General features: G+C 42.6%; 8 protein-coding genes, 2 long non-coding RNA genes and 1 other non-coding gene across 35 annotated transcripts; 4 read left to right on the top strand and 7 right to left on the bottom strand.

Annotated features, from left to right (window-relative positions):
• Positions 1-2,053: 2,053 nt before the first annotated feature.
• Positions 2,054-24,054, bottom strand: LOC147259111 (uncharacterized). 11 transcript variants are annotated; one of them, XM_086209344.1, is made up of 11 exons: positions 22,888-24,053; positions 22,542-22,678; positions 19,490-19,567; positions 15,315-15,632; positions 12,709-12,783; positions 11,260-11,562; positions 10,494-10,611; positions 8,993-9,269; positions 8,763-8,894; positions 6,536-6,648; positions 2,054-4,689 (listed from the first exon to the last, which is right to left on the bottom strand). In XM_086209344.1, the coding sequence occupies exons 2-11, from the start codon at positions 22,591-22,593 to the stop codon at positions 4,677-4,679; spliced, it is 1,479 nt and encodes a 492-aa protein (XP_086065470.1). In that variant the 5' UTR covers positions 22,594-22,678; positions 22,888-24,053; the 3' UTR covers positions 2,054-4,676. The 11 variants fall into 11 exon arrangements, 10 of the variants coding, with proteins under 10 accessions (XP_086065470.1, XP_086065471.1, XP_086065473.1 ...); XM_086209345.1 differs by lacking the exon at positions 22,888-24,053 and adding an exon at positions 22,832-22,865; XR_015117157.1 differs by having other exon boundaries at positions 4,607-4,689; positions 6,536-6,599.
• A 471-nt stretch (positions 24,055-24,525) lies between these two features.
• On the top strand, positions 24,526-29,872 carry LOC147259112 (uncharacterized). Its single transcript, XR_015116829.1, has 4 exons — positions 24,526-24,548; positions 29,438-29,471; positions 29,574-29,634; positions 29,842-29,872. It is a non-coding gene; the product is annotated as an uncharacterized LOC147259112 (long non-coding RNA).
• A 2,205-nt stretch (positions 29,873-32,077) lies between these two features.
• Positions 32,078-44,439, bottom strand: LOC147259113 (transmembrane and coiled-coil domain protein 3-like). The gene is made up of 4 exons (XM_086207850.1): positions 44,240-44,439; positions 34,889-35,877; positions 34,643-34,778; positions 32,078-34,111 (listed from the first exon to the last, which is right to left on the bottom strand). Exons 1-4 carry the CDS (start codon positions 44,303-44,305, stop codon positions 33,809-33,811), a joined length of 1,494 nt encoding a protein of 497 aa, XP_086063976.1. The 5' UTR covers positions 44,306-44,439; the 3' UTR covers positions 32,078-33,808.
• Positions 44,440-45,442: 1,003 nt separating this feature from the next.
• Positions 45,443-53,764, bottom strand: nr2c1 (nuclear receptor subfamily 2, group C, member 1). Of its 3 annotated transcripts, none has more exons than XM_086209359.1 (14): positions 53,643-53,764; positions 52,059-52,190; positions 51,282-51,515; positions 51,060-51,138; positions 50,783-50,962; positions 50,533-50,683; positions 50,247-50,343; positions 49,333-49,517; positions 48,810-48,963; positions 48,572-48,693; positions 48,307-48,449; positions 47,958-48,095; positions 47,706-47,811; positions 45,443-47,410 (listed from the first exon to the last, which is right to left on the bottom strand). In XM_086209359.1, the coding sequence occupies exons 2-14, from the start codon at positions 52,125-52,127 to the stop codon at positions 47,239-47,241; spliced, it is 1,830 nt and encodes a 609-aa protein (XP_086065485.1). In that variant the 5' UTR covers positions 52,128-52,190; positions 53,643-53,764; the 3' UTR covers positions 45,443-47,238. The 3 variants fall into 3 exon arrangements, with proteins under 3 accessions (XP_086065485.1, XP_086065483.1, XP_086065484.1); XM_086209357.1 differs by having other exon boundaries at positions 49,333-49,520; XM_086209358.1 differs by lacking the exon at positions 53,643-53,764 and adding an exon at positions 53,466-53,620 and having other exon boundaries at positions 49,333-49,520.
• Positions 53,083-55,043, top strand: LOC147259115 (uncharacterized). 2 transcript variants are annotated; one of them, XR_015117162.1, is made up of 3 exons: positions 53,083-53,124; positions 53,713-53,909; positions 54,668-55,043. It is a non-coding gene; the product is annotated as an uncharacterized LOC147259115 (long non-coding RNA). The 2 variants fall into 2 exon arrangements; XR_015117163.1 differs by lacking the exon at positions 53,083-53,124 and adding an exon at positions 53,202-53,242.
• LOC147259116 (FYVE, RhoGEF and PH domain-containing protein 6-like) lies at positions 54,761-68,063 on the bottom strand. Of its 3 annotated transcripts, none has more exons than XM_086209355.1 (21): positions 67,839-68,063; positions 65,076-66,993; positions 62,913-63,039; positions 62,610-62,671; positions 62,241-62,271; positions 60,424-60,575; positions 59,751-59,907; positions 59,497-59,584; positions 58,938-58,988; positions 58,782-58,840; positions 58,616-58,687; positions 58,013-58,081; positions 57,677-57,760; positions 57,506-57,585; positions 57,270-57,372; positions 56,872-57,018; positions 56,608-56,713; positions 56,403-56,518; positions 56,201-56,329; positions 55,989-56,122; positions 54,761-55,901 (listed from the first exon to the last, which is right to left on the bottom strand). In XM_086209355.1, the coding sequence occupies exons 1-21, from the start codon at positions 67,849-67,851 to the stop codon at positions 55,865-55,867; spliced, it is 3,735 nt and encodes a 1,244-aa protein (XP_086065481.1). In that variant the 5' UTR covers positions 67,852-68,063; the 3' UTR covers positions 54,761-55,864. The 3 variants fall into 3 exon arrangements, with proteins under 3 accessions (XP_086065481.1, XP_086065480.1, XP_086065482.1); XM_086209354.1 differs by having other exon boundaries at positions 54,762-55,901; positions 62,913-63,042; positions 67,839-68,062; XM_086209356.1 differs by having other exon boundaries at positions 54,762-55,901; positions 56,403-56,512; positions 62,913-63,042; positions 67,839-68,061.
• Positions 68,064-68,938: 875 nt separating this feature from the next.
• On the bottom strand, positions 68,939-77,051 carry LOC147259117 (uncharacterized protein C3orf20-like). The gene is made up of 15 exons (XM_086209367.1): positions 77,039-77,051; positions 76,874-76,953; positions 76,327-76,775; positions 75,425-75,518; positions 74,214-74,420; positions 73,954-74,103; positions 73,725-73,845; positions 72,923-73,048; positions 72,396-72,561; positions 71,796-72,036; positions 71,125-71,623; positions 70,799-70,915; positions 70,320-70,447; positions 69,489-69,590; positions 68,939-69,396 (listed from the first exon to the last, which is right to left on the bottom strand). Exons 3-15 carry the CDS (start codon positions 76,658-76,660, stop codon positions 69,360-69,362), a joined length of 2,322 nt encoding a protein of 773 aa, XP_086065493.1. The 5' UTR covers positions 76,661-76,775; positions 76,874-76,953; positions 77,039-77,051; the 3' UTR covers positions 68,939-69,359.
• LOC147259118 (methionine aminopeptidase 2-like) lies at positions 76,572-84,083 on the top strand. 4 transcript variants are annotated; one of them, XM_086209371.1, is made up of 12 exons: positions 76,572-76,730; positions 78,062-78,215; positions 78,899-79,012; positions 79,228-79,290; positions 79,828-79,930; positions 80,131-80,292; positions 80,423-80,604; positions 80,960-81,054; positions 81,979-82,075; positions 82,149-82,252; positions 83,156-83,271; positions 83,443-84,083. In XM_086209371.1, exons 2-12 carry the CDS (start codon positions 78,071-78,073, stop codon positions 83,693-83,695), a joined length of 1,434 nt encoding a protein of 477 aa, XP_086065497.1. In that variant the 5' UTR covers positions 76,572-76,730; positions 78,062-78,070; the 3' UTR covers positions 83,696-84,083. The 4 variants fall into 4 exon arrangements, with proteins under 4 accessions (XP_086065497.1, XP_086065495.1, XP_086065496.1 ...); XM_086209369.1 differs by lacking the exon at positions 76,572-76,730 and adding an exon at positions 77,618-77,695; XM_086209370.1 differs by lacking the exon at positions 76,572-76,730 and adding an exon at positions 77,627-77,681.
• LOC147259119 (netrin-4-like) lies at positions 84,056-100,343 on the bottom strand. Of its 7 annotated transcripts, XM_086209363.1 has the most exons (15): positions 100,162-100,343; positions 99,436-99,526; positions 99,253-99,324; positions 97,456-97,543; positions 93,999-94,647; positions 92,660-92,779; positions 91,937-92,490; positions 89,891-90,163; positions 88,287-88,416; positions 87,949-88,137; positions 87,094-87,301; positions 86,862-86,974; positions 86,671-86,739; positions 85,861-86,034; positions 84,057-85,753 (listed from the first exon to the last, which is right to left on the bottom strand). In XM_086209363.1, exons 6-15 carry the CDS (start codon positions 92,715-92,717, stop codon positions 85,611-85,613), a joined length of 1,911 nt encoding a protein of 636 aa, XP_086065489.1. In that variant the 5' UTR covers positions 92,718-92,779; positions 93,999-94,647; positions 97,456-97,543; positions 99,253-99,324; positions 99,436-99,526; positions 100,162-100,343; the 3' UTR covers positions 84,057-85,610. The 7 variants fall into 7 exon arrangements, with proteins under 7 accessions (XP_086065492.1, XP_086065486.1, XP_086065487.1 ...); XM_086209364.1 differs by lacking the exon at positions 97,456-97,543; XM_086209366.1 differs by lacking the exons at positions 92,660-92,779; positions 93,999-94,647 and having other exon boundaries at positions 84,056-85,753.
• trnay-gua (transfer RNA tyrosine (anticodon GUA)) lies at positions 100,180-100,267 on the top strand. Its single transcript is given in 2 exon segments — positions 100,180-100,216; positions 100,232-100,267. It is a non-coding gene; the product is annotated as a tRNA-Tyr (tRNA).
• A 1,265-nt stretch (positions 100,344-101,608) lies between the features above and the next one.
• On the bottom strand, positions 101,609-107,631 carry hal (histidine ammonia-lyase). The gene is made up of 20 exons (XM_086207851.1): positions 107,331-107,631; positions 107,075-107,135; positions 106,909-106,936; positions 106,724-106,798; positions 106,573-106,645; positions 106,386-106,452; positions 106,272-106,309; positions 106,029-106,154; positions 105,786-105,925; positions 105,596-105,643; positions 105,248-105,395; positions 105,041-105,136; positions 104,660-104,718; positions 103,921-104,001; positions 103,723-103,788; positions 103,482-103,647; positions 103,234-103,368; positions 102,501-102,609; positions 102,312-102,381; positions 101,609-102,213 (listed from the first exon to the last, which is right to left on the bottom strand). The coding sequence occupies exons 1-20, from the start codon at positions 107,575-107,577 to the stop codon at positions 102,082-102,084; spliced, it is 1,965 nt and encodes a 654-aa protein (XP_086063977.1). The 5' UTR covers positions 107,578-107,631; the 3' UTR covers positions 101,609-102,081.
• Between the last annotated feature and the right edge of the window lie 1,695 nt (positions 107,632-109,326).

Below are 109,326 nucleotides of genomic sequence, written 5' to 3' on the forward strand. Positions count from 1 at the left end.
TGTTGTGACTCAGCAGTCAGTGACACGGCAGCGACGCCAGATGCCAGCAGCGCCGTCCGTGACAGAGTAGTGGGAGGTAAGAATACCTGTGAGTCATGCAGAAGGCCTTCGTAGGAAACCCGTTTTGAGACTGAACCGGCCAGGGGTCCCCACATTTATCCCACAGCCTGTAACTGGATGCTCTAAGGATGTTTTATTTTAGAAAACAATCTTTCATTAAATCTTTTATTCTTAGTTTGCTCCATTTAGGGCAGCTCATAGAGCCACAAAAGGAACATATCCCGAATCGGTACATGTTTGAGTAAAGGAGCAGATATAAGAAAATCTTATTTTACCTGGGCATTACTCAGACAAACAAACAAAAAAAGAGAAAGAAATAGATGGCCTGACAAATACAGTCACTTACAATCAATACTTTCCATGAGATAAGAAACAGCAATAAGCCAACACAATAAACCTGACACAACCATTCGCCATCCGCTAAAAGGCCAACTTCATATCGTCTAATTATTACGTCCAGGTGCATTTTGTTCAGCTGAGAAATTCTTATTCACCATTTTCAATCCTTCTATATAAAATTCCTCAGCTTGACTACAATATGTGAAATACATATCTAAGTAGTCCTTCCATGCTCTTAAACTAATACAATATTAGAATGTCATGCTCCTTTGAAGTAAAACAAAGAAGTGTTGTAGTTTTTCTGGTAACACTTTGCATTTGCTCTGTTCATGATAATGCTTGCATCCGCTCTGAATATTTAGGTTCAATTAATCATATTTGTTTGATCTCTTGTTTATGAATAATTCTTACTGCTTAGTCGTTAACATTTTGCTGCACACTTCGACACTGTCACTAGAACATGGCCAAATAAGTTAACACTGCAAAATTCACATAACCTTTTAATCAGTTGTAGTCTGGAATCTCTCCACAATCTGACAGGGGACATTATCACACTTTCTCGCTTGAATTATTTTCTAGTATTTAGGGTGGAGGTGGTGGTGTGTGTGTGTGTGTGTGTGGGGGGGGGGGGGGGGTGGGCAGTTCATTATCTCTGTGGAAGCTAGGGTAGTTCAGTTAATTGGAAATTTGGAAATTGGAAATAAAATACTATTTCCAGCATCACAAAAGTGTCATATTTGTCAGTTCCCGTGGTTAAATGACCTAAAATCCCTCACCAGTGGATATTATCTACACAAAATATACCATATCTATAGGAAAATCTGTATTATCGTACCAAAAAAGTACATTTTTTTTCCAAGAAAAATATTTTACATTAGGATCAAATTCAACGTTAGAATATACAGATATGTAGTCTATATTATAATGTTATGTAGTATTACCCACCCGCAGCATGATGGAAAAAACGATGTTCGTTGACCTGGATAATGTTCACTTGACTTTATATCTCCAGAGAATGCTGCTATCATATTCAGCTCCTCACCTTTTTAATTAGCATGTTCCCTTTTAGCCTGTCAGGTGGCTATATTAAATATTTAAGACGGGATTTGGGGGGAAATTTGCTGGACAGGCTGGAAGCAATGGACCAGTTGATTAGGTTTCACTGCTGATCTGACATTTCTGCCATTAGGACACTTTTTTTTTTCTTTCTGGAGCTGTAATTCTGAAACTCAATGATAAAGAAACGCACTACTGATGGGTAATGAATGAAGTCACTTCCTTTAAACCCCAAGTCACAGACGCTGGTTCAAGACGCGATGCTGACTGAAGCTCGCGACTACAGCCTCGTAGGGCTGCATATCAGGGTCACTTTTAGATAATTAACCGCACTTAAATTTAGTAGATCATAAGTCCTGGCATGGCAACACCAGTTCCTACCAGTTGGAAAGAGTCCGTGTCTGTGGGCTTATGTCACGTCTCTGGAGTCAAAGTTATTATTATATACACACAAGCCATGTAATGTGATGCCAGTAGAGGACAGCTCTTGCTCAGGTTGTCAGCTGGTGATTTCATGAATGGGATTCCACCATATCTTGACCTCTGAGAGCATGATAGCCAGTGAGGCCACTTCCCAAGAAAAGAAAGTACTCAGGCATCATGTGGGCAGGGTATATTTTTATTTTCTCAAGTCATTTACAGTACAAAATAGACCTCCAGGTAACAAAATAGCCACAACTATGTTTAAAACCACAATTATATCAATATGGAAAGCAGGAAGCTGAGAGACACAGTGCAATATAGAAGCTTGTGGAATGACGGTAAACTTACAATTCATGAATTCAGAAATAATAATAATAAATAATCTCGTGAATCAGACGACATTCATGTGTGCTATTGCAGTCAATGACAATCATTATTTCATTTGAGCAGAAATAACATTGGTCAAACATTGATCATCAAGGTTCTGTTCTTCTTTAATGACAATAACGTTTCAGCAAATATATCATTACAGAATTTCAACTGGCAAAAACCTTTGTGTCGTATTGCTCGTCCTGACATCGAAGGTCAAATGCAGTCTAAATGCATGCAATGACAACGTCACCTTTGAACATAGAGGTACTGAGAGTTCTTAGCAATGCTTATGCTGACATCACCATAAATAAACATTTACATAGCATATATTTTGGACTATCAAATATACGATGCTCTTCCAAAATAGAATAAACTTTCTACAAAGCTAGTACAAATGAAATTTAAGAAATATCCCTCCCATAGTGCTATATCTATTTACATGTAAAGCAAAGTAACAGAATCAACGTGACGTAAATAATTTATATATTGTGCTTCTGTTTTGTAACATGCTTTTTCAGTCCTAAAAGGTTTTACACACAAAAAAGGTTTCACAAATGTAAACAATAAGTAGAGTCCTCCCATATATACATAAATAGTTTTTTTGAAACTGAAGCTCAGACAAACAATTTTTTTTGACACTTATATTTTCTGACTACATCAAATTCTCACTTCTGCCGTATCAGTGTAGCGTCTAAGTGTCTAAAGCTGCTGCTCGTCGGCTCTTTTTAGCTCAAGTGTGTTGTCAGTAAACACGCGAGTGCTGACATTCAACATTCTCAGACTGTGTACCTGGAACAACAGGCAATAACCATTCTTCTTAATATCAATAAACTAGAAAAAAAAACAAGCCTTTTCAACTCAAGCTGTACAGAAAAGTCATGTTTATTTCGCCACCTCGAAAGAAAAGCTTTGATAGTTGTTGACACGCAATAAAGCTAATCATCCCAGAAACGTCCCTCAGTGTACATCGTTACTGGCAATCGACAAAACTATCGTATTGTAAATATAACAATGCAGCTGTAGTGGGTGTAAGATTTCCAAGTGGCAGGCAAGTTGAATCAGAAACACTGCCCTGACTTTCTGGCATGTTGGTTAACTGGTAATTATGGGGGGAACTGGGAGTTGTCTGACAATAAGACAATAATGGTGAGTGGCAGGCGTAAGCAAGAGAGCCTGGAGCGATGCACATAAATGAGAAAACACGGTGGGGGATGTTTATCTTTAGCATTACACACTGAGCTTAGAAGGAAGGGTGCTTACTGAGCTCCACCAGTTTAGAGGGACATCATGTGTTTAATAAGAAAATTCTAATTGAGAAGAGCAGATACCAGCTGGTTATGACCGATGAATTCAAATGTGACTCAAATCCATTGAACTCAGGGGAAAGCTTTTTTTTTTTTTTTTTTTTTTAAACATGGCAACTTTTTAAAGAAATATACTCATTTTCCATCCTCTCCAGAGCCAGACAACAAGGTAGATACCCTTCTCTCTTACGTGAGTGCATGAGAGAGCAGAGACTGACAGAGGCCGCTCGTTAGCTCAGCGCAATGAATGGTAGTGGATGGGCAGGTTAGCATACTACAGTCAAACATCCTCATAAACACTTTTATCCATAATAGAACATCAATCCAATTTTATTTATTTATTTTTTTTTTTACAGCTAGAAGAGTGACTGATACTAACTTATACTTGATGACTTTTGACAGAGGTATGCTAACACTTCCCATCCACTACTGGTGTTGTGCTAAGCTAACTAGCTAGTCCAACACACAGAGGAGAGAATGTTATATCTTCTTGTCTGCTTTTCAGGAGGATGACAAATAGGTCTATTTTCCAAAAAGGCTTTCCTTTCACAACATGCGAGCAAAAAATAAAAACCACATCCTGTTTTTTTAATGTATCAAGGGTATATTTCAGAGCTACCAGTGCATTCAAATTCAGACTAAATGTATAAGATTATTCTCAGAGATGAGTGTGAACAATATCTAAACAAATAAATAAATAATGTTAACATTAATTGAAAATATGTTATTACATTGTTAGTTGAAGAAGATAGAAATAATATTCACAGACACTGAGGAGAAATGACTCAGCACTAGCATACATATAGTGGAGTGAGATCAGTCCTCATGTGGGGCTCTAAAGGTCATAGAGGTCTTCAGCCTCGAATGAGACTGAGAACATGGTTTGCAGTCTGTGAGCATGTAGTACCTTCCTATTAGAGACATTCTCCATACACCCTGTTGTCAAATTCCAGTTCGGTCGATAGACATGGCAGGAGAGAACGAGGGCTGGTCCGAAGCAGACGTCTGTCCCTGTATATAGTTGTTGCCCATCCAGTCACCATCGGACAAGAGGTCTCAACAAGCTAGTCATCATTAGTAGCACTGCTGCGGCTGCAGTGACAGTCAAAATGGAGTTCCAACCTACCTCACTCCCCTGAGGGAAGACATGAAAAGAGCAGTGTTTAGTGTCAGTAGAGGCCTCAACCACCCCTGTCCATCTCAGTATACATCTTTCTTTCATCCTTGGATAAACCATGATGGGATGTTAAAAGAATACAACATTTTAGGAAATATGCTTGTTCGTGTTCTTACAAGGAGTTGGGATTAGAGGATCATTATCTCCCTTCAAGTACTGAGATGAAGCCGGAAGGCAATTAGTTTAGACGAGCCTGCTGACTAATACGTGCTTTCTTTCATATAATCCAAGCAGCAAAAGAAATGTAAAAACAATTGGTGGTTTCTCAGCTTGTTGGTTTGCATCCTCAAAATGATAATGAAAACTCTTCGACGCTATAGCAGTTGGCTGTGTGCTATCAAGCAATTAGCTTCAACAGTTTAGCTTAGTTGCTTTATTAAGCTCACTGGCGTATCTTATCTGTCCTGTTTGATCCAGGCACAAAAGAAATGTAAAAAGAACAAATTGTAGTTTCCCAGCTAGGTGACTGGAGCCTTAACGATGTCAGTGAATACTGCAAGGTTACAGCACTTGGCCAAGAAACAACAACAGCATGAAACTGACCTGAAAATATCAAATGTTTTTACATTTCAGTTTGTGAAAGTTGCAGTCATCCATGTTGCTTCCACACTAAAGTTGAATGAATGACTGCTCAATCCATCCCAGGAGCGCCGGAATGCAGCATAATTAGTGAGGAATGTTGTTTTCTACAAAACTTGTTTTCAACTTTTGGGTCTGTTTGCTCTGCTTCCACTTTTTATGCTCAAATAATGTAAGATTTTTAACCTTGTAAAATTCTAATAACTCCAAGTTTGGAGCAGATATCAGTTTTATCATTTGTCTTCTTGGCATGAGAACGACACATTTCCCAAAATGTCAAGCGATTCGAACTACTTAATGCTGTTCAACAACGTGTTTTGCCGAACTGCCCACCTGTTCCATGTCCGCCTTAATTTTAGACACCCCCACCCCCCACACCCCACCCCCGGCTGCCATCACACCACTGACATGTATCCTACAGATTAATTCTATTAAAGGTTCATTTCAGACCAAAAACCAAACAAACTTAGCTCTAGAGGTATCCAACCATGCAGATGTGTGATAATGTTTGTAATTTGCTCAGATTTCAAGGTCCTGGACATCATTCATGAAGGGCTCTCAGGCACAATTTTGTTCTTACACTCCGTAGGTCCTTTTGTACTCTCAATTTCGTCTCGCAGAGAGGAAACAAAGCCTGATGGTTATTTGTATCACGTTGCTCTTGACATCTATTGTGTACCTCTTGGAACGTTAAAGTCTTTGCAAGCCTGGATGACTGCCAGGTACAAGAGATACACAAAAGGTGTCAGGAGCAAGGAGTTACAAGTAGCTATTAGGCTTTGCTTCATGTCAGACAAATTTGTGTGCAAGAAAAAATTGGTACATATTAACATTTCATGTGTCTCTGTGATTACTCCCTCCAACCTAATACAGGGTAGGTGACTGATTTCCACTTTCATTGACTGATTTAATGCAATGTAGAGTTTTATTAAAGGGGATTTATTCTTGCTGTTATTCATAAGTTGATTAAGGTGAATCTGACTTAAGTTTTTAATGAATAAATAGTAAAAATATCTTTATTATTAGGTGTTAACAGAAACAGCTTTTCTTTCAGCTCAGTTGGCTGGGAGGATAATATTTTCTTACATCCAGGGCATTGAAAACAAAAACTACAGTATCTGCATGGATGAGTATCAATAAAAGAACCACTTTTCTGTATTTTTGGTGAACTGAACCATACAGTATATAGGATTACGGATCAAATAGATATAAGCTCCTCCCATACCTTGCTCTCTGGGACGCCAGCTCCGACAACCAGCACCAGATCACAGCCACTATTACAATCATTCCTATGAAGGGGATGGAGAGAACAGGGTGCTCAGACGGATGGATGAATCTCTGAGGAGGGAGCAAAACAAACACAAAGACAATGGGGATGACAGGAATGAATGCATGGATGGATGGACTCAAATAATAAATAGATAGATAGATAGATAGATAGATAGATAGATAGATAGATAGATTGATAGATTGGTGCAGGTGTGGCAACAAAACAGATGTAACACCAAAAATCACTAACTCAAAAGAATGACATGAGCACTAATAAAAGGGGAAGGTTTGTGATTTTTCCATTCACAAGAGGCATAACTTTATGATGACATGAAGAGCAGCTCTGCGTGAGTATGTGAACAGTCCTGTCTGGCATTTATAGGCCGCGCGTGATGTCACGGTGACAACAAAAGAAAGACATGCAGCATGAATGTTGATGGTTTTGTTGTCTCTATCCTCATTTTATCAGTTCTTTAAGGTTTTGCTAAATTTGTCATCATACAGGCTGAGAGGTCATGGACATTCAGAGAATAAGGACAGTATCAGAGACAGGCACGGGTAGACAGTTTGACACAATGCAGAGACATCTCATCACGGCTGTTGTAGACAAAACACATACACGATGCTCAACTTGTCTGAGAACCATTCTCCAAGACGCACCGTGACTGGTCTTCATTTTTGAATGCGTGTTTCCTCCCTTAAACGCGAAGGGAGGAAACGATTTGCAGAGTTTTGGGATGAGACACTTACGTTAGTCCAACTTAATGCAGTTAGTGCAGTCACAAAGACTTAGCAAGTATCACCTGTTGGGGATGTTATCAGTCCTTTAAAAAAGAAAGTTATCAAGTGTTCTCTTGACTTAAGCATCTTCTACCTGTAGGCCCCAGGCTGCATATTGCTTATAATTATCATTAGTCAACCAGAATACAGGAAAAATAATCATTTTGTTACCTTACGCTATGTCACACTACGTGACCCTACATTAGCCTACGTTAGCTTACAATACATTGCGTTACCATAAAGTTACCCTGAAGACTTTGTTCAGACTGCAGGAAAATCTTTTATGTTTTTCAAATCAGATTAATCACACATTTTCTGCCCAATTTGATTTATGGTGACCAGATATCACCAACCTATCAGCACCAAACGAACGTAAGGTTGGCCGCCGTGGAAAAACCAATCACGCATGACCCAGAAGATGCTGGAGTCTCCAGCGTGTCCTAAAGACTCGTACAAATCTGACTCAAGGACAGATTTATAACCATCTCCAAATGTGGTTTGCAAAACTGTGATTTAATGGGTTTTTTTTGGCTGTTTAGACTGTCCACAATCAATCAGGGTAATAAATGGATACATCTGACAAGAAAAATCCTATTTGTCCCACCAGCCTGAACACACTGTTGACGTGAAGCCGTCCCCTACAACTGTCCTCCTGCACAGAGGTCCATACTTTGACTTTGCTATTGACTCCAGTGGCTACAGGGTATCTGTTTCAAGAACTACAGTAGGTCAAATTGGCTCTTACCTCAATTGCATTCCGTAGATAAATTGATAACAGCTATTTAATGGGCTGATAACATCTGAATCAGTTGGGAATGTAGATGTCTTGGACGTAGCAGTGAATTGAGTAGCCTAGTAGCAGCCTTGTATTCCTAGGTTTTCACGGTTTTTCAAAATAATTCATGCCTTCAAAATACACCTTTTTGCAGGTTTTGTGTTTTTGTCCAACAACAGTATTAAAGCATTGCTGTCACAGAGAGATTAGGACACAGACACAGTAGGGGGCAGTCCCCAGAAGCCTGAAACACAAAATATATACTGATATGGGCTGACAGGCCAAGTCAGTCCATATCAAAACATATACAGCTACAGTATGAGACACATGTAAAGTGGGCTCATCACACAGATAGAGCAGGTGTTATGCAAGGTGTGTTAGTTGACAGTGTGGATGCAAAAAAAAAAAGCTCTTCACGTTGTATTGAAGTATAAATCACAGCTGCAAACTCCAGGTGAGAATTTTCAACACAGATGTTTAAAACTTAAAAAAAAAAAAATGTTTAAAGCCTCCAGTCAAGAATTTAAATGTAACCGTAGAATTCCTTTTGACTGTTAGGATTTATTACTTAAAGTTTATATATATATATGATCTCAAATGAGCTCTTTCTACCTCTGGACTTCATTACCTGAGCCCCTCCAGAAAGCTTCTCCAGCTCAGCCTTGCAGCGCAGCAGCTCCTCCTCCAGCTCCTCTCGCTCCTTCTGACTGCTGTCATACAGAACCTGCAGCTCCTGCAGCTCCATCTTCAGACCGTCGCACTGCAGGAAAAAAACAAGTCATACATTTTCTTCCTAATAAGATTTTACCTAAATCTGTTCCATCTCCCCAGTGGCGCTATGAAGACAGAGCATCCTACCTCTCTCTGAACCTGCGAGGCCTTCTCCTCCGCCTGTTTGAGCTGGTCTCTCAGGGAGAAGATCTCTCCGATGCCTCCGTTCCAGCTAGTTGGTGTTACAGGCTTCCCGTCAAATGAAATATTCTTCTGAATAGAGGCATCCACCAGGCGACAGTTCTCAGACTGAGCCATGGTCATGTAGCTCTCTGTCATAACCTCATCTGCACCAGTCTCCATCTCCTTCCCCTCTGTGCCCTCCCCTACATCCTCCTCTTTTAGAGACAAGTAGACGCTGGAGCTGTAAGGTGGGCAGATGGAGTATGTTGAAGAACATTAGATATGTTAAGTTCTCAGATAAAGTATCTAATCAAAATTAGGGTTCTGTTGCAGTGTACAGTTAGAACCAGAGTCTGATTGAGACTCGGAACTGCACCTAAAGGTTATTTTTCATTTTCTGTTCAAATAACACAAACATTTCAATCATTTGAACTTGGAAATGTCACAAAAAGAGCTGAAAATGCCAATGTCAGTTTCCCACAGGTGATGGCTGGTTTTGTCTGTCCAACAGTCAACAGTCCAAACTCAGAAAGAGAAAAAAAGGAGCAAATCTGCACATTCATAACCTTAAACCAGAAAGTATTTGACATGTTAGTTGGACTGATGTCATAAAACTTACTGAAGCGCCAAGCTCACCATTTATTGTGTATTCACTTCAATAGAAGGGCCGACAGCAGAACCTCAGAGAAACCAAATCAGTGCAGGTCTTTTACTGAATGTTTTAAAATGAAAAAACTTTTCTTTTGGCTGGTTCGTGATCAACATGCACACTCTGAAAAATGTTTGCTCAGCTGGGAGCTGGATCCCCCCTTACGTAAGAACAAAAACCCTGCAGAGTCACTTTTCTCTGCTTTATTCTGTCAGCTGTAATTATCTGCAGTTACTTTGTCATATCTGTAAAGTGCATTTCCTGATGTACATCTGCATTTGATGGTGATGGACTTTTTCAGTTAGCAGTTTCTATCTGCTAAAGATTATATGATGTTTTAAACCGTGGTTGACCTTCCTTTGAGATTATTTTCAGTTATTCAATTTATCAGTCAAAGATTGCAGCACTGATATTTAATCCATCCATCCATTTTCTATGCCGCTTATCTGTTAAGGGTTGCGGGGGGGGGGGGGGCTGGAGCCTATCCCAGTTGACATTGGGCAAGAGTTGGGGTTCACCCTGGACGGCTTGCCAGTTGCAGGGCCATCAGGAGCAATTAGGGGCTTCGACATGGTCACCTGGGGAAGTGAGGGTCAAACCAGTGACCTTTCGGTTGCTAGACGGTAACTGTACCTCCAAGCTATGCCGCCCCCCTGATATTTAATCCCTTACACATTATTAATATTAACTGCGATGATTAAACAGGTGGCCTGTGTTTTGGTGGATGACCGTGGTGAGGGTTAACAGCCTGGAGGGTCTCCCCTGCAGCTGATCCAGACGGGCCAGCTGATGAGTGAGCAGTCGTTGACCTCTCACCATGTCCTCTGCCTCTGAAGCAGCTGCAGCCTCTCCGAGAGACGCTTGTTGTCCTCCTTCAGGGTCTGACACTCCTCCCTCAGCATACGACACTCCTCCTTCAGCAGGTCCACGTCACCTGACAGAAGGAAGATATTGGAATCAGTCAGTGCAGCCCACCCTTAACAACTGAAGTCTTAACCGCTTGTGTAGAGGACACTATGTACACTTGCATTTAAAATTCATTTTGAATGTTTCATTAAAGAGCAGAGCAATGAAATGTTATAAACTCTCCCGTCTGTCACTCCCACCCAGGCTCAGCTGCAGAGCCCAGCAGTGATATCATGTGTTCTGTGTCTCCCTCATGACTTCATGTCCCTGGTATCCTTAACACACACACACACCACTCCCCTGACACAGCAGTCACATTTGTACTTTAATATTTATTAAAACCTCCAAATGATTTACGCCTTTGCCTTTGTGCTGCTAACATAATGTGACCGTGAAGAAAGAACATGCATAACGTCATGTTTTCACAATGTCAGACACAGAGACTGATCATGGGCTCATTCTGCTGGCGCTGAGCTGCACACATTCCAAAGTACAAACACAGGCAGCAGGTTCTCGCTGTGCTCTTCCCACTGACGGCTGTTAACAAGAGGTGTGAAGATGAGGTGTTAAACCAAGACTTATTGTATTTTAACTTTTATCTTCACACTTCTCTAAAACCACATTCTTTCTTGTCTGTTTACAGTGATCTCTCTCCTCCGTGCTCTTCGTCCCTCACCCTCTCTCCTCTCTGCCTCCCTCCGCTGGCTCTTCATGCTGATCTCGGCCCTCAGCGTGGTAATCTCCAGTTCATACTCCTGGGTCTCCTCGCTGAGGCGCTGCAGCTCGGCCCGACGACGACACAGCTCCTCCTGTAGGGATGCGATGTCATTCTCCCTCTCTGCCGCTGCCTCCTCCGCCGCCTGTTGGAGTAATAGCACCTCCTCCTGAGCGACACGCAGCTCCTCCTGAGCCTCGGCCAACTCGCTCTCCTTCTCCTCCTCCAAACTGTCCATCTCCTCCTGCACAGAGCGCAGCTGGGCTGTGGGAGAACCAGGACAGGGAGAATGTTGTCTTCATGTTTGATGTGTAGGTTAGAGTGCAATATCACTGCCTTTTGAGTGTGTATGGTCTCACTTGAGTTTTGAACAGAGTGTGTGTGTGTGTGTGTGAACATTTTGAAAGAGGAGCTGATGTAACTGGTGGTAACAGATGTTTTTTTTACTTCTTCAGATCATTTGTTTTGTATTTTCAGGAAAAGCAAGACCCTGTTCACTTTGAATAACTACAGACAGGAGCAATAACATACAAGATGAAGACGTTAAATAGCGTTAGAACAGTTGACATAATTCTTGTCAAAATGCAGATGCATCACAACCATGATGAGTTTTCCCAAAGTCTCTTAAAAACATGGCAGTTTTAAACTACAGTGACCCATATTCCTCTATTCTGTTCTTCTAAGGAGTTTTCAAGGTTTTATTACTACTTTTTTTTTTTAACCATACCCATGGTGATATTGAAACTCTCTTTGTTTTCATTCATTTCTTCATTTATTGGACCTCTTCATCCTGTCATCGTTCTCTCGCCCCGGTTTGGTTTTAATCTACTAAAATCTAATCGAGTTGATCACCAAAAGGACAACTGACGAGCTAAATAATTGCAAGCATTACGTTGATCAATGAAGTGTCAGTATTTGTAGCATTTTCCTCTCTGACTAGAATCTTGTAATTTTTTTTTTTTATTTTAGTACTGCGTCAAATATTTTCATCATATTTAGTCATCCTGTTTTTAGCTGACTCAAAGTCTGAGAATATTAGTTAGTGTCATACTGGTGCATCCCTATCGGTATCAGTATCGGCCGGATACTGCCCCATATCACTGGATCCAGGATTGGAAATGAATATAATTCAGGTTGCATGTATTCTTTATGAATGATGGCAGGTGGAACAAAATGCAACAATAAAAATTTATTCTTAACTGCTTAGTTTTCTTCGAGAAGGGAGAAAGAAGGATTTGATCGGATAGGAATCAGTAATTTCAGATATTCATTTCTGTGGTATCGGACATAAACTAAAGTGGCATGGAGCCATTCCTATTTAGTTGATTTTGATGTCCAGTATTTCAGGTTACTGGTTAAAGAGACTGAGGGGTAATTAATTAGAGAGGGTTGTGTTATTACTGTAGACACCTTGTAGGTTCTGGATCTGACGTGTGAAGGCTTCAGCCTGATGGGCACTAGCCAAACGCTCATCCTCCAACAGACCTGCAGAAGAGAGGAGAGGAGGGGAGAAGAGAGGAGTGGGAAGAGAGATAAGAGGAAAATGTCAATTCAGCAGGCGGATAGAAAGATGACAGTTTGATAAGCTGTTCAACCTTGAAGCAAGACTGAATGACGCAAGCTGTGTGTGTGTGTGTGTGTGTGTGTGTGTGTGTGTGACTGAGTGTGTGACTGAGAGCATGTTTGTGTGCATCCCTCACAGTAAGTGTTTTCATTGCTGTAATTCCTGAATAATCTGACTGTTTCTATTTCTTTTCCTTAAATAACCTCTACTGTACACAGCAGAAGAGCACAAGGCAAATAATTTAGGGTTTTTTTGGGGTTTTTTTTACTTCCTGCTTCCCTCTGGTTTGTATCAGTATGTTTTGTGTAAAGTAATTTTCCAGTGTTCTGTCGGCAGTTTCCCCCAGTGGTTTTAATACAACAACAACAGCCATTGTTTATAACTTCTGTATATTCAGAGCAGAAAGAAAACACATTTTCTTACTTTGAGCGGTATAATGCAGGTGTTGGTTGACTTCTATATCCATCTGAAATTTCTGCCTCCAGCTCAATACAGTGGAATTGAATCAAACTTTTCTTATGGTGCACAAAGCATAAAAAATTCAAGAGAGAAATTCCGCACAAACATCTTTTCTCCAGAAAAAGAACACACTGTAGCCCACACTTGGGTGGAAAGATGTCTGAATGAAAACTGGAATTGAAAATGAATGCTGACTGGCAGAAATCTCGCTGAGGGATATAGAAAAAAAAAATTATCGAATAAAAACTTTATTTCTTTTTTTATTTTATCCAAGATTATGCTCAGATTTCTTCTTGCATAGGCCTCAGTGTCATTTTAACAATTTTTTATTTTCTTTTATTAGATTTTAGAGTGGCAGCTTATAAGAATATCTACCGTCGTAGGGATATCCGTGACCTTTGCGTCCACCTTAAATCAGCCTCTGGCAATGTTGACTGAGGACCCCCAACAGCTGCCAACATAGTGAACAGCTGATGTGTCCGGAGGGAATGGACTAATAGTAACTTCTCATTGTGGCCAATGTGGGACACCCAGTCTGGAAGCTTCTCTCATCATGCGCGCAGTTGTTTAAGGAATCCCTCTCCCGCTGCCAAACAAACAATTGAGCTCACCACGCCATGTCTTTTAGTATGAGACACCGTCTCACACACACACACACACACACACACTCATAAATGCGCAGGCACACACTGAGCTCATACCCAAGGCATGACTCATTGGTAGTGTCCCTTAAGCTCATCATTTCTAAGGTATGATGTGATGCTCCATTTAGCTCCTATGAGGAACTGACATCTAAACATTTACGCTTCCATGTGTTCAGGACTGTGATGAATAGGAAATGTCTTGGGTGGAAAGTTATGGTCTGCAGGTGCTGTCGCTTAGATGCACTGTAAGAATAGTTACTGTTGAGTTATTGGTAGCTTTCATAACCTCGCCATCTCAAAAATAGATGAAGCGGGGCTTAGAGAGAGAAGAGAGGCTGCAGATGTGTTCTGAGTTGTAGTTGTCACTTTTATTTGTTTATATCATATCTTGTCTAGAGGTTGAAGGACAATCCCATTATGGGTCAATTTGATAAAATTCTCACATTTTTCTTCACAAAATAAAATTTTCCCACCACCTCTGCTGAATAGGCCATTATGGAAATGCAGACTCATGTCACATGACTCCTTGGTGACCTTGCTTCTATCTCACCTCTCAGTTTGTGGCCAATTTCAGTGGATTGTTGTCTGTGCGCACACATTAATACAAGCAAGACATATCACTGACTTTCATCGGCCGCTGCACAATGTTTGTTTCATATATGCAAACTAGACTCAGATGTTCATCAACCACCCTTTTTTTTAAAGAATAAAACCAAAACTATCCAAGATCAAATGTGACTAAAACTAATGTGCATTTTTAGTCTTTAGTCTAGGACTAAAACGAAATCAGCTGGCCAAAAAAAAAAAAAAAACAATAAGCCATATGAAGGCTCACCATATAGAAACCAAGGTCAATGAATGAAAATTGAGTTTTCGTCAAATAAAAGTCGACTGAAATATAGTTGCGATTTTTCTTAGTTTACTAAACCGTAACTAAGCTGAGACTAGACCTTAAAATAGCTGTCAAAAGTAACACTAAATTCAAATGCTTTGTTGTTTATTTAACTGCCCTTTCAAATAACTATATTGGATTATGTCTTTTCCATTTTCTTCCAGTATTTATGGTGCTTTGTGTCATAAAATCTCTTTACTGCATGTGGTGAGTAAAATAATACTATGATCATTACTTGTAATGGACAAATATATGACAGTAAATTCTGCAAATATCAGAATATCCCTTTGAAAGTTGTAAATGTGCCCTGCAGGATTTTAAGGATTATCATCTTAATTCCAGGTTCAATGTGTTTTTATCAACGATGGATAAAAGTGAGTGACGACAACAGATTCATGATTGAAGGCATCAAGATGAACGAATAGAAGGCCGGAGTCCAAGGCTGGCGCTCTCTCACCTTGCAGCTCATGAAAGCTCTCCTGGTGTTTGTTGGACGTCTCTCTGGCGTCTTCCAGCTCCAGCAGCAGCTGCAGCACCTGCGCCCTGAGTTCCTCCAGCTCCTGCTCCTCTGTTAGTGGCTCCTGCTCCTTCCTCCTCTTCTCCTTCCCCTCACCCCCTTCTTCCTTCAGTTTTTTCTCTTCCCCCTCCTCCTCCTGATCTCTCTCCTGGTCCATTTCCTCCTTCTCATTGTTCTCCTCTAAGACACCTCTCTCCTTCGCTGTTATCTGGTTGTCCATGGTGGGGCTGCTGTCTGCTTTCAGATCGCACAGATCATCTGATGAAAAGATGACAGCAGATATTAGTAAAGATTGAGAAACATAGAGAGAGAGAGAGAGGGAGGGAGTGTGTGTGTGTGTGTGTGTGTGTGTGTGAGAGAGAGAGAGAAAGAGAGAGAGAGAGAGAGAGTGTTACAGGTGATAAACCCTCATGTCATCACCTGTATTTAGTCATGCCTTCAACTATCCTCAGATGTCCTCTTTTGAATCAACAGCACCCTCTTGTGATTAAAGTGGAACTGACCAAACCAGCCTCGGCACTTAAGCTCAGCCATTTAAAAACAACAGACAACCTTGTGTTTATATTGAAGCTAAGATTTTAACGAAGAACAACAGAGAAAATCACTCACTCTGAGAAGAATCATGCATATAAATGTCCAACTCTCTAGGGGGTCAAATTCTTTAAGCTATGTGCGATGATAAAGTTGATCATTTCCACCCACTGTTCGTCAACTAATTAGAAATTTTAGGACACAAACATCCATTCTTCTTCTTTACTACTAGTTTAAATGTCTGACCAGTAGGTGGAGTGAGTTAGCTAATTCGAAGTGGAGGGGGAAAAAAAGGGGGGGGGGGGCCTGTATGCTGAAGCAATCACTATGACTCACCACTCAACCATGCTCCTCAAAGTCCAAAACAACACTAGCTATCATTCATCGCCAGACATGTGACAAACACATATTTCTTGTATTGCACTGACTCACGTTACATGAGTGTAGTAGCGGTGGTTTTAGATGAGTCTGTGGACACTGGGCTGGGACTGGAGGGGAGAAAGGCTTAATGAGATGTTGTGTATCATGTAGGGCTTTAAGATTGAACTTGATTTGATCTCACAACAGCTGCAGCAGCAAATATAAAGCATACAATTTGTAGCTAACAACATAAATTAGACTGCGTGAAAAGCCCTTTTACGCATTGAGATGAAAAGAGTTTTATGGCATGAAAGAGTAGGGCTAAACACTTTTTCTAATTGTCAGGAGCAGTTAAAAAGGTCGGTTACTGTCTCATCCCTGGAAATTTCTGCTTGCGTCACACACGCTGTTCTGCTATCATTTCACACTCCGTGACATGCTCCCAAGGTCAAGTCCATCTCCGATAAAAACGGGTATGTAGAATCAGACATTCAAGGTGAAGCGTCTCCAAGCAGCTCAAAATAACTGGAGTGTGGGGATAGAAGAGGGGAATTGCTGAGAGACAGTGATGGGGGGGGGGAGAAAGAAAGAGGAGGTGCAGCAGGGGACGGAGTAAAGAATTAACTAAAGATCTACCTAATTAAAAGTGAGTCTCATCTGTGTAATCTTGGCTCAGGGGACGGCTGCTTCCATTTCTTGTGGTAATTATTTCTTGTTGTTCCCCTTTGCTAAATGTAACTATTTCCATCACAGTTAAGCCCAAGCAGCATATTTGCATCATATCTACTGTATGAGACATTAACAGCAGGCTGTAGCCTTCTTCCTTCCTCTCTCACAATGATAATTTAAACAATGCAGCTCCTAAGAGGCATGTGAGAGGTTTCATGAGCACCGGGATATTTTGTCATTAAACTTTGATTCTTGTGTAATGAGTTAGTCAAAAAAAAGAAGAAGAAGAAGAAGAAGTAGAGAGCTGTGTGGCAGAAAGAGAGCCGCTCGTATAGCCAGCGGCAGCAATAAAGGCCATCAAGAGACAAAAGGCTTCCCACTGAATATCACTCTCATGCAAATCCTTCCAGATATGTAGCTCAGTCAGGATGTAATAACTCTGAAAGCTACGGCTCAAGAGATTTGTGCTCCGTCTCAGTTGGCTCTTGTAAATGCACAATTCATATCTGATATACAAAAACCTCAAAAATAATCCAGGTCCGACTTTTGTGAAAAAGAATCAAATACACTTTGGCTGTCAATACAAAAGAGAAAAGACCAAAAAAAAAAAATGCTTGGGAAATACTCTCCTTACTCCTTGGCTGCAACTGTGCTTAGAAGGTACTCTTGATATTATTGTAGTACCTCTCAGGTATTAATCTGTGCCCATCAACTATATCAAAAGCCCTCTCAGAGACCCTTCTATAGTGTTCCCTCAAGTCCCCTTTGCATTTTCCAGCAGCTTGTTAATCATTTCCCTCCTTAAAGAAGCTTTATCACTTCACCTTGTGAGCGAATGTCAAAGACATCGTGGAGTCAAATCAGCTGCAGTGACACCTGTGATCACTCTGCTGCGTACTTGCCACATTGCAGGTCTTTAGTCACCCTGAGGTAGCATTAGACATGGTCACCGCTTGCATACGAGAGCAGGGACGGGCAGGAAAGTCATCTCAGGAGCGGTGTTGCAGCTGGCGGGAGAGGATGGCTTTATCTAACCACGGCACATTCCTCTGTAATCACATTGCAGCACAACACGTTGAGTATGTCAATGCAAACAATGCAGCACTCTGGCAAGGAGACAACAAGGGGCACAAGAGTTCTGTGTCGATATCCCGGAACAGCTGTCTTAGATTACATTTAAACATTAATGTGGCTGAACAAGCCCTTTGTTTTGCTTCTGAATTAGTGTTCAGTGATGGAGTGAGGAGTGTAATGAAATTTGCACTTTGCAAAATTGAGGTTTTTTAGCAAATGGAAGCCTGTTGGGAGAGGCACAGATGTGGGAGAGAGTTGTTTTAGGCTCACACTACAAGCATCCCTCCAAAAAACAACCAGTGTGACCGAGGGCTGCACGATTTCTACAAAATATCTAATTGCAATTGTTTTTAGGAATATTTCGATACTGATGTGAATCGTGATATTGTTGGGGCTGTACATTTTTGCATTAATATTCAAATTTTAATTGAAAAACTTATTAAAATGATAATGAGAAATGTTTGTCTTAGCCTGTAGAATATTCTTTGTACGCAGGGCATCTCTGCAGAACCGCAACATGCAATTTAAAATTATATTTGGACACACAATTAGACTTTAAAAAATAGTCTGCCATCCTGCAATTTGCCTGCAGGAGGCCTTATTGCAATCGGGTTTTACTGTGCAGCGCTGGTGTGATCTGTAGTTAAGAGTTTTGTATGCTGAATAGGCAGCAGACAGAAATAACTGAGCAAGCTACTTTCTAGTTTCATTACTCTCCCTCTGTAATCACCTTTTGTCTGGAAAACGCAAAAAGTTGCTGACGGATTGCAATTAAATTTAATAGGACCATACAATTTAGATTGAGAAATAATAGAAACGATTTCGCAATTGATCTGAATGTGATGATGTCATATTCTTGTTAGACATATGTCCTGCCTTTGTGCCCTCTAATGTATTGTACACACAGGTGTGATGTGACTGAATGTTTATATGTATGTATGTCTCTGCTGCACGTGTACCTGCGTCTGCATACAGCAAAGAGGGTTATATCTAAGTTTTGTATGATATCTGAGTTCCACTTCTACTGAGCCTGTATGGTCACACAGTCCGGCATGTTTACACTGCTCCAGAGTGTGTATGTACGCAATGGATCTCTGAGGCTGCGTAGGAGGTCATGCATAATGTACACCACCCTCTCTAACCAAGCTTTGAAGCCAGGCCAGTACTGATGTAGCTTTTCCCCTGCACTGGCACACTTCCTCAGCAATGTATTACAGTGGGGGGTCAAAATAAAAAGATGGAGCGATTGAGTGAGAGCAGAAGCGGAAAGGAGGTGAATACAATAAGCGAGATACATGACATTGCTTGGGGGCACTGGGGCCGCATCTGTTGCCCCCCCCCCCCCCCCCCCCCCTCCTCATGAAACTAAAGAGGAATCAGGTGAAGTCATATACGTTCTAATCTCCATGGTGACTTCTGCACACCAGCAACTCTAAGGCTCACCATATGGAAAGTCACCCTGGTAATACAATTTTGCTTACCGTGGAAACCCTTCTGCCTGTCGCTCGCTTTTCCCCACAGACGCCCCGGCAACCTCATCAAGCGCCCCTTCATAAAGCCTATAATGAGGACATATGAGACTCAACATCCTGAAGATGGGCGGCAAGCTACAGGGGTGGTGGTCTCATGAGGTAAGATGCGTTTATCACCCCCCTCTCTCCGTACTTTAAGCCTTAAAAAATTCCAGAGGGATGTGAGGAAGAACGGCAGCGGAGGACAAGAAAAGAAACAGGAACCACACGCAGCAAAGACTTAATGAGTGGCTCTGTTATTTAAATTGAAAATCCATGTTTGCGCTTTCAAAAGGAAACAGAGGAAAGTGGGTCAACAGAATAAAGATGCACTGCAGACTGTGCTATAATTTGGCCTCATTAGATGAGCATGCACAAAAACTGTGTCAGTGTGTACATACTGAAGGTGATTAATTTAGGGGATAGGTTTTATGGAAATGAGTGCAGCAGCGCAGGTTGTGTGTGTGCGCATGTTGTGCTGATATTCCATTGAGGAAAGAACAAAGTGTGAACTCAAGTGATGCGGTAATAATCCATTTGATCACAAATCAGTGCCTCCCACCTCAAAGCAATCTCTTTTCAAGGTTTTATATCACCTCAACCTTAGAGGACAGAGATGAGGGTGGGGGGTGGGGGGCACCACAGCTCCCCATGTAGCTGCCAAATCCATAACACCAAAGACACAAAGGGACAGCGACAGAGAGAGCGTGTTAATTATAGGTTGACAAAGCAGAGCGAGAGGCAAAATTAAGAAAACTCCATAGAATAAACAGCAGGAAGAAACCCTGTGAGTTCATGAATTTTCTCTATTCCTATTCCTATTCCTATTATGCAACTAAAAAAAAATAAAAATGAAGCACCCTCAATTTTGTCTCAACAGAGTGATTTGAAAGGTGCTTTTAAAATGAAGCACTGAAGTTTGATGGGGGGGGGGGGGTTGTCACACTCTAGAGCTTCAGAGGAGAGAGGGCTCTGGGATGCCTGAGGGTGGAGAGCATGCAAGATTTGTTTCATTTAGCTCCTCCACTGACCGTGATAAACTCTGGTATGAGAATCTCATGATGTGGTTGTTTTTTGTTATTTTATCTGGGTTTTTTTTTTTCTCTGCGGCCCCCAGATCTGCAAAGTTTGTCGATGGTAGCAAATTTAGCTGTTTATTAGTTCCAGAGAGCTGAGATAAATCCTGTTTGTGCACCCTCGGGGAATATCACTGCTCATGTGAATTCCACAGCATGAGGGTACATAGTTGGGGTGGAGCTGAGGGAACAGGGGAGAAGACAGAGGAGAAATTTGATGTGGGCTGAGTTACTGGCAGGTGGAAAGGTTTATGTTTATGTGATGTTTGTGTGTGTGTGTTGGAGTGTGTGTGGGCGCTGAAGAGAGCAGAGGATTGTGGCTGAACGAAGGAGAAGAGATATTGAGTGGGAAAGAGGAGAGATGGTTGGCGACTCGTGAGTGTAGGAGGAACAATATGGTGGCTGATAGCTGTAACATACACAGACAGTTAGTTTGCAAATAAACCAATCAATTATCACCGATCAATTGCGGAGACAGAGCCGTAATGTGGTTTTGTCTTAATTTCCGAACCTCCTGAGAGATTTTAGTTGCTATTCCACTTGTGTAAAATCCACCATCAGAAAAAAAAACAAACCCAAAGGAATAGAAAATACATGCAAATAAAGTCACCTTTCTGTAGGAATCCAGACTGATTACTAGCTAAACTTGACCTCAGTCAGGACAGAGTAATTGCACTATAATCCCAGACTTTACGTAACTTGAAACAAAGCGAGTTAATACTAGCGGTCCTCCAATCCACTTTTGTTTTGCTTGTGTCTATGCTTATTAGGTCTGTCACTCAAAATTCATGCTACATCAAACCAGACACTTCTCCAGACAATCAGTCCCAGTTCTAAAATCGTGCCTCTGGCAATGGCAAGGGACCCTTCGGGTTGAGATAACAGGCACAAGCTTGTCATGATGGAGGGTTCTCTCCTTATCATTTTGATAGTCAGAGCCAAAGCCTCAGAATAATAAATGTTAATAATATATATACATATATATACATATATATACATATATATACATATATATGTATATATATAAAGAATTCAAAGCCTTACTTTGCAGAACTAAAGCAAAATGGATGTTAGGGAAAAGTTCAATTTTGAAAGTTCAATTTTAGGACAGTGCCACTCAGGAAAAAGGAAGCATGGTTCTGGCAACCTGGGCTCAGGTCAAAAGGTTGTTGAGCCACAGTTTTCTCTGAGCGCCTCCACACCAATAAACATCCTCCTAGCAGTGGCTCCCACAGAGCCCCTCTGTCTGCATGCTCATTTGAAACATAGAAAACACACTGTTGGAGCTTCTTCCTCATCCAGTCACACAAACAAACATTCCACACATTCTTACTGTTCCACACAGTTACACAAGTACAAGTAGGAAGATACGTGTCATTCGCTGGTATGAAGTCAAGCAAGACTAACAGCAGCAGTTCAACACAAAGTGAATAGTCCACACGAAATAATCTGAAAACAGCGTCAAGTAGAAAAATGAACTGAAATAACCTGGATGCATGCATGAGTCCACGTTGAATTAATTCTCAATCAGTCTCTGAATAACATATGCAACACATCCCAGCCTGTGCTAATGACTACCTGCCTCCGGCTGCCAACCGTCCATTACCTGGCAGTGTGCAGCTTCCAATCAAATGTCCACAGATGCCATAGCTGGCAGCAGTGCCCACTCATCAGTCTGTCAGCTAGACTCTAGCTCCTAATAAAGATGAGCTTCCACAATAATCTCCCCACCTCCTGCCACCTGACCACCTCTCCTCCGCCTCCTCAGTTCACTACCCCATCCTTCACTTTAGGAGTAAATACTCCTCCAAGAGACAAACAAAGGCCCTCTACCTTATCTCATCTGTGATCATATCTCATCTGTGTGGTGGGCTAAAAATAGCTACACGACATCCAACTGCACAAACGCCGCATCACAGATACTCTGACAAAACAGCTGCACAGACCTGTAGAGTCCAAAGCCTCCTCGATGAGTGGAGGTAAACGCAGTCCATCCATAGCCCCCAGTAGCTGCAGCAAAGAGGGAGAGACAGAGAAAGAGAGTGGGCGAGAGAGGGTCAGAGGCTCCACACGCCCACCACAGCTGTAGAGAGGGAGAGGGAGAGAGAGAGAGAGAGAGAGAGAGAGAGAGAGAGTGTGTGTGAGTGAGTGAGAGAGAGAGAGAGAGAGAGAGAGAGAGAGAGCATGAAAACACGGTAAGTACCCAGCACAGCATCAAGTACTCGCACACACTTACACGCAGGCTTCGCTACATACACATTACACACACGCACGCACACACAAAAACAGTACCTCAAGAGAATTTTGGGAGGATCCTGGGAGCTGAAGGCTGAGCTCTGGAGCGTGGGAGCGATGCCGAGAGAGAAGAGGGGAGGAGCACAGTGGCGGGAAAGATGCTGTTTTCCAGACAGCAAGCTCTGTCTTCTTGCACAGACCTCCCTCTCTCTCTCTCTCTCTCTCTCTCTCTCTCTCTCTCTCTCTCACACACACACACACACACACACACACACACACACACACACACACACACACACACACACACACACTGCGTCTCCCTCGCTTGATTTACTCTGTGCACTATTTTCGCACACTTCTTGCAACGTTTTACCTCTTTCTCCTATGTTACAAATCCTACATTCCCTGCCCTGCCAGTACAGGAATATATACTCAGGCTCTACCTCCAGTGAAACTTGTTAGATGAACTACATCTGCATTCAGCCATCCAAGCAAAATGAACTGCAAACCACACGGTCTGCCAAAGCTGAAACTGGTACTCACCTAAAATATTCTATGTTTAGAAGTTTAGGTCTTTCTTTTTAGCAAGACCTTCTCAATATTTAAAAAAAATCAGACGTCATATCGTAATTCCCAATTGGCAGGTCTGGCAAGCATAATCCACCATGGTGTCTGTTAAACAGGCAGCTTCGAAAACAAAGCCGAACAAAAACTTTTTTTCTTCTGACAGCATTCACCATTCTTCAGCTTTGATTTCCTGAACACAAACACAAGCTTCCTCACACACTCTTGCACATTCAGAACCAGATGAATTTCCCTATAATGATTAATGATATCTGAACGAGCTTTCTGCAGAGCATGCTGACAGTTTAGCGCCACAGATTACTGATTATTTCCCCACCAATGTTCATTTCCTCCCCTCCCTGTGCTGACTCTTTGTCTTTGGCTTTAATAAACAGCGGCTGCTTGTATGCTATAAACAGCACCTGCAACTTCTATTTTCATCACTTCACAGCACACGCACACACACACACCTCTTTCTCTCTCTGTCTGTCACTCACCTCTCTCTCTCTCTCTCCCTCTCTCTCTCCCTCTCTTTTCCCTTTGTTTCAGCTTCTTTCACATCTGGCAACTTCTGTTAAGTACGTAACGAGCCAGAAATGTGAGGTGTGCCGTGAAACAGTCTGAAAATATGTCAGTGTAGAGAGGAAAGGAGGGCCTGGCTTAACCGTGTGCTGGCCCAGTAAGAGGATATTCCTATCTTAGCACTGTCAAAGAGGAGGAAGTGCTTTGTAGCTGCACACACACACACACACACACACACACACACACACACACACACACACACACACACACACACACCCCATATATTCATGTGTTGTGAAACCCGATGACATCTGAAGAGGAAATATATATGTAAAGACTTTTATGTGACGGAAGTAGAAAGATGTCTGAGGCTCTGCTTGTACCTGAGATAAAAAGAAAGTAATATTTCAGGGGCCGACAACAAGGAACAAAGCAAAGAAACAGTTTTAAAAGGCTGATGCCTGGTTGTAATCACTTCCTTCACTCCTCTGTGCTTGTCTGCAGCTTTCCTCGGGCCGCTGTAATCTCCAGATGAGGAGAAGGAGCCCAGAGAAATCTTTCAACTTGAAGTTGCCCCACAGATTCCTTTCCAGACACAATACCACCCCCCACACATTCAGAGATAGAGGACGGTGAGGAGAACCGGCTGACAAGTTGTTGATAATGAGCCGACAACGTCTGGCTTCAATCCAGCTGTGTCATTCCAGCGTGGCAGGAGTCAGGAACTGGGGAAGACACCAACCTATTTCAAACAATAAAATAATTGTCATTTAATAATTATCATTATTTAAAAGTGCTAGCTGAACCAGATGAGCAGCACTTGACTTGACTTAAAACCAAGATTAAGATTTTTTTTTTATCAGCGTCAGTTTAACCTTACTGAACTAGAACTATGACATCACAGTTATACAGTATGTCTCTGCGTCTGTGCCTTGATGGAATTAAATTCTACTGGGATGTGTGTAGCTTAACTTAAATTGGCTAAAGCCTTGTAAGCACTGTTTCCCATATTAGTCAATGAAGTGCCCTTTTCAACAGATGATTTGTTTAAAATCCCAACAAACCCTACAATACAATGTTCTCTTGCATGATCATGCGCATGCTTGCGTCAGATGTAATGACATTTCCTCCACAGCAGCGAGGACACAGTGACCTTGACTTTTGAATGCCAAAACCTTTACGGTTCATTCTTCCTTCAGACTGCCAAATTTGAAAAAAAAAAAAAAAAATCCCTCTAAGTGTTCCAGAGATAGTACATTCATCTGAGGTGACCTTTGACCCGCACAATCTTTTCACCTCTTCTTTGACTCTAAATGGATATTCATGCCAAATTTAAAAAAAAATAAATAAATCAAGGAAGTCAAAGTTACTGTAGTGTCTGAGAAGTTGAAGTGTTTTTTTTCTGTTACAGGAACACCACTATTATTACTACTACTACTATTAATAATAATAATACTATTACTGCCACTACTACAGTGTGCCAGCTCACACACATGCAGCCTCTACACTTTAAATACTGTGCTCTTTGTTTTTGTCCAGTTTCAAAAAGCATGCATGGCGCCCACAGCTACAATCTTGACCTCAAGAATGTGAGCCTGCAATTGGGCCAATGGTCACATTCATCCCTAAACACACAAAGGACCAACACAAATGCATATCTGTGGTTTTGCATTCAACAATCTCCCTTCATGAATTCTTTAGCTGTTGGTTGAATAGCAGCGTTGATGTGACTGTGTATGTGCAGAAGAGATCTCTCTGTGTGGAGTCTCCATGTTCTCCCTGTTCCTGCTGGGTTCTCTCTGGTACTCCAGCTTCTTCCCACAGTCCAAAGACATCAAGAGGGGATGAGGCTGATTGATACTCTAAATTGACCGTAGGTGTGACTGTGAGTGTGAATGGTTGTCTGTCTCTATGTGTTGGTCCTGTGATGGACTGGTGACCTGTCCAGGGTGAACCCCACCTCTCGGCCGTTGCTGCTGGGATAGGCTCCAGCCCCCCGCGGCCCTTAACAGGAATAAGTGGAAGACAATGGATGGATGGATGGATATATCGAACTGCATTAATGTCTTTTTCTTCAAAATGATGATTTAGTGCATATTTATTAATTATCTGAGACTGAAAATATTGATTGAATATGAGATAATAGGAGCCTTTTTGTGGTGTATATTTTAGCGCTCATATCCTATCTGCTGCATAATGTGTGAATGTCAGTGGCCGTATCTGAGGGGTACAAGAGGGCATGCTCAAGAAAAATTGTGAAAGATAAAATCGTGCCACATATTCACATGCTCTATCTGTAGAAACCAGGCTGCTGATAAAGCTGAGGAGGGCAAGGAGGTTAGCTACCTCTACTGTGTAGCAATCTCTCTCTCAGCCAGGGGCTTCTGGGAAGAGAGTTAAATGATACGGATGACAAGACTTTCTTTTTTCAAAATCGTGTTGTCATTTATATACATTTGGTTTATTTATGTGAAGTATATATGTAAGTATGGGCATATGGGTGTTTCTGTCCGTACATTACACGCTTGGTCCGAGAAGCATGACTATAACTGATGTTAGGATGTCTTTGTGTCTTTAGTCTTCAGTGGTGCTTGAACTGATACAAGATGTTGCAACATTTGGATACTAGAGCTTCCATTTTTTAGGTATTTGCATGGTCAATTTTGTATTTTAATTCAGTTAATGTTACGATGAGCATTTTGTGATTTACAGGATCAGCCATGATTTTGGTGTTCATCCGGGGCTATCATCAGTTCCTGAAGGGAAGAGATGTCCATTCTACCAAATCTGCAAACAGGAATCCCGCTGCTGCTCCATCAGCTGATCAAGTCCACCAAATCAGATGTGCTATACAAACTGGCAGCCTCCATCAAGGGTGAGGTAGGGGAACATCTAGCAGGGGATGATGGAACAGAGGGGGAACTTTTTAAAAAGTGACAAATTGTCAAGTCATTAGAACCAAAGTTTGACCCGCCTATGAGTCTTCAATGATCTCATTGCTGAATTACTGCAACAGTCTTTAGCAGCAAGAGAAGCTGTGAGTTGGTGCCAGAGCCTGACTTGCTCGAGGCCCCTTTGGTAGCAACTGTTAAGGCAAACGTATCAGCAGTTGCAGCCAGTCGGGCAACTGATGTGATGCTTCTTTATCCCCTCAGAGTCAATCGCAGATACACAGAGCAGGTTTTCTGAAGTCAAGATTTTGATGTTAGCTGTAACCAGGGGTGAAAGTGGCTTAAAAGTCTTGCTGGAACTGTACGTCCTTTGAGCGTGCGTTAAAAAAAAAGCGCACACCCAAAGGGTGTGTGCCGCCAGCGAAGTTTTACGGTTTTTAATCGGTTTTGGGTGATTTTTATTACAGGTTTCGGGTGTCTATTCCCCACACAACTGCAGCCCCCATAGCCCCATCCTTCCCGCGCTACCCCTGGGAATGCTTTGAAAACTGCTTTTTACAGTAAGTGCCCACTACAGTGCTAACAACAGGGAACAAGCAGACATGAAAAAACAGATCATCAATATCACTCAATGATTTATTTAGCAAAATATCAGTTTACACTTTACAGTGAGTGACACAACACAAAACGTGGAAAATTTCAAGAAAAATCACTAATTTGATTTTGCCCTCTGTTTTGTTTTCTTTCTCTTTTTTTCATTCTGTGAAAGCAGAACATGTGTAGTTTGAACCAATCAAAGCTAACAATGTTGGTAACGTGACCCACGTGTCCGTCTGTCAGCCAACCAGAAACGCCTAGCATGCGGAGATGCGCTCATGGGCACGACTCCGTGTCAAGGCGGTTTCACACTGAACGCGCAAGGCGCAGGCTGCGCGGGTAAAGTCCATTCATTGTGTATGTGGGCGTGCTGTGACGTCACATGAGCGCAAACCAAGCCCAGCAACTCAGTAACGCTGCGCGTGCTTGCGCCCCACCCCGAGCAGCGCGCCGCGTCTGCCGCGTTCAGTGTGAAAACGCCTTCTGACGTTTTCTTTATTTAATATGAGATTTTGACAGCTCCCTTCTCGTCCTTTTTTTAACGGAAGTCCATTGCGGCCGTGAATATTTTACCGGTACTTGCGTTCCGGGTCGTTCCAGCTCACTTTCACCCCTGGCTGTAACACCATGGGTGGTTTCTTGAAGAGGCAGAAATGATCTACACTGTCCCAAATATAATCAAGCCTGGTACTTTTAAACATGTGCTGATGAAAGATGGGTTAACAGTAGCTGAGCTGGAGCGCTTCCTCAGAGAACACTAACACGACTAGAGCAGTGCAGAGTTATTTCAGGAACTCAGCAAAACAAGGACAGAGAAAACCAACAGTTCACTTATCGGTCAATGGGACTAAAACGGAGACTACAGTCGGCTTCCCAGAAATTTCACTCGACGAACTTGCCTGGGCAGTATTTCTCTCCTCTCTGTATCAGGGAATAAATGCAAGATATGCACATATGTTAGGAGAGATCTTAAAACTCTCAGTACCTGTGACTGATGATAGTAACTGTTTGGATGGCGAGATGCTTGATTAGATGAACAACTGATTTATTGACATTTATACACATTCATTCATCAATGGCCTTGTGGAAGGCTGCTTTCACACAATGCATTTCTGCCCAGTGGATGGCTTCAAAGTGGAGGTCACACCTGACAGTGATGAAGAACCGCCCAAAGCTGAAGGTGCTCCAACCACCTTTGATTATCAATCATATCAGCCATCAGTGCGTGGGTTTGTGGGGCCCCCTAGTGGGACTGAGGCCCTTAAGCTGCCGCTCATTTCGCTCACAGGCTGGGACGGCTCTGGTAAAAGGCCTACTATATGTCAAGCTAATGGCTTTAATGACAGGTCTTACATCATTAACTCATCCTGACAGCTTAAATGCCATTTCACAGAATGGATTTTTAAGAGACACCTGTGGTGAACCTGTAGCAGCTAGCTCTGCTGGCGGATCAGTGAGATATATTGTCCTCTGTTTACCTACTGGTTACTTATAAGCACACAATAAACCATTAAGAGAGGCAATATTAGACGTCGTGAGTGAGAACCCATGAAAAACATGGGATGACAGATGAAAAATGAACATAATTTCATGTTTACATTGTTTATTTTCCAATATCCACATGTCATTGTTTGTGCAAAGGTACCATTGTTGTTAGAGCTTGGCCTCCATAGCCATTCAGGAGACAAAATTTGCTTGTGGATACACCAGATGGATCAACAGGCTGAATAATTACTCTCCAGTGGCAGTGTATCATTGTCATTGTCAGCTGGTCATGTAATGGATCCTCAGCACCATAAAAGACAGTGATTCACCCCACAATCCACTTTACACCACCGGGCTACCAGCCTTTAACTCCAGGCACCAGTGTGCCGCTCTGCGGTTGCTTAGCAACTAAAGGGAATTGGAGGTGCCTTTGAATTAGGGCATTTTAGGAGGTGATTTATATGAAGACCTTGATGATAAATGCATCCATAAATCTGGAATGTTCTACCATCCATTTCTGTGTTCATCACTGGAATTTCTAATTTTAGTTGCTGCAGCGTCACAGAGCTCGTGCCAGCTGTGGTACGTGACTGTAGCTCTTCTTTTGATGCAACATACATTTTTAAGCTGTAGTATTAAAGGAGATGACATGAGTGTGGCCTGTTGCCACGGCATCATAAACAGGAAATGGGAAGGGCCCAGCGCTACCAGAGGACTCTAAATCAGAGTGGAAGTTGCCTGAGAGGTCAGTACATTCCCATAATATACAGCCTGAAATACACAAACACACACTTATATTTATAAACGCTCTAATACACATACATATAAATATACCTCACAAAATTTATACCTGCAATGCTATACAGCTAATTCTATCCACACACTTCCCACTCTTTCCTTTGTCTTCCTTGGAGTGTAAAAAATGTCTCCCTCTCACTCCCCCTCATGAAAGAAGAGCAGGAGGGAAGCTGTGCCGGTCCTTTTGGTGGCCTCCTCCATGCAGGTTCCATCCCCTACGGTCACCATGCCAACCTGTGTGAGGAGGAGGCTTAACTGTGGGCCCAAAGAGACTCGATGAGGTCTTGGGATAATTAGCAGCTCATTATGGAGCCCATGAATGGGCCTCTGAGCCACGAGGGAGACTGCAGTGGAAAACACAAGATCCCATCAAATGGAGCCGCTCTTAAGTACGTATGAAAGAGAAACTGGTAAAGAAAATATTACTCTCCTTTCACACCTACAAATATAGCTCATAATCCCCATTTTTAAGCCTCTCTGCATGTGTGGGTGGTTGTGTGTACGTGTTTGTGTTAGTCAGAATATCTTCCTCACACCAATCAGAATGTTTTTTTCTCCCCTAGAGGCCTGAGTTGCTCCATAAATGTATGAAAAGCAGTCACTCCTCCCACACACATACATACATGTACACAAGTCATGATGTGACTCTGAAACTTGAGCTCGCATGAAGTACAGGAACACCGTGCAAGTAGCACAGATCCTCAGTTAAGCTATCTGTCTATCATCCCTGTCCCTGTCCCTGTATCTCACTATGTGGCTCTGCCTGTTTGGCATGCACGCTGGCGCGAGTCACGCAGACAAAACCAAGCACACCGCTGTGCCAGGTGACCCACATTGCACTGCAGTCGAGTTTAACCGTGCATGAGCTTCATTGTGTGCGTATTATGTCCCTGTGTTTGCATCTACTGCATTCCAAAAGGGTGGCTGTTGAGGATAGGTGGCAGGTCCTGCTATTTGAAGGTGACATCTCACCTGTATTATTGTAAATATATTGTAGCCACATGAGGTGTCATTGCTTATTGTTTGAACCGTGCCACTGCATACTGTACCAGCACGGATGAGTGATTATTAAATCATTCATCGCTACCCTGATGGGAACTGCATTGCACAGGAAGTGTTAACAGCAAGTTAAGATCGTGCTCTGTTACTTCAGGGAAATTCACAACAGGCAGGACATTTCTGATTTGATATGTAGTAAAATATGCAGCGAGATAGCCATAAATTGTAAATATTCCACACATATCTACATGTGGAAGTGCATGTTGAACAGCTGTGTTTTCAACGTTCATTCTTTCCAGCACAGACTCTCCAGTCTCCAGAGGTAGAGTGGCCGTCTAGCAACTGGGGTTGCTGGTTCCATCCTCACTTCCTCCGGTGACCATGTCGAAGTATCCTTGAGCAAGATACTGAGCCCCTAATTGCTTCTGATGGCCCTTCAATGGACTGGCAACTCGTCCAGGGTGAACTTCGCCTCTCACCGAATCCAGCACCCAGCCCCCAGCCCCCCCCCCCCCACCCCCCACCCCCCACCGCGCTTAACGGATAAGCGGTATAGAAAATGGATAGATGGATTGATGAGTGTATTCTTTCCAGCAGCAGAGGGCGCTAATTTACTACTCGGATTGTGGTATTTCTTTTTGCCTCTTTGGGTTTTATGATCAAAGTTTAAATGAAGTTGTTATTTGTAATGAAAAAGTAAAAATACACAGTTCAGATTCAAAGCATTCAGCAAATCTAGAAGACCAAATGAGTGCAGAGTGAGATGCTGCAGCCCTCCAGTGTTGAGCTGTCATGGCAAGAGTGCAGTGCTTGCGCCCCCTAGTGGTTGTGAAGGTGAGCGTTAAAGAGCAGGAAAGCAGTGAAAGATCATAGGCGAAATTTTACTGACTGAGTGGGAACTTTGAAATAAATGCAGTGATTCAGAGTTTGAGTATGCTGGTACATCTGTGAGTGTAAGCAGGTCATTTCCCACTCTTTGCATGGCACAATGGCGGTAGTGAGCTTTTATCTCAGTTTCTCAGTAATGACACATATCTTTTTTTCAATTAAATATTACACAGAGATGTCAAGGCAGCACGGTGGTGCAGTGGTCAGCACTGTTGTCTCACAGCAAGAAATTTACTGATTCGAGCCCCGGCTCCAGCACGGGATCTTTTTGTGTGGAGTCTGCATGTTCTCCCTGTGCCTGTGTGGGTTCTCTCTGGTACTCCAGCTCCCTCCCACAGTCCAAAGACATCAAGAGGGGACAAGGCTGATTGATACTCTAAACTGACTGTAGGTGTGACTGTGAGTGTGAATGGTTGTCTGTCTCTATGTGTTGGTCCTGTGATGGACTGGTGACCTGTCGAGGGTGAACCCCGCCTCTTGTCGGAAGGCTGCTGGGATAGGCTCCAGCCCCACTGTGACCCTTAACAGGATGAGCAGTGGAAAATGGATGGATGGAGACATTAAATAACAGGACAAAAAAAATGAATCAAAGTCACAAGTTGATTAAAAAGGTTTAATTTAACAGAAGTTGTCAGACAAAGGCACATATGCATTAAAACAAAACTGATTGACCACATCAGGTGAAAAGATCATGTAAACCAGATTTATAGTTCTGAAGTTAAAATTTCCTGAAACATGCCAAAATGGGGATGATAAAAAAAATAAAAGTTAGTAGTATAACAGACAAAAAGAAAAAAAAATACACAACCATGTTATGATGACAGACAAACATTAAAAATGTTCCACAGCTTCATGTGAGATCCTCATAGACAACATGAAAGAACACATTATCACTTCACGAAAATGTGCTCCTAGAATTACTGGAAGGCTGTTTGCTTCTTTAAAAAAAAAAAAGAAAAAAGAATTGCATTTTTCCCCAGAAAAAAGGCCTTGTGTCACAGTATAAACCATCGCCTCTGAATCACATTAGTAGTAGGAGAACTAATGAGGAGAGCCAGGTTTCTGACTCGGTTTTTGTGTTCTGTGGATGTGTGTGCCCGCTCTAGAGAGAGGCTTGTGTTGATATCCTTACGCTATCAGCACAGTAATGCAGCTGGATTGATTTTTGGCCCTTGAGTGGGACGACAGCTGGTCTTATCAGAGCCCAGCAGCAGCAGCTTCAGTGGTTATGGATCCCTCACGCCAACATTAATGACGCTCTCTCACCCGCCTCCCTGGCACCAACAACCTATCTCTCCTCCAAAAACACTGAGGTGAAATGCACACTCCTCAAAAGGAATCATTGAGAAAAAAAAATTAAAATTACAAAGACAGTGCTCATAGAAATCATAACAACATATTGCACTTTAAACATCAGAAACAGTAAACAGAGCAAGTTTAAGAGACGGCTGACCACATGGGACAGACAAGGCAATGAAACAAATCTAAAAAAACAGAATGTTGCCTCTGTCTTCAAAAGGGAAAAGTCTGACACTTATGGAGATTATTTACTTTTTCCTCAGAGATAGATTTTCCATCCTTAGCTTAGCATAAATATTGTGCAAAATGCACTGTTTTTTATGCATGTTAAATAAATATAATTATTGAGGTTCAAAGGTAACCACGGGGCAAAGCCAGACTTCCTCTTTCCAGACTTCATATTTTTACTGCAGAGTCATCACAACAACATCCATCTATCAGCAAAAAAGCAAGTAAGGGTCTTTCCTAAAATGTCAACTGTTCCTTGAGGCAGACAAAAGTCATTCGTAGCTGTGGCAATAAGATACCACATTTTAGGTTTTGCTTGTGTGTGTAACAGTTTGAGAGATCCGGCAGAGAACGAATGAGAAGACATAAAGAAACTATGTGAGTCCCACGAGTGAAAATACATTTCTTTTCACCCTTTTTAAAAATTATTGTTAAGAAATCTAGATTAACTAATGATTTCATAGCAATCGTTGAGGACAAAGTAGCAAAATTTACTGTTATATAAATATAATTTTTTCTTAGGGTTAAATGAAAATGTTAGCAACACACATTCAGGTTCAAGACGACTAACTAAATTCACCAATGTCTACTTTCAGTCTGACAGTAAAAAGAAAACCTCTGTAGAAGCATGGCGATTGTGTCTGAAGACGATTGTACAACCAATCCTCCTCAGACAGTTCAGAGTGACGAAATGCACCTTCATGTTTTCAGGCAGGCATCAGCATTCTGTCTATGGCGTATTGTAAACGATCCCAGTTTTTCCAGAAAATGGTCAAAAAAAAGATTCCAAGGAATGTAGCTACCACGTGATGCCGGCTCCTCATAAGTGGCGCGGCGAATTTGGCAGCGGTGGAGACGCATACAAGGATGACGGTGATGATGGCCAACATGATGTTGATGGTCTTCCCCAGCAGGACTCTAGCGTCCCGGCTCTCGAGCTGAACCGTCTGCTGCTGCTGCTGTTGGAGTTCCAGCTTGGATACTCGCGTCTGGCACGACTCAAGAGCTTCCTGAAAAAGATGTGAAAAGATTTTTTTGAAGGGGGACGTGAATTATTTTACCAAAAATGTGTTTTTCTGTTTTTCTAAGAAGGCTTTCATTTCCCAGGAAGGTTCTAATGGTTTCACTTCTAAAGCTGTGATTCTCAAACTGGGCAACATGTGCCGCCATGAGCTATATGGAGTTATATCAGAGGTACACTAAAAAAAAAAAGTAGTATCAGAATCCATTGAAAAAAGCAAGTGTTTTACGTTTTTCCCACCAGAATTCTGCAAAGCCCCGCTCCCTCTCAACCCACATGCCTAAAGGCACCAATTACTAGCCAATCAGAGGCAGGGGAGGGTAAAGGGGGTGACAGCAGGTGGTTGAATGTTTCAGGTCTACAGGACTTTTTGCCACTGGCCTTAAGCGCACCATACAAAAACTAAACTTCAATGACTGAAAAACATTTTAGGGCTCCACCCAATGACACATACTCTATATAAACCACATGGCCAGCACACATGGCCTGTGTCTGGTTAGACAATGGGTGCACTATGTACCTGAATGTCCCGGGCCCTTTCATGAGCTTGGTAGGCCACCCTCTCCTCAATGCTGGCCAGTTCCTGTTTCAGATTTGCCATCTCGTGCTGGTGAAGCTCCGTCAGGTCGTTCAGCTGGTCCTCCAAACGCTCGTACCTGGGAGTCAAGGCAGGAAGATGAGGACATAGTGATTTTTGATTCTGAACTATTTGACAGAAAGTACATCACATGATTTTAGAATAAGAGATTATGTTCTATCAAGTGACCTGTATCTCTCCTCCTGCAGAGTTTGGCTGATGATGCCATACTCCCTCTTGAACTGAGTCTTTATCACTTCCATTTCTTCCTCCAGCTGGCTCTGGACATCTTTGATCTCCCTCACTTCCTCCAGGCTCAGGGCGAGTCTGTTCTGGCCGTCCCCCCCTGCCTGCTGCCCCTGTCCTTGGCCCTGCCCGAGCACCGGCGCCGCTGCCGCTGCTGACACCCCTCCCCCCACTGGGTGCCCATTACTGTCTGCTGAAATGGAAGCGCTCCCTGAGGAACACTCGTCATCGCTGGGGTACTTGGGCTTGCCCACCAGCGAGGTGCTGCTACTCAGCCCCTTCCCTGTGCTGTCGGTGGGCAACGGAGAGGAAGTGTCCATAGTGGTCTTGAGTTGGGCGATGTTGTCAGCACTGCCAAACTTGTTCCTGATAAGGTTGGCGAACTCTCTGGGTTTGCTGAAGAAGAAAGGAGGGGAGAGAGAAACGCCGGGTCCAATGGTCTTGATCTTGTCCATGGTTGGATGTCGACCGCTGCCCGTCATGTCCCTCAACAGCTCGCGGGGCGACTCCCTGGGGATGGTGCTGTGTTTGCCAGAATGAGGGAACGGGCCGTGATGGATTTCAGAGTCCTTCATCTTACGGTGGTACTGCTCCAGCTTCTTCTGCATCTGAGCAATATTATGAGCCGACTTCTGGTTCTTCTTCTCAAACACCTGCTTGATGCGTCCCACTTGCTGCTTGTCTGCACTGTTCATCAGCTTTAAATACTCGGCGACATTCTCGTCTCGTGCCGTTTGCTCAATCTTCAGCTGCTCTGTGACTCTCAGTATCTTCTGTTGGAGGCTATCCAAGCAAGAACGGCTACGCTGGACCTCACAGCCCAGACCAGGACCAGGACTTCCATCACTCAGGTCCAGATCAAGATTGTTCTCTGAGGAACCCCGGCGCATCGATAAAGGCATGCTCAGAAAACTGCCCTCATTATTCCGGTCCTATAAGATGGGAAAACAAACATCAGATACTGTCTGATGATTTACAAGAAAAATGTTTCTACTTGACAACACAAGTCACTCAGAAAAGAAAAATGTAGCTCACAGTGACATTGACTCTCACTATAAATAGAAGCTCAAAAAGCAAATTTGCTATTCATTCCAAATATTAGATCACATAGATCTCTTCATAATTAAAAAAAAAAAGTCAACACTTGACACCACCTCATTGAAGGTAAATGAAGGAGAACATCCTGAAAAAAATGTATTAAAATCTAGAATGGCACAGTAATCCTACATATAAACAGTTTTCATTCTCAAATAAACACTTATTGGCGTTAAACCCGAATTAAGTTTTTCTATTTAAACCTAATCTGCTTATATTTCTATGCCACGCTTGGACTTATGGAATTATAAATTTGCCATGTGTTGCTGCTTCCTGGTGTCACTAGACAGCCTTTGTTGTAGAATTTGAGAAGTGATTACCTGAATAATTAAACTAAGAACCAGGTAACAGGACCATTTGCATTAATGGTCTTTTTGTTTGTCGCGCGTTCTTTCCTCAGTGCTGCTCCGTTTTTTCCCTTCTGTTACTGCCACGGCGAGGCCATCTGGGTGTGTGTGTAATGCTCTTATTTGGCGCATCTGTTCAGTTTTAGGAGCCAGAGATGAATCCTGTTTGTTTATAGTATCGCACACAGATGACAACATTCAGATAACAGCTATTAATGTGCGTGAAATAAGTGGAGCGTACACATCTAATGTAGGTCAGTGATAATGTCACATGAGGCAACACTGCTCGGGAAATCCCTTTTCCAGACATTGTCTGATATGAGGGTAAATGACCATTTTCCTAAGTTCAGCTTTCAACGACATTTTTGACTGATGTCTCTAGTCAAGTGGAGATTTCTGCTCAATGCTTTTGAGGAAGTGAAATAGAATAAAAATAATCCCAGTAAGCAAGTAGGAAAATGAAGAAGGCAGCAAAGAGAGAACTCAGTTAGGCTGGACCAGCATTCTTAGCGCCACAGTGTCACCTAAAGGGATGTGGCGCTGCAATGTCGCAGTAACCTAACAAGCCACAGAATCTTGCAAGTCCATCACAGTGCAACTCCAGTGTAATGACTGGAGCTGAAGCTGACAAAGCCTAATACAAAGTGTTATACAACAAGCACCGCCGGCGGTACAAAGCCTCAGCAATCCTGAATGTAAGGAACACTGTTGAGGTTCAAGAAAATAAACAGCCAACTCAAGCAGACTTAAGGGCTCAACCCTGCTGAGCATTTCCTCATCACAACACAAAGGTTACGTACTGAACGCCTTTACAAGTGTCTAACAAGAGTTCCCCACACACTGACACATGCCTGTCAGGAAGGAGAGGCTTTAACGGTTATAGTGGGATTAATTCTGGCTAGACACACTCTGAGATGTGTATAGCAGATGCTTGGATTAATACAAACAAGCAAGAATTAAAATCTCAATTCAGTTGAGTAATCCAATTACACACACACACACACACACACACACACACACACACACACACACACACACACACACACACACACACACACACACACACACACCTGCACGTTGACTTGCTGCTGATACTATGATGTCATACTATCAACTTGCCAAACTTGTTTTGGAGGGTGATACAGTGAGGAAGAATGTTGTGTTGGATTTATGAGTCGAAATTGGTTTCACAATAACCAAAATAACACAATGTTTAACCAGCGTTTATTTACCTGTGACTATTTTAGTCACAACCTTGTCATTTTACCGTCTACACACACGTACTAATCTATATGTAACCAGAGCATTCCATCCTACTTTCTACAAGCAAGCCTGGTGTGTTTCAGCCTCTGTCTTCATCCCACTCAATCCCCCTCTCTGGCATCTGTACTTCTTGAACACAGGGCTCTTTCTCTGCAGAGAAAAAAGCGTACTTTGTCATGTTCTACCTCTGCTGGGTCCAGGACGGCGCTCTGACAGCTGAGCTATCGCATATGGATTCACTAACGTACATCTCCATCGAGAATGTAGGCAATGTCTCCTGTCACGACATACAGGTTCATACATGAGCAAACATCATGTTGAACCTGGTCATCACACAAAGGAAAGAGGAGGAAGTGTAGAGTACGCTGTAACATATTGTCTTTTAAGAAGAAACACAAAGAACTGCCTGTTCAGCAAAACTGAAAGACTCAGCCTGGACTGCATGCTGTTACTGCAGCACTGGAATTAAGCTAGCTCTTAAGGCTCTCCCACCACCAGGCTTAACTCTGACATGCTTCATGTACTCTTCTAAAGCATTAGGGGCCAAACACAGGGCACAGTGGTGTAAGGCTATTACTTCAAGGTGAGCACAAAACAGATCAGATGCTGATGTAGCTTCTAGTGATCGATCGATGTTGAGGCCTGCAGCAAAACAGAGCTTGAGAAGTGTAAGAAATGTTTGGAATTATACAACTTCTATATTTTCCTCTGGAGTAGTGAAACTGTAATAAAGAGCTGGAAAAACAAGGCGCCTTTTGGGGGGACGGGGCGGGATTCATGCGAGCAGCTCGGATGACTCTATAACAGGATCCAGATGTGTAACTCACTCTTGAGCCAGTGCGGACTCTATTATCTGATAAGAGATTCCACAAAAAAAATGTATCATTTGAATTTAATAAGCCAGTTTCTGCCCACGCAGACTAACTGTGGGAGCAATCTGAGGGTCTCTCTGGATGAGTGGCTGCGCTTAATGAATTAGCCTCATGCTGATGAAAATGTCTGTCCAGAATCTGCTGAGGAGCTGCCCTACTTTTCACTCTGTTTCCCCCCCCCCCCAAACACAGGCATTCTCCAGGGGTTGTCGAGGTAGGAGGGTGAAGCCGGGTGAGGATTAAAAGGTCTTCGGGGATGGCTACAGACAACCGAGGGGGTTGAAATTTCTGAAACTAGAGGAAAGGCTGCTACAATACAGCTGATGGCAGCAAGATAGTTAGACAGCTTTAGACAGACCATTTTTAAAGGATCATGCCAACTTTTTGGAAAATGAGCTTATTTGCCATCCTCCTTTGAACCAGACTAGAGGATAGCTGCCCTTCTCTCCTCTGTGCGTGCAATAGGGAACTGAGACCCACAGAGACCAGCTGACTGCCAGTTAGCTTAGCACAATGAATGGCAAGAAGTGGGCAGATTAGCATACCTCTGTCTTGTCCAATTAGCTTCTAAACCAGTAGTTCCTCCTCCGTGTAACAAAGTTAAGGATGAGTAATCAGTAATCCTCCCATCCTCGAGTATGAAGATGATTAGTAGCAGCAGCCACTCTTCTAATCATCTAAAAATGTTTTGTTTTGGAGATGCAGAGTCAAATTCCTGCGCCCAGTCAAGACGGTAGTTCCGGCTTTGTTTACAATATCAATACAGTATAATATTTTTATATCAAATGTTATATGCAACCATCTATTAATGCGAGTACAGACCGTTTTAGATAGATGTGTATTTTGATGACCTTTGACTGACCCCCATCCACCGCCATTCATTGCGCTAAGCTAATTAGCAGTCATCTGGTCTCTGGGTACCTATCTATCTTCTCGGGGAATGATTGCAAATCAGTTTATTTCCCCAAAGGCTGGTATGTTCTTTTAACTGAGAGGCTACAGCTTCAGACCAGATGATGGTTTGATGAAATTGAGTTCCATCAACAAACAAGTGACCTGTCTGGGCATCCATGCTGAACCCTGTCTGTGCTCACTGGCTGTAATACTCTGGGATTTAAAGGTTAGGCTGTGTGTGGCCCATCTGTCTGACTATGGATTAAAATTTGGTATATCAAAGATGGAAAAAAAAAAAGAAGCTTTTGTCGTGCCTTCTCACTTAAACGTCTATGTTTGAGATGAACAAGCCGAAACATCACAAAGGCATACACCCACTTTTGTAAGACTCACCCATTATTAGCATGTCAGACAAGAGACAAGAGACAGACAGGAAGTGGGAGACAAATCTGAGAGAGCAAGTGAAACCAAAACAGAAGACAAAGGGAGGATTCTCCCAAAAACACATCACCCCCAACAGGATCGACAGGCCACCGTTGTCCCCCCAGGGTGCCTGCCTCACACCTCATCCCTGTATGAACCCCCTCTCCTCCACGCTGCCCTACATAGTGCACAGCGTCTGTCCATCACCCTGACCCATTTAATATGATCTGACCTCCCGAGACAGCATAACATAAGGATCCAACTGTATTAGCCTCAATCTTAACCCAACAGGGGACTGTGTGTTGGTGAAATCCACCAGAACAAACACTACATTTATTCCAGAGAGTCAGGAGAAACTGCAGATGCTGTTACTGCAGAGAGCCCACTCTGGGATCAATGATGATCAATGAATAGTAAGCGATTTTTATTGTGTAAAAAAACAACATTATGCTTTAATGGCCACTGCAGCACAAGAAGAACCTGGCAATTCAGCATTTAATTCCTGGGCTAGAGTCAGATGAATCTGCAGAAAATGTTTTGAACTCTCAGGGTATGCAGAGAATGTGTGCAAAATACCCAGCATTATGTGTTGGTTAAATATTGGTTCAAAATGACCAGAACGTACAGTAACTGAGCCTGTTCTTGCTCAAATGTGCCCCTCCCGATTTCAGGGATGTTAACAAAGACATTCATGTATGCAAACAGGAAGACATCTGACCCATTACAAGGAAGTAAAGTTGCAGTTGTCATCTGGTGAAACATCGGCCCATGATAAAAGGTCAGGTCATGTGAGCAGTGCACTAGAAGCGCAGGTGTTTGCAGTTATTTGAATCATGTGTATCAGAATGATGAGGTAGTGGTGCGCTGGACTCTCCGTCATTGCCGCTGTGCACCCCAGATAAGCACACACAGTCCTGGCACACTTGGAGGGATGGAACAAAACCATCCCTTCAGCCGAGAACAGAACCTCAGAGGGGAAGAAGCCTGTGGTGCTTATTGGTATTCCCTCCAGCTGATCCTCATGGATACAGACACTCTCCCACTCAGGGCTCACAAAGGGGAACAGGAAGAAAACCAGAAGAGAAAGGGAGCGAGAGCGACAGGGTGCATATCTTTGATTGTAGTCAGAATGCTGACCCAACATCTCCTCCTCCTCCTCATCCTCCTCTCAACTGCATCCCACAGCTGGCCACAGTTTGATTGCTTTAGAAACAAACAGTACGGCTCATCAGAGTAAAAGGAAGAAAAAAACTAGCAACAGAGTTTGAAGTTTCTCAAATCCCCAGGAGACCAGCGGAATGAATGACTTAAGATGTATTCAGTATTATCTCATAGAAAAGCCAGGCTACAGCTAAATCAATAGCCCATTAACACTCCCAGTGTCCACTTTCCCCCATGGACTGGAAAACTATTGAATGGGATTCAGATAAATTCAACACACTTATTCAAAGTGAATAGAGGTTGTGATGCAGATCGGGGAGGACTTCAGCAGCTCGTTTGGTGTGAAAATACAACAGCTGCCATTCAATGAGTCATAATACAGGACATTAAAAGGTTGCCAATTTCTCTGATGTGACATTTAATTTGTTTGTCTCATATCTGGAGACATCAATCTTATAGAACCACAAATACAGTGTGAAAGGTTCATGTAGGGACAGACGTGTCGCTGAGAAATGCCTCTCATATTTAAACAAAGCCACCATCCAGTGATGGTTACTGGCTGTTGCTGGAGATGAGCCACTCAAACAGAGGCATCATCTTTAGCCTCACACCAATGAGTTTTTCTCCACAATTACTTCTTGACAAACGAAAGCGGAATGGAATGCATCATGTAACGTGGTGCACAGCCCTGTGGTAATACTGCAGACAATGGTCAGATACGTTGTTCCATTGCGCTGGGCTGTCAATACGGTGTTAGTTAAAGATACAACCACCCTTTTCTTTTTTCTCCTTGCTGCTTATTTTCAAATGGGAGACTTTTTCTTCCCAAAACAATGTTTTAAAATTTTTATTATCGTAGAAAAAAAAAAACCTTTTAGGGTCATTGTAACTGATAATAAGGGGGTGGCATGCCTCGGAGGTAGCGCGGTTGTCTAGCAACCGAAGGGTGGCTTGTTTCGATCCTCACTTCCCCCGCGTGACCAAGCTGAAGTGTTCTTGAGCAAGATACTAAACCCCTAATTGCTCCTGATGCTCCAAAGTGAACCCCGCCTCTCGCCCAATGTCAGCTGGGATAGGCTCCACCCTCCACCCTCACAACCGTTAACGCAAAAGCAGTACAGGAATTGGATGGATGGATGTAACTGACACTAAAAGTAAAAATAACAATTGTGTATTATTTTATGCTGTGGTTATCAGTGCTGACTTCAGGCTAAAGTGCTCCTGAAACATAATGTTTTACCCATTCCAGTACAGTTGGTGGTACTGGGATTCTTTTTTTTTTGCCAGTAAAGTAACTAATCATGATGATGACTCCCAAAAGAGCAACTACCTGTTGATGAGAGTACCTGACTTTTGAGTTGCATCAAACCTGACAGGGCTTTCCCCTCCTCCATGGCTGAGAGTATTCAGGTGCTCTGTCACATCAAGGCGATCACTATCAGCAGGCGCATGGAGGCTTTCACCAACACTGTTATTTACAAATGTTAATGATAATAAGTAACTGAAACAAATGGCTCTTACGGAGGGATATTTTTTTCTTCACCAGATCAAAGGGCGACGATAGAGGTCGCAGTATTCTGGCACTTAGAAATAAAATGGACGGACTGGAAAAGGTCACTCCTAAATCTGTGTTAGGGTTAACGTATACGGTAATTCGAAGATTTAGTCATGTGATCCTACCGTCCTCATTGGTGTCTTATGAGGGGTGTAGGGTTTTTTTGTTGTATTTTGTATTATTACAGTCAAGACTGCAAAACTGACAGCACAACGCAGCAAATACAGCGATCCATTACGAGCCATTTTAGTGCTATTTTTTCAGCTTAACATATAACGTAGCATAGATTACTTGTCTTACAAGATACTGAGTTCCCCAACATCGTGATATTATTGTGTCGTGAGTTACGCCCTTATTCCCCTCCCTTTTATACAGGGATCCAACTGACGATTATTTGCATTATTAAAGGATTTGTGCCAAGTGTTTTATTAACTTACTTATTAGTTGGCCACTTAAAATTCACAACAACAGTGACAAAACACTACTCTGCACACTCAAAGTCAGGCCAAAATTGTCCCACAGTTCAAAACCCCAAAGATAAACAGGAGCCAATCAAAAAGCACCACTCTAAATCATTCAGCGTTCAAATATGATCAACATAGTGATTTCCTCCTCTAAATGTCAAAAGATGCGGTCAGTTTCATTACCAAAAAAAATCTGTCTGAGTGACCGAATGGAAACCTATGAGAATAAATGAAACATACCTCTAATAACAACATTTCCTTGTTATTGGTGAAAATTCTATGCTACTACGCTTTGAGCTGTAGTAGAAGGATGTTACCGAGTGTGTAAAGTCAAAATAAATCTATTTTCAATCTTATTTTGATGGAAAACGGGGAAAAAAGCCTAAAACTAAAAAGGACAGCAACTAAAGATTACTTCTTCACTTTACATCATCCAATCATCGAGCAGTTATTTTCACTATTGAACTGTTTCTTTTGTCCAACAAACGGTCCCAAACCCAGGGGCTCTTCATTTTGTCACATAAATGAAAATTTAGCTTGATGAAGGGCTGAAGGGACTCAGAGATAATCACAGTAGAGGGCGACTGATGTTCTCTGATCGATTAATCAATTGTTTCAGCTCGAAGGAACTTATTCCTGCATTATATTACTCTGCATGGCACTTTATATATCCTTGAACTTCAGATCCGTCCACAACAGCAGCACTGCCCGAGAGAAACGAGCAAAAAAATAAAAATAAAGAAAAAGCCTACATTCAATTATATTTGATTACTCATTTTCAATTTTCTCATTTCCAAATGACAGAAATATTCTCATGATCCAACTTCTTCATCTTAAGAAGCTGCTTGGTGTTGAACATTTCCTCGCTATTACCTGACAGTTACTCGCCAATCAATTAATCAATTATTTAACGACCGTTAGTTTCAACTCGAATACTTGAATCGAAGCTGACAATCGGCCTGAATCGTAAGACATTACACAGCAGAGTTTCCGCAGACTGCCAAAGGGTTCTTTAAAAAGACTTCTTTATTTAGTGTCATAGCACTTTTTTTCGATGTTATTTGCCCGCTGAAGTTCTTCGCCGTTGAAACATGCGGTTTTAAAGAGCGCAGCTGACGTTTTTCACATGACGTGGAGATCCTCAGACAACAATGCATCGTTGGTACGCTGAAGAACCTGCAATTTATGACACAACAAGGCTGCAAACACATGATACTCACCATCCGGCTGCTGAGGTATTTCTCCACCTCAGACAAACTGCGCACGGACACGTTGGCGCTGGGCATAATAATCCAGAGTTTGCGCGTAACAGCTCTTCAATTCAGCACTTTACAACTCACGTCTGTTCTGGTATCCATATGTAGCCACTTTCTCTTTTTCCCTCCCTCTCGCCCTCTCTCTCTCACACACACAAACACACGCGCGCACACACACACACTAGCTGCACTCTTGTACATAGAAAAACTATGTATGAGCCTAAACTCCGCCTTTTTTTGTTTCTGCAGAGAGGCTGGAGGAGGAGGGGTTAACTCTTTCAATACACTATCAGCGTGAGCAGCGTTTGTGGTCTATTTATCGTAAGACTCAGCTGCCAACATCATCATCATGTGCCTGAGCTCCTGCTCAGAGACTTCATCATGATGGCTCTCAAGACTGGATGCTCTCTGTAGCGTTAGTGGAGGTGATGATCACCCCACAGAAACATATAGCCTGTTATGCTGTTCATGATTCTCCCAGGTGTTGCTGTGCATTAAATTGCCTGTGTTTACTGGGCTCTAAATAAAATCGACCTGAAACCACATTCCGCTTGTGTGCAACAGCACAATGGAAACTTCTGCCCAGGGTCCCAAATCTCTCATTATTGAGTACTGAAGAATGCAATGGTATATGAACACTTTTAAAGGAAGCCCTTCACTTGAGTTACATCGTATTTGACTGAATTTATAGGAATATATCAATTTAACATACATTTGGATGTCAGTTTCTGTAGTTTGATTCCCCCAATGACACTAGAAACAAAATGGTGATGTTATTTATTTTGTTTGTTGCAGTATCTTGTATGTTAATATATTGAGACCGACTTTCTAACAAAACAATGTCAGTCACCGTGTTTTGCAACAACACCTCCAACAATTCCCCTCCAGCATCAAACCTAAAGCCCGGGACACCGTGGGACCTGTCCAAGCAGCTTTTTTACTCCCATTCATTCAGCCTGGAATCAGATAATCCACCTAGCAAGGAATGCAAAACCCCTTGTTGCATCACAGATTGCTTAAACGTTACAGTTGCAGCCGGTGTTTGTTTTTTAGCAGCTGCAATTTGTTTTTGGTGGTTAGCGTGCAGCAGGAGAATACACTTTTGTTTGGTCACACCACACAATGAAGGCACCTCACTGACGTAAATCAAGTGGTTGAAAGAGGGCGAGTCAGGTGATTTCGAGATATGATAGGGCCATGAGGAGGCTCGCATAAAGACGCGCTGAGATACACTAGACTGGGGAAGTCTAAAAACTGCTGCAGACAATATGGTTCATCTGCTCATCAAGATTTAATGCTCCTATCAGTTCATTTTAATTAGCTAGACACACTGACAGGGTAAGTACAGCAAAAAGAATCCTCACAGGCACTGTCCTCTCCTCACCCATTCCCACAGAGCCCCACTGAATAATTGATTGGCTAATAACACACACTGAAAGTCTAGTCCCTCACACAGCAACATCCCCACGTCACTTGACACGAAACACAACAGTAAGTCACAGGGGTAGGTTAAAGATTTTGCATTATTAATTCAACAAGAACATGTAAACAACTGTGTTTGCTGAAGCAGATTCAAGTACCAGAAATCTGGATTATTTACTTTTCTTTAAAAAAATACTTCAAGTCCGGAACAGACTGAAGCGCTGCTTCAGGTTTTACTCTGAAAGGTGATTTTAAAAGGTCAAAATCACCAAGACTGGACTGCCAGAGCTGCTGATGGACATGCACAGAGAAAGACTGGGGTGTCATGGTGAGAGCAAAGACAACACGCTCATTGACTCACTCCAAAAAAAAAATCAAACGAATGTGAATGGCGTCAGTTTCACTCACAGTTACCTGCACAAACACCAGATTCACTCTCCTCTGTTTGAGGGGACTTCAATCAGGTGTAAAGGAAGAGTATTTCTACTTCTTGGTATTATTTATCTTTTTTTTTTTTTTTTTTTTTTTAAAGACTTTAGCAGGAGTTTCAAAAAATTGCCAGCCAACTACTGCCCCCTCCTCCCACTCACAAAGAAGCCTATTATAATGCAGATTGCGGACTTCCCCGTTTTACCATGACTAACTAGTTCTTACATGACTGAGCATGGGTCTTACATTAAAATTCTTGCTGAGCATTTTGTCCCCTGAAGCTGCTGTTCAAAATATTGAATCAAAAAGAAAAGTTTGGGCACAGAAAGCCTGAAAAGCTGACCTCCTTTCTCTCTCAAACACTGAAGCTCTTACACAGTAAAGAATCTATTAAGATAGATAATACGGAAACACTACTGAAATACTTTTTTTTATTTCTGAATGACTTGAGCATTAATTTTTTATCTTTCTTGAGACATAGTCTGTTAGTTACCGAGTGCTGCCTGCTCTGACCATCTTGATGCATTCTATATACAATTCTATATACACAGTTACTTCAGATCCACATGATGTCAAACATTCCACAAGTGTTGTTGCCCCTATCCTTTGGATCGGCCAACAAACACATAATAATAAAGGTTATAACCTTTAGCAATAACAGCATTTCACAAATCAATTCACATTACATGTTTTTTTTTTCCTACCAACTGTTAGAAAATAAAAAAAAAGCACGATTGACCATGTAGGAAGTCAGAAACACAAAAAAAAAAAAACCTTGATATTTTCAAAATACAAGATCTGCAGAAAAAGGCTTGGAGGCGATGAAGCATAAAATACTATTTACAATAAAAAGCACACTCTACAATGCAGGTTCGAGGGTTAATTCCTGAATGTGCAGATGTTGGTAGGCTCACTTCCCACTGCTGTTGGCGTACTCTTCGTCTGACTGGTAACTGAGGAGTAGGATCAAAGTGGAAGGAGAATCCGCGCGGGATGCTGTGTCATAAATACAGTATGTTATGACCACTCAGTGGCCAGACTAGCGAGCACTCTGATTGGGCTGTTGAGGTTTCACAGTCCAATCTTTTTTAATACAAATGGCACGAGTCGTGTCAGATCCCAGAAACTGCCTGGCTATTATAATCGGTGGATTCCATTTTGAGGATATACGGGATGATGCTGTCTATCTGCACGTTTCCAATGAGCCCAGCGAAGAACAGCTCCTCCGTGATAGCTGCGCTTATCAGCCTGAGGGCAGGAAGACGGAGCAACAGCTTGGATAACCTGGGAGCGATAGGAGGGAAAGAAGACATCTGTATCAAATAAGAGAGCATCAAATGTATCATACCAAATCTGCCCTGTTAAATAAGATCCTTTTTCACTGCACAGGACTTGACAAAAGTGAGATTTCAATATATGCTGCAGGGTCCTTTGACCACGTATTGAATGCAGATTAAACCTGTTGAAGCCAGAAGCCAGCAACTGTGTTTACTGGTTGATGAGAAAGAGGCTTTAATTCTGTTAACAAGCAGTGCCTTTGAGATAATGAGCTGTTATCATGTTGGTTTAAGCTACAAACCGATATGAGTCTTCAGGGTAGGTCCTCGTCACGTAGTCCTGCAGCTCCATGTAGGCCTTCTCCTGGAACCTCTCAATTTGTGGTGTATTATCTATTCCTGGATGATCTGATGCAAAAACAACATTAACACAGAAATAGATCAACCTGTGGACGTTTGGCCATGTTGAGAACTTGTGTGCAGGATCTCCAACTGATAAAAAGATTCTATCTCAAAGCGATACTTCACCCAAACTTAATATGTTACCAACTCACCGGGACTAAAGAGAACAATGGCTTTGAGGAAAGCATATTCATAAGCGTCTGGTGAAAGCTTGGACATGCTGTTACAGAACTCCTGCATCCTCCAGATGTGCTCCATTACAAGTTTGACTCTCTCTGGGGATAACTTCTCTGTTCAACAAAGAAACAATACCAGGGTTGGCGCAAGCAAGAGTATGAAGGGCTAGACAAAGAAAAGTCAATACTCATCGTGCTACAAAAATGAACAAAGTGCATTTCAGGTCAACAGTCTAAATCATTTGCTCCGCGCTGGAGAGTCTCACCACTGATTGTGTTTTAAAGTCTAAGAGGTTTCAGGCAGCCAACAGACGAGCCCTCCTACCTTCCTGTAAGCTGGTCTGCAGATGGTTGATAATGGCACTTAAGATGGTACCAACGTTCATAATATTGGAACACTGCGCCAGACCCAAGGCAAAGAGCTCATTCCAGCAGGCTTTCATCAAGTTAATGTCATTGTCCTGACCGCTGTAAATCAAATAAAGTGAGTTTTATTGTACAGCACAGAGACCTTGCATGACACAATCCACAGAGACAACAGGAAAATGTGTATTTATGGAACACTGAGCCATTTTGTGACAAAGACTCACCCTAAGGCCTGAAAGGCAGGTATGGAGCGAGCCCAGTGCATAGAGAGGAAAAGTAGCCGGGAAGCTGACTCACAGATGTAGTTGACATTGAGGTACTCAGGCACAGGCAAAGGCATCATAAGCTGAAGGAACACGGAGATACTGCTGGTTACCACAAACGGTAAAACGTGTACATGGTCAAACGTGAGAAGTGTTCCAGGTTCATCCTGAGGATCCGGGTCAGGCCATTTTTTTTTACCTTGAATGGAATGTGGCTGTCGGAGAGTAGAGGCCCCTCCAACTCCACCACGGGACCCGACTGGTCCCCTGACATCAGCTGCATTGTGGTCTCCAGGGAGTCTCCCACTGAGCCATCACCAGAGTGCAGCACCTTGGCCAGGGTGTCAAACGCTCTAACAACAAACACCATGTCGACAAATTACTCCATCATATACATCAGCGCATTTTGATGTAAACAACAAATTAATCTGTTTTTTGGTTGCCGCAGAAGCAAGAACTCTAGGATACAACTCCAACCACTGGCATGGACGACGATGGCACACTTTAGAGTCACTACAAGCCGATTTAATTAAGTCCTGAAGAGCGCAGTCAGACACCACATGGCCCTGCAGGAAATGTTATTACAGCTCAGTGACAAGAACAAAAAACAGCCCCTGGGTTCCATCCTGCTCCTGTAGATCTCTGGGATGTGTATTAACCTTTTCATGAACAACCACTGGTCAGCTTCAGAGTCTCTTGATTACTTATGACAGTTCACTCACCGAGTGATATCACTTGCAGTTTGCTCGTCTCCTTGGATGTCTGTCATGGAGCTGTCACCATTGCTAAGCGTTTCAGCTCCGGTGATATCATTGCTACTGTCACTTGCTTCCCTTGTCTTGTTGAGGTGAGCGAGGGAAGTCACGACATTTGCCAGCGTACCAAGATCGCCTTGAGATGGGTCGTCCTGCTGGAAAGGGGACAGCCATTTACAAGCCTGCTTCATAAACACCCGGTTCTAATCAGTTTAGCAAAAGGTTGAAATTAATGAGGGGACTAAACAGATGTTAGGAAGGAAGCAAGCAAGTATTGCTTGAATGATGATTGATTTATGGTGCGGCTTTTATATTTAAGGTAATGGTGGACATATTAGATGAAAGCTGGCCACATCAACGGCAACAATGGTGTAAAAATGTATCCAGAAACCCTCGAAGGAGCTGCATGCAGCATAAAACAAATATGCTAAATAATCACATGGCAAACTCAAACCCAAGAGGCCTGCTGAAGTAAAAGCAAATAACATTACTCAGGGATATGAATATTAACAGAAATTAGGGTGAAGACTTTAAACATCCTGTTTGAACCAAAACCCTCAATGCATCACAATTTCAGATACGTGTCTCTCTGACTATGGAACGCTATCACGGTGATCACTTTCAGACCACAGAAATGACCAAATCTCAAACCATCAAAAAGGAACAGGCCGTGATGTTCAACATAGTAGATAACATCAGGTTCAACATCCGTTCCAGGATCATTTTACTAATCCACCTTCCTGTGTGGAACAAATACACCACTGGATTCATGACAGCTACACTTCATGCATTGGTCACTTTTTTTTAATCTCATAATATTGGAATCTTGCACATGAACGGCCCTGTTTGTATGGTCGACAACTCGACTGCATCAGTGTTACCTTGTCAGGGGATGCTGGGATCAAGATGGTGTTTTCCAGCTTAGAGAAGGGTTGTTGGATGTTGAGCATCATGCTCGACTCCAGCAGACTCGTAGACCTGTAGTTAGAGATTTAACATACCTCATTGTATTGTTATTAAAAAATAAAGAACAATATTCAAAATCTGATCAAAACAACTGCATAAGAGACACCCCGTCTAGAACACATGGTTACTGTGACGACAATGGGGTTAAAGCAAGGTTAAATTAGACAGTACAGGTGTACAGTGTTAGTCTAGTGGCAATACCTGGCCGTTTCCTTGTCAGATACAAAGGTGGGTGTGGCAGCCAGAGGGCTACAAAGGTTCTTGCGGATGTAGATCTTCTCAGTTGAGGCTGCACAGTTTACTGATTTCTCTCTGGTTGGCACATCAACAGGTTTCCTCTCACACTGCACAGCTAAAAGTTGCAACAAGCCATTCAGAGATTATTCATGTGAGTCCTAAATAATATAATATACATCGAAATTGTGCATGCTGCCTTTTAAAAATCTCTCACAATCCTGCTTCATGCCCAGAGCTATGCAGCGCTGCAGTCGACAGTACTGGCAGCGGTTTCGGTGGAGCTTGTTAATGGCGCACTCTCCAGAGCCCCTGCATGTGTACACCAGGTTCTTCCGAATGCTGCGTTTGAAGAAGCCCTTGCAACCCTCACAGCTGACAGCACCATAATGGCGCCCTGTATCAAGGAAGAAAACAAGAAACGGTGACGAATGATTTCTGATGCATGTCACTAAAAAGTAATCAAGTCAAAACCAGTTAAGCTTAATGCCAACCTGAGGCTTTATCCCCACAGACAACACAGTACTCCACAACCGGTTTGACAAGAGACTGGTCTGAGCCATCCGTAACAAACTGATGAGCAAGCAGAGAATAGTATGATTTGACAAACGGGAAGCTGATGAAACATTTCAAAAGGCCTTAGTCATAAGACCACTCAATAACTTGTTTATCAAAACTGACTTAGAAAAAAAGTCATTTACGTCCTTAAGCCATACCTGAATCTGCTGGCCTGCCAGTTCAGGGGAGGCAAATAACAGCTGGTTAACTCCAGAGCCATCTGGAGCAGCGAGGATGACCTTGTTGGGTGAGCCTTCCTGCTTTGCAAGAATCACTTTCCCACCAGGGGAATAGTCAGCATTTGCTAGGATAAATTGTTGCTTTCCTGGAGACGATGGCTCAAGCGCTGTGACGATCTGGATCTTCTGACCAGTCTGCTGATCAGTCACGATCTAAAGGAAAAATCACATCAAAGCTAAGGATAGGGGAGGCTGAGCAATTACAGGAATACAAACGTGTAACAAAGCTACATAACGAGAGCCACGCTAGCAACTCTATGAAGCTGAACTTACGCTCAGCATTTACGAAGACAAATACTAAATGCTATCGCTGAAATAATTTACCATACAAAAACAAAGGCTAAGGTTAAAGTTGTGCAATGGGTTCTACAGGTACCTGGTCATAAAATGCACTGGACAAACTGAAATATTTAACAGATGATGGCACTGTAGAAAAGATTAGAATTTAACTTTTATCTTGAGGGGGACAAGAATGTCTAGCCAAAATAGTTTGACACAAATCCCAGTCCTCCATATCACAGCCAGTTATCTGAGTATTAGCCTTTAAAAATACTTAAAAACTCATTTAGAACCATGACAGTTTTCCTCTGGAGTAACTGAACAATTGAGACATGTCTTTGCAATCGATTTTGAAATTTGTAAAATTATTATGCGAGGCTTGCATGGGGATGTGTACAAATAAAATGACAGGTTCACCTGAATTCTGTGTCCCACCATGTTGCTGTCTGCAGACAAAAGTTGAATCCTCTGAGTCTGTCCATCCATACTGATACCGCACACATCTACTTCCACTGCTCTTCACCTCAGTGCCCCATGAGACATGCACACCTGTGGACAAAGCATAATGTTTTATTTTATATCATATTAAATCATAATCGGGGTTAAGATGAAACAGGATAAGGAAGTCCATTAATTGAGTGTTTCTGGTAAAACCTATGTGGCAAATTTGTGTATACATCATGAGGCACTGTGGACTATTGGGTAAAAATTATACTTGACCAGAAATACATACAAGTTTTAGAAGGTTCAAATGTGTGACTGGAATTTATTCAGCGCAATTTCATAAACAGGGTGTGCGGTGTTCTGTTTTTATTACTTGCTGTTCACCTTTTCTTTGTAACAGAGTAAGTGTGACAATGAATGGACCAGTTTAAGTTCTGCACAGCAACATCTGTAGCAAACTGCAGTGCAGTTAGATTTTTTTTTTCGTAAGTACCAGGGCATGCAGATAGATCTTAAGTGATTATCTGTAAATGACATACTATGTTCCACAAAGCAGAATTGTACATCCAATGATCAATGTGACTGAATGAGAACTGGTAAACCATGCTAACGATACAATTGTTATCCCCCATTTAAATGGATGAAAATTCGGTTCAAATCGTAACCCACGTTTCTACACAACAGCTTCGTCGAAATAAAACTCATCTGAAATCAATCCTCATGAAAAAAATACATTTTTGATGTAGTAGTTAATATGGTAAGCGTGCGATTGTGGCCTATGCTAGCATTCTATCGAGCGCTAGCTAGAAACAGCACTAATGATGGCCTTATTATAAAAATGCCGCTTCATGTCACAGAGAAATAGCAAGAATGAAACAGCTCCGTTAGGGTAACAACACAAACAAGCGCTTGACAGACTGCTATTCAAAATCGATACGGAAGATAAAGGTATTTCTTTTCCTGTGGGTGAAAGGTCAACATTGAAGGGTTAAAGCATGCTAGGGTTCAGGGCCCACGACGCCGAATCGTAGAGGCAGCGGTGGGGCATCCGATTTTACATCTCCGCTAACGTCGATTTAGTCTTCTACTGGACATCCAAATAGATCAACAGTTAAGCAAGGGAGTTGATACTTTGTAATTTTCCAGTAAAATAACAGGTACCATTGCGTATTCTTTAGGAAGATAGAGATTACTAGCATTGCAGCTAACATCAGCTAACGCTAGCACAGTTAACTGACGCGATCAAGTTTGATAGCTAAGTATGTTAGCATGCAGGTTATCACAATAACGTAGGCCTACGTGGTACTCATACGAACACACACGTATGTATATAGATAGAAACGTAGTTGCATACAGCTTGTAGCGTGATCATATACTTGCCTAGAGTGATTGCTGAGCGATGGGATAACAAAGCTAACGAGCTAAATTAGCTGTTTGCTAGCTACTAGCCAATGGCAGCCTCCCTGCTACTGAACACTCCCTTCCTCTTGCGGGTGCCGGTCAGTAGGGTCGCTTTCACCAGGCTCTGATGCGGCTGTTGTAGTAAACAATTCTTACCTGACAGTAATCAGTTAGGTCAAGTACTGAATTGTCCCCAATTTAATAATATAATATCTGTTTGCTGCAGTTGGTGGGAGGGTCAGAGTTCGTGACCTTTTTCATCAGTAAACGACTCTTGCACATGCGCAGCTCGGTTTTCTGTGGTTTACCATCTGAAAGAAGACTGCCAAAATGTCACATCGTCTGATCTGGCTTCATTCCGATTTTATGGACTGGACAGATTACATATCTTTTTTCGGGCACATGTAGATAACGCAGTATAGAGTAAGTAGTGGAATCTGGCTTGTATATCAGTAAACTCCTGTCAAAGCGATTCTTGGCTGGATTTTTTTCCACACATGTGAAACTGACACAAATTATTATATAGATTATTACTCTATTACAGTCATAAGCAAGACAAGGAATTTGTAAACATGTCAGCATGTCAAAATAAACTTAGAAGATAACTAGAGGCTTATAGAATCAGTGAGGGCATTGGGGTTAATGACTTCAGTCTGTGTTTGTGATTCATAAAATTCTGGAATTTATCAGACAAACTTAAATGTTTCCGAAGAAGGAAAACTGATACGTCTAAATTTTAGTTCTCTAAATCAAACCCATACTAATGCCCTACCACTGGGCTATATGTAGACTTGCCTTGGTTTAAAGCGTTCACAACCCGAAAACAAATAGTTACATTGTGGTGTGCAAAGTTTAGAGTTGGGGCCAGGAAGTGGTTAGCATAGGAAACAGTGACATGGGGTTAATAGCAGCCAAGCATTTAATTTTTTTAATGGGGCCCCTAGCAGGTCAGTGCAGCGGCACCACAGTGTTCACTGAAGACCAAAGTCTAATTAAAGTCTGCCCAGTTTCAAGTGGAACAATAATTAACACCTCAAATTTGCCTCCACGATCTACAGGAGTTGCACTGTACATTCCAGTTGGTCCACCCACATAAATAGAATGAATGTACTGCAGACTTTAAATGAGTTCAATGACAAGTTTGTAAGGGTTTTTTAGTGAATTTGATTTTATTCCCACAGAGCACTACTGAGATAGTGTTCAACTGAACGGAATGGAAAAGACCACCTGAACACACAACACCTCCAGGCGCAGCTGTCATCGCTGTAGAGCATCCAAATGGCCCCTCACCGACTGCTTATTAATCATTTGTATAATTAATGGTCCTCGTGCAAAAGTCAATGTCTCTGGCACGGATGTTTGTACAAACAAGCTTTTGAGTTCCAAAAGGAATGATTTGTGTAATGTTTTCCCATTTGATTGGGAATTGAATGCAACTTGTAGCCAAACTGTTCTTTATGTACAAAAAAAAAAACATGGTAAAAGTATGTAAACAAAGATAGGCCTTAACTGTAATTATGTTTTTAATACCTCATGATAACAGGCTAATATTCTCATTATCAAGAGAGAACTGCATTCAAAAAAAAATAAAATTACCACTTACTTGTCCAGACTTCATTCCAAATTACATTCGAACAATATTGATTGTATTTTTAAAAATTCAAATGATAAAGATCTGATTGTGTGGGAATCAGATTTAATAACATGATATTTACAGAGGAATGTTACAATCTGTCCATCTACAGACATCTTTGTGACTGAAGTGCAAAACATGTTAAGATGCAGTACAGATAAATTAGTGAATATTCCCCAGATACACCACTCAGACTCATTCTATCTATAAAGTCTTCATAATGCACAGTGGACGTTCATAATAAATGCATGTAAAGTGCTCAGCGTGGGTTCTTCTGCCAACTTCAGCAACCAGACGTGTTGAGTGCGAAAGTAATAATTCTCAAACAACATTATAGGGTTCAAAATACATTTTCCCACTTCTAAAAATCACTTGGTAAATGAACTGGATAGCAAACCATAAATGTAAAAACAAGGGGCTTCTAGCACAAAAACCGCTGCAGAAAACGAAATCAAAATACTAAAAAAGTCAAATATCCGCGGATGATTGAGGCAAAATTCTAAACATGTAGCTAATACCACATGTGTCCTAGTAGAAAAGATTCATGTTACCATTTAAAAATAACATGGACACATTGCGCAGTGATGTATAACCTTGAGACATTAGATAAAAATCAATAAAATAACTGGATTTTGGTTCAGTGCAGCAGAGATGGTGTCTCCAGGTGTTTTGGGGGTTTTGTTTTGTTTTTTTGCAAAATTCAGAGAGCACCGAGGTAAAACAGTTGAGACACCGGCAGTGGATTTCAAAGCACTGTAGATTCCTTGAATGAATCAATCCACCTGTTGAAAAGAAAAACAAAAGTTTGTTATTTTAATCATCGTCGCTGTCACCGTGCTCAGTGCTGTCAGCCCTCTCTGTTACCGTACCTCCGGCCTGTCTGAAGGTTGTCAGCCTGAAATATGTAGTAGAGTGTGCTTTTGTGGTAGAGCTTGAACTTCTGACATGAATCTACTTTCAAGACAAAGCCTAAAAGGGGCTGACTCTCTAACGCTGCTACATCCTGCAGGAAGACACCACACAAGATAAAAGTTAGGAGACATGAAACCATTGATGACAGCTCGGTGGGCTGAGGCCTTACCTCACTTGCGGCGTAGGTGTACAGAACCTTGTCTTTGATCACAAACCACAGCCTCTTCCCCGCCTTCTTTTTACCCTTCGATCTCAGCAAATAGCCACTCATGGAGGAGTTGTCTGTGTTCGCTGACACCTGAGGACGTAAAATCCATCCGATCAGATGTCTTGGTCATTGTTAGCAAATGATCAGGGCAAGAACAAGTTACCTCTTTGAGGGCTGCTGGAATCTTCTTCTGCTTCCTGGAGAAAGTGAAGGTAGCTCTGTTGCTAGGGGACACCACTGTGGGAGGGGCTTGTTCATCTGGGGAACTCAAATCTGCAGCTTGTATTAGTTTAACGCAAACAAAATAGAAATTAAGCGTCACTGACGTGCATCAGGTGATGCGCTGACTGAAAAGATTGCACACTTACTTTGCTGCTGCTGCAGAACAAGGAAACACTGATCACACACTCTTGCCGACTGGTTCTTCAGATATTCTAGACTGTATTTGTTGGAAGAGCACGTCTGGCACACCACCTATTGGGATGACAGTGCATAACACAGGATATCAAACTTCTCTACGTTTTTATCCCTGAAATTGCTTTTAAATCCTCTATGCTTTTCTACAACATCATTTTTTCACTAAAGGAAAAAAAACAATTCCTTCCATATATTCAAACTTTTCGCCATCCCACCTTTCCACACGCTCGACAGTGGTGCCGCCTCCATGTCAATGTGAACTCGCATGTGCAGATCATGCACATGGTGGTGCGTGGGTCTGGGATCCATATAGGGGCTTTAGATCCCAGCAGAGCACCATCATCATTTTCCCTCAGTTCTGCCTAAATATAAGAAAACACAGGAGTTCAGTCTCACTGCTACACAAACACACACACACACACACACTTAAAGTGCAAATGTTACCTTTATTTATTCAAACCCTACTTTATTTGTTGCCTTCTTATTGATTGTGCACATAACCTTACAATTTATTGGGGTTTTTTTTGCTCCTTACGCACATTTCTTCCTCAAATAATTGTTTTTACTGATATGCATAAGAAAAGCTTACACATGGAATGAGAAGTACTTTTACCTCCTCTGGAGTCTGGCCAGATAAGAAACTGATCCTCTTCTTGGTGTAGTCACCGATCGCTGTGGAAATGGCCTCTAGCCATTCATCTCTCTCTGCGGCTGAGCTGTAGTAGTAAGACAAACAAAGTGGGCCTACATGCAATATTCTCAGACCACACAGTGACCTTCATGAAATAAATCATAATTCAAAGCCTTTTCTTAAATTAGCAGGAGGAATCCTCTGTCCCAGATTCTTACCTTGCGAAGAGAATGAAGGAGCGCTCCACGCTCACGATGTTCAGCTCCGTCTGGTAAGCCTCCTGGCTCGGTTTGCTAACCTGTAATTATTTTCATCGTTGGCAGCGTATGAACTAGTCCGCTGAAAGTGTAAATAATGCATAAGAACAAAAAAAGAGCAATTCGTCTCACCTTGACCCCAGCCAGAGACAGCATGTTGTTTAATTTGTACTGGCCCGACTGCACAGGAGTGGTGTAGAGCAAGGTGTCATTTAACTAAAAGAGAAATTAAAACTTATTATCCTGGAATTTCTACCCATCCTGACATGACTAAAATATCACCAGAGGGCAGGTTGAAATCAGTAAAAATCCCCCAAAAAACAAGGGCTTAACTGAAAAAGTAAGGCAGATTTTTTTTCTGACATTTGATCACAATTAAAAGCCTTGAGAAGGAATTTATGATGGACTTTAGGTGGGAATTTTCAAACACTTGAAATGAAGGAATACATAAAGAGTACGTTACTGTACCAGGAAGAACATTCTGGGCTGCATGACCTTCCTGGACAGCTTCATTAGGATGCCCTCCTTTAGGAAGATCTGGGACAGAAAAGTGTGTCAAAAGTGTGAGCTAATTAAACTTTTTTTCATTCATCTGATTTTATGAGTGTGATTTCCATTTACAAAGTTAAAAAATGATTTTTAATTATCCGAAACAAAGTACCATATTACACCCTCGAGATGATGTGCATGTAAACGAATTGTATTCAGAAATGTAAAGCATCATGTTAATGAAATGAAGGCTACGTGACTGCTTTGGTTTGTCGGTTTGCAGCATGAAGTAAAGAGTTATGGATGGATTTACACCGATGTTTTATTTAAGGGATTCTGATTGGATTCTTCACCATCACAAGACAGAGCAAACTTAATCGTGTCTCAGGAAACATCAACACAACTTTACTTGTGTATTCTATCTACACTTCAAAAAAGCAATGCACAATCAAATCAAAGCACTTGGTTCCAGAATTTAAATATTTCCCGCTTAAAAACTCCCTTGCAATCGTACCCAAAAGAGATTCTTCACCTGATGGGTTAAACAGTGATATAATAACACAAACAACTCCAAGGTCTCACCCTCCCAGGCTGGACTATCTCATGTTGGCCATTCAAACTGCACTGCACCTGCACCAGCTTCTGGAAGTTATCCTGACAGAAACAAGTTGGCGTCACTAACCTGCATTGAGCAACAGCTACCTGTTAAAGTAATGTGTCCATTTGTCCAACCTGAATGGGCCCTTACCCATTGTTTCATGAGGTCGTTAGCATGATTTGCCACTTCTTTCACTATACCGAGAGCAGCTGTGGGAACAAATGTGAGTGCCGTATGTGATCAATGTATGACAGCCACTACCAGATGATGCTGCAGTACACAGATCCGTTTCCATTCTTTGTTTACCTTGCGTGTCCTTATAATCGTTTGAGTCTTCGGACAGGTTTTTTAAATAGTCTGAAACGAAATGATGAAAGTTTCAGAGGCCAGGTCAACAAACAAGTGAAACCTGCTAGAACAATTGGTTACAAGTACTCCGTATTGTACAGTACATTCTTGGAATTCAAATCCTGGATCTGGAAGCGCTTACATAATATAATTATACAAGACTGACGTGAGGAACACATTTTGCCATGGACCCTGATACAGTAGACCCCTGAAACACTAAGCTCACTCATGTTAAAGCTCATGTTATGTCACTAAATCTGATTTGGGCATCACTTCAAAAAAATCTTATTATATGAGGATTGAAGTTACATGACAGAAATTCCTAACTGTTTCCACTCTTATTGGCACTAGAGGGCAGCATGACGTTTAGGATGGGCCATGACAACCTCACTCGAGGAATGATAAGTAGAATGACAAACCTTTGGAAAAAAAGAATAAAAATGATTGACTTTTTAGTTGAGAATGTAAATAAGTGACTAAGTTTAATTATTTGAAAGTGACACATCTTCAAATGTACCTGTGAGCAAGAGCTGATACTGAGGAATCCTTTGAACAGGCTTCAGTAGGTAATGCTTCAAAGCCAAGTTGGCACAGCACGGACTTGCCTGAAACAAAGAAGCACAAATTACACAAAACGCACAATTCCAACAAACACACATGCACGCACGCACACACACACACGCAATCTTCCGCACATGTATAAACAATAAGCTCAATGACCCAAAGACACACCCATCAGAGAAAAAAAACAGGTTGGGTGAGCTTTGTTACCTCAAATCCACGTACTGCGGTGCTGAATGCTGGGTTCTTCTTCCTATGTTCCTCTAGAAGAGCCACATTCTTGTCAAACTCACGGATGTATGTCGAGTACATCTTCAGGTAGGGTCCTTTCTTCAGGAAGATATCTGCAAGCTGCGGGTTCTCATCCCTGACCACAAAAGAGTAGAATTGAAGACACTGTAAACTGTTGACTCCCATCAGAAATGATGTAAAATAGAAAAAAAAAACTATCTTTCTGTGTGGAGTCTCCACGTTCTCCTTGTTCCTGTGTGGGTTCTCTCTGGTACTCCAGCTTCCTCCCACAGTCCAAGACATCAAGAGAGGACGAGACTGATTGATACTCTAAACTGACCGTAGGTGTGACTGTGAGTGTGAATGGTTGTCTGTCTCTATGTGTTGGCCCTGCGATGGACTGGCGACCTGTCCAGGGTGAACCCCGCCTCATGCCCGAAAGCTGCTGGGATAAGCTCCAGCCCCCCCCCCCCCCAACAGGATAAGCAGTAGAAAATGAAATATTATTTCAATCAAACCAATTTTCATGATCTCGGGTTGACAACCTCATACCTAACCTAACTGACACCCAAGGGTTCAGGCGTGTTCACCTCCTCAGTTTTTTCTTCATGAATATAAAGACATAAAAACCAACAAACACTTGGTTTGGTACCATTTAGCCACTCTTGACTGCAGCTCCTGGAGCAGGTCTTGGTTGAGTTCGTAGAGCTGCGGGAGGTAGTACAGGATCTGGTCGAGCAGACGGCTTTCGATCACAGGCTTCCCACTCTCAAGCGACGCTCTTGATAAAGCCTCACGGAAGTCCTACAGTTGAGACGGTCAGAGACGTCAGTGTGAGGTCATCTCTTACATCAAAACCCAAGAAATAGACTTCAGGTGCAAAAATAGTCTGGCCTTCTGGTCCCTAAATCAAAAGGTCCAGGACCCAATGTGTCGTGACAAAAAGAGAAACACTGAGACGTAACTTGTGCACAAACCAGGAGACACATTTGTTTTATTTTCATGGTACTCATCAGTATTAAAGGTTTAGTGGAGGAGTTTGAGGGTATCCTCTCTTCAGATGATGTGGAGCTTTTTTTGGTGGCTAATGGGGGGGGGGGGGGCAAATAAAACTGCTTACAGATGGAGCTCCTGTGGTTTACATGTATGCCTCCTACAACAGCAGACCAAAAAGGGGACGGGTCACGAGGAAAACATTCAGCAGGGAAGAAGAAGAAGAAATGAGGATGTTTCATGAGATAAGAAAATGAAAACACTGCAGGCATGTCTGAATCAACACTACATCGATGTATTTTGATACCACAACCAAACAGGAGTCAACACAGAGACTGAAGCAAGCAAACAGAGACAAATAAAATGTTGCAAAAAGGGAAAATGTTGGAAGAGGAGTGCTGAGGGCTTCACCTGGAAGTTTGTTTGCACCAATTGTGATTCTGTTATTTTAAAACAAGTATAAACATATCAAAAACATATTGAAACTAGTCGGATCCATTCATGTCGTGTCATATTAACATATGTGCTTTGCTTTATTTTCTATATTCCTTTGCAAAACTGCATCAACGGTTAAAAAAAATATTTTATAACACCAGTAGGTTTACTTGCAGATGACTTGTAGTTAAGTTTACCCTGCGACAAAAACCATGTAACAAATTCATGTTGTATTATTATCATTCCATTGGTGGAAAGTCACCGCAGTACCATGTGAAGAATAAACAAATACTAAGTCAGCTTAACATTCTTTCAACCTTGGTGTGACTCTGAATCATTAGTGAACTAGTGACAAACACTTCCCATCTCTTCCCTTTGGTGAAGTCATTGCTAATCACTAAATATGACCAAATACTTATTTTGCGACCTTGGTTTTTCCCAGACATCTGCTGACATGATTAGAATTATCTTCTTGAAAAAGAAGAGCCGTAAACAAAAATACAGTTTAAGAGATGAACTACAAACACAAGTCGCTGCTAATCCATCCTGATGTATATTAGTTTGCTTGCAACCCTCTCAAGTCTGTGATAAATCAGTCAATGTTGGTATGCTAACATGCTAGGTTACACTGTTAAACCTTCTTCCTGCTGTGGGAAGTTTATTAATTATGACCTTGTTGGCAAGCTGATGTCTTTAGGTGTGCATGAGAAAGTAGTGGGACAAGTGGGACTCTTGTTTAATTATGACAGCTTTAATTGCCCTTCACACCTTCATGAATCACTGTTACGGTTGTGTTTGTAGTCGGGAATAAATTACTGATGTGGATTCAATTATTTTCTCCAGAAAAACTGCGAGGAATGTGAGCCGTGTGGGTGAGACTGAGGGGAATCACGGGGTTCTGACCTGCCGGCTACAATAACCAAACACGAGACTAATGAGGTCACACAAAGAAGTCGTGTATAAAAACATATAAACACACCAGCACGCAGCTGGTCTTTCTCAAATGTCACACAACATGAATGATGCGTGGGAGACACTTACGACATGAAGCAGTTTCAGGACATCGACAAACCTAATGAACAAAAAAAAAGTATGTGTGAAAAGTAGCAAAGGAAACAACTTTTGCTTGATTTTTAGTACTCACAGCAACAACGTCCTTTAGATATTACGCAGCCCTTGATACATTTTCAATTTCGTAACAATAAATAATCTAAAAACTTGTTGATAGCGGGGGTCTGTGGATTATCTTGAGTAATCTGAATCCTGAATGACATGTTGACTTTTGCGTGCTTTCGTTATGTTTTTTTCTCATAACCCACACATAGAAAAAAACTGTCTTCATGATGAGATACCTGTAAATGTTACTGAGACTGTTCATAATTTGGGTGAACCCATGGGACAAAGACTTACACTTTCTCAGAGCTCATGATTTCTGTGGCGATGTGATGTATTTTACTCTTCTTCGGTTCACTCTGCCAAAACAGATGCAAAAATACAGCATTAGAATGCACTTCAGTTAAAGGGTACATCCACATCAAGACCAGGCTCAAGAAAATGAAACAGCTCATGTTAACTGTGCAGAATATCTGCCGGTAGAATGTATGATAAATTATGACAAATCAAAATGATGACACCCTCATGACTCAGACCTCGACTGAGATCAGACCCTGACAGATGATATTTCTCTAAACATCCTAAATCTATGCTCCTCACCGCACTCTCCTCCGGCTGCTCAGAGTCTCCTTTACTTGACATGGAGCTGCTATCTTCTGAGCTACAAGCCATGATGTCATCATCGGAGGAACCATCAACCAGAGCGGGCGCCTCTTCATCCGCAGAACTTCTATTAATAAGATTATGGTCAAAAGAGGGCAGTAAAAATATCACAAAATGGACAAAATTTACAGATGTTTCTGAATGGGAGACACAAACTTATTTTTGGAATTCCACTTATTTGCCACCCACTCCAGAGCCTGACAAGGAGAACGATACACGTCTCTCCTCTGGGTCTGCAGTAGAGAACCACAGAGACCAGCTCCCCACTACTTAGCTTAGCGCAATGAACAGTAGTAGAGGGAAAGTGTTAGCATGCGTCTGTCAAACATTGTAAAATAGATGAGGTTTAGAATCTTGCTTTGCCAGTAAGTAATCATCCTCATCCTCTCTTACATAGTAAATCATGATTTCAACCTGTTTGCAGATGGTGCTTCAGTCCCTGCACCCTGTCAGGAAAGTAGTAACATTAATAACATCCCTAGTTGTACCAATAAAGGCAAAGTCAGTTTTAGTGAAAAGTGTATTTGGTGATTTATTAGGGACGCTAACACTTCCCACTCACTGCCTTTCATATTAATGCTAAGCTAACTAACAGTCAACGAGTGTCTGTGGGTCTCAACGCCCTCCTGCACACACAGAGCAGTGAAGGGTAGCCTATGTATCTTCTTGTCTGGCTCTGGAGAGGACGGCAAATAAGTGCAATTCTAGAACGGTCAGTGTGTTCCTTAAACACAGACAGGGAGTTGAAATGGTATTTAAAACACTGTTCATGACAACAGTCACTAAAATACCAACGGCAAGTGATTACAAAAGAGTGATAATATTTTAAGGAGAGACGATACAATGAGGTTTAAAATAAAAACACCTTTGTCAGCACATAATGTCAATTAGTGTGACGTCTATAATATTTCCTTCTCTATTAAAGTGAAACTCCTGGGCATGGACGGTCCATCCAGCTGTCCACAGTGGGTGGAAGAGGAATGAGCAAATTTGTACTTTAGATACTTGTCTGTGCCTTGCAGCTCTGAAGTGCCTACATAGACGAATCTACAATGTCAATACTCCCTGTGGGAAGACTACGAAACAGTGTAACAACCTCAACTCCCTGAACAAAACAACAGAGGCTAAGGGACGAACGCGATAAGCCTGAGTCAGAGCTTACACACTCTATGGCATATTTACATTCGCTGTTGCAGTTAACTGGCCTCTGTTTGTGAGCTGCTCGGCGTGCTTTAACATGTGATCATGTGAAATAAAGAACCACTAAGCTGTGCCAGACAGAATGTACTCCTTTACAGTGTAATCCTGCTCCTTTAATGCCAACTGACTTGTGATCGCAAGGCATTCATAACCCCCCCCCCCCCCAAAAAAAAACATTGTGTAAAAATGACAAAGGAATGATCATTACACCCATAATTACTGCCAAGAATTTAAAAAAGGCAATATTACAGCAGGTTCTAATGACGCTGATTATTCAGGATCCAGGTTTCTGGGCGTGTCATCAGTGTATTTTTTTTGACCAGAAAGTAGGTACAAATAGATAAGTGGATAGCACATGTAGCGGGCTAGCCTGGATATCTCTCTGAAACAAGCACAAATTCTATCCACCTTTATTAAACTGAAGGCTGATACTGTACCTCAACATCATTTCAGAATTTAAAGTTGTTGTTTTTTTACCTCAGATAAGAACCTGCTGAACTACAATATATAGGTGATGATCACACAGGGTTCTAATTCCTTGGCAGAGTTCAACTAACCATAACTTCTGTAGTTCAACGCTTATGGTTTGAAGTGTGTAATTAGAAAGTTACGCGCTATCTAAATTATGAGGTCAACCCACATGAGGGCACACACGCCACTGCTACTTAGGTCAAATTCCAGCAACAGGGATCAGACAAAAAAAATGTATGAGTTGCTACAAGTACAAATGACCCAGATTAACTCTCTAATCATAATAATGATCAATTATCTAGTGCATTTTCTGATTCATAATTTTAAGAAGTCCTCAACGTTGACCTGTCTTGCAAGAAAGAGGGCAACCACTTATTTAATGGTGATAGAGACTGGAGCTGAGACAGAAACCAAGCACCCATACTCCACCTGTCAGATTCACTATGTTGGTGTTCCGCGTTCACCTCCAGGGACAAGTAAGGCTCTTGCTCCTCATAAATGCCCTCATCATTATACATCAAACTCTGCTGGGTGACAGGCGGTGGTGGCGGGGGCCAAGGAAGTGTCACCTCGCTCCCCAAAAACACGTTCATGTAGTCTGATATCTCCTCATAATGAGGAATGTTCTCGTAGTCGACATCTTGTTCTAGTGACGGGGAAGGCTCGTCTCCATCGGGGGTTTGTTCTGCTCCCACCAGCCGGCAGGAGTACTGAGGGTCCTGATGCTTGTTGAAGCTCTGGCGTCTGTCTTGATAACTGTCCATACACTGTTCCGAGTCATTCACAGAACTGTTCGGTGTCTGCAGTCCCTTTCCCATCAGCTTGGGCAGAATCTTCATAGAGAGCTTCATTTCTAGCAGTTTCCGGAAAGAGTTGTTCCTCTGCCCTAGGTTAACACTGGAGAACGACTTGGGTCTCTGTTTGGCGACTCCAGTAACACCGGGGGTTCTTGTCTTCTCATCAGGAAGCAAAGGCAGCTCTCTCATAGCCTTCTGCCTCTTCTCGGTATCTCCAGATTTTCCTTCCTCATTCTCCTCAGAAGAATCTGTCTTCTGCATCCTCGCCATCATGCTGGCGTTTCTCTGGGGCTTCTTTAACTTTACCACCCCATCCTTTGCGCTCACAGGGGGCAGGCTGATTTCTGGCTGACAGAGGGACCCGCTGGAAGGAGAGCAATCTATGAAGTCACTGCAAACTCCGTCATGATTGCTCCTTCCTTCCTTTCCCCCTTCATCATCCCTCCCAACAGTAATCTCCATCTCAGAAACACTGCTGTCTGAAACCAGGTCTTCGGCTTCCAAATCTTTCGGGGGTGTTGAAGGAGGCGAGGTCAGTGCTTTCTCAGGTAGAGACAGATATGGTTTTTTCTTGGGCGGAGGGGCTGGCGGGGGACAAGCTTTTCTGGCCAGAGATGGAGGCCGTTTGTTTTCATTAACAGCAACGCTGACAGGCAAGGATGCACTGCCCTTCCCCTCTGATGACACCTTCAACTCATTGACCTTTATTTCCCCTCTGTCCTGGCTTGCAATCTCCTCCCTCTTCTCCTCCACCTTTTCCTGACAGACCAGGGCAGCTGTTGTGGGTTTCTGTAGGACAGGGACGGGCTTCCTAGGGATCGCCGGTTTTGGTTGACATACACTTAACTTTTGCACTGGGCCATGAGCATCTTCCTCCGGTCCTTGCCCATTTGCACACTGAGGTATTATATTAACATTTTCCTCATCGCTCCACATCCTGGGAAGAGACAGCCTGGCTGTCACCTGTGAACTGGAGGTGTTGAGATTTTTGTCTAACGTTTTTGTCTCTTGGAGAGGTTTAGGGATTGTGAGTTGGGATTTAGTGAAAGCGACATTCAGCACTTGGTTCTTTGCATTTTTTGTCTTCTCGTTTTTGTTTCCCAGCGTACCTTGTGGTATCGGCTTCCTTTTCTCCTCAGTTTTACCCTTGTGTGATGTTTTGAAACCTTTCTCCATTTTGTTCATGATTGTTGATGTGTCCCTAGAGCACAGGCACTTCTCCTGGCTACACAGACAAATAGGAATAATATAGTCCCAATCTGGCTTTTTATTCTCTTGCTGTATTTCATTTGGAGCGTTAAGGACACCCACTATCCATGGGCTTTCTGTTAAAGGTCCTTTTTGCAGGTTATTTGAAGCTATGGGTTTGGATTCCACAGCAGTTGTGAGTTTGGAGAGGCAAGGTTTGGGGGCCGGGACTGGTTTATCGCTCTTGGCTGTGCCAGAGGATGGGGGCAAGACAGCATCTCCTTTGGGGGCTAAGGGAGCAAGTCCTGCTGTCTGGGGCCGGACTAACTTTGGCTTGGGGGCCACTGGCGGCTTCTTTATGCCTGTGGATACAAAGAGAGGAAGATTGTACAAAACGGTGAAGACTCAAAGACCCAAGATCCTCAAACTTGGCATCGTAGTCCTGACAGGGCTCGTGCCAAATTCGACATCAATCAGATGAACAGTTGTCGAGATAAGCCCGTCAAAGAGATTACAGAGATTTCTTGCATTATAGCATGATGATGATGGTGATGATGTGACAGATGTTGTGCTAGTGCAGCTCACTTTTTAACTGTTAAAAACCTGCCCCTGCTCCACAGACTCTGACTACATGACAGCTTAGTGTAAAACCACCACTTCTTTTGGGGGTTCAAGTATGGAATGGCTTTTGTTTGCCAATGCACGCAACAGCAGAATAATCCGGCAACTGGTGAGTGTCACCAGGCAGAGGATGAGGAGCAGATGGGGGATGAAGAGTTGGAGAATGTGGAAAAGAGGGGAAGTCATGCGAACTGCTAGTTACATCTGGCTGGATTAGTGTCCTACATTTTTACTCTGTAGTGCTGCTGACAAAAGTGGTTTCCCGAAACAAAAATCATGTTAATTCCCTTTCAGCAAGGCACACTTAAGTCAAGTCACATGTGTCAAAGCCTGAAAATGAAGTTGAATTTGTGGGAGCTCTACGTTAACTGACAGACTGGGATACGAGGGAAGTACTGTAACACAAACAGCGACACACAAATCCAATGATTAAAGTTTTACAAATGGGTTTAACCTGATTTCCAAGTCTACATTTTCCTGAGGTTTTCTTGTGCGATTCTTATTTTTACAACACTGACCTTTGCCCTTCTTAAAACACTGAGATACGCGGGTGCAACGATGTAAAAATCACCGAGTTGCCACTCACCTGAGTTCATCATCGCTTCACTCCGTTTGACAAATCAGCGGAGACCAAACGCCCTTCATGTCCGGATACACACTCAACGTCTTCCACCGATCTTCGCTTGGAGCCAAGCCGACGATCCTGCTGCTGCGGCCACACTGACTGGAGCCAAACTGCTCGCCTGCCTCACAATAAACTACTTTTTATTTTCAACAAACAATCCACCAGGGGGCCCCGAGTGCCACAAACAAAAGTGCTGTAACGAGGAGTTCCGGGGGGAGTGCACATCTCCTATAAACAAGTTAAAGTAAAATGAATTAATAAAAAGAAATACCCAGGTTAAAATAGTGCTCCACTCAAAATCCTACTTCATTAAAGTGGGAAAAGAACACACTCCACATGATGTTTGTGTATTCTAGCGCTTGAGAGTGTTCAATAATATATTCATTGACCTCTAAAGTTTATAGAAAAGAGGTGTGTGTTCCAATTGTGCTGCTCCAATGCTCTCCTCCCGGAGGTGTCCGCTGCAGCTCCTCCATCAGGTTTGGTGTGTTTTCTATCCAACATACTTTTCTTCAAGGTAACATTTCACTGATGAGTTCAATCAAGTAATAAGAACATTTCATTTTTAAATAAATTAAGACTAAAAATAAAATCTCCTAAAATGTAAATACTCAAGTAAAGTAGAGATAAAATTGAGTAAAAAAAAAAACATTCTTATTGCGACTGTTGGCATATCTGGAATGATTTTAGACAGTCTGGACAGTAGGTTTCAGCAAATCAGATCAGATGTGCTTTGAAGATTCCAATCGCACTTCTACTGATAGAAAATTTTAATCTCATCCCTTACGAATAAAAATAGTACGAGAAAAAGATCTGGAATTTGACTGCAGTGTGAGTTTCATTGATTTATGAACTGAGCTAATTGACATGACTGATGCATGTCGTGAAGACGCTATCGATCTCCAACTGTCGTCAATACTGGAGCACCTTTTCTACCTGTGCGCTGTAATGAGTCATCATGACATGCATTTTCCACGCACGTCCTCATTTCTAATATTACATTACCACAAGCATGACAAGGAAGCAGGACATTTGAGTGCAGGCAGCTGCTACTAGTAAGCTATATTTAATGTGAAAATAAGGAAGTAAAGCACACTCATCCATGGCTCTTTCATCATTCTTTAACTGTCACCAACTTGATATCAGCTGGATATTTTTTATAAATAGAAGGTAAGTAATATAAAGAGCAGCAGCTCACGAAAACGGGCCACAACATTAGATGTGAATCTTGTTTGAACACATGAAGCATCAAATGTCCTATTTACATATGATGAGGTTCATTATATAGAGAATTATGAATCTGTCAGAGGTAATCTGATGATGGATCTTTTCTAATGATGCGCCTTCACTTTTTACCCAAGAATTAACCCACGTTTGACGGACATTAGAGACAGATTTTAATTAGAACAAGTGGACTGATGCAGAGAACATTCGCGGTACAGGAACACGAGGAGGCGACGGCTCTCATTCTCATTCTCTGGGTCACTGATGTGATATTCCAGCATCTTGGTCTTTTGCTCTGTTTAGAATGAAGAAAACATGTAATTGAATCCACTGTCTTAAAAACAGGTAGGGTAGGAATCTCTGTTGTACAGATGTTCAATACAATACATCTCATTGGTCTTTTCTATTTGCACTGAGGTAGCTGCCGTGATGTCATTTCCTCCCGTTGGTGTTGTATCTTTTGCTGATGTAGAGGCATTCCCTGTTTCACTGCAAGTACAGGACAGGACAAAAAACTATGACAACTCCAGCCTTTCCTCCCAGAAGAACAAGCAGAAGGGTCGTAGATAAAAGTGATGAGAACAACCTTTACTCGTGTATAGGTAACTGCTACCCCCTAGTGGCCACAGTAATTATGAAAATGCCATGTCTATAAAAAAGGATTAAAAAAAATTCCATGGAGGTGGAGGAAGAGGTGGATGATGGAAAGACAACTGCAGTTGTTTTGACAGGATATTTGGACACTACAGAGGGTGGTAGGGTGGATATTTTGCAGCTGCAGCAGGAGTCAACAGTTGGCTTTGTGTCGCCAAGGATGAGTGTGCATTTTCACCCAGCCATGAACTTTTCCTAGATAATCAATAGGTTTTGTTTGGAGGATTTGCTGGAAAGCCTTATTTTTCAGTTTCATGATTCTATTTTCAAAATGGATATGTCTCATTGATCTTTTCTTTTCTATGCACTGGAGCAGTTGCTGTTGTCGTTGCTTGTAGCACTGCAGACACAAACACTGCTTGACTGTAAGTATTTGTGAACAGAATCACAGTTGAACTCAATTAAATGTGTGTCTTTATGTCTAAAAATGTATTTTGGTGCAAAAATGAACCTAAACCTTCATAATACTGACAAAGTGTATGATTACAGCTGACTATTCTTTTCCAACCTCACAAAACTACAGCTTGATGATGACAGTAAATCAGATTGCTGGTGCTGTAGTACCTGAACTTGTAGTCTGGAGGAAGGCTCAGACCTAATCTGTAGTCTCCCCTGGCTCTGGAGATTAGCTTTTGAAGGTCCTTGATTGAGCAGATGTTGCCCACTGACAGCAGCTTCCCTCTGATGTACATCTGTTTTATTAAAGAGGAGAATTAATATTATATGTTTAAAAAAAAAACAGGGGAAAACACCACCACAGACAGACCCTGCAGTTATTATTGTTACTTTGAAACATATGGCAGTGTATTTTAGAAAGATTCAAAGGCAGCAAGTGCAAACACAGATTTCATGCCACTGTTCTCCTAATGTCTATTTTATTCAGGAACTGGGGGAGGGATTTTTGCAAAAAAACACTGGAGCAGCTGTCAGGACTTAAAAAATTCCAGCTCCCTTCTATAATTAAGCATCCCTCACCGCTTGTCTGCTGCCACCTACTGGCTCCTGTGAAATCATGCAATGCAGGCTGCAGTCGGTGTACTGACCAGGACCATGCCGGGAGCAGCATTGTGGCGATTCTGCAGCAGAATGTTATCAGTTCCATAGCTGCTCTTGGGGGTTGACATCTCATATCGCACCAGGCGGAATGAATCCGTCTGACACTGGATATAAAAGAGAACACTTTCTAGAAATAAAGTCATACAATATACTGGAAGTGATGTCTTCAGGGAAACTTTTTTAGCACAGGCATAAAACCTGGAGTGTATGTGTCTGGAAAAGTGCTGCACATGTTGGAACTGTAATGATGTATGACAGGGTGTACAGTTCTTAGAGTATTCTTTTTTTTAAATAATAAAAAAACCACATCCACCTGAGTGCAGGGCATGCGTCGATGCTTGTTCTTGCTCCTGTACAGCTCTTCCAACATGTCTTGACTGAACCTTGCGCCTGTGCTGATAGGTAGAGTCAAACACACAACCAGGATCTGTTGACTGTGTGGAGGCTGGCCCATAATGAAGGCATCATACTCCACATCTGTCACCACTGGCATGGCCGTAGCACTGCAGCAGCAGCGCTTCCCTTTCCCTTCCCTGAGCAGGGCTGCTCGGAGCAGTGGAGGGCAGACTTTGATAGGGATGGAGGGGGTGAACGATGCCTGGGCGGGACAGCGGGTGACTGGACTTTTTGGAATAATTCCTGACCTGGGTGATTGTGAAGCTGTCAGGCAGGCTCTTAACTGTGACATTTGAATGAAATGTATTTGTGGCGGCGACAGAAATGGATCTTCCTCCAGTTTGAAGTTCCCATGGATTCGAAGGGGTCCTATCTGCATGAAACACAACTCCTCCTTTGTTTGCTTTTTAGGCATTCTGGGAACAAACAGGTACAAACAGTCCGTCACTTGAAACTGAATCAATAAACTGTGTATTTCTGTTTCAAAACGAGCAATTTTCTCAACTAACTCAGAGCAAAACAGTGAACAGGTGAATAAGTGCACAATCCCTTCAACAATTTTTCTTTTTCAACTGAGTTTCAACTCACACGACATGCATTTGTGTGTCCCTCGGCAGTTTGCCTAAGGAGTCCAGTGGTCTCTCTGCTGGTGCTGACTGGTGTCTGTGCAGCTCCAGGAGCTTATACCTGCTCTCTCCTGGCTGGACCAGACCAGCATCTGTCTGCTGAGGTGGATTCAGAGAGGGCAGAGCGGCGGACTGTACCTCTCTCCTCAGCCTGGTCTTCGGTGGAGCATCTGGCATCCGCTCCGTGCCGTGACATTTGATGCCTGAAGGTGAGAACGAGGACACTCAGAAATGCAAACAGACACTGAGTGACATGAATGACCCTGAGCAAGATGCTGGCGGAACTATTCAATTATGTCGAGTTTGCAAGATGAGGTGATACTCTAACTTTTTGCTTTATTAAACTCTAAACAACCTCAGCAAGTCAGATTGCCACTGCACACAGACTTCATTGAACTGTGCATCACCACAGAGCCCTGGAGTGGCCATAGAGAGAAAACAATATTGGTTAGGTTAGATCTTGTGGCCACAAAATAGATTCTTTTTTTCACTATTGCTACTCCAGAGCCTCTTTGTACGTCACATCTCCTAGATGCTAAAAAAAGAAGAAGCTCAGACTGACGGGTACCCATGGCCACACGATAAAACTCCATCCAGCCATCCACGGTGCTTTGTACTCTCCTCTGAATTTTCTTCAGCTCCCTGCCAACAACCCCTCGTCTTCTCCACAGTGCTGACGGCTCCTTCTCTTTCCTGACCATCTGGGGGTCCCGAGAGAACACAGACACCTGCCATACATCATTAAACGCCTGGTAGATTATCTGATATAAGCCATTTAGCAAGCTGTTCAACACAAAGTGACTCAGTGAAGACATCTTGAGGACATTTAGTGCCACCAGTAGAAAATGATCTTTCTGTGCCCGAGTAGATTGAACTCAAATGAAATGTGTATGCTCAGTGAAGTCGCCATGTCTCTGAAACTCATACTGTCATAAAAAGTCTTCAAAAGGTGTAAGTGTCTTGTTTGCATTGCAGGCTTCCTCGCCAGCAGAGGTCAACTTCCCATCTGTCAGCAAACAACTCTGTCAATGCGGAGCAGATATGATACACTACATCTGTTCCATGCACCTGATATAGTCTCACTCTCACCATCTTCTCTGATGATCTCATGTTGGGCAGAGCTGAAAGTGGGAGTTGAACACTTTCATTGTTCCACTTGAAGCTGAGCGTGGCGGACGTACCGCTGAGCAACTCCACCGAGATGAGACTTGACAACTGGAGGAGACAGACAGACAAATTCACAGGTTACTTTAGAAACCTTGAAAAGTAGTTTTCTGTGAATGCTGTTAAATTGAGTTTAAATTCATGGCCATGTAATCAAATCTCCTCACAGTAAAACTGTGATGAATTGCGAATCTCTTGGTCCTGTCAGGGACATTTGGTGTTCATCCATCAGCAGGTCATGCATCATGGCAAACATCAGCATGCTTTGTTTCCCCTAAACGTGACACTTCCCATATGCTCATTCCCATGACAGGCTGCTGCTAGAGCTTTACTCTTTGTGACTGGCCTTGTCACAACGTCTTGCTTGTTTGGAGATGACCCCAGTCCTGTTCGCTCTGCAACCTGTCTAATCTGCTGATGCACAGTAGATTAGACACCAGCACAGTCACTGCAAGAAACTGCATGTATTTGACTCTACAGATATCTCTTTTGAGTCAAGCTTATTTATCCTCATTAGATTCATACATTTAGCTCGAAGCCAATGGCGACTTACAGTTAATAAAAGCTCCAGCAACACCACCAAAACTGCCCTAAAACTTGTATTTACAAGCTCACAAGTGCATCACTCTATAACACATTTCTTTATTTAGCCGTATGTTCAGTAATCTACCTTGATATGAACTGAGAACAAACAACTGTGCCCCCTTCTGTGGATTCCCTCTCTCACCTGTATGATAATGTTCTCCTGCGGTGTGCTGTCGCTCTGCCAGTTCCACTCCTTAGTTATCTTCCCATAATGGTCACACATGAATCCACCATCCTGGTCCCACGCTGCTGTAATAGCAAAACTGCGCGCACGCGCACACAAAAAGAATTTTTCATATAATTAAAGATGAAAATGATTACATAATGCTTCATTAAAACAAAAATGTATGACATAAGAGCTGTGAACATACCTACATGGGTGTGTTACAGCACCATGCCCTGACACTGTGATAGTAGCCAGGATGATGGGACGATCACTGTCACTGAACACGTTGGTGTAAAAGCCTCCGCGGGGCAGGCCTGAGCGGCTCTGACAGACCGCAATACAACCTGACGGGTAGCTGAGAGGGCAGGGTCAAGGGTCCAAGGCTCAGCTCGAACAATACGTACGTGGCACATTTGATTTCATTCGCCTTATTTGTTATTTTGGACTCAACATGATGAAGGATACTACACGAATGAGGAGCCGTCATTGATTCTGTAGTATAGTTTCTTCTGACCTGGATCCCTCTGCTTCACTTCTGGTATGTGGGGAATCCCGTTAATTAGAAGGGCAGGTTCAGTTCCCGCCGTTTTGTCTTTCCATTTTGCTTTCGCGTCACCGTAGTGACGGAGTATGACAGGTTTGTTCAGGTCCCCTTCAGCTGTTTCCAGATTTCTATGCAAGCAAGTCATTTTTAAGTTTTGATTACCTAGAGTTCAATTTGACGTCAATTTAAAATCGCAAGCCGGGAATTTGTTACATTTTCAAAAACTCGTAACAGAATTTAAAATGCAGAATTCCCTGATATGCCATATAACCATCATTCACAAAATAATGAACATAAATTGGTGATTAAATTCACAGCTACACTCCGGGTGCACCTCTAGCTGGGATAAAACACTAAGATGAGGCGGATTGCCACATTTGTAAACGAAGCATTTGGGTCAACAAGGAATCTTCCCCATCAGTCAAGAAGAGAGCATCCGATGATCTAAATGACTGAGGAGAGACGTCAACGTTCCAACAATATGACCGTGATAATAGCGCTGTTTCTCTTCAGCCAACAATGAAGGAGACTGATGAGCTGGCCTTTGGAACGTCCCTCAGAGAGGAGCGGAGCCATCACATCCAGCTGCTTTCAAAGAGCTGTTATCACTAAAGGAAAAAATGACAACACTGATGATTAGGCTGAAGGTGAAAAGCTACTGAGTAATTACAGTTCATCCCGAGGGAGTGTTTGAACCAAATCAGACGTCAATCCATTGGACAACTGTGAGAAAGAGAAGCTCAGCGGAGGCATTTGGATTCATCGCCATGTGTACAAATCTAGCTGGTCTAGTACATGTGAATATCCGTCACTGTTCTGGTGACAACTTGAACCTGCTTTTGTCACAAGAAGACAACTCAGGAGGTCGGTAATGTCACTGCAGGGTAAACAAAGTGCAAAGTGCAATTCAAAATTTTTCCATTTAGACAGACGTGGGCCCTGGTGTAAAATGGTGTCGGATCGAGACCTAAAACCTGTCACGATGTCACATAGTCCACTCACTGCTTATTCTCTTTTCTCTCTGGACCAACCAGAGGTGGACCAACCAACAAAATCATGTCACCGCATTGCATATTGGACCGCAACCCCTCATTCGATGTGATGTTTTTTACTGCAACGCCAGTTTACTCACTTCTTTCCTCTGGCCGCCTGCAGTCGCTCCAACACCCACTGACACGTTCGTATCCTCTGACGTGTGTCGCAGAGGGGCAGCTGAATAATCCAACCTGGACACACACAAATCACATTCAGCTGAAGCAGCAGGAGCACAGCAGTGTGAGTCAACAGAGCCAGTGGCTGTCGTTAGCAATGCATCAGCTCCATGGAACACCTGGATCTTCACCGCTGATGGACTAACTCAAGGTTGTGGGGCCGTGAGCTGTGAGGGGGGATAAATCGATCAGGGTTAGATTTTGTCACTCTCGCTGACATCAGGCAACCTATTAAAGTAACTAAACAGCACATCAACATGCATCCGAGCACTACAAACTAGAGCTGCTTTCAAGTTCAGTCTGGATCACACGAGGCATATTCATATTGTCTTACTGCCCTCTTGTATTAAATTGGATGGGTGTTTACGCTCATTAATGTCTTCTTTACCCATTTTTTCCAGAATTACAGACTCTCTTTTTGTTTCCCCAAAGAAGATGAACTGTAAAGTGAGCAACACAATGGATTCTCATTTTTTCCTCCATCATCTACACAATCTGTTAATATCTTATGAATCTACTGAACTGTAGTATGGAGCCCCTTTTCCTGTGGTGGTGGTGGAGATGGAGGTGGAGGTGTCTGCCTGGTTAACATCCTTGAATGAGAGGAAAACGCACATTTTGCAGGAGGAGGAGCTACCAGCGGCTCATTACTGATCTTGACGGTATTGGGGAATCATAACTATTAACAAAGTCATTGGTTACAACTTGAGATGAAGACAATTTCGCACAAAATATAAGATAAAGACAACAAAGTACTCATGATACGTAACAATCTAATACCGTCCGGTGGTAACCTCTATTCCTTTTTCACAGCTTCATTCACCTGTGTCGTGTTTTCTCTCTGACTTCACCTGCGTTTTGCTCTCACGGGGACTGAAACCTCTCAAACGTGAGCTACTCGCTCCTGCTCCCCTCCCGCCCTGGACGGGCTCCTGGCTGAGAGCTTCGTCCAATTTCGGAGAACCTTTAAACTTCCGTCGTTTGTCAATCGATTTTGGACGTTTCAAGTGCATCGCGTCTGCCAAATCCTGCCAGGAGTAATTAAGAATATTTATAATCCCGCGAGGGATACTCTCAAACTTGGTCCTCTTGTGGAGGGAAAGTAGCCGTGCCAACTCATTTAGTAAATGAGGGGCTGCTGGTTCGACCGCGTCCATCTTCTTGTTCCAGACAGCTGATGAGATATCAGGTTTACTACCCGGACTTGTTTCACCTGGCAGCCTCGGAGTGAGTTCATCACTTGTACCGTCGTTGTTGACATTTTCTGGTTTACTAGAAGAACAATGAAAATAAACAGAAAAAAGGGGGCATAAAGAAAGGTTTATCGACTCGAAAGCAACTTGTAAAATAATGTGTTTCTATTAGATTACCTTTGTATCGTTCGTTCCGACCGCGCACATTCAAATAAATGCGCGAGATTACTCCGCCGTGTCCGGTTTCGTCTTGTTGGCTGAAGAGAATTAATTTAATTTTTAGCCTAGTATTTTTGTAGATTTATTTAATGTTTACAGTCAGCGAATGAATCAACTTCCCACCTGGTCAAAGAAATATAAAGGGCGGATGGTGAATTCTGCCAGCGCATTAAAAGAAGCCATGATTCCTCCAAAATCCATCCCCCCCTTTTTTTTCAAAGCATCACTCCATTTGAGTCACTAGCATTTTTAATGTGTCGCTGTTGCTACAACAGAAGGGCCGACGTTGTCATCACCGTTGTCATGGTGATAACGCACCAATGGGGTTCGACTTTAATGGTGAAAGCTTTATGTTATGTATTCTGTCATAAAACGCTGCAACTTTAGAGAAAATTCACAAAATCTCGTTGACTTTAATATTTCACTGCGGTGCCACTGGGATTTATTGAGCTTCTGTATAATCCCAGTGGAACTCGCAGGTTAAACTGGGTCCCCGCTCCTGAAAAACACGTTGCTCCGCCTCCCCCAGGGTCCCTCTGGCCCCAGCCTGAACTAGATAAAGAATAATTATTATTATTATTATACGTTGCAGCAAAACAAGATTTTTAAAGCCCACCTATTGCACCTGCCAGAATCTCCAGACACAGCTCGAGCTGGCTGGTCGCTTGGACACGCCCCCAATACTGCACTTGGTGATCAACAGGAGTGTCTGTGACGTCTTTTCACAATAAGGTTAGACAGCAACATGGACGCAAGGCAGTAACAGGTGCGCACAGCCAGGTAACATGACATTCAGCATGTGGAAGCCTTCTGGCAAACAGTGTACCACTCAACGGCCATTTTAACTCTAAATCCCCGAGAGATTCGTTGTACTACTTATCCATCAAATTCCATTTCTCCGCCAAAATATATGGTAGTTATTTGTTTTGTTTTGTTTTTTTCTCCTCCGAGGCTGAGAAGGGTGTGTGTGTGTGTGTGTGTGGGGGGGGGGGGGGGGGGGGTGATCATCTTCCGCTATTCAGGTCAAGTTGTAGCAGAGAGATTGTCTAATAGCTCATTATATTCTTGGCTCAGCCGCCTCCAGCGCACTTTTCTGCTCTGACCACTGGAGGCTGCCAGCTGCTTATGCGTCACTTCATCCCTCAGTCACTGATCATGGCGGAGCCACAGCTACAGCGCGAAGTGGAGCCTCAACTTCTCAATGGGGACGATGTGAACGAAGAAAGAGAGGACGCGGACACATCCGAATCACTGAAGAAAAAGAGAAGAAAGAAGAAGAAGAGTAAGGCAACGGCGCCAGGTAAGAGACATCAGCGTCCGGTCAGGAGCCGTTGCGCACGGACCGTTCCTCTGGTGCAAGAGGAGCAGCATCGAGTATGCGGGACAGGAGACTTTTCAACCTGTCAGAGGGTATTCACGTCCAACAACTCTGAGCGTCTCCTGCTGGAGTTGATTCAGCTGTAAACGCGATATTCTCAGACAAATAGAATCAAACACAAGTGGAAATGAATGGAATAACATTTAAGCTCCAACCTAAATATGTGAAATATGGATCCAACCATTGGTTTAGCGCAATAGATGGAATAAGATGATACTCGTGTGCTAAAAACCGTGATGATAATTGCTGCCTTCCCGGCTCATGTTGAGAAAACACGTCAAGCATTAATGACTGAGTTGTTGAAGCGGCTCTAAGTCAACAGTAGGTCCTACAGCTGTGTGTGCGGAGGGCTAAATGTCATAATGCTGCAGGTACATATGCCCTTGAGCATACTGACTAAGGTATAGAAAGAAATTATGCAGAGTCCCTGCCAAGTTCAGCTTGTAGTCAATGCACTTTCTTGAAATGACTCTCAACTACTGATAATTAACCATCTCTCTCTCTCTCTCTCTCTCTCTCTCTCTCTGCCTGTACTTGTGTGTCCACGTACGTGCGCGCTCGTGTTCACCTGCACATGCATGCACGGGATATGTGTGACTTTGCAGCAGGGTCAAATGAGGCTGAGGGGAGTGGACCCTCTGGAGGTGTTGGTGATGTGACAAAACAGCTGGAGCAGCAAACGCTGGAGGACAAAGAGAGGGAGGAGGATGGAGAAGAAGGTAACTCCTCACCGCCACCGTCATCATCTTCATCATCTCCTGCAGCAGCAGTGATTGTGCTGAACTTTCAGCTCCAAATGTGCTCGGTGAAATTCAGCTTGTCGTACCTGCAATGTGGTATCGGATTTTCAGTAGCACACTGGGAGCTGTGCCCGAGCCCCTGTCGATATTTCTCACTTTACAAACCATATTGAAACTAATGATGCTTCCAACAGATGGGGACGAGGGAGAGAACTCAAGTGGGAAGAAGAAGAAAAAGAAGAAAAAGAAGAAAGGATGTAAGCAATGCATGTTTTTCTGTGGTCTGCAGACGCTGTTGCCTCAGTGGCTGTTTACGTTCACATTTACTGCATGTAGACTTTTAAAACTGCAGTTCACGTCACAGTTTTTCCCACTTTGTTGTCGCTCAGCTGAACGTATAAGAGAGTACCGTCTGAATATTGTGGCAAAAACACAGACTGAACCGCCTCAGAGTAACTGCCAATTATGCACACAACACAACCGCCACACACAATGCAGAATGCCAAGGTGTCGGACAAAAAACAGGACAAAATTATTGAAGCGCGTTCGCCATAAACATGCTACATAAATGCCCAGAAAACTGAACGGAAAATGTCCCACGAATAAACACAATTAAAACCCATTATTTGATACAAGTTCTTTAAGAGCGTTATTTGTCTTGCAGTATTAATGTTGTTGTTGTTTTTTAAATTTTACTCAGTATAAAAAGGATTCCAGCGCTAGTATTAATACCAGTGTCATAACTTGTTTTCTTTGCTCTCTGCTGTGCTGCTCTTTCTCTATCTGGGCCACAGTGAAGGGACAGACTGACCCTCCCTCGGTCCCTATTTGTGAGCTCTATCCCAATGGAGACTTCCCAAAGGGAGAGGAGTGTGAATACCCCCCATCAAAAGACGGGTGTGTGACCTCCCCACGTCCCTCACACTCAGCAGTGTGTGAAATGACTAGTTTTTATTTAGGTCTTTGCACTTATTTGTAGATTTGTTCAGGAGTGAAGTGGTTGTGTCGGATTACTCTTGCCTGTGCTAATTGCAAATGTGTAATGAGAAAATAATGAGAGTCTCCTCTCAGCGGTGTGCCTGTTTACTCCCCACCAGGCGCAGCGCAGCATGGCGGACCACCAGTGAGGAGAAGCGAGCGCTGGACATGGCCAATGAGGAGATGTGGAGTGATTTCCGGCAGGCAGCTGAGGCGCACCGGCAGGTCCGCCTGTACGTCAGGAGCTGGATCAAACCAGGGATGACTATGATCGACATCTGGTGAGCTCCTTCCCTGGGACTGTAAGGGTTTCTTCTAGCCGGCGAGAAACAAAGTTTAAACGAACAGGAACTTCTTTTGGCTTTGACAACAGCGTCTTTGTCATCCTTTGTGCTGCTCTGTTTCTGGCAGTGAGAAGCTGGAGGACTGCTCCAGGAGGCTCATTAAAGAGAACGGTCTAAAGGCAGGCCTGGCCTTCCCCACCGGCTGCTCCATCAACCACTGTGCTGCCCACTACACCCCAAACGCGGGAGACCCCACCGTGCTGCGCTACGACGACGTCTGCAAGATTGACTTTGGAACGCACATCAATGGTGAGATTAACTCTCCGAGTGCTTTTGGAGTCACATAAATTCACACCTGGTTGTAATCATCATGTGGCAATTTTTTTATATATATTTTAAAAGGATTTTATTATAATTCTTCCATTTTGAGGTAAATGCAGAATAAGGTGGGGAAATGTACCTATATTTAGAGCTGCAACGATTGCTTGCTTTGCTGATTTTTAAAGCAAAATGCCAAACATAAAAGGATTTGCTTCGTTTTTGTCAGCTATGACGTGGACTCTTCTTTGGTTTTGTGGTCAGGTTGTATTTCTGTTCCCTGTGGAGCCGAGCTGAAGCGACTGCGTTCTCCTTCTCTTACAGTTACTGATCTTTGCTCTTCCAGGTCGAATCATAGACTGTGCCTTCACCGTAACTTTCAACCCGAAGTACGACCGTCTGCTGGAGGCTGTGAGAGATGCAACTAACACTGGCATCAAGGTAACAACTCCTCTACTAATGTGCTAGCATCTGCTGCTGCTGCTGCTTGGATTCAAATACAACAAATTATAAGTTGCAATCTAGGAACAAGAATTTTTTTTTTTTCTTAAAATGCAGTATTCTGACTCAAATGTGCTGAACCTCTAAAATACTTGGAAAAGTTTACTGTATATGATGATGTTCATTCTCCAATTGATGAGATGCAAAAGTTCTAGTGAGGTCATTATAAAAGGAACGATGAGGCCTAAAAACATGATGTACTTCATTACACAAACAGTTGTCGCCCCATGTCCAGCTTGGATCGGCTCCAGCTCCGTCTGATGATGAGTGGTACTGATGATGGGTGGATGTACACTGAGGATGTAATAAGACTGGAGATCACTTATTTATCACGCAGGGATATTAAAGTGTATCAGCAGTAAAAGGAAAAACAGGAACAGATGCAGAGTTAATAGACATTGTGAAGAGAGACTAAAATATAAAAACTCATTAGGAAAATGATATGGAGCGTGGCAAATAAATATTAATGATACAACATAAAGCTCCGATATCTGTTAAGCATATTGAGAAAGAAGTCAACACAAACGAGGAGATGTGGATGTTACAAATCAGTTTGCAGCATTTGATTCACAGTTCTCGAGTGATTCACGAACACGCGTCTGGGAACAAATCATCAGATACTGCTTCACTACTCGCCTGTCACATTACCCGTCAGGAGCTACTCTATAATCATTGATTTGTTGTTCTTTGCTACTTTTTATTTATCAGCAGTTAGTTCTTAATTTATGTCTTGGCATCTTCTCAGGGGTTTATGTACCCGACTGTGAAGTGTGTCCTCACCGCTTATAGATGAAACACATCCAAGAGCCAAATATGTGTTACTATCCAGGATATCTGTTGAGAATAAACACGTCCCCACCTCAGTTCGCAGGTATTGACGTGCGCCTGTGTGATGTTGGCGAAACCATTCAGGAGGTCATGGAGTCCTATGAAGTGGAGATAGATGGGAAAACATATCAAGGTAACATGAAGTCATTTATTCCCTTTGCCTCAGTCATACATCCTATTTATGGATTTTGGTTTTCTCTTTACAGTGAAGCCAATCAGGAACCTCAATGGCCACTCTATTGGACCATACAGGATACACTCAGGAAAGACTGTCCCTATCGTCAAAGGTGGAGAAGCCACAAGGATGGAGGTTTGTACAGTTGGTTTTGTTTTAAATAGACATGACTAGATTCTGAAGTCAATGCAGAACCCTTCTTTTTTCCTCAGGTATTTGACCTTGTGAATAAATAAACCCTTAATAATTCTTAAGTGTAATTGGATGAAAATGTGTCTGGTTAGGGTTACGATGAGGTGAAGACAAGTGTTTCAATTCGCTGCCTTAATGGCTTCTTAGTCACCCTTGTCAGCACTTTAATTTCACCTTTAATGGAATTACCAGCCGCAGCGAGTAGCAACACGTGTAAAAAACTCCAGAACCTCATTTCACTGAAATTGTGGGCATCCAGAGTTCATTGACAGGTCGAGGCTTCACCAAGGAAGAGTGTGGCTTTGCGCTGTCTTCCATGTCCCGAGTCTGTCTTACAGCACAGCTGCAGTTCCTCACTGTATTTGGACAGAAATGAGCTTTTTAATTGGCAAGTTGCTGCGTCAAAGCTTTTAACCTAATGTTTCCAGGAGAGAGGGCGGAGGGGTGGCGGGCGCTGCTGATGTAGCAGCTTTGTATTTTTAGCTAAGTGTGTTGGTGTTAAAGAGCAATTACCCTCTTTGTGATCGTGGCTGGAGTGGCAGCTGGGTGTGCCACGGGCCTGCTAGTTCTTGGACTGATTACGGGTGCAGTGAGCGAGTGTGTCGCAGTTTTATCAGCTGATAACACTGGGTCCACCACAGCAGCCACACACTGATAGAGACAGAAAACAACAATCAACCTGCACTGTCACTACTGTCCTGAATAGTCTACGAATGTCAGCAGCTGACCTATTGTGGTGTTGTGTGGGGTGTGATGCAACATTCATACTGCCATCCTTTTCAGTAACATCACACCCCAAGTTTCCATTCATGTGCAGATAACGACGACTGTACCTCCACTTCTCAGGAAGGGGAAGCTTACGCCATCGAGACATTCGGCAGCACAGGAAGAGGGGCTGTCCATGACGACATGGAGTGCTCACATTACATGAAGAACTTCAACGTTGGACACGTGCCAATAAGGTCTGCTCGGCTGTTTTCACTTCACAACAACATGTTGAAATCCAATTCTGATAAACAAGTTAAGGCTCGAACTCTTCACTATTATCTGGCTTCAGATCCATCGTTCTGCACACCAAAGTGCAGACGGTCATCAGTTCTACCTTCACTCTGTCGTGTGTTTTATCTTTTCAGACTTCCGAGAGCTAAACATCTGCTGAATGTGATCAATGAAAACTTTGGCACGTTAGCATTCTGCCGCCGCTGGCTAGACCGCCTGGGTGAGAGCAAGTACCTGATGGCACTGAAGAACCTGTGTGACCTTGGCATCGTAGACCCGTACCCTCCTCTCTGTGATATCAAGGGTAGCTACACCGCCCAGTATGAGCACACCATCCTACTCAGGCCAACCTGCAAGGAGGTAGTGAGCCGGGGAGACGACTATTAAGCATGCGTCAAAACTCAAGGCAAACCAGAAGGACAACAAACCAATAATGCAGTATTTCTCTGACCTTGTTTTCCACTGCGTGAGTACCTTTAGGTATTTATTTTAGCAAGAGCAAGAGACTTGTGTCATGGCTGTAGCTTACTAGTATTTTCTCCCAAAACCAATAGATAAAGGGCATATCTTCAAGAAATGTAGTATTATCATTTCAGTTGTATTTTGTTCTGCTGGTTTTAAAATATGCAAAAGAAATATATGCAAAAGATCATGCAAAAAATGTTTTGGCAAACTTCAAAATGCTTTAACTTGGCAGGAAAATGCTCTTAAATATTTATATTTATATATTTCTTTGCTCCAATTTTGATTTTATGCATTTTTTATAATAAAGAAATTGTCATAAAACTTGCACTGATGACTTTGTCTGTATTACTGTACATGACTTCAAAGTGTATTTCTCTCATTTAACCAAAGGAGGGCGACACTCACACATAGGTCAAACATCCATCAGCCACCTCGTCAAGAGGAGATGTTAGCAGAAGACACATCAGGCTATTCATAGCTCTGTGCTTCAGCATAATGTGACCATGGAATGAAATTCCCGGAAGCATTAAGAATGAGCACACTGACAAGTGGTTTGGATGAAAAAAACAGGACACACAGAAATAGCTTAACAAATATCACATTGACAGCCAAGCACATTCATGCACCCTAAATCACAATTTTGTCCTAAGCATGAACATTTCCGGCCCATTTTCTCCTCATTCGGTGAAGTCCTTGTGACAAGGACAGGGCTGATGATGTCACAGCTGAAGAATGCATCAGGACTCCTCACAGAGTTTGTTCTTCTCCTTGGCGACAGTAAACCAGGCCTATTCTTAACTGGAACTGGCTCAAAAATGGCCTGCAGACTCTGGATCAGATACACTGTGATGTCAATGAACACAGAGGCTTTTAATACAGATTTATTTTTGGGCAACAGGAGTCATAGGCCAAGAAGAGAAACATATGTTAGGAGAGAGTGTGTGTGTTCTCTTTCTCACACACACACACACACACACACACGCACGCACGCACGCACGCACGCACACACACACACACACACACATTCACTGGCTCCCACAGGGCTGTGTTTGGAGTGGCTTTCTCAAGGGAATCCTCATGTGGAGTGGAGCTGAAGCAGGTCTTATTAAGGATAGCAGAAAATCCTCAAATAACAGAGTCCTTAAGCAACCTGACAATGATCCTCTCATGTAAATGAACAAGCTGCAAGAGCAAATTCTCAAGTATTTTAGCCATCAGAGAAGAGGGAGCAGAGTGTTGCTCTTGTCAGACAGCGGGCGAGTGTAGTAGAGCAGAGCAGAGCTCTTCGGATTAGGTTGATCTTTTCTCCTCATTCAGGAGTTACTTGTTCTGACCTCCACTGTTCCAGACTCCCTAACAAGGATATCACACACAAACACGCACTCCCACAACTTACAACGCTGACTAATTTTTGATTTACCACGGATTTCTGTGATGATATTTTACCAGTGACTTTCAAAGCTCCCAGTGATGGAGCAGGATGTTTTGGCTGCAACTTAGACCAGTAAATAAAGTTTAACTGAGTATTTCACATGCATATCTTGTTGCTTTAAAAATAACCTGTAAAGAATTATGAGCCGAGGCATATCATAACACACTTTCACCAGATGAAAGTTATTACAGTTTCTCTTTGATCCTACTGTGACTGTAGCCTGGTGAGGTATCTACTTACCGCTGATTTCTACTACAGGTTCACAGCGGCCTCGGAGTTTGTAGGGTTTTTAAGGTTGTGAATTCCACATAGAGGAAACGGTCTCTGTATTAGGCACTGGTTTGTGTCCCCTGGAGCAATGTTGTATTCAAATAGTCTCTGCTCATTGCAGTCTCTAGTGATGCCCTACCAGTGGCCGCAGTCACTCTTGAGGATATGCAGGATTTTGCGTCCTAGACTTGACATCCATGACATAACAAGACTCTTGGTGTTCACCATCAGTCGGCCGGTCCTCCAGTCCTCATGTCCAGCCACTAAATACTCGGATCCTGGGAAGGAGATGGGAAAAAAAAAGCATTGAATTTCAAAATAAAAGCAATTTCTCTAAACATCTGTGAGCAGCAGATTATCGACGCGTAAGCTTCTTGCAGCTGACCTGGGTTAAGGATGGGACAGGTACAGCCTTGAATGGTCCAGGACTCCGGGAAAAGGGTGACACTTGCCCGTGGAATCTTCACCTGAGGGCTCTGGTACAAAACCTTTTTGACCTTGACCTCAACCTCTGCATGAGACCCTTTATCATGGGCTGATGTCACCTTCACCACCAGCACTGAGAGAGCCAAGAAAAAAGCAATTATACAAGTGAAAAAAATTACAGTCCAACTGCAGAAAAATGACACTGATATGTTTTGCATCAAAAAATGTTAAATTAAAACAAACTAAAGACCAGTTTACTAATCATGAGGAGGATTCTATGAAAACAGTTGCAAAATGACTCTTATGAGTCTACAGGGGAGGTTTCCATGTCCAGCCACATGAAGGCAAACACCTTTGTAGCTATGCGAAGATGGAATGAAATCCTTTGCGATCTTTTGGGCACTCTCCAAAATGGCACACAGGCAATGTGGTGGATGTAGTTGTGTGAAAAATTAGAAGAAAGGGGTTGTGATAATGATGTGGAAGCCAGCTTGTCAGTTTTGCTCTTACAAATGCGGGGGGGGGGGGGGTGGATTCAGAACCATTTCAATTAAACTTGAACAAACTTTCTCTCTGACTTTATAAACTATAAACAGAACACCAGAGAAACAAACACAGATGGGGAAAGACATGGGCAGCAGGTACAGGATCTAATGAACAATGCTATTATGTGGAATCTTGAAAGTTCAGATGCTGCATCACTTGACCTTTTTTTTTAAAACTCTGCCTTTTGTTTGTCATTTAAGTCCCTGAGTCAGCTGGTACTTACCGTAGTCGTACTCCGCAGCACAGAGGAGTTTAGGGCTACTGAGGGTCATATCCACACATTCACATTTCTCTGAGAGAGTGAAACATAACAAATTAAACTGTGAGAAACATTTCTAGATCAAACATCATTATTCTATCTGAGTGGGTTGATGAGTGTGCAGCATATTAAGTGTGACATGACCTGCTACTCACCAGAGTGGTGCAGTGCAGAGAAAAGCTCCTCTGCCCTGAAGAGTGCCGTCTCACTATTATTGCTGCTGTGTCTCATGTGGCCAGTGGCTGTAGAGTAGACCTCCAGGACTGAGCTGTGCCGCAGAGGTAGAACCAGTATGAGGCAGGGCTCCACTCAGTTTAATTAATCCAGAATGCACTCTACAACATCACTTCATCCAGCCACAAATGCACACTAAGTCTTGGCTCTCACCCAGAAATGCAGTCACCGGTGTAAGGGTCGCAATCCTCTGCGCAGTCACACGGACGGCAGCCGTATTCGTGGAGCCCCCAGTATCCCATCATGCAGCTGTCACAGCGGGGGCCTCCGACACCAGGCTTACAAGTGCACTCCCCGCTGCTGGGGTTACAGAGAGTGCTACCACCTGAGAGGACAGAGCCTACAGGGTGGCAGGAACAGGCTGCAGGGGAGAGGGGTGACATAACAAGACGTTAACATCTCTGCAGGTCAAACATGTCACCCTTTCAAACACAAACCGAGAACTGCTCAGAATACATTTTGAGGAGGGCAAAGGACAAACAAACATATTTACAGGGAAGTCCGTTGGCAATGTGATGGTTTAATCTATCTTATCCTAAAACTGTATTCTGTATATGTATTCAACAAACGTTTAGTTTTTGCTGCAGCTGCAGCAAACAGTAAATCACTCAGTCGCTGCCTGATGGTCCCTAGTGATGACAGATGGATTTTTGCTTCATTTTTTTTCCCCAAAAACAGCAAGTTTATACATAAAAATTGCCGCAGTGTGTCTGGCAAGGGCAAAGGGCAAGAATGGGAAAAATGTGGTCTAATGGACCATGGGAAATTCCTCCATTGTTGACAGTTACAGTCACATTCCTAAACAGTAAGGTTCTCTTCATTCCTGCTACTTTATTGTAACTGGCAAAAGAGTGACTCAAAAAAGTGCAGAGGAAATCTTTATCAAATAGATCAAGGGGTTTTTATCTGGAGGCTCAAAAAAATCAAATACTGCCCTACAAATATCAAACGCTGCTGTATTTGATCAGGATTGTCAGCTGGAACAGATTCAGAATCAAAGGGTCTTACATTTGCAGGAGTCAGGTGACGTTTTTGGATGGCTTGGATCTCTGTAGAAACCTTTCCTGCAGTTCTGGCAGTGGCGGCCCGCTGTGTTGTGTTGACATTCATTACACACACCTCCACTCCGCCGTCCTGATGCCAACCACAACCCACGACTGAAGTGGCAGCTGTTGGCATGACCGTTACACTTGCACTCTGCATGGATGGAGGAAAACCAGATGAAACCTTTCCCTCAACCTGTTCTTTTATCCAGCTTGCATCATCTTGTGATTTATGACGCTAAATTCATTTGAGGCATGCTGTGTGTCCTACTCTGCATTTGACTCTTGTGCCCCATCACTCACTTTGGCACTCGTGCGGCGTCCCGATGATGCCATTGGCAGCCTGCCAGGGTAGGTCATTGTATAGTGGTGCACAGCGCTCACAGTGGTCGCCGGCTGTGTTGTGTCTGCAAACGCACTTGCCGTGGACCTGCTAAACAAAAAGAAAAGGGCCATTGTTAAGCATTTCATTGTAGCAGGAAGCATCTTTATGTTCACTACATTGTTTAAGAAGAGAGAGAGAAGAATGATGCTTGTGAGTTTCCCTCTACTTCCACTCTTGGTTATATTCAGTAGTTTCACTGTCTTGACATATTACACTCAGGTGGTCTTGATAGCGAGCAACATCATCATCGCTGGTCGTAATGTCAATCAAAACAATGTGGGCTCTTGCATACAGTGAGGGGGGCCCAGCACCCCTGTGCACTTTGGAGTGTGCAGCTGTTTTGTAGCGTGAAAAAGAGGAGAAACTGGATCAAATTTGGACTTTACACCAACGAGCAGGCTAATGTAAGCACTGTGCCACAAACATCCCTTCCTGCCTCCATTAGGTGATGCTACAGAGCATATACTTGGTGTACATCTGAGACGACGTGTGTTACGTCAGGCTTCCTTCCAGTAACTCCTAGTTGGCACGATGAATATGATTTAAGCTGAGCTTTTAGATTTCTTCAGATGTGTGAAGTTTGGAAAAGATCAGTTTGGTGTTGTGAAATATGATTGTCAGCCTCCCTACAGTAACATTGACGACTGAAAAGTGACAGTCTTCACAGTAGCTCCTCACCAAGTTCTTCGGGTGTTTCTGATCAAATTAAAACAGATCTGATCAACCTGTTATAGTCCATCACAGTATAACAAAAATGTATGAATTACCCTATTGCCACCAGGTGGCAATATAACTAATCGGCCCCTAAATTGAATGGCTTTGGACTTGGCCCACACCACACATCTCCACCAGGTTTTAGGAAAATTGACCTCACATTTTTAATGCAGTCCTGCTGAAAGACAAACAACTGACACCAAAAAATATATCCCTCTCTACAGGGGTAATGATAGATGTGTTTGCATTAAAACAGATTTCCAATAGCCTCGCACCTACATATGATAGTAAATTGCCTGAATTTAGTGCTTTTCTACCTTTATGGCACTCAACACACTTAACAGTGTCATTCACACACACACTGAAGGTGGAGGCTGCCATGCAATGTGCCGACCTGCTCATCAGGAGCAATTTTGGGGTTCACTGACTCGCTCAAGAACACAGTCTCAAAGGGAAGCAGGCAATGAACCAATCCTTCAATTACTAGACAGCGACTCTACCCAGTGAGTCGTGCCACGAGTTTGATGTGTAATTCACTACACTCGCTTCTGCAAAATACGAACATCCCAGCACTTTGTCTAGCATGGCTCTGCCCCACCGGGCGAAAAACAACACAGCCTACGGGTTATTAAAGCATTAGAGTGAATACCATAATGAAGGTATCTGCATCCTTAAAACCCTGCAATGTTTGCTAAAATCCCATCTTGACTGCAACTCTCAGCTTCAGCATTACCAGCAGGCAGCTGAGGGAGTCGTGTCCCTCTACTACCACACAACAACAAGAACTGTCCATCAAATCCACCCTCACCATGTTAACAGCCCTCTGGTGGCTGCTCTGGAAGCCTCTGGCTGGTACGCAGTGGTCGGCATGTCCATTGCAAAGACAACTACCTTTGACAATAAAATCATAGATGGCGTAATGGTCTGTGGGCAGAACAGCGGTTCCAGGATGTTTAGCCTGGCAGGGGCACTGCTGGTGCTGCAGCAGACGGACTCTCAGGTTGGTGATCAATAGCTGGTCCCGAGCTGCTGGGCCGTAGGGATCCACTGAGTAGGGGGGCGGCAAGGCTCGGTAGATCACCTTCAGGATCGGAGGAGAGAAAACATGTAAGAAAAGCTCTGATTCATGTTGAGTTGGATTTAATTATTGCAGCATTCGATATTTATAAGAGCCTTTAGTACATCTGACTTTGACTGAAGCAAGAACAGCTTTTCACTTGTAAATGTAAATAACATCATGTTGTCAGAGGGATGTGAAAAACAAGATTTACTGCACAGATGACATGAGAACATTCATGTGAGGTTACTGTGTGTGTTTGTGTGTGTGTGTGTGTGTGTGTGTGTGTGTGTGTGTGTGTGTGTGTGTGTGTCTCATTACAGCAGGCAGAAGTTTTTTATGGGGTGTCTAAAACCTCATTCATACGGAGCTCAATATTTTGGAGCGTGAAGCGAACTAATTACAAAGAGTGGGAGTCTCACACAAGAGAGTTGACATATTGCAGCAAGACAGAAATACACTGCAATTATGAGATCAGTCAGAGTCGTATATTCATTCAGGCAGGACCTCCCAACATGTGCTGAGGCGCATCACTGGAGCGCAGCAAAGCTCGACTGAGATCTCTGTCGCCATCTGTGTCAATGAATAAATAATATATCTGCCTCTGTAAATACTTTGAGAGAAAACTAGAAAACATCGGCATTGTTGCTGTGTAAAAGTGGTTTGTGGTTAGAGCCCCCACTCACCCCCCCCCCCCCCACACACACACCCCAGCCCCTCAGAAGAGATTCGTTTACAAAGCTTGGTCAGCTGTTTGTTCAGCGGTTTATGTGATATCAGCTTAACACATTCTGCTGCCAATAAATAGACATCAAGAGTGAAGCAGATGGTGTGTATTATAGAGGAGGTGGCTGGGGGGATGGGGGGGGGGGTTGTGGTAGGGAGGGGGGTGGTCTGCTTGTTGTGATGTGGTCACTTTCATATTAGAAATAAAATAAAAAGCAAAAGTCTGCCTGGTTTTCAAAGCTTCATCTGGACCACTGATGTACTGGTCCAGATGTATGTAAATGACAAACCCCATCATTTCACTTCTTCAAAGCTGAGGGGAAAACAACAACTGTAAACTGAGCAGTTACCAATAGCTAGGAAACTGATCTGGAGATGTGAAATTAGGTGAGTTCACCTTAAAAAGGTTGAAATTTAGTGCCGTTTCCAAGGATTTTTTTTTTCACGTTTCCCTCCTTTTATTTGCCCGAACCACGATGGTCTTGTCAATGTTCCAGAACCACATGGAGTTTATATTTGTTAAGAATCATTCTATATTGACAAATTTTGCATAGAAGAAATAGAAATAGTGTTCAAAATAGAGCTTAAAATTGGATTCTGTCGGGTTCAAGCAAGTTTTACGACTTTTAAACGTTAATTTAGATTTTAGGTTTTTCTGGGAAAAACTGTTACAGTACAAAACGATTTATTATGGAAGCCAGAATAGCCATGATTTCAATAACTTTTTAAAACATCATTATTTTGTGGCAACGGATTTATTATGTTTTTAGCTCAAGATAACAAACTCATATTAATAATCAACTTATTATATCAAGAAAACTGCTGTTATCGAAAGTTGTTTGCCCCGTTATCTTGAAATAATAAGTTATCTTGATACAATGAGGTCTTATTATATTATTCTAATGAAGTAACGGAATAACAAAAATGGCAACAACTATGGCTTTTCTTAGCCTCCATACCTTTGCCCAATGGAATGTCAATAATTGTCCGGTATAGTCTCATCATGGCCCTGAAGGACGGTTGATACATATGTGTTTAACTGCTAGACAAAGTTTCGTAGGAAAGACTAACCTCTCCTCTGGTGCATGGAAAAGCTCCTGAATACTTGGAGGAGCAGGTTACGCCACTCTCCGGGGCCGCAGACCCCTCAGCCAAGCCAAAAGTTTCCTCGCAGTCCCTGGCAAAGTAACAGAGGGTCTTCCATGTTCGTCCATGGTCCTGAGAGCGCTCCAGCACCATGGCAGCGGGACGAGGTGAGCGAAACACCAAGATGAGATGCGTAAAGAGGAACTCAGTCTCCAGGTCCAGCTGGAGCGTCTCCTCCCTCACACCGCCAGCGGACTGCCACCAGGTCTCCGGGTAGCGGAAAGAAGAGTCGCTCATGGCGGAGGGAGGGTGCGCCTGGCTTGGGATGGCAGCGTTACACTTGCTGCATTTGGGAGCGGAGCAGATCTCCCTGCTGTGGGGGGCGGACGTCTGCCTGTAGAAGCAATAGGGCTCCGAGAAGTTGGAGCCACAGACAGACTGGGTTGTCAGCACCCTCCCCTTGGCCAAGTTACCCATGCGAGGGTTGCAGGCTCGGCCAGAGCAGCGGCTATTCACGGCTGGACCTTTGGGTTTAGTGTCTGCATGGTGAGAAAAGATGGATTTATTTTAGTAAAACACATGCTGAGTTTCAGTGATTCAGCTCCCACTGCCCCTCTTTTTTAAAACACTCGTGCAAGCACGCGTTTTTAAAATCCAAATCCAGTGCAAATTCTTAAGAACGTTCGTGCGTAAAAGTTTCCAACTTACCGGTGAAAAGAGAAGATGCGCACACCGGAATAATGAATAGTAAAACCCACAGTCTCATCCTGAGCTCGTTGCCTCTAAATTAAGTCATCTGTCGTGAAGTCTGTTGATGCAGAAACGCGCCTACCAGAATAAATAGGACACATCTATTCACATTCTGAATAAAGCAGTTCACCATCACAACATGGTTGCAGATGAGTCCCCTCTGCCATTGTAGATCCTTGGACTGCACTCATGATCTGTATTTGTTTCCATCCTACGCGCGTCAGGTTTCAACCGTCTGCTTCAGTGACGTGGGAATATGAAGACGTTCGCACCGCCCCCTACTGGTCTCTTCTCAGACCCCTCCCACACCGATTCCTAATATTAAACTCGTACAATAATATCTCCAGCATGTCTGGCAGACTTTTAAATATACAAATGTTCACAAACAGCAGCCATGATTATTTTTCCATCCATATTTGGACACACGGGAGCAATTTTGTTAACCAATGAATGAACTTGAGAAGAGCTTTGACTTCTTTTGATAAATTCCCTCCAAATCTTACATCAATTGTTGAAACTTCTTTGGACCAGGTTCCATCAACATAGTGATCCAGAATGCACATTGTTGGGGACGGTTCCCACAGACTGTAAGACCTCTTCACAGGTTTTTACTTCAGATGAAGCTTCTTCTTCTTTTTTCTTGCATTAACAACAAAAATAAGACTGAGATACACCCATCCTAATTACACAAAGGTTAAATGCACATGAAATAATGATCAAAATTCCGTTAATCTCTGAATTTGGGAAGGATTTATCAGACATGATCCCAATTCTTCAGTTTTCGAGGATCTAAACTGGATTCATCCATTCTTTGAACTTCTCTCCTGATGTTCAAGATGTATAATTTTAATACCTGACTATTAATTCGAGTGTCAGCCTGAACACTAAAGGATTTGCGTGACCAAAACTGACATTTGGGTAGTGAAAAAAATCCAGATATGCATCAAAATATTCATATATACTGTATAGTTGTTTTAATGATCCACCATCCAACATGATGGATGACAGCCTTTGCACATTTTGCAATAATAATTAGACAGTAACTGAAAGCATAAACCTCACTGGAAATCTGATATCATATTGGCACATATGTCAATATATCTATGAAAGGCTCATATCGGCTACTATCACTGGCAACAGCACTCAGTGCAACAGTGAATGACGAGTGTGTTGCATTCCTGCCACAAGTCACCACTCATTTCTGACTGCCACTCATTAATCGAGCTTCTCCCGCCCGGTCAAACAGACCACAGCCAAGGACCTGCAAGGTCACACAACCCTTGACCTCAATAATCACCCAGTTGCTCCAGTTTCCTTTTGCCTGTGACATTGCCTCATTGAGTCAAAGGGGACGTTTCAAGAAACAAAAATGGCTATATGATACTTCAGTCAGTAGCCAGCCAGATGTATCATACTCATCCGGTACTGTGAAAGATCTTGAATGTGTGGGAAAAAATGGATTAAAGATGAAAAGACAGGACAAGATGACGATTGGAGATATAAAAAAAAGGGGGGGAATCGAATATCATCCTCATGATTTCATGAGGTCAAGAGTATTCTGTTCCTGCTGTTCATAATGCCCGGGGTAAGAGTCTTTCTGTGCGGTTACTTGACTCGTATGTGTGTATATGTTCAAGGAAAAGATGGTGTCATGAGCATTTTCCATCTCTTCCCTGAGGCATCGGGACATTCCTGAAATGCTGCGACTCTCGTCACAGTGACGGCCTCTTCTGCTTCAAGAGAACAGAGTTCAGGTCTGTGTGTTTTCAGATTTGCATGGGTTATTTCGGTTGTCTCCAGATGATCCACCGGGCCAAGGGTGATGCGCCTTCAGCCCTTCTCTTTGTACATCACTTGCATGTTTTTCAATCCTCAAGTCCCAGGAGTCACCATGAAAAATGCAGCAGGAAGGATGTCTAATCTCGGCCAGTCTGTGGTGTATTCCCCTGGCAGGATGAAACAACGCATATTACCAACAAATTCCTTTAACTCCAGCTGGGATGTTTTTTTGGGGGGGTTATTTTTTTCTGTTACACAACATCAATTCAAACATCTTGAGTTATATCACTCAAGGCTGACACTATTCTAATTTTAGTTTTCAATTTAAAGAAATCCCAAGACAAAATAGCCAGAGTCCATATTTGGCCCACTTCTGTACCACAGCTGCACCTTTGCTCTGGGTGACAAAGATTGAGTCAATTTTATATTCATATTCAAGATTCATATTCAATTTCAATCAATACTTGCTTGCTTGCCGACAGAGACTCGCCAACAACTCTGATCTTTACCAAATTTGATTCATGTTTGCTGCAGTTCCCAGGAAATTAAGAATGACACATTACAATGGTGACATAACTGCATATCGAAGGCTCTGAATATTATGTCTGGAATGATGCAAATACATTCTATAAATGTAAAATTAGTCAAAACAGCGCAGTCAGAGGAATCCTCTTGGTATTTAAAGGATAATTCTGGTATTTTTAGAACTGGTTCAAGGTTATTTTCCCATCATTTGAGAACTTAACTGTTTCAATTCTTATCTCTACCAAGGACAGTGGTGTTATTTCCCTGTATATTTATCTAAGAGCAGGAATGTACATGACACGTTAGAGCAGATTTGTCACGGCGCCACCTAGGGGCAACTTATAACGACCTCTCTTTTTTATGGGCAGATAAGATCAGTCTCACATTGGTCAAGAAACACCCTCAGAACGTTGCGATGGTTGCTGTAAAGATTGAGTTTTATTTAATAGTGTCACCATGGTGATGCTATGACATTGCCACGTCGTGGTTACAGGAAGCACTCTCTGCACCACATGGTAAATCCAAATATGATCAACTTTCATCTCCGTCTCCCACTAAAGAACTGCCAAACACATCCACATCAGACACAGCGACCTCAGAAGGAATCCCCAATAATGTTGTGAGACATTTACGATATCAATCGAAGCCTGTCAGTTGCAAAAACAAGCACTTTAATACTTGAGGGCAAATGCTATGCTACGGTTGCTGCCGGTTACCACATTCTCACACAAAATTGGACCAATTCCAATAGCTGTGTCCTCCATTAATTATTTCAGATATCCCTTAATTAGTGCTTCTACGGCGGCGACAGTGCGGTGCTGGACCTCCACGGCCAGTGACAACTGTTCCACTGCTGCTTTATTTCCAGACTGTAAAAGGATATGACCCCCCTTTCTCCATGCTGCCATGTCACCTATAGTACCTTCCGCTTGCTGAACCTTCTCAACCCCTGCAAGTAATCTGTCTACTCTCATGTAAAAGCCAGACAAAAAGCCAGACGTGCTTCAGGCGAGGAGGGTAGGTGCCTTGTCCACAGGCCAGGGCTCATACACCCTCAAGTCCCTGATTGCACTTCACTTCTCCTCCATTTTATGATGTTTATCATTGTTATCGGTCTGCTTGCTCCCACTACCCACACCCACATATCATCAGATGGTTTCATGTGTAATGACTGCAAATTAACCAGGAACTGTTGAGTAAACACGTTACTCAACATGATCCCCTCGGCATTCGGGGCGTGAGATCTTTACGTATCACATTATGACAGTACTACGAGCCTCTTGATACTACACGTAACAGAGGACACACACACCTCCCTCCCCAGCGCCTCCATCCAGACGCTTCTGGTAATTTATACTAAACTTTACATCACCTTTTGACACGTCTCTTATTGCACAGGAAAGGCTCAACAGATGAATGAGCACAGGCTTGAATTAAGAGAGCAGGAGTGGGCACAGAAACAGGCAACTGTGGGAGTTCCACCTTCATAAAACCCAGGCAGCCAGACGTGTTCCATTTTTATTTTCTTAGTGTTATTGGAAGGCGAACAGCGTGCCAAATATCTAATTCATGACTGTGCAATTTCATCCATCACACGGTCTTAATAAAAGGAAAAAAAGATGTTTCCTTTTTTTTCCCCTCTGGTCAATTTTGAGGTTTTGGGCTATTTCTTTTACATGAAGGGTGTTAATTCAGGTATTATTTAAAGCTGAGGTTTCTGCCGTGGACATTTGTACAAATTAGTGCGTTTTTGACAGGATCCTCATATATTTAAAGTACACAAAATTTTGATGTAAAAAAAAATGGGGTAGTGGTGACATTTTTTTAGTTTTATCATTCAAATGTATTTATATAATTTTACATTGCATATCATTAAAGGCCATACTCTCAAAATGTGTTTTCCTCATATTCTTAAGTCTCCACTTCCCAAGCAAACATTGCAGATGCATTTCCATCCTGGAGGTTTCTTTTACAGATGTTTTGCAAATATTTTTTACATATCCTTAAATCTGAATTTGTAATCTACTGAGAATGTCTTCTTCTTTTTTTTAACTCTCCATCAGAATTGTCTCACTTTAATCAGTTGTGGATTTAATGGAGTACCGTTGCGAATAAGGTATTGCGTAAGTGGGACATGAAATGGTGGCTGCAATTTTGAGTTTGAATATGTGTAACATGTGAACATTACTGAATTGCCTTGCTTAAAAGAAGCTTTTTGAAGAAGCTGTCTTCTTTTGGATTTGGTGCACAGCAAAACTCTTAAGTGTACATCATCAAAAAAGCTAAGGTCACACGTAATGGCCAGTGAGGCTCTGACTGTCTTCGTGACCTTGGAAAGCAAATTGAAAGCCCCTGTCAGTAGTTCATCATGAGAGTACCTTTTGGCTGTTCCAGGCTAAAACTCTGCAGAGTGAAAATAACTCCATTAGTTGGATAAAAACTGCACCTACTGTGTATGATTGATGGTAAGACGTCTGGAGCTTCACTCGTCAAACCTTTACCTTCCGGGGGTGAGGCAGGGGTGGGAGGGTTGTTGCCCTTGCACAGGATGATATTTTAAGTTAAGTTCAGAGAAGATCTGGGGTTTGGAGCCGGTGTTATGACAGGAATGTCTACAGCTTCTCTGGCATGACCCTGCTTCGGCTCCACGTTGATGAAATATAATGTATGCAGAGCAACATTGCTCTTTGCTGTCTGACAGGTCATGAAAAATGAATACATCTTCATTTTGGACAAGTGGAGATGAACAGAAAGCTGCTTGACAGCCACTATTTATCATCATGAGCCTTTAATAAACCTGCTGAAAGTTATTATTGGCGTCACTTTGCTGCCTGACAGACTCATTGATTTCTGTCCACATCTCAGAAAGCCTGCAGAGGAACAAAACATTCTTCAGTTCAGCAAAAGCATCAAAAACAGCTATAGCTGTAGAGCCTGACCGATACGGGAGTTCTGGGGCCAATAGCATGCAAAACACAATATTCATATGATGCGTGATATTGCACAATTTTTTTCCCAAAACATTTGGAGAGGGGCATAAATCACATGTTTACCAGATTGTCTCTTTATCTTAAACAACAATTTATGAGCGAAAAAGAGATCCGAGTTAAACTGGACGGATAAATACCTGCTGATATCGATGGCGTGCTGATAATGTCGTCATTAGACACTGATGTATTGGCTGGAATATGTTTTTGGCTTACTAGACATATCAGAAAAAACATGCCAATATATCTGTGATGGGCTGATATTGGCCAACACTGTTATATCGGTGCAACTTGACTAATTTTTTTTTAATATAACATTGTATCTTAAGATTAACCAAAGTAATTTGCAGTTAGTAGTTTTGTCAACATGAAAGCATCATTCAGTTTAATTCCTCCTAATACACTGTTAGGAGAAAAAAATAACGGAACTGAAATGATGTTTTGTAATAACTGATTTCTATATCATCACTGAATAAATTGTGCTTTTGTTCTTTTTGGGTTTACGCTTGTATAAAGCCTCTACGGCAGAAACAGATGTAGAGGATTTTCTCCGTGTCATTTTTCTGTCAATGACCGTCTCAGATAGTATTTTCCGTCTCAGGAAGACTGAGTTACTGAGCCTGGCAAGTGGCTACTTCTACAGTTAGCAGTTAGCGTTTCCATTGCTTGGAGGCAGGATGCGGAGCTGCTGTTTGTTGTAGGTGAGGGAATTCAAAGAATCACAACAACGATCACATTGCTGGTGAGGTACAGTGTGTAGGCTGACCTGTCAATGTGACATCAGTGGATTGTGATACAGTGAAAAATCCCTGCTACACACAAGCAGCTGGTAAACCCCTTCTGTTCGGATACAGCAGGCAGACCCTGAACTGTCATCAACATCCTCCCTCTCACTGCCATGTTTGTGTTTCAGGTTAAAATGATGTTTGGGTTCTCAAAAAGAAATGACAAGACAGAGTTTGAGTGAGTTGACCAGGAGGGACAATATCACCTCATAAAATGGGGGAATATTGCCATCTAGTGGCTTGAACCGGATCAAGTTTGTAATTTGAAAAGTTACATGATTTAAACTAAAGTTATAAACATTAGACAAAGTCAAGAGATGGTACACTCGACCTTGTAGATTTAGGTATTCTCAAATACAGGCTATTATCCGAACACACCGCTGAAATCATACATACGTGGTTTACATGAGCAGATGTTCAGCTGCCTTTTTCAATTTAAGTGCAATAACAGAGCAAACTTACTGACGCAACATACCTGTGCAGCTGACAACTATTCTTCCATTCACCAATTTGCAATTTCCTCTTCGCTGACACACAAATTTGGAGCCTGTTTTGGGAGAGGCAAAGTTATACTAACTGATGGTGTCGCAATGAATAATAGAATGAGGTCAAACAATAAGTGTAAAATAATTTAATATTCCATTCAAGCTTTTCTTACTTTTCATCTACGAGATCTGCAGAGACTCTTGAAATCCCTGCAGCATTATTGCCATAATTTATGGCCCCTCCACGATACACGGACCCTGAAACTGAGAACATCTGTGTTTGTGGAAGAGGAGGGTGATTGACGATTTAGTCATATATTTGCTGATGTACCACACTGTTTGTGCCATATCCTTGTTTTTGCAGCAAACACCTCACGGTCTTCTCCTGCAAGTTGGTAATGTGCAGCTAACTTTAGCAGGCTAACTTCAGAATTGTCTCTCAAGCTCAAATCAAATCGTGTTTTTTTATGAATGGATAGTTTCTGAAAAGAGTGCACTTGTTCTTAGGTAAACACGTTACACATACCTTTTTTCTCCCCATGAGATTCAATGATGGAAAAAGTCGACGTTGAAGTTAGCTTCCTATTCTCCAACTAACAGCAATTTAAGGTGAAACTTCAGATTTTCCTTTTCCTGGACGTATTTTTCTCTCAAATTTGAGCGTGGCTTTCAGTCACTGTTTGGCTTTACAGCAAACATCTAACACGCTCCTTACGGCTGCTAACTGCTAACTAATTGGAAGCTAACTTCCTCCGTCGTTAAACTCTGCACAATCTTGCCAGTTAGCTTAGCCAAAAGACATTCGCTAGCATGCACGTATGAATGTAATATTAGGAAGAAAATATACAGGAGAAAAACTAAAACATTAACACCTTCTCAAATATAAGAATATATAATACCACGTCAAAAATAACGTCCCTTCGATAGCTCAGTTGGTAGAGCGGAGGACTGTAGTGGCTCAAAGCTGAAATCCTTAGGTCGCTGGTTCGAATCCGGCTCGAAGGAGACACCTTTTCTGTCACAAATACGCGTGCCTTAATAAACACTTCAGCGTTTTACCGTTGCAATGTAACGCAACGGTTGGGGGATCGGTTTCTTCTGTTTGTCAGGCTCCTGTATTCCCGGACACTTGCTTCGTCACTGGTTTGTGATTAGTTTTGGAGTCCATAAAGTCTCTGTAGAAAACTATGATTAGGAAGAGCCTGGTGCACAAACAACATACATTAACTTGTTATATGGACCTGAATATTAAAGTACTAAAATTTATTGCGAGGTTGAACTATTTCTGTGCGCAATAAACTTCTACTCTTTGTGCAACTATCGGTCATGATTTGCTAAAGTAACCTTTGTAACTAAAACTGTCTTTTCAGGTCTGTGACATTTGACTTTTTCTTCTGGGGGGTGATACTCAGCACCTCAAAGGTGGGCAGTTAGAGCAAGGAGGTACCGCTTAGAAGGCCTCAGATGAACAAAACTCACACATTAGAATAAAATGTGACTGGAAGCTGAAAAACACATTCCGCTCTGTTTTTACTGTGTGTTTATTTTAGAAAATTGACTGCCAAGACAATTAAAAGCCTTCTGTTAATGAATGTGCAGCTATTAAAACCAGACAAAGAACTGGTTTCGCCACAGGCTGGAATTCATTATTTTAATTTATTTTCCAATTGTTTGCTCATCTGTACTAGGATGTAATGGAAAGTTTGAATGGGTTGTTAATTCATTCATGAATGTTGTTGGACTCACTTTGAAATACTGATATTACACACTCGTACTAATTCAGGAACTTAGTCCTTCCATTTTGGGTAATTTTGGAATCATGGCCTGTAATCAAACTGCTGTGAAGGGCCTTTATGAAGCTTCGACTTTTCTTGGTCATCAGAAAAACTGGCTGGCAGTAACCCAGCAACATTAGATAGAGATCTATCAATGGGCTGTGCCTTCTGGATTTAATGCATTTTTTTCCCCTCTGCATCCAGTAATTTGGACTTTTTTTTCACAGAGAATGCTGATCTCAGTCATAGCACAAAGGTCGTATTACCACTCCTATTGCAAATACTACAAGCAATCAATATCACTGCATGTAGTAATAAAATAAAATAACACAAAAAACCAGATGGCAGTTGAAGAGTGCATACCTAACCTGATCTAAAACCAGCAATGCTAAATGGGCAATAATCCAAAACCAAATGTTAATATCCCATTGGCTTTTGGATGATAAAAACAATGGGGATGCTAACTTCCCAGTTAGCCTGTAGAGACACCTCACCCCTGCGGGATTTTATTCCTTTGGCTCTAAATGTGCAGAAATAATAAGGGGAGTAGTTAGCGAGGCAGATGATTAAAGAATAGAGTTTTAAAAACCTTTATTGTAGTCTGAGTTGCATAGATGACAGTAATTTACCCAATTATTCCAGAAAGAATCAATTATAACTGCAGTAATATTTGCTCTACATCATCAAGAAATTTGATAGGAAGGCAGGTACAATGGCTGAGGTAGTCACGAGGCAATACAAACTAAATCAGACACGTTAAAGTGACAACATAAACGTTGATAAATACAACTGTCATGCACAGCAGCGTAGTGCAGCGTAAATGCAAGGTCAACACCAATAATTATTGGAGAAACAGTAGACACACACTGATGCGTGAGGGATCAAAAACATGTGGAAGAAATCGGCGCGTGACTTGAGGATTAAAACAAAGATGGGTGGTTGATAGCCATTATTGCGATCTTAGAAATGTATATAAATGTGGAACAAAAATGGTTTTAGTTTTTGCAAAACTAATGATGTGCACCCATTGGTGCGTGGTTGCGTTCACTCATGACGAACACGTTTCCTTGGCGATGGCGCAGACTCCAGAGAGAAGGCAGTCGGAGAAATGGGGCGGGACTCTGGGATGTATTCCGTCTGATACTTGTCAATGTAAGGCTTGGCCACAGTCCACACCTGAGATGGAAACATGTAAATATTATAACAATGGAACTGCTCGTCCGTTTCCAACCCTGCAGAGCCTTTAGGTACATCAAGGCAACGTCAGCACTTGCCTTCTGGTCAAGCAGGAGACGGTGAACAGCCTCGATATCTGGAGACATGAATCTGTCTTTAATCCATGGTCTGTTAAAAGCAGAAACATGAGAGAATGAGAAAGTAGAACAGTGGATAAATATTAACTATTCTGTACAGCATTCATTGGATGGAAACTTTTGTACCTTGGTCATATCTGTTTGACTTACTTGACCACACTGCGCACAAGTTCATAGACCTTCTCCAATGGAGTGGTGGTACGAAGTGGACGGAGGAACTCAATACCCTGACAGGCTGCCAACAACTCTATAGCCAGAACTGCTCAGAGATAACATAAATAAATAAATACATAAATAAGATTTAGCAAAAATGCTATTAATTCAAATCTAACAAATGTACTATAAATTTCAGTCCCAAATTCAGTTGTTAAGATTAAATTACACAACTTCTGATGACACGTGAGTTGGCAGGTTACTTGATTGTCCTATGTTTGCTGTAATGTCACCATGTCACTGCACACGGAGCACAATTGAATGGTTTCTGTTCAACGCATTAAGCTTCAGCACATTTTGGTGAACTTGGTGCTTTTCAAGGCAAAAAAAAAAAGCCCAAAAATGCAACGAGTCTGTCTCAGCTCTGCCTCGGCCCAGTAGTTTTTAGTTAACCCTGCTGGCAGAAAGCCACTCAGAGCGCCAAACCTCTAGGTTCAGACTACATGGTATTTCTGACTTCATGACGGTCGCTGTGGTCATGTCAGAGGTACAAGAGCCATTGTTGCGTATCCTATTGCGTGACCTTTATCCAAGTTTCGGTCATTGGGTTGCAGGGTCAAGATATTGTCAGTCATGGCAACAAAGACGCTGGCCGTTTATCGCGCTTCCCTGGTTTTCATCTTGCTGCCCATATTTGTCGTATCAATAGATCAGATCGTGGCAGCCTTGCCTTGCTCCACGTGCTCCACGACCCTCAGGGCCTTCCGAGCAGCCCAGCCCCCCATGGATACATGGTCCTCTGTGGCAGCACTGGTGGACAAGGAGTCCACAGAGGATGGATGACACAAAACTTTATTCTCTGAGACTAAAAACAAAAAAACAAAACGCAGACACACACACACAAAAAAGACAAGAGATTAGAGTTCATGATCGATTATTGTCGAAATAAAAACACTGATAATGTTTTTTCACACCAACCCAAGGCAGCAGCAGTGCAGTGAGCGATCATGAAGCCCGAGTTGAGGCCTCCCTCATTGACGAGGAAGGCCGGAAGTTCACTCAGAGACGGGTTACACAACCGCTCGATCCTCCTCTCACTGATGGAGGCCAGTTCATGGACTGCAATGGCTAAAAAGTCTAGAGCCTGACGGACCCGACAGAACAATGAGTGAGAATAAAACCCTCAAAAAATGAGTTGTAGATATCATATTCTACATACCTTAGCTGGGTATTCTCCATGAAAATTCCCACCTGAAATAGTCTCACCTCTTTCCGCGAACACCATCTTGTGTGAACGTTAAGAAAAATTCCTCTCAGCATCAAGAAATACACACCATTCGTGGCACAACCTTGAACTTGTAGCGGAAATGTTGCACGTCTACATTCACGTTCGAGACAAATGTTTGCATCGGGATACAGGGTTGTCAGTGGCACTGTTGATTTCTGTGTTGATGATGTTCTGGACGAATTTGATTGTGTCATTGGTGACACCGTGGACCTATTTGTAGAGAAGGAATAAGACACGCTCAGAAACAGGTGAGCAATACTTGAATGGAGGCAGCTAGAATGATCATCCACAGAAGAATCCGGTTTCTTCATCCAAACAGGGTCAGGATCCAGATTGTAAAACCCCGTGACATAAACTTTGATATTTAAATTAGGAATTTCACAGGATAACCATGTGCTATGTCAATACCAAAATTCTGAGAACAGTCATAGTCATGATAACACAGATGGTGTCTTGTGCTACAAGAGTTCTAGAGAAGTTTGATGGGGGGGGGGGGGGCTGGAGCCTATCATATCATTTTGTTTATTGAAACAAATTGTGCTGCAGGTTGTTGTTTTTTTACCAAAGGGTTTTTATGAAATCAAATATGACGTTTTTATTTATTGAAATGTTGTGGTATTTGTTCTGCCTCAGAGAAAAACAGGTAATTGCCTTTCAGACAATAACAGGTTCCTGGGAACTCTGCAGTTTTCCGACCTGTTTCTTTCTTCTTTCTTTTCTCTGAGGTGGATCGCTTTTAGTCCTGCACCTGTGTGTATGTTTAGATGATCACAGTTGTTCCTTTTCTGGACTCATTTGTACCGACTTCCAAGTTTCTAGTATTGTGAAATCCCTAATATAAATAGAAAATGACTTTACTGGAGGTTACCTGAGGACAGCACCGCATGGTGTAGGCATCCTGAACTCTGTCACAGAACCTGTGGCTCTCTGGCAAAACACAGCAGCACCACATGACACACACTTAAAGCACTCCATGTTTTCAATGCAAGAATAGGACCATCAGCTATGAATTCATAGTTCCTGTAGGGAAAACACATCCGTATTTCCATCCTAACGGCGACCTCTGAGCAGCCAGTACTTCAATCGCACTCAAACCACACAGCAAAGTCCACACACAAGCTTGGCTTTCGTGAGCCTTGGATAGGTTCAAACACACAATAATAAATGACAGAAAACAAACTTATTCACATGCATGTTGAGTAATGTTTTATAAATGTGTGTTCTAGAATTTGAGACTACCCTCACTGACCTGCAATCTGGGATGGGTGGTGGTCAGAGTCCAGTAGAGAGCGGAAGCGTAGGGCCACCTCGATTTGTCCAGGGTGGGGCCGCAGCGAGTGAATGTCTACAGCGGAGGAGATCACAAAAAGAGGGGTCATGGAACTGATATCTTGGAGAACCTGGGAGTTGCACGTAAATGATCTCCTCTGTTAGGATTTTGCTCAGCACTGCCCACCACTGTCAAAGGCCTTGGTAGTTCCCTTCAACACCTCCAGGGTGAGGGCGGCGATGATGTCGGCTTGTCGAGCGACTGCCTGGGCTCTTTCCACAGCCTCTGCCCCCAAGGAAGTGATCATCTGAGTCCCATTAATCAAAGCAAGGCCCTGTGAAGGAAAGACAGTGTGAGTACATAGAAGAAGTACTTGTTACAGCTGCGAGTGTGATCACGTTTTACTAAACACTACCATAATTGACATCCTGTACTTTAGAGAGATGATGCAATCTGCTCCCATTGAACCCTGGGTCAATTCCTATGGTGAAGGCAGATCAAATATGAGCGATTAGGGCTGTTTTTACACATTACCTCTTTAGGCTTTAGTGATATTGGCTTCAGTCCATGGGCCTCCAGGACCTGGCCACAGATTAAAGGAGAGAAAACATGTTAAAGGTCAAGGGTCATCAAAAGCAAACATGTTTTCCTGCTGGACCTTGCAACCCTCCGCTATAAGCAATCCCTGTAGCATTAAGCAAGTCATTATTGTCCCAGGACTTACATATTTGGCATCTGCCCATCCACTCTTGGGAGACCACATTTTACCCTCTCCCATCAGCCCCAGGGCTAAATGAGAGAGGGGTGCTAGGTCTCCACTAGCACCCACCGTTCCCTTTTCTGGGACGAAGGAGAGGCAGGAAGCTGCAGAGGCAAAATTAATGAGAGATTATTGATAAGAACATCAGCTGTCAAAGAGCTAACAGCATGTAGCCTGGCGTGAGACTGCAGGGTCCAGAGAGCTGACCGTTGAAGGCCTGGATCATGGCATGAAGCGTCTCCAGAGAAATACCACTGTGCCCTTTAGCCAGAATATTGATCCTCAGGGCAAGAAGCATGCGGGTCCTCTCAGGGCTCAGCGGGTTACCCACACCTGCACAACACAGCGTCATGTCAATGATGCAGGCAAAAGATCCTCAAATATCTCATCAGAAACACTGAATATGTCATTTTCTATCATCTAGAGCACAGTTGAAGGTAAGTTTACCACCTGCAGAGTGCGACCGCACCAAGTTCTCCTGCAGCTCCCTGCAGAACATGAAACAACAAACGGTTAATTCTTCTGAAGAGGTTCAGAAACGGCTGACAAAGTAAAGGAACATACTTGAGTTTGCTGACAGGAATGACAGTTCGGGCAAATTTGCCAAAACCTGTTGTGATCCCATAGACAACTGGAGGAAGACGGGTAAAGAGAAGATGGTAGAACTGATTTCTGTAGTTTAAGAGAAGCTGAGTAATATGTTGACAATTTTTGACCAAAAAAAAAAGAAAAAAAGAAAGAAAGAACCCACCTTTGTTTTCTTTGACAATGGTATCCAAAAGCTCTCTTGATTGCACAACTTTCCTCTCTGCCTCTGGAGTCAGCTGCAGTTGTTGGGAAGAGGGAATGATTACGTTAAGTCAACGATTACCTCGGGAGAAGCCCAATTTGTTGATCATTACCTTTATCTTGTAGAGTCCTCTGCCTAAGTTGACCAGATCTGTCGATGTCAGGCTGTTGCCATCCAAAGATATATACTGTGTGTTACATAACAGGAGTCAAAATATTGATACCATCAATGTAGACATTTTTCATATACTGTGGGTATAATCTTTGAATTTGGACAGATGGATGCGTGTGAACTTACTTCTCCGGGCTCTTTGTATGCTGCTGTACTATTTGATATTTTTCATTTAAGGGATTATACAACATGAACACTGATTCTGCCTATCAGTTGAGAAGAAGACATTCAAAAATCCGACCATTACAATTACTTTAAAAGTTCAGCCCTGTCACCAAAGTTTGAAGGATACAGATGAGAAACTCCAGGCTGACACGGAATGAAGTCAGGGGACATGGTGTCTCCTTCAATAGCTGCAGGTAGAAGATCAAAAACCACATTCACTCTCGCTGGTAAAATACATTTGATGCGTTTTTTTTAAACAAACAAACAAACAAACAAACAAACAAACAAACAAACAAAAACAAATCAGGATTACGCGCAGCTGAAACACCTCCACTCGCACCAAACGTGATGAATAGATATCTTATATGTTTGAATGTTCATACCAAGCTCTACAAAGTCATTATCCTCCAGTACGTCATCGATGGTGTCATCCGCGTCCAACAAACCCAAACCCTGGCACCTGCGCACCACGAAGCGCGTGTCCTTCACAGCCGCTATGCCGCCGTTGTCTGGTTTATTCTTGACGTAACGTTTGAGCGCCTCATATCCGAGCCACTGGATGGTGTTGGTGGTATCTCGGCAGGGCACTGCCAACCATTCATCCCGGATGTGCACTGTAAAACGAGGCATTGCGCGTCAGTCGGACTCTGCTGCAGTGAGCGCTGCTCGCAGCTCTCCAGGGTACCACCTTCAGCCGCCGAATGTTCCGGCACCAATCAGACGCAGAGCTCTGGAGTCCCGCCTCAACCGTGTCACACCTCAAGGGACCACTGACCTCCACAGGTCGGTCACACGGACGTTGGGACATAGTGACCAAAATGCTCGCTCATGCTATGACTGCAGAAACGCTCAACGGCGTCCAGGTGTTTGGAGATCCTTTGGTTGAGCGATAGTGGTGGATTCCAGTTAAAAGATGATTAAACAAAAGTTTTATCCATTTACATGGAATAGAGAAGAGGCCTTCACTTGCAGATAGACATTAAACCATATTGAAATAATCAAACCCTTTTTTTTTTTTTTAGAGAAACAGATTTTTTTCTTCGCCTGTCTCTCCTCTCCAGTTTATATTCTTCCCATTCATCAATCTAAACTGGATGGAATTTTCCCCAAAGTTCTTAAATATTAAACTTACTTTTATATTGCTTTTTCAGGTTAAAAGAAAAATACACACACAAAAAAAAACCACAGCAGGATACTATTACAAATACTAGTACCCTCAAGTTTTACAAACGAGGAGCTACAGTTAGATCATTTTCATGGTTTGTTTCTAAATTCAGTCTTGAGGCCGAATACATTAGCAGTGTGTGTTACTCCAGTGAAACATCACCTCTGGCCTACAGGGAGTTTATACTCCCATTTAAAGTGATGATGGACTGAGGAACATGAGAGTCCTACTATCTAGACTGATGATGGCTGCTGATGTCCAACATAAAACAGGAGACAGGACTCACGCAGTGCTGCGTATTTGTTGTGTCTTCCTGTCCCTTTGGACAAATGATCTAATGCCTTGTACTTGCACTCTCCCACCACATCTCCCCTGACTTTAAAGTCAACAAACAAGAAAAGCCAGTCTCAAAACACAACCCAAATGTTACTCCGATGAGGTTCTTCTGTCATGCGCTGTAATGACAAATTAAAAAAAAAAAAAAAAAACAAGAAATAAAAGTTATAGCAATATAGGTTGTGGCACATATATAACACATTATTTTCAGCAAGCATTAATTTACATTTATCATTTCATGAATGGATCAGAAATTCAAAGTTTGAAAGCAAAATGAATGTAGCATAAGCAAAGTTTGGTCAACCCAACGCTGTAGAAATCCCAGATTCTTTTAGTTCGTGGGCTTCATAGGCCTGAAGTATCCGTCTCTGTCATTAGGAGATGTCCGCTGGTGCCAGTTTCAAAGCTAAATGCATATATTTAAAATAACAGTAAGATAAATGTTATAGATGCTGCGGAGGAACGATTTAAGAAAATAGTGAAGTGTTTTCAACTCGCAGAGTTTCCATTACTCATCCCTCAACTCCTGCAGACTCTCTGACACTCCGACTTCAACTCTGCACAGCAATTCTTGCATAAACCTTCTTCTTATTGTTTCATTTCATTCTCAATTTACTTGCTTTTATATTTGCTTACTTCTGCTATTGAAGCCTGTTCAGCACTTTGATCGACTGAGGTTGTTTTCCGATGTGTTAAACAAATACATTTTGACTTGACTAGTACATTTTGGAAGCGAACCTCTCACATCTGTGAAAAAGCTGAAGCTGATGGCGTCTACAATAGTATAATGATCCAAAACATACGTCGTAATCCGCTGTGGACAACCTCTAAGGATACTGCAGGAGTGTTTTCGAAGGCCCTCACGGTCCCCTGACTTT

The sequence above is a fragment of the Aulostomus chinensis genome, chromosome 7, assembly GCF_037954235.1.
Source record: "Aulostomus chinensis isolate RoL2024-O1b breed Wild chromosome 7, RoL_Achi_v1.0, whole genome shotgun sequence".
Taxonomy (NCBI): Eukaryota; Metazoa; Chordata; class Actinopteri; order Syngnathiformes; family Aulostomidae; genus Aulostomus; species Aulostomus chinensis.

What these genes read in the sequence shown, in the direction of transcription:
- LOC147259111 (XM_086209344.1), bottom strand. Translation starts at nt 22,593, where the DNA reads ATGGATGGACTGCGTTTACCTCCACTCATCGAGGAGGCTTTGGACTCT. An exon ending in GGAGGCTTTGGACTCTACAG is followed by an intron (nt 19,568 to 22,541) that starts GTCTGTGCAGCT and finishes TCCTCATTATAG; the next exon opens with GCTTTATGAAGGGGCGCTTG. An exon ending in GAGCTTTCATGAGCTGCAAG is followed by an intron (nt 12,784 to 15,314) that starts GTGAGAGAGCGC and finishes TCTCTTCTGCAG; the next exon opens with GTCTGTTGGAGGATGAGCGT.
- LOC147259113 (XM_086207850.1), bottom strand. Translation starts at nt 44,305, where the DNA reads ATGCCCAGCGCCAACGTGTCCGTGCGCAGTTTGTCTGAGGTGGAGAAA. An exon ending in AATACCTCAGCAGCCGGATG is followed by an intron (nt 35,878 to 44,239) that starts GTGAGTATCATG and finishes CCCATCTTATAG; the next exon opens with GACCGGAATAATGAGGGCAG. An exon ending in CTGCAGGAGGAGAGATACAG is followed by an intron (nt 34,779 to 34,888) that starts GTCACTTGATAG and finishes CTTGACTCCCAG; the next exon opens with GTACGAGCGTTTGGAGGACC.
- nr2c1 (XM_086209357.1), bottom strand. Translation starts at nt 52,127, where the DNA reads ATGGATGGACAGACTCAGAGGATTCAACTTTTGTCTGCAGACAGCAAC. An exon ending in CCTGCCTTTCAGGCCTTAGG is followed by an intron (nt 48,450 to 48,571) that starts GTGAGTCTTTGT and finishes TTTGATTTACAG; the next exon opens with CGGTCAGGACAATGACATTA. An exon ending in TACCCTGAAGACTCATATCG is followed by an intron (nt 47,411 to 47,705) that starts GTTTGTAGCTTA and finishes TATCGCTCCCAG; the next exon opens with GTTATCCAAGCTGTTGCTCC.
- LOC147259116 (XM_086209354.1), bottom strand. An exon ending in CAGTCAAGAGTGGCTAAATG is followed by an intron (nt 59,908 to 60,423) that starts GTACCAAACCAA and finishes TTTTGTGGTCAG; the next exon opens with GGATGAGAACCCGCAGCTTG. An exon ending in TGTCTCTGGCTGGGGTCAAG is followed by an intron (nt 57,586 to 57,676) that starts GTGAGACGAATT and finishes AAATAATTACAG; the next exon opens with GTTAGCAAACCGAGCCAGGA.
- LOC147259117 (XM_086209367.1), bottom strand. Translation starts at nt 76,660, where the DNA reads ATGGACGCGGTCGAACCAGCAGCCCCTCATTTACTAAATGAGTTGGCA. An exon ending in CAGGCGGCCAGAGGAAAGAA is followed by an intron (nt 74,421 to 75,424) that starts GTGAGTAAACTG and finishes TTGCTTGCATAG; the next exon opens with AAATCTGGAAACAGCTGAAG. An exon ending in GCTGTAACACACCCATGTAG is followed by an intron (nt 73,846 to 73,953) that starts GTATGTTCACAG and finishes GCGTGCGCGCAG; the next exon opens with TTTTGCTATTACAGCAGCGT.
- LOC147259118 (XM_086209368.1), top strand. Translation starts at nt 78,041, where the DNA reads ATGCGTCACTTCATCCCTCAGTCACTGATCATGGCGGAGCCACAGCTA. An exon ending in GAGTAAGGCAACGGCGCCAG is followed by an intron (nt 78,216 to 78,898) that starts GTAAGAGACATC and finishes GTGACTTTGCAG; the next exon opens with CAGGGTCAAATGAGGCTGAG. An exon ending in GAAGAAAAAGAAGAAAGGAT is followed by an intron (nt 79,291 to 79,827) that starts GTAAGCAATGCA and finishes TCTGGGCCACAG; the next exon opens with TGAAGGGACAGACTGACCCT.
- LOC147259119 (XM_086209360.1), bottom strand. An exon ending in ACCGGTGACTGCATTTCTGG is followed by an intron (nt 86,975 to 87,093) that starts GTGAGAGCCAAG and finishes TCTGCGGCACAG; the next exon opens with CTCAGTCCTGGAGGTCTACT. An exon ending in CTCTGCACTGCACCACTCTG is followed by an intron (nt 86,740 to 86,861) that starts GTGAGTAGCAGG and finishes TCACTCTCTCAG; the next exon opens with AGAAATGTGAATGTGTGGAT.
- hal (XM_086207851.1), bottom strand. Translation starts at nt 107,577, where the DNA reads ATGCCTCGTTTTACAGTGCACATCCGGGATGAATGGTTGGCAGTGCCC. An exon ending in CCACCCATCCCAGATTGCAG is followed by an intron (nt 104,719 to 105,040) that starts GTCAGTGAGGGT and finishes GTGTTTTGCCAG; the next exon opens with AGAGCCACAGGTTCTGTGAC. An exon ending in CGTGGAGCACGTGGAGCAAG is followed by an intron (nt 102,610 to 103,233) that starts GCAAGGCTGCCA and finishes ATCTCTGAGCAG; the next exon opens with TTCTGGCTATAGAGTTGTTG.